General features: G+C 37.9%; 1 protein-coding gene across 1 annotated transcript; it reads right to left on the bottom strand.

The window, feature by feature from the left end:
* Positions 1 to 27,420: 27,420 nt before the first annotated feature.
* Positions 27,421 to 104,116, bottom strand: Rpp25 (ribonuclease P protein subunit Rpp25). Its single transcript, XM_067137162.2, has 5 exons — positions 103,798 to 104,116; positions 75,836 to 75,930; positions 52,152 to 52,330; positions 51,900 to 52,016; positions 27,421 to 28,126 (listed from the first exon to the last, which is right to left on the bottom strand). Coding segments are annotated over exons 1-5 (606 nt in total). The 5' UTR covers positions 103,799 to 104,116; the 3' UTR covers positions 27,421 to 27,912.
* Positions 104,117 to 130,253: the final 26,137 nt, after the last annotated feature.

Here is a 130,253-nt window from a genome sequence, read left to right as displayed (position 1 = left end):
CTATATACTTATTTTCAATAAATTCTGTTTAACAATTTTTTTGGGGCTCGGCGTTGATATGGACTTAGCATCAAAAATCCAAATTCATTAATATAGGTGTTATCATAGCCGGTACGTTAAAAATGCTTAAGACGTAAATGATCAGAAATTTAATTCTATATAACTTTAGTTATGTAGTATTTATCGATATGACCACTAATAATATAAATATTTGAGAATTGAATTTTAGGCCTTCCCCTAAACCACCATTTCACTCAGCGTGAATAAAATTATTTATAGCCTAGATTGTAGCGGCTCGCCCCCCGACCTTACATACCGATTTTTATTAAATTCTCTTTAGCCGTTTGCCATGTGTTGGTCATGCTTCCTGTCGTTCGCATTTCCTTCCCAATTGACATTTGGTAAATTAAGATCTCCCGGTACAATCACATTCTTTTCCATGTCGTTTCCCACATAGCTGATTTTATCTTATCAAATAATTTTGAATCCGTGTCAGCACTACCCTTTCCTGGTCTGTACACTCCAAAGCATAAAGTTGCCTATTATCTTTAGAAATGGCCTTACACCTAGAATTTCGTGTGTCTCATCTTACTCTTTCGTACCTTACAAATTCTTCTTTCACCAGAATGAATACTCCCCCTCCCACCATTCCTATCCTATCTCTACGATACAAACTCCAGTGCCGTGTGAAAATTCCTGCATCCATTATATTATTTCTCAGCCATGATTCAACTCCTATCACAATATCTGATAAATATATGTCTATTAAATTAAATAAATAAATAAATAAATTAGCCGTATGAATCCCCTAAGGGCTATGGCCTCCTGCAATGCAGGGACAGTGCTCAGTTTAGCTCATCAGGTGAGCAGGTCCTGAAGAGTCTATTAAATTACCTAATTCTATTCCTTTCTTTACAATACTTCTACAGTTCAACGCTATTTGATGTCATCCTTAATTGATTTCCAGTTCCCTGTTCCTTTATCACCGCTCCCTAGGCAACCCCGTTTCCCTGAATGTACCTCCCTATTACCCTTCCAAACAAATTTCCTAACTTATACGTACCACTGCGGTTTAAGTGAAGGCCATCTGAGCGCAGATCCCTATCCCCTACCCACTCATTAGGATCTAGAAATTTCACTCCCAGTTCCCCACATACCCACTCCATAGTCTCATTTAAATCCCCAATCACCCTCCAGTAAGTATCCCTCCTACACAGTATTCCACTAATAACAATCTCCGCTTTCTTAATCTTCACCCGTGCTGCATTTACCAGATTCCACACATCTCCAACTATGTTGGTACTTATATCAGCTTGCCTTACGTTGTTGGTACCAACGTGAAACACTACCACCTTCTCCTTCCCCTCCTCCATCTCTTTTACTTTCCTCAATATCTGCCTCAACCTAATTCCTGGATAACATTCTACCCTGGTTCCCTTTCCCACACACACTTTCCCCACGTGTGTAACGATGGAATACCCCATGAACAGAGCCTCAACCCTACACACCTCATTTGATCCCCTCCCTTCCTGGTCTGCCCTATCTTTCCTGATAGCTGCAGAACCTACTTCCTCCTCCCTTTTCTCCTTCCCAAGACCTTGTTCCGCCTGTCTTTTCCTATCCTCTACTCTACATTTCCCTTTTCTACCTTTTCCCTTCCTGCTACTTCCACACATCTCAGCAACAGTTCCCTGTCCCTAATCTTCCCTCTGTTGTTCTACCTCCACAGCAGTTGCACCTCACCTGTAGCCCACAGCTAACCTGACGGTGGCCCCACCTCAAACAGCGGAAACACTGCAAGCACGTTGGGATCGGCAAGTCACCGAGTATTATAGGTTGGAGGGCCGATAGTTCTGGCGCCGAGTTATTCTATACTCTGTCGAATCCGTGCAAGCGAGAGCTGTGTGACGTCTCTCAACTCGGTCGGTAAAAATATTTTTTTCGGAACACCCCAGTCAAAGGCTAGATTTTTTCCCAATAAGAGGTGATGATCTCGTACAGGAGAGTGAGTAGAACTGTTAGTGAAACGCACTAAGCGCAGTGATCTTCAAAACAAATTCAGCGCCCACTTGAACGAATTAGAGCCTTAGGCCTACACATTGTTTGATAAAGAATGGGTTTTTGATATTATATTGGATACGTCTTGAAGAAACTATTCAAGGTAAGAGTTCATATAATTTTATGAACAGCATAATATTTTAGGAATTACAAGAATGTTAGGATTAACAAGAGTATCGAATTCCCACTTTAGGCTTATAGGACCCGTGGCTTACAATATTTTCTTTTATTGTAGAGTGTTGGATGTGGTAATCTAGTGCTTGATTTTGGTATTTACTTGTGTTATATGAAGCAGAATAGAAGAATGCCCGTATTTTATTGGTTTAGAACAGGATGAAATTTTAAACTTACCGATTTTCACATTCAAATGACACACAGTCGCTCAAACGCATAGCAGTGAATAATTCTATCTTTACTATCCAACAACAAAACATCGCTCTTAGCTTAAAACAGACGCGTAGGGTTAAGCACACAAAATCCTGTTTTAGATTAATGCATGTACGACGCTCCCGTACCAGTACCGAATAAATTGTTGTTGTTGGGTCATAGACTGATTTGATGCTGCTTTCCATCCCACCCTACCAGTTTCATTTCCTTTCTATATAACTAATACATCCTGGTGAATGAATTAGTGTTATTTTCGAGTGGTACCTTAAATATTCTTCGATTCATTGTTATGTGATTATACCGATACACTATTGCTTACTCCACTGTGGGATGGTAAAATTACCGGTATGTAGAGATTATAAATTGCAATGGGTTTTGGGTATCTATAGTTGATGAGATAGGATTTTGAAAGTCTGTTTTGATGTAGATTTGTCTCTTATTGCTGTTGAATTTATTAAACTTTCTGGTAGCAAATTTATGCTCCTTCTGAGGCCATGTAATTATTATTTTATTCTTCAGGTGAACGGACAGGGATATGTCGCCTACAAAAATAATAGACTCGGTTGTTTAAGAGTAGAGAGAGACCAAAGCGATGATGGTTAGGTTCAGTTTTTAATAGGAACGAAACCAGTCTACAGAGCTACTTGCAAACTAAGGAGTATGGGGGTGCTTAGTTAATTCACAGAGGCTTGCAAATTGAACACTTAGTCACGACAGTCTACAGTATAACGAAAATATGAGTAATTTTCAGGCCACAATCGTATGCTTACTGGAAAGAAGTGTAAAATTTCTCTACAGTATCTCTTTGTTCACAAGAATGAGATATTAATAAACATTGCAGTATAAACTATGATGAATAAACAAAGTAGGATTTTACTTTCAGCTTTAAAACTCCAAGAGCTGGAAGAGCTACGGAAAGTCAATTGAAGAACTGGTGACTTACATGGATAACCACAATCTTGCTCCGGAAAATTTCTGGGGATAGATCGGAAACGAAAAGTGGAAGGCTTTATTCAACAGTGTTCCCAGAGGGACTGTAAAGGACAGTAAACAGTGGAAATTTATAGGTTTAAATAGATTTATATGTAATATTTGTGTTTCATCATTATCAAGTACAATTTTCATGTACAGGTTTGGAGGGATCTTAAGTTCTCTGCTTCTAAGAAAGCAGCCAATATCAGGCACCAGAGCAATATAACAGGAAATAAGCCCATCACTGCCACACCTCCTACAGCTATTGACCTAAGGTTGTTGGAAGTGATTGACTTTGTGTATGTGGAGGAATCTGCATGCCCTGATAGCTTGCCAGAAGGAGAGTTAACTATTTACAGTAGACGTAATAAACATTTTTGTATAGACTTCTTAAAAGATTTTAAATATAGATTGTATATCAGAGCATACGTATTCAACTCGAGGCAGGGAATGTGTCAGTCCTACAAGCTGTTCCTCAAACGCATATGTTGAAAGATGTGTCGACTCCTACAAGCTACCACTGGAAGTGGTAGATACAGAGATTGGCAAGTTTTTCACAAACTGCAATGCTGTTCTTATTCTGGGCATTAATTTGCAATAATAATAATCATAATAATAATAATAATAATAATAATAATAATAATAATAATAATAATAATAATAATAATAATAATAATAATAATAATAATAATAATAATAATAATAATAAGTGATTTATTTGTAGGTAATCATGAAAAGAAGTTAGAAGTGCATCCTGAATTTGAAAATTCAATTGAAGGAAGGGTATGTTTAGAAATACGTTCACCAGGAACATCTAATCAAACCTCAGGGTCACGGCAATATTGTAAGTATGCTTTAGTTTGATCATAATAAGGAGCACTCAAATGACAATGAACTTTTATTGAAAATTCACTCCGCTACATACAGTCAGTGAGTTTTTTCTGCTTTTACACTTTCGGAGATGATAGCGATTGCACAAGTTATTACACAGGGTAGGCCTACGAACACAATCATCGGTTGGACTACGATATGCTTCTGTTCAGAATACTTGTTAGACACATTATATTTTGGTTACTTGGATTCCATTCTTTTACTCATATCATTTACAGTATATATGTAAGAAAACATAAAGATCCAATAACACTGCTTTGAGGAATTTCTCTCTTGAAGATCTTGATGACACTGCCGTGCTGTACGACCTCTGGCACATTCAATCTTGATTCAACTCCGTTGTTCCTGTTTGGAAAACATAGTGACAACGTTACGTTAGACCGCTAGCTCACAAGTGACTGTGTTTCTCTCGCTTGTGCGCACGCAGGTAATGTGGGAAGGGCGATTCCATTTGCTCTGAGGTAAGGTAGGTATGTAACCTACGTGTGCTATCAGCGACAATATTAGATTCGGTTGAATAGCGTCTCCACAGCAGTGTTGGCACTATTTAAGATCCAACTCTCGTATATTTCACCTTGTAAGTTTACTGATAAGTACGGTAAGCGGTGGCATGTGAGTATTTTTTGTTATTTGTTTCACTTTATACTGACACAGGCAGGTCTTACGGTAACAATGGGATAGGAACTGCTCGAGTCGGTGCGACATAAAACCAGTAGCAAGAAGATTTTTAACAATAAAATATTAATCTTACACTGTTCTCTTTCTTTGCAGATGATTGGTGAAGCAGAAAAGCAGCAAGCTGATGCAGCAATGATTATGACCAAGGCTGCGCTACAGCAGGCTGAAAATGGACGTCTGCAAAACGAAACAACAGAGAGGCTTATTGGAGTAATCTATAGTTATGGAGCGATTCCTCACTGTAATTGAAAAAATTAAAAAATATCTTGACTAAAGTGATTATTTCTCTTTCTCAAAACTTTTTGTACCCTCATTCAGTAGGGCGTGACAACTCCTAGTCTCTGTTCAGAACTTTATAAGGACTGCGATATGTAATATATCTGTCAGACTACATAACTTTTCGCACTGCTTAATTTCAGACTCTCCATGAACTTGCATTTGGGAGATAACAAGTTCAAAATCTACTATCGGCAGCCCTGAAGATTGTTTTCCCATAATCCACACCAGAGAGCCTTAACTGTATCTTAATTAAGGCCACGGTTGCTTCCTTTCCAGATCTCGTCCTGTCCTATCCCACAATCGTTGCCATCTTAGTCGATGCAATGTAAAAACATAGCAGTTCAGAATCTTGTGCCTTACACGTCTGTTTATAATTAGGATTGAGGTTTCATTTTCCAAGCTTGAAAACAGGCAAAGATATCTTACATGACTTCTAGTCATCAGAGGTTACCAAATGACGAAGCATGTAAAAATGTGGTGATAGATATCTATTAATTTTTTAAAATTATCTACATCTGTCTGAGTAGGTCAGGTGATAGAGCGTTGGCCTTTTGAGCTCAAGTTGGCAAGTTCGACCCTGACTCAGTCCAGTGGTATTTGAGGTTCTCAAATATGCCAGTGTCAATTTTTTATGTATTGGCACATTACAGAACATTTATCGGACAAAATTCCTGCAACACCAAAAGCCTCGAAAGTAGTTGGTGGGGCATAGAACAAAAAGCATTATTATAAAATTGTGTATCATATATGTTATTATAGTTGGACGATATAAGGTTATTATAGTTTATCTCTAACCCTAATTGCAGAAGAAATCTATAAACAGATGGTAGTGAAATTATATATATTCTTAAATAATTAACTATTCATTTGTAATACCTATACTGAAAGTATCTCCGAGGAGAGTTTTATCCTGTGTATTTATCCTAACCTGGCCTGTGTCCTTTCATGAATTCCCTATTGTTTAAGAAACTGAGTAAAAGTTATAAAGATTAGTTTCAGTTATGCTTTATTCGATTGTATAGTAATCACAAATAATGGATAAAAATACAAAACTACACTAGGTCAACATGTGATAGGATCAGAAGTGAGACTGAACAGGTTGTTAGGGCTCCCAATGTAAGAAAGCCGAAGGCAGCACTGAACGAGGTGTCCGATAGATTGCTTCTCTACACTAGTCTCTCACACTGCTGAGCTCATCTTGTGCTGGAAATAGGTGCAGCAGCCGTGTATAGCCCTAATCTTGTTGAGGGAGCACCAGATTTTTGTTTTTAAAATTACAATTTGCTTTATGTCGCGCACATATACAGACAGGTCCTGTGGCAACGATGGGATGGTAATGGGAATGAAGCAACCGTGGCCTTAAGCACCAGCATTTTCCTGGTGTGAAATTTGGGAAACCACGAAAATCAATCTTCAGGGCTGCCAACAACAGGGTTCAAACTAAAATTGCGCAGCCACGCGCTCTGTACTGCACCCATGGAATTGAGCCCAGTTGTATATTTTAATAAATGTAATAAATATCATAGGTGGAACATTTCGACACAGTAGAAACTCTGTTCTCACAGTACTGCAGAAACGAGGACCACACAAAAGGAAGTCTTAAGCCTCAGAGGTCTCCTTAAGGCACGTTCTGTTTTCCCCCAATAAAACAATTATCTCTGAACAATACAGCAAGAAGACGCCAAGCCTAGCAGGAATTGAGGTCATGTTTCTGTATTTTTCCACTGTTTGTAAGAGAGAGAACCACGGGAAGGAACGCAGAAAAAAGACAGAAATATCCACCAAACACCCCCCAGAGATGAAATGGAAACAGCCCAACTTCCCTGTCAGAAACCTTCTCAACCAATCAGAAGCCTTTATTTTGTATATTTCGAAAGGAGCGCCATCAAATATTCAATCTTTCGACACAAATGAGCAGTAGTTAATTTTTCAACTGCAAAGACACTTCAATTTGGATATTATAAACAGTGAATGAAAATAATTTTGTTGATGTGCAGCAAATATTTAATTAAGAGAGGATGTGTCTGTGGACGAGGGTGTGGTAATATACCTGCCGTTACCTGATTGCATACAGTAGTACGACAGATGAAATAGTCCGACCGAAGCCATCTCAGTTATGCAAATGTCTATGATTAATTCGGTGAGCGCAGTGTATTAATTGAACTACCGGAATTTTATTTATGAGGTGTGACATTAATGAAGTAGCAGATAGGGATGCATGACTTAAAAGTCGCTCCTGAAGTCAGATTATATCACTCCGCAAAGAAATCCAAGAATGCACAGGACGCCTAGCAGAAGAATCACTTGTTCTTCGACGGTCGTGTAGAGTAGACGTGAAATGTCAATTCTCTTATTTGAGTAGTATCTTATGGGACAGTGTAAGATAGTTACTTAACATATAAAGCTTCTAATGAATCTGTATATTTATTTCACAACACTATCGCACACGTCAGATATGTTAATACATCTAGAGCTTTTATGCTAATTTTTGATATGACAAATTGGTCACAGATTATATTTTTAGTGCGTATTAATTGGTTATATTTGACTGTTACATCGGAGACGGAGAAAACTTCTTTCCAGGAAAGGCAGGCGGTACTCCAGCTGGCTAGGAAATACTTTTGGTTTCAGTAATTCATAAGACAATTAGAGGGAGAGTGAATAAGCAGTTCCACTACAAACAAGTCATTAACACTACTACAGAGGCCAAGGAACTTGTAAATAGGATTAAATCAGCTCGAGGACGGCAGTGTAGGTATGCAGGGATATACTTTCACCACAATAGACAAGTCCCGCACACACATAGTTAAACGACAGTAGAGACCTTCAAAACGCGTACTACGCATATGAGAAGTGAGAAAAAAGGTGTATGTAATTTTCTTTATATTATTGTGTATAATGATGTATTAATGTGTTAGAATTAAGGCATCCAGAATATATATATATAATGCGTGTGAATAGTGCAAACAATATCATGGAGGAATACGCCGATATTATGAAGATGCTTATTTTCTTTGTAATAATGTTCTAATTCCACATCGGCGGCTGCCCTGGCAAGGGCGAAACTTCTTTGCAAAATGTGAGTAAACAAATTCATATAAAAATCTAACATGTAGCCTACCATTTTAATTAATCAGTTGCGCTAGTTATCAAGTAGAGATGTAGTTATTGTCATTCTATTTTAGGGTATAGCACAGAGGAGATTGAAAATGACTATTCACGCATGTTGGTGTCTTCTTATTATTAATATTCTTCTTCTTATTATTATTACCAGTTGGACTAATTTGTTTAAATGCATAGGCCTACATTTAAACGACATTAGAGACCGTTATTATATTTTGTTTGCAAGATTGCACATTATGAAAGTTCGATTTGCTAGTTCAATGATGTAATTTTAATTGATATCATATATTTCTTTTATTCATGGTAATTTTCCTAAAATTTACATTAATTACTCTATATTTCACCTGAGTAACAATATATGGACAGGTGAACTGTTAATTCCTTGTCAACAGGAAGTAATGGATTTTAAATGGAATTATTTAAATCTTATTGGATTACGATGTAAAGCATTCAATTGGGAGACGATAATTGAGATACTTTAGTAGCTGGAAAAAGTGAACCCAAGGAAAAAGGATGTTGTGTCATAATGCTTAGATGAAGACAGAGAATGATGCATGTAGTGATTAGTTATGCACTGTTAATAACTGTCTCAATGATAATGAGAGGTTAATTATATATTGCCAGCCGTGGAGCTGAGAGGATCGTATTCAAGCCGTTAGAGCTGATATAATGTAATAATATTCAAGCCGTTAGAGCTAATATTGCCGATGTGAAGGTAAATGCCGGCCATGTCGAGCCGAGGATATAATGAAAGTGAGCGGGAGAACAAGTCTCCTGAAGTAATTGAGGTGCATAAATAGACGAGATTAACATAGAGGAAAAATGAGAAGGCAACATGACACACCATTTGAAACGAAAATCGAGTTATAATAAATTATATGCAAAACATAGTAAGTTGATTAATGCTAATGACTTATTAATGTAGTCCGTAATCCCAATTGACATGTGAAGATCGTGTTTCAATAAATATTCTTGTGATTTTTATTTAATGTGAGTCAGTGTTTTATCACGTTTCTTTTAAATATATATTACCAGTTGATTTTGGGATAAATTTATTTTGTAATATTCCTGGATTTATCTTAGATAAATAACATCAGGGAAACCATGAAAAATTGTTATTGGTCATGGTAACAAAATGTCTGCATTAAGAGATTTGCAATTACTTGCCTCTGAGCCAGATAATATAGTTATGTATAATGATGCAATCTGAGATCTATTATATCTTATTTATGAACTTCATAAGCGCGTGTGAATAAAATAGTGTATAGTGTAAATAGCGCTTGATTTTAGACATAGATTGTAATTCCACCATGATGGTTATTTTTATTTGTGTTATGAGTAGAAATAGGTGATTTCTCTGTGACGATAATGTAATATAGTAGTTTTCCTTGATTTAGTATCTACTTTTGTGTGATAACTATAACGTTCAGTTATATTAGGTGATAAAATGTCAGCTCGCGTAACAATAGGTACACAACGTGTTAGATTTAATAATGCTTCTCACATGACAAGCCACAACAAAAATTTTGTAGGAATAACTGAACAAATGAATTTGGTCAATTAATCAAATTTTATTAATAAATATGTGGTGATATTGAAGATTAAAATAGTCAGAAAAAATTAGTGTAATAACTTTTTAAATTAAAATATTCATATGGAAGTTTACATATTCCAGTGTAGTGTCAACAATTAGAACTATACTTAGATAAAGGTTCAGTAATGTCCAGATTTTCAATAATTATACTTGTAGAATTATTAAGTCATACATGTCACATTGCACAGTGATTTATTTCAAAATAGTGTAGTTATCCTCATTATTTAAAATGAGAGTTCAAAATGTTAAATAATTTGCATAAATTCGGAGAATATACTTCTGGAAAGTTTTTGGAATGTTCTAAGTGTTAAAAAGGTGGAAAGGATTTGTAATAACGTCATAAACTCTTTATTTTCAACAAATTGTGATTTCTAATATCAAGCACGAAACTTAACTGATTTTTATTGAGCCAAGCTAGTGAGCTATACAGCAATTGTGATCTAAATATTTGTTACTATTTATTTGAGTATTTGATGATGAAATATGGTCACAATTAATGGATGATTTATAGTGAATAATTTTCATCTTAAATTTTATTAATTAATCATGAATTAATTAATCATTTTTTAAATTTGAATTTTAATTAATTGCATTTATCAAAGGTTGAGTTGCATTTATACAATCTGGATACAAATTTTGGGTTAATTTTCAAATCCATGATATTGATTTTACTTAAATTTACGAATAAAGTTTTATTTTATTTCAAAAATCAGTCTGAGTCATACTATTTATTTAGATAGTAGTTATATGGTCACCTTTAGTTAGGCAATCCCTCGGCAACATCCTATGGGCGATAAAGGACTGATCACTAATGAGACGGAATCTCTACAATGCGGTAAGTATATTTTTTACAGCAGCCGAGGCAAGAAAGGAGAGACGTTACCGCAGCTCTACCGGTGAAAGGGTGCATAGGGAGGGTAAGGCTTTTAATTATTTATGGCGCCCAACGTGGGGCTCGACTGTCGCCTACAGGTTATTAAAAATGGTATGTATTTTTGACTTCCAACTGTCGGACATGATATCGCCTACGTGATAGGTAAGAATAGTTAGGTCATGACCAGACTGATACTTAGAACATTCCAAGGTATAAATATTAAATATTAACACTGTGTAAACCATGTGACTTTAAAGTATTGTTCATTTTGATATAAAGTGTTATTTATCCCATTGCAAGGATAAATAGAAAATGTTGTGCTTGTTAATATAGCAATTAAGTTTCGCCTTAGCTTAAGGGAGTCCGGTATTCTCTATATCTGTATAACATGGTTATAAGCGACGTGCAAAGGCACCAATTAATGGATAGCATTAATCTACTAAATGTGAAGGTGGACACGGTTCAAAGTGAAATTCAGACAGATCAAAATACACTTAAAGTTGAGTTAACGGATAATCTAAGTAAACAATTAGAGGACACTCAGAACTCGCTAACGGTAAACCTCAATAAACAATTAGAGGATACTCAGAACACACTTGAAGTTAAGTTAACTAGAAATCTAGGTAAACAGTTGGAGGACAATCAGAAGAGATTAACTGAAAACCTTAATAAACAGTTGGATACCGGGCGAGTTGCCCGTGCGCGTAGAGGCGCGCGGCTGTGAGCTTGCATCCGGGAGATAGTAGGTTCGAATCCCACTATCGGCAGCCCTGAAAATGGTTTTCCGTGGTTTCCCATTTTCACACCAGGCAAATGCTGGGGCTATACCTTAATTAAGGCCACGGCCGCTTCCTTCCAACTCCTAGGCCTTTCCTATCCCATCGTCGCCATAAGACCTATCTGTGTCGGTGCGACGTAAAGCCCCTAGCAAAAAAACAGTTGGATGACATTCATAACGAATTCACGCGTAATCAAGATGAATTGCGTAAGGAGTTGTTAGATAATCAAGAGAAGCTGTTGCAGCAATGCGAGAAGAACAGACAACAGACAAAACAGGAATTAAATAATTTAGCGACAGCACACAAACAGCTGATTAAGCACTTAGGCGATGTAACAATGTCACTCAGTAATAGTATACAAGAAACGAAGAAAGAAGTCCAGGGACAATGTGCGAGAATGTCGGAACACATTATCATGGTGCAGGACCAGATGAATGCAATGGAGGAAGACACACGAAAGAATCTCAGGTCAACAACAAGCAAAGTTGACGAAAGCCTAGAAACAATAGATCAGGGACTTAGAGGGATGCAAGCTGCAAGAACCGAGGACAAAGAAAATGTAACACAGCAATTAGCAGGAATGAAAAATGAAATGAAAGTATGGCAGGACGAAATTAATAATAAAATTGACCGAGAGATTAGATTGAATGATGAAAAAATGCGTGAGGAAGTAAAAGATGCAGTGAGCGGCGAACTTCATAAATTACAGGTGCAAGGCGAGAACTTGGCAACCCTAGTAAAATTCATCTCGGAAGAACAAGCTGTCATTAAAGCAGGTATGCGACCAGAGGGACAAACATTCCAACAGCCGGTCACTAATCCACTCCAGGTAGAGCCCGAAGTAAATGTCAACACAAATGCCCAACCAGTTTCTAGTGGAAATGTACAGACAATCGTAACACATCCGAACATCATCAACATTTTAAAGTTAAACGATGAGCAGCCACGGAAATTTAATGGCACAAATTCAATAACACCAAAAATGTTTCTTACAGATTTTAAATCATATTTCCGTGAAATGCAAATTCCAGAAAAAAGAAAATTAAGACTGACCGAAAAATATTTAGAATCCAGTCCTAAGATATGGTTCAAAGGATTTCGCTCATTATTCAATACTTTTGAGGATTTCGAGAGGGCATTTCTCAACCGTTTTGGGGGCATAGGAGTACAACAAAATTTACGATTAGAATTATACTCTAAAAAGTACACTAGTACTATGCCTACACAGTACAGTCGATACTTCATGGAACAATTGGTAAAAATGCAGGAATTGGATAATCCTCCATCTCAGGGCGAATTGGTGCAGGCAATAATTAAACAGTTTCCACCAGATGTCCAGAGAATGTTAATTACAGCCAAAGTCCAAACTCCAGAAGAGGCGGAGGAAATTTTAAGACAACTGGATGGCACTATTAATCTAAACACAGGTTGACCAGCTCGCAATGTTGATCAGAAGGTGTTCGTAGTAGAAAACATAGAAGCCAATAATCAACATAATAAAGTCAATTAGAATGCAGGCGCGATACCTCGTCGCAAGTTCGAAGACAGAGGAGAGATGAGAAGTACAGAATTCCGAAATGACAGGCCAAATAGATATAATTATGAATATACGAGGCAATATCCTAGGGGGAATTACGAAGAGACAGAAATCGGCATGAAGAAAGAAACCGTAACTGTCCTTACCAAAGATACAATCAGTGAGGAAGGTGGAAGGATAGACAACAACAACAACCAAACCGATATAATCGTAGAGAACCGGAATACCGAAACCAGGAAAACAAACGGTATATACGGGAGGTGCAGTCAGAACATCAGGAACGAGAAGGATGGCAACAGGCCATAAACCAATCAGACTTAAATCCAGATATAGTAGGGGCAGAAAGTCTGGAGTATCAGAAGGCACGAGACCAGACAGACCGCCGACAACAATCTTTAAATCCTGAAGCCCAGCCCTACTCAAACAGAGGCAATGGGCAAGAAAAAAACCGTCAATTTAAGATCAACACCTCCATCCGACCGGAACGAACCTGTACTAACCACCGACAACACAAATGATTGGGTTGTAGCACAGGTGGATTCTTGGGTCGTACAACCACAAGATCTTTTAGAAGATCCCATAATAAGAGAGGCTAAACAAATACAGAAATTACCGGTTATAAATGTCAGATTATACGGCATTAAGACGAGAGCTTTGACGGACAAAGGGGCGTCCATAAGTATCATATCACGGGTACTATATAACGACATTAAAGATAGACATAAACTACCCGAAATTCCTGTGGCTGCAATTAAAAATAAGAGGAATTATCCCTGACAAAACCACTGTCTGCAAATCCCAATCATTGTTGGAGACTGATATAGGAAATTCCACATTTATTCACCCATTTGTTATTATGTCTCGAGTCAACTACAACTTAATCCTAGGGGCTGATTTTTAAGAGAGTCGAATGCTGTGATTGACTTAGCAAGAAACGAAGTAAAATTTCGTAAAATAGAAGGGGATGAGCACATATTCCTAAACCATGAGAACAATAGCGGAACTGACATTAATTATGGTTATCAGGATGAAATCATTAATGAGGATGTTGAGAATATTTTGGGTAATGAAGCTATATTTGGGGATATTTTAAATGCCGAAGCCGATGCAGAAATAGAGGATTTAATATCAGCTAAGGTAGCTGAATTCCACTGAACCAAAGAGCAAAAGGACAAATTAAGAGCCCTGTTAGTAAAATATAAAGCAGTTTTTGACTCAAAGGTTGGCATGATACCTAATTTGAAATATGTTTTAAACGTCACAGATTGGCGTCCGTATAAATGCAAAACATATCCGATTCCTGAAAAACATTATGCAGAAGTAAAACGAATTATTAAGGAAATGGAAAAAACGGAATTGTGTCAAAAAGTGTCACTCCTTATGTAAACAGTCTGGTGATAGTGGTCAAACCAGACGGTTCGCTGAGAATTTGCATTGATGCTCGTGAGCTCAACATGAAGCTCATTCCAGAAAATGACCATGTACCAGCTGTCAGAGACGTTATCAGGAAATTTAGGGGCATGAAGATGTTCACAGGCGTCAATCCCACAAGTTCATTCCATCACATCCAATTAGAAGAAAAATCCAGACTATTAACAGGATTTCTTTTCGATCAGCACACATACACGTACAATAGGTTGCCTTTGGGGCCAAAAACAGTAGCGCTGCTCTCATAAGGGCACTAGAGAGGAACCTTACTGACGAGGTGAAGGAAGTTACTACGAGATTTATTGATGATATTATTGTCCCAAGTAAAACTTTTGAGGAAAATTTACATAATGTTGAGATGCTATTTCAAAATTTAATAGCCACTGGTTTCAAAATTAACTTGAAGAAGTCCCATTTCTGCCAAACAGAAATATTATTCTAGGACATATGATTGATGGCGAGGGAATACGTCCTAATCCCGTCAAGATTGAGGCTATCAATAATTTCCCGAGGCCAAGGAAAATCAAGCACATTTGGCAATTCTTGCATTTCTGCAATTTCTTTTCAGACTATTGTCCAAATTACACAGAGGTGGTGGCACCACTGCAGGATATGTTACATAAAAATAATAAATGAAAAAGGACAGAAGCAACTGAAATGTCATTTCAGCGCACAAAGGAATTGTTAGCAAGAAGCATAAAACTGTCTTATCCAGATTTCGAACAGCCATTTGTATTACAAACCGATGCATCAAACATAGGCATTGGGGCAATCCTTTACCAAGAAGATGAAAAGTCACCGCACGCAAAGAAATTCATATCCTTCTATGGCAGTAAGTTGCGGAAACATGAAACAAATTACAGCACTACCGAATTAGAAATGTTGGCAATAGTACGGGCTTTACAACATTGGCACAAGGTGATTTACATTGCCCAGGAAAAGACAACATCGTAGCCGATATATTAAGCAGAAATCCGAATGAACAACAGGAACAAGTAAATTATGTAGATTTGGTACCAGAAGATCATGAGGTCTTACTTCATTTAAGTCAATTATCCAGATTTCAACAGGTAGACAATACATTAAGCAAGCTGATAGACTTTTTCCAACATAGAATTCAACAGGGAGACCCGAACTACAGAGAAATCCAGAAACAAGCTGAAGAATATTTATTTGTTAATAATTTGTTGGTCAAATATGTAGACAAAGATCATACTAAATTAAGAGTAGTTATCCCATTGCAACTTCAAAATGAAGTAATTTGGCATGTTCACCGAATCACAGGACACGGCGGTATTGACAAAGTCGTGGCTACAATTCAGGAGAGTTTTAACTGGAAAAACCTCCGCAAGTCAGTAAGAGAGGCTATTATTACTTGTGACACGTGCCAAAGAGTGAAGGCAAACCCATATCTCATTAAACAAAAGCCTATTCCCTTATTACCTACAGAACCAAAAATGTTGTTCGCAATGGATATATTTGGTCCAATTCCCAAGTCAACCCGAGGAAACCGATTCACTCTGGTAAAAGTGGATGTATTTTCGAAGTACACAATCTTATATCCGATCCAGAAAGCCAACACTAAGCTTGTACTAAGATGTCTTACCAGGAACATCATATCTAACATGGGTAAACCACAGGGTTTATTAACGGACCATGGATCTCAGTTCACTTCCGCTCAGTTCAAAAACAGAGAGGGTAATGAAAGTCATTTCTAAATTCTGTAGAATCTATATACCAACTCAACATAGTAAATGGGTCCAATTGCTACCAGTCATTATGGACTGTATAAATCACACTATCCATGAAGCCACCGGACTTATACCTTCAATTATACATTTAAATGATTACCCAATCCGACCATGGACCGCGATTGTCAATAGCCCAGCAGATGCTAGGCCAGCTCCAGACATATGTGTACGAAAGGTTGCCGAACACTTGCAGCAGCAGGCGCAACGCCGACTGAGAAGAGTACGAGGAAAGAGGTTTCATCGTCCATTAAGGATAGGTGAATACGTTCTTATCCGTCGTCCAGCTACGTCTATACCAGAGGAGAAGTTTTATGCTAAATTTGCACCACTGTATGTGGGACCGTATCGAATTATCCAGCCTTATTCTCTAAATCCTTAGGAAATGGTTTCTCGAATTTTAATCTATAGTTTTTAATTAAGGGCCGGTTCTACCACCTACTGGTAAAGTAGCGCGTAATTTGCCCTCCGCGTAAAAGGATTTTTCCTTTCAACCATCCCCAGTTAGCGCTATCGGCAGCATAAATCGTAGTTACCCGGCGCGTAATTTATCGGCCACTTCGAGGGCTCGATAAGACTTTACCTGCCGGGCAAGTTTTAAGAGTTAAAAATTATTAGCTTTATTTCTGGTGACATACAACCTAAATTAGCTTAGTATACTGGAAAAAAGCATGATACTCTAACAGTGGCCGATATTGTATTGCAGGATCTTGAACATTAATGCTTCCCTTGAGTTGCAACTGCCACACCAACCTCTCGCATCGGTAGCTTAGGGAACACATTTTATAAGTCATGCTTTCGTAAAGAAACTTTAAAAAAGGATATAAAATCAAAATCTATTTGGAAATCATTTCAAATGGGCTATAATTTTCTACTTTTTCCGTTTTCAGACACGAGGTATAACTTTATATATGTAACCTAACTACCCCGAGCGTTCTCGTAGCGTAGTGGCTAACACGCTCACTTCGTAATGCGAGGTATGCAGGTTCGAGGCTTTATTATGACGAATCTTTTATATTTCCATTATTAGCGTTCTGTTAATCTGTATGCCTCTTTTCATGCGTACTTTTGTTAATAATTTATTTCACTGAAATATTTAATCACAATATTATGAATACTAGGAAATTGCTTTATATGTATGCTACTTATAGAAAGTGATGTTATGATTAATAGCACATAGGACTGTCGCCCAGGCAACAAATTCCCTGTTAGTTGTTTACATAGTCTTCTTGTAAATTATTTCGAAGAAATTGGAAACTATTCCATTCCGAATTCCTCTTCCTATGAATGGATATTTATCCCGATTACTTCTTTACATTTACAGTACCTTCCAACTTTATCTTCATAAAGTTAAACATTAGAATGAAATGCTTTATCAATAAATGGAAGCATGTGGAACTAAACGAGGTCACGGAACTAGTTGCAAATAGAGCATCGTGGAGATACTTAATCAATTCACAGAAGTATGCAGATAGAATGCTCAAAAGCAATAAGTCCGTAAAGATGATGTGTGTGTATGTACGTAACGGTATATGGAAGCGTGTAAAAGAGAGTTAAGAACATCGGCAGGGAACGAAAATACATTTTAAAATGTAAATTAGAAATACGATGAAAACCTGCGTACCTTCTATTACGGAGCGAGCGACTTGACCAATCTACTAAGAGAATACTTTTCAAAAACGCTGCCTTACATGACAGGTTATAACTGGCGTAAGAAAATGTAATCCCAATTAGGTATTTATATTGAAGATCATAGATTAAAATCACGAAAGCTTGACATAAATCGTTGTCCATAACTCTTAAGACTCCCCTTATTAGGCTTTTTGGTGATAATCAGCAGACGCAAGCACAGGGAAATAAGACAATCGAAATGAGTTTCATGCATCTGAGGATAGATACCACCACACTTGAAAGCGAGAAGTCGCTGAAAATCAGTCTAGCTAACTTCGCATATCGGTGTCTAGCCCCGGGTAGCTACCCAGCGCTTGCGCGGAGGTGGTTGGACGCAAGCCAAAGTACCAGCCGATTTACACCTCCAGGTAGTTTACCTCCCGGGCAGCTGCCAGCCACTTAACCAGCAGATGGTAGAACCGGCCCTAAATATAATATATCTTCTCTCCGATAGTTATAGTATCTTTCTATCTTTAGAATCTTTGCAGGTGGGGCTGTACCTTAGTTAAGGCCACGGCCGCTTCCTTCCCATTCCTAGGACTTTCCTGTCCCATCGTTGCCGTAAGAACTATCTGTGTCGGTGCGACGTAAGCAACTAGCAAAAAATTCCTAGGACTTTCCTGTCCCATCGTCGTCGTAAGACCTATCTGTGTCGGTGCGACGTAAAGCAACTAGAAGAAAATCTTTGCAATAACACGGAGTTGTTTTACACTTAATGATTCTACTTCCGAATCTTTAGGATATACATGTTTTTTCGAATTGCTATATCGCTATGGCTGTTTTGTACTTTTATAGATACATTCTATTACATTTTGTTTACGTTTGTAAGAATAACCTCTTATGTTTAAATATTTTGCAATTTTTCGCAATTCTAAATATTTCTTTAAAAATTATTTATTCTGTACTTCGTATATTTTATGTTTTGGAGAAGTTGTTATAACTATCTGTGAATTCGCTTAAATTACTACCCATTTTATTAAAATATTTTTTATTAATATAAAAGTGGAATTTTTGTGTGAGCACCAAATAGGTTGTCTTCTATATATACTAGAATTGTTCCATTTTAATATAATTTTTACTAGAATAAGTGTCTTCCTAGATATAGTTAAATCATCTTTAACGAGCTGTTTTTTTAATTAAAATAATAGCAATAAAAATAGAGTTTGGATGCATGCGTAACTTCGTTACTTTCGGTTATTTATACTTTTTAATGTATTTTAATAGCACTGTTTAGGTGGTATCTAGATTTAGATAAATACCATTTAGTTAAAAAGTACTTTTGTTAATAAATGTATAAATTAATGTTACCTAAAGATATAGCTAATAGAAGTTCCGATGTAGAAATATATAACTAAAGATAAAAGATAAATTATGGTTATTGTTATTTATTTATTTAGATTATAATGTTTACCAAATTTATAATAAAGAAGAAGCGAGGGGTTTAGTTCCTTGGTATCTGAGTGGAGAATATTATATTAAAATTTATATATAAATTTTTAGAAATACTTCCTATAGAATATCCAGAAGTACTTTAAACTATTTGAAAGGAAACTATATACTTATTTCAGAATTCGAAGTCGTTAAAATATAAACGATATAATCCAGATTCGGTAATAAATTTAGTTCTTTCTTGCACGTAATTGGATAGTCTAACGGGACTATCTGTTAAAATCTATACACTAAATTCTAAACTCTAATGATTTTTATTCGGTGTTGTTTTTATTTTATCGAGTTTAACTTTATTCTCATAAATTAAATCTGATTTTGTATACAGTATTTCTTTCTCTAAACAATAATTAGATACATAACAACTTTCTATATTTTTGAATTTAAAAATATTTTTTTTCTTTAATCTATTTGAGATAAACTAGATATAATTTATATAATTAATTGTTCCTTCTTCTAAGCTTTCTAAACTTTTACAGGCGGTTACTTCTACTTTTCATATTCTTTCCTCCATTCTTGCATTATCTATTTGTTCTTTTATTTCTTCGTTATACAAATACAAATTTTCTAATGCATCTAAGAGTTTATAATCGTCTATGTTAGGATAAGAATTACCAATATAATTTTTAGTTCCATTTACTCTGATTTCCATAAATAACTTTTCTGCTTAAAAAATATTTCTAACCCGTTACCGGTATATGAGATAAAAATCCTTTTTTTAAATCACGTCTGTCTTTAGCTATATTTATTAGTTTAAGTGCACCTTTAATAAACAGATTTAACTCCATCTTTTTGCATAACGCTCCAACATATTGAACTTACTTTTATTATTTACTACAAAAGCCTATATATTTTTAATACAAGTGTTTATATCTAAGGCTTTCGAACGATTCTAAAATAATCTCGTAATTCTCTTCTGTTTCATCTATTTGTTGTTCTTTCATATATTCCTCTTGTATAGATCTTGTTTGCTCCAAATAAGAGAGTTTTCACTCTTGGATTCCTATATATTCCGTTCTTGTTCTCTTTTCTTAGTAGACTGTAAATTGTTATGTAATTGGTTTAATTTCTTTACTGGGATATCGATAGAGTTTGCTATGCGTATTTATTCTTTTTCTAGACACAAATGGAATAACATTTTTAATATGAGTCAACCTAATCCTTCTATATTTCCTTCCCTATAGTAGAATATAGACTTAGATACCGTAAAGTATCTTTCTCCTGCTTTAATGTAATATTTTTTGGACTCTAGATATAACATTAGAGTTATCTAGATCTTCTATGGATTCTATATACTTAATGGGTAGATAATCAAATTTATATGCATATAAAAGAAATTTAACTAATTATTCTCTTTCTTCTCGGTTCTTTGGTAAACAAATTTGTATCCCCGTCAATTTTTTCGTATTTTTGTTACCCCAATAGACATACTGTTATAGATCTTTAAAAACAAATGTTTTGTAGAATATTCGTTAATTTTTCCACATTTTAGCGAACGGAACAGAATAAAATGACCCGTTTTGGAAATATTCTCTCGTGTTTTCTAATAATTCTAAACAATCTTGTATTAGATTAAATATATTTTATTTTTTGGAGATCTGGATTACTATAATTATAAATTGTTGCTTCCAATCATGTAATTCCGGTTTCTTTAGCTAATTTAGAAGAAAATGCTTCTTTAATCTTTTATCTGGACAATATAAAAATCTAGTACATGGTTTCCATGCTGTTTGATAATTCCTGGCCTTTTTAATTGGCAAATAAATTTATTGGTAATTTTAACTCTTGAATTATTTTTTATCCAAGTTAAAGGTTACGTTCCAAAAGAATTTATATTGTTAACTATTATATTACATTCTTCTCTATATTTTCCTTGTATACAAAATATGAAATTATTTCTTTTTTGTTAAAAATACCTGCAAAATATTGTGATATATTAATCCAGTATAAAATATTGCTCTTTTTAAGTTCTTCTAATATTTTTGATAATTCTGTTAAAAGTGTATTTATTTTTACATATGCTAACTCTTTTCGTATGGAATAACAACTGGATTGCAGTATTTTTATTTATAATATTTATATCTTAGAATTTTTTAACACCTTTAATTACATGTGTATAAGAATATAATAAATATGGTATTTTTGTTTTAACTCCATGTTTTGCTAAATTAAAATTAGTGAGTTTACAACCATAATATTATCACAAAAAGGTTCTGTGATTGGTTAAATTCTTGTAATTTTTGTTCTCCATTTCAATATCTCCAATAAGATTCGAGTTATTTAAATTTTCTGTTAGTAACCATAGTAAAAAAACAGCATTCCGTTGGTTGGTTTTGTTTTATTTCCAAGTAATTCTGTAATAAAGTGTTTATTTTTCGCAGTAGAATTTCTGCTTTTAACTTCCATTTATTATGGAGAAAAAAGTAGTTGGAATATTTTTAGAATTTTTTAATAACTTGATTTGTTAGAACTTTTAAATAAAACTGAGAAAATAGAGGTAGTTGAAATTGGGGTAGCTGAAAGTAAAGTGCCTTTTTAGCTATATGAAGAAAGAAATTAAAGAATACTGTAATCCTGACGCAGATATATAATAAGAGTTTGCTTAGAATTGCGAAAACCATTTATAGAAATTACATATAGATCCTTTCTGCTATTTAACCATCGCTGAAGTTTGTAAGGCTATATATAGGTCTAATTACTTAAAATAAACTACTATTGCTGTATTAGTACAGCAAAGAATCTATATCGTGTCTGAACAGTTTTAACAATCCTAATATTCAACGTGCTTTAAATGGTGATGAAGTAAGGATTTGTGGAGCAAAAGTCGATGGATTTTATAAAAATCGAGTACGCTTTATCAGTATCACAGATGTTTCTGGCACGATTGTAAGAAATTAATTAAATCGGTATCTATAAGCAATAAAAATAAAAATAGCATGGATGATTTATATCAAAAAACTAGAGAATTAAGAAAATAAAAGAAACAGTTTATAATTTGATAGATATGTGGGAATGTGACTGGATAAAATCAGAAGAATACACGAAAATAAAACAATCAAAAATATTTACCAGAAATAATAGAACCATTAAATCTTAGAGATGCACTTGTTGTTGGAAGAACAAATGCAACAAAACTCAGAGCTAAAGCAGATCGAGTAAATAATAAAATACGTTATACTGATGTTTGTAGTTTATATCCTAATGTCCAACTTTATGATTATTATATTGTTGGTCATCATAAAAAATTATAAACCAAAACAATATAAAAAAATCATGGTATGGTCTTATAAAATGTAAAATTACACCTCCTACAAAATTATATCATCCTGAATTACCCGTAAAAGTGAAGATAGAAAAGAACGAAAGATTATTATTTCCTTTCTGTTTAAAATGTTCAGAGGAACAAACACAAGAAGAATACCCACACTCCGAAAACAAGAGTTTTGTAGGTATACGGACGAATGACAAAGTTAATAAAGCTATTCAAAAAGGTTATGAAATTATAAAAATTTATGAGATTTGACATTTTGAAAAATGTACGAGTTATTTTAAGATTATGTAAGAGATTTTATGAAAATAAAATTAGAAACTTGTCCTTGGAAAGACGATTTTAAAAGCAAAGATGAATATATAAAAACAGTCAAAGACAAATTAAGTATTCTATCGGATAAAGAAAAGATAGAAGAAAACCCTGGAAAAAGAGCAGTAGCTAAAATATATTTGAACAGTTTATGGGGTCAATTTCACCAAAGACAAAACATGAGTAAAACTGAATATGTAATAAATTTACAACGATTTTATGAAATATTGTTATACGATTGATTTGATAACATAAATATAAACTTTATCAAGGAAGAAATGATTCAAGTAACACATAACTTTAAAGAATTGAAAATAATATGAATACAAACGTCTTTATAGCAGCCTTTACTACATCTAATGCGATATTAAGATTATACGATATGTCCGATAAGTCAGGTGAAAATGTAATATATTTCGACATCGACTCAATAGTACATAATGATAATGGTACTAACATTATTAAAACAGGCTGTATGTTAGGAGAATGGACTGACGAGTTGGGTGGTAAATGGATTAAATAATGGGCATCAACAGGACCACAAAGTTATTGTTTTGAAACAAACAAAGGCATTGAAATGAAATGGCGTATGGCTTTTAGTGCCGGGAGTGTCCGAGGACATGTTCGTCTCGCCTGGTGCAGGTCTTTTGATCTGACGCCAGTAGGCAAACTGCACGTCATGATGAGGATGAAATGATGAAGACAACACATATACCCAGTCCCCGTGCCAGAGAAATTAACCAATGATGGTTAAAATTCCCGACCCTGCCGGGAATCGAACCTGGGGCCCCTGTGACCATAGGCCAGCACGCTAACCATTTAGGCATGGAGCCGGACAACGAAGGCATTCATGTAACAAAAATAAAGGGATTTACTTTAAATTATCAATACATACAAAATTTAATGATACGGAATTCTCAGAATAATAAATACAGTTAGAATATAATCAAAATATGAGACACACAAAAACATGTTAATAAAATTGTTCAAAAACTTTTCATTTCAATATGATAAAAGATTTATTAATACAAATTTTGATACAGTTCCCTATGGTTATTAATTCTCTAAGATTTCCTCTCTGATAAATGGCACCTTTGAAAAAGATTAAACAAGTAGGTCGATGTCAAAAACATACCAACACTTAAACTAAAAAGACTTAATATTCAATGATACATTTCATATAAAAGAATTTAAATTCAAACTAAATTTGGAAAAAGCATATTTGTTAAATTACAAGGAAAGGAAGGAGAATTTCAGCTATTTCTGCTGGATCGTTTCAGTCAAAAATTAACTAAAAAGATATTCAACAGTTAAATAATACGCGAAAACTCATGTTTGTTTATCAAGGTTTACATGATCTAGGAGATGAAAAGCAAGTACATAAAATTGATTTCATTTTTGATGAAGTTGACAGCGATAGCAATAGTGATAGTGACTAATCTTCTTTTAAAATAGATCTGGACTTTCAGTCCTATTTTGTTGTAAACTGGTACGTTGGCATATTTTCCACTTTTCTATAAAATTCACTTTTGGCAGTTTTACCTAAAACGGGTAATTTTGGAGGAAACTGGCAAATTTTTGGAGGCTGCTGGGAGTGGAATTTTGGAAAATGGCAAATACCTAGACATACCAACTTACTACTGATGTGCGCCCCACAGGTCAGGGAACACAATCAGGTGTCAGCAACAACCAATGCTGCCGCCGCCAACCAGGAGGGAGAAGCCAGCACTGAGCCGGGCCACACGCTACCCCAGGATCACCAAGTCGGTAGGAGTGCCACGAGGACAAGACTCCTTCTCCTATCGAGAAGAGACACCACCACCTGGATGCAGACGCCGCCCCCGATCAGGCAGAACACGCCGCCCCACCAGTAAATTTCTGCACAACCGCAACCCAGGACTGCTTCCAGGAATGCAGTCAACTGACGAGCCAGAAAGGAGAGGACCTCAGCGCGTAGCGGCAGTCAGGTGAGGTCTGTACAACACCTTAGCAACTCTTGTGGACTCCTAGTGTGGTGCAACCTTTGTGTGGCTGATTACCGCTAGAAATCCTGCGCAGCACTTAACGAGGAGCCTGCGTGCGCCAACTGCACGGGGGAGGAGGGGGCACCCGGCCACTCATCTTAGTTTCCATGTTTACAGGGCAATGCCCTGGGCAGAGGGAAAAGGGGCCGGGCGTCACGTCCCACCCCCATCCAGGGGTCCCCCGCCACGGACGCTTTGGCCTCATTCTCCGGGTTCGGAGACTGGGTACGAGGGGACCCCAAGGTGACCGAGCGGTGCGACAGGCCTAGTGGCTACTGGCGCATGGCTCCGCAACTGACCAGGCCAGCGCTAGTCACGGCAGTGCCCTGAAGGACTGATCGCCTGAATAACTGGACTGCCGAGAATTAGACTTATGAGTTATGCGTGATACCTCTTCTCAACAAACGGAACTAACTGGACCTTCCAGAACCACATCCTTGTATGAGCTATTTACAAAATGTCAGGTTCTATTTGTAGGCATCGTTCTACCTCCACCTATCTGTTTTTTCTGACCTTTATTACCCGATTACGCCGCTATTGATACCCATCAACACTCGGTAGCATGCTGAGCATCAGGACAGATAGATACTCCCGTATCATCACACTCCCAATCCTCCCTGCTATCTCTTTCCCCTTAGAACTAATAGCATGTCGGAGACGACATAGATTAAAGTCGTGGGGGGTGAGGGTGGGAAGCGGCACTCCCCCGAAAAGAAAATACCAACGGTACAGTCTTACACCACAGAGTCAGATTCATGAGGCTGGCTGCTGGTGGGTGTCGGTGTGACGGAACGACAAAGTTGGTGGAAAACTGCAATACTGATGAGAACAAACCCATTACCAGACTACTATTTACGGACTTAGCAGTGTAGCCGGTGATCATAACACGTTTAATATTTCCGGGTGAATTTTGTGCTGTACTTAAACATTTCTCAAGTGGCTAGTAACTTAGTATATTCGAACTTAGCACTTCTGCTGAACATCGAATACTTAAGTTACTCACGGATTAATATGTGTCGAACTGAATTCTAAATTAGAGATCGAACACTTAGGTTATTTTATGAACTGTGTCTGAAAAGTTCACCTTTTCAGCACAGTTAATTTATTACATGCTTTTCACTTTGCTTTTCTTAAGTTTTCCATTTTTCACAGCCAACCATTAAAGTCTGGTTCCATTATCCATGAATTTCTAAATGTCTGGCTACGCCACGATTTCTCACTTTTTGATAATTCACCACACACTTCCCTTTTCTTCTTCAGGGTAGACAGGCCCAATTTATCACCAGAAACACTCATAATGAACTGATTAAAGTCAACACATAAAAATAAAAAATAACTTTTAATCACTAAACATATCACAATAAAAATCAGACTCAAAGCACAGCCTACTGAATAGAAAGTGATGTAATTAAAGATACATGTGAGAAAGAACTGAATTGAAGTCTACCGTAATCGACCAGGTATATTAACTAGTAATAATATGGTAAGCAAAGTTGAAATATTAAGGCTCCAAGTAGCACAATCGACTGGGAAGTGTCCGCATGCTACCAATTAATTTGATGAAGTATTCGACTCTATAAGTAATTCCATATAAGAAGTCATATCTTGTAAGGCTTATAATTGCATGTAAGCTTAGAGTTGATTTGATAAAAATATCCTAACGTTGTCACCATACGGGAATACCTATCTTAATTTCCCTGCAAGAAGTGTGTGGGACGATCTACTCCTGATAAGCCTTGTGACTAATGAATGATGTAATGGAATAGAGGTGGACAGAAGAGGAGCAATGGGGAATCCCTTTCTGATGTAATGCAACATATTTGTGAATGATGAAATAACTGGTGGTGACAAAGATTAATTTCTAAACACAAAAATTAATTTTAAAGGAATTGCCATAAATATTAACTAATAATCAGAATATCCCTACAACGTGGCATATTTTGCAGAAAGATCCCTACACCCCTCCATGATGTAAAAGGAAGGTGGAGAAGAGCCATAAATGCCCAAACCTGGCAAAAGCTGAATAAGAGGAAAGGAGGAGGAGGAGGAGGAGGAGGAGGATGAACCTATGGAACAATTTGCTGAAGTAATATTCCAAGTTTCCCAGGAATAGTCATGGTAAATTTAGATTTCTACAGTAACTGAGCTGAAGTTTCCAGTCTTATTCAGAATTTAAACCCAATTACCAGACAGATGCAACTAAACCATCAAGAGTAGCAGGAGGTTGGTTGCTACAGTGTATTAAAGAAAGGAATTTGGCAACATTCTTTGTTGCCAGTAGTTTGTACACAAGCAGATAACTTGAAGTTGGAAGTTTTTCTTAGTAAAATTTTACAGCAATCATAACAATCTTTGTATGAACATGAACCATTATATATTCAAATACTGCATGTATGAATAATAAGTCAGATAAACAAGTTTATACACACTTCAAACAAAAATTCCTCTGTAGCTTACAGAAAAGAAGAATAACTTTTATATTACAGTAGAACAAAAACAAACTGTTCAAACATGATGACAGATGATAAATTAATGAACTAAGGTACAGCTAGCACAAAAATACTGACAAGTACAGCAGTTAATCCTGTATACGTATGTACTTATTTTCAGAGATAAAGAATTCCTTTGGTGGAATCCCAACTTCACTTTGTAATGTTCAAATTTAAAACATTTCAATTTCCTGGAATTAAAAGTATAGTGAAAAGAGGTGGAAGACTGATTCTTTTCTTTGTAAAATGGTTATCCTGGGCACTTCCAAGAACTTTTTTTTATACATAGACAGCATATTGTATGAACAGTTATAAATCCTTATGCACTTTGCCTCTTCACGACTGGAGATGATTTCAACTATCTCCCTTGTTTGCAGGTCGGTTAGAATTAGTTCGATCACTACCTGTACCACTACGTTGCTTATTATGTCTTGCACGAGAACGAAGCCCCAGAGCTGAGAACTGTTCAGATGAAACACGTGAGGGTCTTACCCCTCTATTTGACGGACCTGATCGTCGAGGTTGATTAGATACCCCAAAAACATCACAAGATCCTGGAGCTTGATACCTGTAATCAGAAATGAATCTTAAAATTATATTTATATATACGTATACTAACACTGTATTATAAAGACAGAATGTTAGTGCGTTTGTAGAGGGTATTCTCAAGAATTATACAACCTTTTCCGGTAATACTTTCACCATTACTAAACTTACTTCTTCTAAAATATCACAAGACTGTATATAATTATGCTAGCTAATCAGGAAAGCAGGTAGTTTTAATTAAAATGGAGCAAGTCGGAATAATTGTGCATCTGAGACCCTAAAACTTGAATACATTTCCTGAACTGTCATTCTGTCAAAAAATGGATCCCATCAATCCTATTCAAAATTCAATTTTGTACACACAAAAAAAGTTCATTAGGCATCTTCTTTCTAACTCCAGCAGTCTTCCAGGAAAGATTTCTCGTGTTTTGGCAGATGTTTTATCCAATAAAATTCAGGCAAACTGTAAGTTGTATCAACAGGGAGCATACAGGTAGGTTGGAGAATTAAATTTTCTATAAATTTCCAATATATTTTCTTTGAATTCTAAGTCTGCCAGATAATTACGCTTTTACACTTCAAGCACACAACCCAGAGGTCTTGCACATCAAGCGTGGTTCAGCTGGGTGGATCAAGGAGAAAAATCCTTATTGATATCCATTCATGAAGCAAGTCCAACAATAATGATGCTTTTTCGCTATGTGACTAAAAACACCAAACCATTTTCAAACCATTTAGAAAAAAAAAATCATTAAAATATGTTATCTTATATTTTTGAAGTTAAACATAGTGTCCACAGAAATGTTCACTCAAGTTTCCCTGATCTACTAAGAAAAATATCCTTGACTCACGAAAACTGAGTGACAAGTTAATTTGTCGAATGGCATGTTTTACAAGGAACAAAAAGGAAATTCCAGCCTCCACCAATCCCATAGCTCACCTAATTCTCTCTCCCCTCCCTTTTTTTTTTCAATTATTTATGGAAAAACAATTACACTGATGGGCACTTTATATATATACATATATATATATATATATATATATATATATATATATATATATATAAACAAATTGTAACTTGTAGGACTAACATCTACCTTTACCTTATCATATCCAAGGAACAAAGTACAACTAACTTATTAATAGAATAATTCAAATATGAAAATAAAATTATTTTACCACAGCAATCTAATACTATTTCATGTGTATTTAAAGCACACTTGAGATCAAAAGCAATTAATTTGTGTTTGTAATGTAGATGAATATAATGAATTCCTATTAGTCTAGGTCTATATTAAAAACAGTTTTCAAATTTGAAGACAAATCAGTCATAGGCATCATAGGTTTCTGAATTTGAAATCTTTTGAGGAAAGGTTCAACATTTGGCAAAATGCTTCTAAAAGCACTTAATTTTGCTCTAAGTAGTGGATTCTTTCCATCTTCTCCAAGGTATTGAAGGTTGTTTTCTTTTTTCAGTGTACTCTTTCACAGATTTGTCAATTGTGATCATATATTTTAAGAGCTTGATCAATGCAGCATCCATTTTCTAACCATCTTACTGCAGTGAACTTGTAAGGAAATGCAGTGCTTGTTGTTATGTCTGTATATTTAGCATATTGAACAGAGCTATCTTTAAAAAGATTGTGCATTGATCTGAAAAAATTAAAACTGCCCCAGTCAATTTTGGAGATCCCAGTTTTCATGGCTCAATTCACTGTATGCAAACTACATATGCCTAAATCAAGAAAAGATTTGGCCTCAGGGTTTAACACTTGCAAATGATTTTCAAGTTTTAAAATACAACCGAGGTAAACATTAGGCCCATCCATTGAGATTTGCAAAATATTGCCTAAAGGTAAGGGCAGTCCATGTATAAACCCATCTAATAAGTGATCTGCAGCTGCCTTGCCTAAAAATATACTATTCCAATACCTTATTGCAACTTTTAAAGATTTACATCCCTAAACCTTACTCATAAGTCCATTTGTCCTCTTTGGACAAATTTGTCTTAATGATTCATCAAAACAAACAACGTTGTCAGAGTACTGTTTTAAGTCATTTTGCAAACATTCTTTAAAATATGGGGCTAATCCATTAGTCTTGCCCACAGTAAAATTTTCAGCAGTTTTACTGTCTGGGAACATTGTTTTGAATGCTGTGGAGGTTTCATCACAAGAGTTGAGAAACATTTTTCCACTGACAACCTGGAGAGCCCATATGGCTTCAGCCGATATAATATCATCTTTATTCACACTGCAAGTCTTTAAACTCCTTTGACCTGTTCCTGGCACTGCTAATTCCTTTGTAGCTGTGGATGTAGTGCTAACTCATGGCTGTGTATCTTCAAGTGGAGATGCAGTAGAGGTATTCTTTGCAAAGAAAGACAATGTTGGCTGGAAATTCTTAGCTTTCATGTATTTTATATGAGTAGGTCCTTTAGCATGAGAAGCGACTGCTTGTTTTCCCATATTACTAAATTTCAACGATTTACAACACACTTTACAATATGCTGAAGTTGCATCATTTACCAGCATGTCCAACAAACCACTCAGTTCGGGAAACACTTTACTGTCTAGCCAAAGTTTATTAAATGTACACTGGTTGTTAGCCATTGACATGTGTTTCAAGAAAGCATCCTAGAACTAAAATAAAAAAGAATAACATAAAAATGGTTGAAAGAAATGACACTTTTTTTTTTCTATTTGTTTTACGTTGCACCGACACAGATAGGTCTTATGGCGACGATGGGATAGGAAAGGCCTAGGAAGTGGAAGGAAGCAGCCGTGGCCTTAATTAAGGTACAGCCCTGGCATTTGCCTGGTGTGAAAATGGGAAACCACAGAAAACCATCTTCAGGGCTGCCGACAGTGGGGCTCGAACCCACTATCTCCTGATTACTGGATACTGGCCGCACTTAAGAGACTGCAGCTATCGAGCTCAGTAGAAATGACACTAAGGCACACAAAAATTGTAGAATTGTTATGCATTTCTTGTGAAAAAATACCTGAAAAAGAAATGCTACAATAGCCTGGATTACAACAGACTAAAGCCTAAAAATATCCCCTCAAATCCATCATCAGGGAAGATTTCCCTGACTTTCCAGATTTTTTGTCTATTTCTCTGACTTTCCATGACCAATTTTTTTCCCCCTGACTTTCCAGAATGTGGACACTATGTTAAAGTCTCATTTCAGAAATACATGCATCATATGGTATGGATCCAAGAACATAGGTGAAGTGAAATCTGCCCTCAATTATTTTTTAAACAATCTGCACCCACCACCCCTTCCTTTCTGAATATCAAGTTATCCTGTCTATCATACGGGGTCATTATCATATTCATTTCCCCTTGTCCAGCTCCTGCCAGGGTGGGATGTTGATAGCACTTCTCCACCGCTATCTCTCCTTCCACCACTCCTCTTCAGCAACGTTATTCCAGTCCAGTCTTCTTTTCCTTACACTGTTCTTGATAGAGTTCATCAATCTTCCTCTTGGCCTTCCTCTTGCCCTCTTTCCTTCTTAGCCTCCAACACTTGTTTTGTTATCCTTTCCTCTACATTTTCATAAAATGTCCAAACCATTTTACAATAGAAAAGCTTTTATTACTTCCTCCTACTCAATACATATATCCATCCTTGGATGGAATGATTTTCAGCCAAACACGTTTCAGCTCATCTTTGAGCCACCTTCTGTGAAATATATTAAAAAGTTACATGAATTAATGTTGAATAAGTAACACTAAAAACAATGTGAAGGAGCATGTAAAATCCAAGTAGAACATGATTAATATATCTAAAACAAGCAGAAAAAAAATAATTAAAAAAAGTGTCATTTCTTTCAACAATTTTTATGTTATTCTTTTTTATTTTAGTTCTAGGATGCTTTCTTGAAACACATGACAATGGCTAACAAGCAGTGTACATTTAATAAACTTTGGCTAGACAGTAAAGTGTTTCCCAAACTGAGTGGTTTGTTGGACATGCTGGTAAATGATGCAACTTCAGCATATTGTAAAGTGTGTTGTAAATCGTTGAAGTTTAGTAATATGGGAAAACAATTTAATTTTTTTGTACTGGCCTACTCTAAAATGAGAATAAAATTTCGATGATAACGTTGGAACAGTCCATCTTGAATATGTCCACGTATGCATATGATTTGGAGGGTAACAGAAGCCAGTGAACATAGAATATGTGAAAAAAAGGCCTGGTACAGTGTTGTGTAACTCATTTAGTGGAAACCGTCAATATGCTTATCTTATGAAGTCCAGATGCGAGCTGTAATGGAAAGAATGTGAATGAATGTGCGTAGAAAGCTGAAACTAAGAGACAGAAAATAGTAGTGAAATTAACATGTACCTTATTTATTGAGTAGTTGCCCTCTCGAACAGCCTGACCTTGTTGGTCTGGAGTTCTTGTTTCCACTAGAAGTGTGTATGACAGGCTCAGCTGCATTGGTAAGGATAGAGGAAAGAGTGGAGGGAGTGAGGGAGGAAGGCGCAAAGCAGATGGAGAAAGGGTGGGGTGTTGTGTTGATGAGCTGGAAGCCAGGTTTTTTCTTATATAACTGATGGCAAATAAATGGAATGAATGCTTCATGTATTCTCTTTTTTCTTCTCATTAATCTCATTTAAATTGTGAGAAGGGTTTCTGAATTGGTCAATGTTGATATGGACGCTCTCAAGAATATTAAGCAAAGGCCCTTTTTGTTCATAATGTAAGATCTTCAGATTTTGATCAATCCTTGTGTATTCATGATTAATTTTTTTATGACGTTCACTCATAGCTGAAAAGTGATTATATTTAAGAGCAAAATTGCAGGCTGTTTGTTGGACATATGACGATCTGCAAGATTGACATTCTAATTTGTAAACACCAGAGTTTGTGTATCTAGTGTTATTGTTGATAGAATGAGAATTGAAAATTAGTCTGGGGTTGGTGTGGGTGGTTCTAAACGCTATTTTAATCTTCGGCACAGCTGGTATCCAAAATATTTGGGCATTACACTTGTTCGCACACTATCTTACAAACAACATCTTATGGATCTGTCCAAAAAGTTCAAAACACGTAATAATATCCTTCAGAAATTGTGTGGCTCAAGTTGGGGTTCATCAGCAAAGATTTTAAGATGATCTGCTTTGGGACTGGTTTTCTCATGTGCTGAGTACTGTGCACCAGTTTGGCTGAACAGCCCATATACAAGACTCATTGATGCTCAACTGAATGCTAGCATGAGGTTAATATCTGGTATTATCCGGTCCACACCCCTTTATTTGCTCCCAATTCTGTCAGGTATAATGCTGCCTGATTTAAGAAGATCAAATGCTCTCATTCAAGAGTTCAAGAAGATAGAAATGAACCCTCAACTGCCTGTTTTGGATGATATTCCAGTTCTCCAGATAACGAGGCTCAAGTCATGTCATCCATCTTTGCGTGATGCTGTCACATTGGCTGATGAGAATTTTCACCCTTTAGAAGAATGGAGAAGTCACTGGAAAGTTGCCACAGACAGTAATACAGTGGATCACCCAACTGGACATTCTGCTATAAAACATGTTTCTTGTCTGTGTATATTTGTAACTATTATGTACTTGTATATATGTATCTAACTTCTTGCCATACGCCAATGATGATGATGATGATGATGATGATGATGATGATATGTTGTTCTTTTTTTTTTAAATATTGGAAATATGGTAAATATTTTTGCTATAAGGTAAATGTGGAGAACTTCTCTTTAGAGGCAGAATCTTTCATTAGGGTGGTCTTGGGCCTGCTCTTATATCTATTGATGATTCTATTACAAAGGTTTTGCTGAGGCCGTTACATTCTGCTAAATTGTAAATGGTGTTTATTTCTACAGTACATCGGCCTATAGGCCTAGTCATCCTTGGGTAAACACTGGAGTGGAGAGATTCATCCCAAATCTATGTAAAGTGTGGTAAAGTTTGTCCCTGTGCCTTGTTGCCTGTGACAGAGAAGGCTAAATTTAGAAGAAATTGCCTCCCCTGAAGAATCAATGGTATGTCAACATTTCCAAATCTATTTTTATTTGGGAGATAGTGTGTTAGAACCCCAATGTCGGCAGCCCTGAAGATGGTTTTCTGTGGTTTCCGATTTTCACACCAGGCAAATACTGGGACTGTACCTTAATTATGGACACCACCGCTTCCTTTCCACTCCTAGTTCTTCCCTGTCCCATTGTCACTATAAGACCTGTCTGTGTCAGAGTGACGTGAAACAAAATGTGTGTATATATATATTCTTGGCATAAAACATGTTCCTCCTAAAGCTGAGCCCATCAGAATTTCTGCAAGAAGTTTTTTTTTCCCTAGCTTTATCACAGTCAAACTTGTTTTATATATGTAGACTAGCAAATGTACCCGTGCTTCGCTACGGTATTCTACATTGTATTCGGATATTGAAGTAAATTACTGTACATGAAGATAATAAGAATTTTTAAATTGCATGTCTCTTGGTGTTAATCCGAGAAAAAGCATAGGGAGGTCCGCAGACGTTGTTTCCAATATAAAGTGTGAGTTGCGGAGTTGTGATGATAACGACAGGTCCTCTTGTCTACCGCAATTCACTATGCGTAACGTCAGTCATATTCTGATGGGTAAATTTGTTTATAATCGGGGGCACCCTTGCAAGGGGGCACCTCTGCCTAATGATAAAGAGAATCAGGTAAAAGGGTTTTGAAAAAATGCACGCTCCCTTGCTTTCCGCTAGTCAAATTGAGAAGGGAATTATTCATTACAATGGTACACAGGCGTTGGAGGAGGACCCCATTCCTACTGCCAGTTAAAGTCGTGTGGGGAGTACTGATTACAACAACAGACGCCTTCCTCCTGACAGTCACTATTGATTTGTAAAGTATTAATTACAATGTCAGACACCTTCTAGATCGCTACAAATCACTTAAATGAATAAATGTAATCGACATACGGAAATATATGCATGTTCACCTTCATTTACAGAATAACTGCTGCTAAACGGTGCATCATATCGAAAAACGGATTGTACAATAAGACGCCTCTGGCCTCATTTAGTGATCTAAATGGTTGGCCCTATGATATTTCCTCGTATATCATCTATTTAAAGGTAAGATTGCTTTAGAAACATTGAATAGGGTGAAATTTGTTTAAGGTTTTCACACAGTGAATTACTTTTCAGATACTTATGTGACAGCTTCAAACATAGAATTTGGCTCACATATGGCTACTGGGTGGGCTAATATTCGTGTAGAATTTGATGATCCCACCTTTCCTATAAGTGAATCAAACCATCAATTATACGTGTACAAAGTGCAAAATTTACGTAAATCCAGAAATAGAGCCAAATTTAACGTATAAGGGATAGATATACGACAGAAAGTCATAGGACCAAAGTTGTAGATCACTCCAAATTGAACGGAGATTGTGCCATCCGTTTTGTGATATGACTTACCATTTAGCCACCAAACACCTCGAAAGGAAGGTCTGCACCGTCATTAAAATTGCCTCCATATTTCGATATTTTTCGGGAGTAAAAAATAAAATGTTTAAACATCCCATAAATTTTTCGTCGGTTACAGGCAGAAAGCTATAATTTTGCCAAATTTATATTTTCTAGCTCATCTGGGAGATTGTGCTGCCATCTTGATATGGGGGAGGGGGTTTAAATTAGGACTTTCAGGAAACTTTTAAGCCCATGAAACCTATAGGTTATTGTTTTGAATAAATATCACCGACTGTGTTCTTATGCAGATTTGAAACTCCCAGCGTGTCCCCCTCAGTGAACTTTGAGAATTTTAGATTTTTCTAGGGATCCTGAAGTCATCTGCTTGTCTGGTACCAAGTTTTAAGATTCTAAGATGCCTAGAATGGTCTCATTAACTCACGTCTGTTTTCAGTTGATGCCTTTGAACCAGCCAGCTCGAAGGTGTCGTTAATGCAGACATAATGAAGCTGAGGAGAGTCTGATGTCCTTATATACCTACGCGGGGTATTTATACTCCTTAAATTACGCAAGAAAGCTTTCTAGAAGCAACCTTTTAACTCCGCCCATTTTCCCCTACCTTATAGTACAACTGAAATCCGTCTGCGAGCAAGGCTAACGTTAGCGCAGCCCGTCGCCAGCCGGGCTGAAGTCAGCGGTGCCCCCAGTAGCGAGCCCACTCTCGTCGCCAACGGTGCCAATTTAATATATATATAGTACAGTATATATAGATCGAGCCAAACTGACTGCAATTTAATAATATGGGTTATATTTCACCCGCTTCCCTAGTGGGTCTAGGGGCGTCTTACTCCCACTGTATGCTTTCCAGGTAGTAAGTCATACTGGAATACACACACGTCCATTATCTCGGTCATTTTTGACAATTTATTTTTTTCACCCTTTCTCACCCCCTATGCCAAAGGGGGCTGAAGTTGGACTGTAAAAATCCGGAATGTTCATCTCAGTGACCCAGAAAACTATGGATTCGGCAGTATATTCAATTATTATTATATCTCACTCCCCCCTCCCCCTCCCTAAAGGGGACTAAACTTTGAGTTTTAAAAAATCGTGAGTGTTACTATTCATCTCAGCGACTCCGAAAACTATGGATTCAACACTATTTTCAATTATTTTTACATATGACTCTCCCATTGCCCCCACCACGAAGGGGGCTGAACTTTAAAAAAAATCCGGAGTGTCACTATTCATCTCAGCGACCCCGAAAAGAATGGATTCGACACTACTTTCGATGATTTTTATACCTCAGCCCCTCGTCCCCCCCCCGCCCTAAGGGTTCCTGGGGTGTCCTACCCCCACATGGTTTGTCTCCTGATACCAAAAATTCGCAAGTGTACAATTCACCTCGGCGACCCCAAAAGCTATGTATTCAACACTATTTTTGATTAATTTTATATATCACTCCCCCCCCCATCAGGAAGAGGGCTGAACTTGGACATTAATAAATTCTGGAGTGTTGCTATTCATTTCAGCAAGCCCGAAAAGTATGGATTCGACACTACTTTTTATCTCACCCCCTCGCCCCACCCCGCCCCTAAGCGTTCTTGGGGTATCCTACCCCCACGTGGTTTGTCTCCTGATACTAAAAATCTGAAGTGTACAATTCATCTCGGCGACCCCGAAAAGTATGTATTCGGCACCATTTTCGTTTAATTTAATATATCACTCCCCCCTCGACCCCCACCCCAAAGGGGGCTTAACTTGGACTTTAAAAATTCCAGAGTGTCACTATTCATCTCAGCGACCCCGAAAAGTATGGATTCGACACTATTTTCGTTAATTTGTATATCTGACCCCCCTCGCCCCCATCCCTAAGGGTTCCTGGGCTCTCTTACCCCCACATGGTTTGTCTCCTGATACTAAAAATCCGGAGTGTACAATTCACCTCGCGACCCTGTAAACTATGTATTCGGCACTATTTTCATTTGGTTTAATATATCACTCCCCCCTCGCCCCCCACCCCAAAGGGGGCTTAACTTGGACTTTAAAAAATCCTGAGAGTCATTATTCATCTCAGCGACTCCAAAAAGTACGGATTCAACACTATTTTCGTTAATTTGTATATCTGACCCCCCTCGTCACACCGCCCCTAAGGGTTCCTAGGCTGTCTTACCCCCATTTTTTTTTTTGCTATGGGCTTTACGTCGCACCGACACAGATAGGTCTTATGGCGACGATGGGATAGGAAAGGCCTAGGAGATGGAAGGAAGCGGCCGTGGCCTTAATTAAGGTACAGCCCCAGCATTTGCCTGGTGTGAAAATGGGAAACCACGGAAAACCATTTTCAGGGCTGCCGATAGTGGGATTCGAACCTACTATCTCCCGGATGCAAGCTCACAGCCGCGCGCCTCTACATGCATGGCCAACTCGCCCGGTTTGTCTTACCCCCACATGGTTTGTCTCCTGATACTAAAAATCCGGAGTGTACAATTCACCTTGGCAACCATGAAAACTTGACACTATTTTTGTTTAATTTTATATATCACTCCCCCCTCGCCCCCCACCCAAAGGGGAGCTGAACTTTGACTTTATTCATTATTCATTTATTCATTTATTATTCATCTCAGCGACCCTGAAAACTGTGGATTCGACACATTTTTCAATTATTTTTATACACTGACCCCCCTGACCCCTAAGGGAGCTACGGATGGCTTACCCCCACAGTGCTCGTCTCCAGATAGTAAGTCATAAGTGTCCCAAGTTTGGTTGAAATTGCTTCAGTGGTTTAGGAGGAGATGTGTCATTTACATACATACAAACATACATTCATTTTTATATATATAGAAGATTTCTGATTTCTTCCCTAAGTACGTACCTTCATTTTTGTTGCAACTCCTTTCGACATCTCAATACATTCAAATAATAATACTGAATCCTTTATTGTATTTACTTTAAGTATAGCAACTTGATCAATAACAGACAGAAACTAGTCTACTGTATAATACTGTAACCCAAACAATATGGCAACCATGTATGTTGGCTTCAATTCGGGCTGCACATTGGTGATGTGCTCTATCGTATCTTATTCTATACTTGCTGGTTGGCACAAACAATGTTGCTAATATGGCGACAGACACAAATCTTGGGTCTTGGCCTCGACGAGCGAATGCATTGCGGTATGAGGCCCCCACCTCTTTGTTATTCTATGTTCGTTGGCAATCACCTACAGCGAAGCTTCAGACACAGAACAAGTAATTTGGTACTTTTTAAAGAAAATTCTGAGAGTTTCGTTGTATTTTTTCTTGTAAAGGAGAGACAACAACATATATCTGATGCGTATTTCAGCTGTTGAAATGGTCTCATTTTTTCATAATTGCCGTGAATGACAGATAGAATAGGGATTTTGTACAGATTAAGAACATGAAATATTTAATTAACAAATATACAAAATACAGTCTGAAAAATAAATGGCTCATCTATATACATATAAAAGAACATGTCCTGACTGACTGACTTATTCATCATTGCCGAGCCAAAACTACTGGACATAAAAAAAATGAAATTTTGAGGATACATTTATATTACATTGTTGATGCTCGCTAAGGGAGGATTTTTGGATATTCCGTCGCTAAGGGGGTGAATTTTTAAAATGAGTGTATCTATATCTCAAAACTTTAAAAGTTTACAGACGTAAAAATTGGTATTTTGAATTTCCATTAAAAGTAAAGAAACACGTATTCTTTTGTTTTCGTTAAATCCCAATAGGAAGGGTGAAAAAGAGGTTGAATGCCTTTAATGAGGATACTTATATCTCAGAAACTGAAGATATTACAGACCTGAAAATTAGTATTTGGAACCTCCTTTAAAAATAAAGAGATACAGTACGTATTTTTTTTGTTTTGGGAAAATCCAATTAATGGGGTTTAAACAAGAGTGACAAATGGGGTGAATTTTTAGAAAGACTATCTCTACAGTATATCTCATAAACGTAAAATGTTACAGACGCAAAAATTGGTATTTGGAATCTCCTGTAAAAGTAAAGAAACATAGGTGATTTGTTTTTGGAAACTCCACTTAACGGGAACTAAAAAAGGGGTGAAATTTTTAAATGAGCATGTCTACAGTACATCTCAAGAACTTAACATGTTACAGAAGTGAAAAATGGCATTTTTTATGTCTATTAAAAATTAAGAAAATGTATTTTTGGTTTTTGGAAAAACCACTTGGGTAAAAATGACTGAAAATGGGGTTGAATTCTTTTTATTAGGATAATGATATCTCAATAACTGAAGATGTTACAGACATGAAATTTGGTATTTGGAATCTCCTTTAAAAATAAATAAATAGGTATTTTTGTTTTGTTTTTGGAAATCCACTTAAATGGGGAATTGAAAAATTAGTTGAATTATTTGTATGAAGATACTATTATCTCAAAAACGAATGATGTTGCAGACATGAAAATTGGTATTTGGAATCTCCTTCAAAAAGAAATATGCATTTTTTGTTTTCGGAAATCCACTTATAGGTGTGGGGTGGGGGGTGGAAATGAAAAATTAGTTTAATTATTTGTCTGAAATGAAAGATGTTGCAGACGTGAAAATTGGTATTTGGAATCTGCTTTAAAAGTAAAGAAACATGTATTCCTTTGATTTTGGAAAATCCAATGAAGGGGGCATGAAAGAATTGAAAAATTAATTGAATTAATTATATTAGGATACTTACATCTAATAAAAACTAAAGTTGTTACAGACGTGAAAATTGGTATTTGGATCTCCTTTAAAAACAAAGAAAAACACATTTTTGGGGAGAAATCATCTTGGGGGGGCAGGGGTGAAAAGGAGTTGAATTCCTTTTATGAGACCACATATCTCAAAAACCGAAGATGTTACAGTTATGATAATTGGTATTTAAGAAGATCCTTTACTAAAGAAACTAGTATTTTTTTTTTCAGAAAAATTTACTTGCGGGGGGAGGGGGGGTGAAAGGAAGTTAAAAAAGTGAATTCCTTTTATGGGGATACTTATATCTCAAAACTGAAGGTAATAGACATGAACATTGGTGTTTGGAATCTCCTTTAAACATAAAGAAACACACCTTCTTTTCTTTTGGGTGGGGGGAAATCAACTTAACAGCGTTGGGGTGAAAAAGGAGTTGAGACCAACTGTTTTTACTGTTCATGATGTACTTGATTCTGATCATAAACCAATCATTTTAAATCTTTCCTGGGTTCGTTTTCAAGAACCATCTTTTCCTTTGGAGAACTTAAAGTTAGATTACAGTAGGTTCTCCAGGCATATAAATAAAAATTTAAACACATCTATATATATAAAAGAACATGTCCTGACTGACTGACTCATTCATCATCGCTGAGCCAAAACTACTGGACATAAAAAAATGAAATTTTGAGGGTACATTTATATTACAATGTAGATGCTCGCTAAGGGAGGATTTTTGGATATTCTGTCGCTAAGGGGGGGAGGTGAATTTTTAAAATGAGTGTACCTATATCTCAAAACTTTAAAAGTTGACAGATGTAAAAATTGGTATTTTGAATCTCCTTTAAAAATAAACATGTATTTTTTGTTTTCAGAAAATCCCACTGGGGGGGGGGGGGGTGATAAAAGGGTTGAATGCCTTTAATAAGGATACTTATATCTCAGAAACTGAAAACGTGACAAACGTGAAATTTGGTATTTGGAATCTCCTTTAAAAATAAAGAAATACGCATTTTTTGTTTTTGGAAATCCACTTGGGGGGGGGGGGGCAAAATAGAAAAATTACTTGAATTACTTTTATGAAGATGCTATTATCTCAAAAATGAAAGGTGTTGCAGACGTGAAAATTGGTATTTGGAACCTGCTTTAAAAGTAACATGCATACCTTTGATTCTGGAAAATCCAATGAAGGGGGCATGGGGGTGAAAGAACTGAAAAATTAATTGAATTAATTGTATGAGAATACTTACATCCAATAAAACCTAAAGTTGTTACAGATGTGAAAATTGGTATTTGGATCTCTTTTAAGAACAAAGAAAAACACATTTTTTGGGGGAAATCATCTTGGGGAGCGTGGGTGAAAAGGAGTTGAATTCCTTTTATGAGGACACATATCTCAAAAACTGAAGATGTTTCAGTCGTATTAATTGGTATTTAGAAGATCCTTTACTAATAAAGAAACAAGTATTTTTTCTGGAAAATTCACTTAAGGGGGAAGTGTGAAAGGAGGTGAAAAAAGTGAATTCTTTTTATGGGAATACTTATATCTCAAAACTGAAGGTAACAGACATGAACATTGGAATCTCTTTTAAACATAAAGAAACAAGAATCCTCAAGGATTTGATCCATATTTAAAACACTTATTAGAAAAGATGGCAAAGATTTAGGAACCCACCTGACCAGGCAGAATACCTGGAGCTAGCCCGGGAAGTACGAAATCGATTGCTGGAAAGAAAGATTGAAAAATGGGAGGAACTTTGCTGTCAGATCGTGAATTTTGGCGAATTATATATAAAATGTTAAGCATTCAATTATAAATTTCAGTATAGTACCGTAGCAAAGCACTTGCTAGTTAGTACAATAGTACCAGTGAATAGTAATAAATTATGTCAGCTTCTTCATCAATAATAGACACAATGCAGAAAAGGAGAATTGCTCTTTTTTGTCATGTATTCAGACAGCCAGAAACCCAACTAGTGAAGCAGTTATTTAGTTACTTCTGGAAAAATAAAACAAAGAACACTTGGTACACAGAGATCATGAATGATTTAGAAGAATTAAATTTTTCAATGCTCCAAATTGAAGGCAGAGAAGAAGGAATAAACACCTATGATTCTAACTCATAACATCTGAACGAAGGAAGTACACTATTACTAACAACCAAAGGACGGCCAGGTCCGACATGATGAAGAAGTTTCGGGAGCGGAAGAAAAAGCTGAAAAGCTGAGTATTTAATGCTATTAGACTTTAATGTATATGACTGATTAAAGTGCTCCAATGGGGGTGTAAACTATGTAAAAAAAAAAAAAAAAAAAGTCAGCTTCTTCGCTAAGTGCTTGCAATGCTACCAATCATCTTCATCACCATAATCATCAATTTCCCTTTTGGGTGGGAGAAATATGGTTCCTCTCCACTTCGTCCTGTCTCTCCATCATTCCTTATCCAACAATGTGTTCCAGTCCAGGTTCCGTTGTCCTATGCTGTTCTTCACAGAGTCCATCTATTATAATCTTGGCCTCCTGGCTAGTAATCCCAGTCCCGGTATGGTTGCTTCCCTTTTATTCAAGAATTAACTTCAATTTTGGTTTTTCCCAAGGAGTTCCCCCCATCACTGCATTTTAAGTCCATTGTCAACCTGATGTTATTTAGAGTTTATTATGAATTTGAATATCAACTTATTGAGTATTTTTTAACTTAATATGAAGGAACATGTTTAACCTCATCATCACCATAAGTGCTTTTATCAATATGTGCCAATTTTTGTATCTTAAAATATGTTTTTAGCTGAAGATGCTTCAAACCAGAGGAACAAAAAATGTACTAATCTTTTAGTCAATCAACTAGACTTTAAGCTAGAGTATGTTTGTAATCACATAAACTAGCTATTAAAAACAAAAAGCAAAAAAGTATTGGAAGGTGGGATTCTTCCTTTAACCTTAGTTGAACTGTACACATGGAAGAACCAATTAGAATCTATGTCAGTAAGTCCTGTTGAACACAGGAAATAGATTTTTTTTTTTAATTCTTGCTTTCCAGAAACAAGAAGGTTGAAGCAGAATGTTGGCGACGAAGATCTACGACTGTGGATCTTGGGACATTTCAAGTGAGATTTCATCTGGACAAAGTAATTTCAGCACATCTACTGGTTCACCGAGTTGCTTCAAGGAAAAAAAAAGTACCAAATCAAAGCAGAAAAATCAAAAATTTGTATCCTGTGTCTATCTGCAAGAACAAGAGGAAAAATATAAGGTTGCAAAGAAATTTGTGGAAGCAGCTACAGAGAGTTTTTTAGATTACACCCCTTCTTCAATATACAATAGTGATCAACCACTACTGATCTGCATTTAGGGCAGTCGCCCAAGTGGCAGATTCCCTAGCTGTTGTTTTCCTAGCCTTTTCTTAAATGATTGCAAAGAAATTGGAAATTTATTGAATTATTCCTTTGGTAAGTTATTCCAATACCTATCTCCCCTTCTTATAAACAAATATTTGCCCCAGTTTGCCCTCTTGAATTCCAACTTTATCTTCATATTTCCTACATTTAAAGACCACTCAAAATTATTTGTCTACTAATGTCATTCCATGCTATCTCTCCACTGACAACTACTGTTAGTAAGGCCGGTACTCTTTTCCCAAAAATTATTCATTGCACCACAGGAGACAACTGTTTCATGCCAGAAATATACTTGTTACAGTCACAAAATCAGTGAACATGGGTAAAAATGAATTAAAGTAGTACTGGTTTAAAGAAGCCTTCTTCCCATTTACGGAAGACAAGCGTTTACTACTGTTATATTTCTGGACTACTTATAGTGATAAATGCTGACTAGAAGACATTCCTCCTGAAAAGTACAGAAATTCTCCAGATAATTCCTGGCACTGCAGAGAAAATACAGCCCTTGGGTAAGTTTTCAATGTTTAACAGACATTATGCCAGTTTGTAAAGACTTCCGGTATGATGTTCATCAGAGAAACACCATATTTAAAATGCAATCCTTCATTCATTTTCAATTTTCTTCCCCACAGTTCAAGGACATGATTAAACATTCATGGTTCGCAACAAATTACACAACACAGAAACTAACAGAGTTTGAAGTGCCTGCAAAATATTGCCTTTAAACAAGTAAGGAAAACTGAGAAGAACAATGTGGCCTTAAAGTGCATATTCCTAATATTTGTGTTTTTTTATCATGCAATTAACATCTCATTTAGATTTCACATTCGCTCCCTAACATTAAAGTGATCATCGCCATAAGACCTATCTGTGTCGGTGCGACGTAAAGCAATTAGCAAAAAAAAAAAAAAAAAACAACATTAAAGTGACCTTGGTGCGTAATAACCTGACAGTTCGTTCTATCTCTCTCCAGCACAACTGCAAGTCCACTCTGCTGTGCGCTGCACCAGCAAGATGCAAGGGTTGTCCAGTAGCTGCATTGTCACACAGACTTTGAATAAAGATTTCAACACCTTCCAGTTCGAAATGGCAGCAAAATGTTTGACCATAGCTATTTTATGGTCTCGTCACCCTCTCAGTGAAATTGCATCGTCGGTTTCAATATGTCCTTATCAGTAGTTCCCTTGTGAGAACCTGCATATTGTATAAGAAGTGCCATTGCATTAAAATAGGGGTGGGCTTATGGTGTGCAGTAAGCAAGTAGCGGATAATTGGGCCTATATTTTTTAACGACCGCGTGAATTCAGATGTGCTCGTGAGAACAATTTTGCATCCATTTTTTAATGAACTGACACGTGATGAAAAGGATTATGAATATTTTCAACAGGACAGTGCCACACCCCCAACTGCTCTTAATTCTACACACAATTTGCATCCAGTTTTTGATGACTGGATAATTAGTCTAGATCAGCCAATCTAACGTACTATGATTATTATCTTTGACGAACCCTGCAGGGCAAAGTTTACCGAAATAATCCCCATACTACAGAAGAACTGAAGACCGAAATAGCATGTGCAATACAGTTCACTACTGAAGCAGAATTACAGAAAGTGGCAAATAATTTGTTTAAATAATGTGAGGCATGTCTTACTGCACCGGGAAGTCATTTTCAGTAGTATCTGAAGTAAATGGCGAGTAATAAACTTGTATATGTGTGTCACTGCACCTCATTAAAATAGGGGCGGTAAGCGAACAGCGGATAATTGGGTCTATACTTTTCAATGACCGTGTGATTTCAGATATTGTATTTCTTTGTCATAACCTGTATTTAGTGATTAAATAAATGCTGTACAGTATATTTAATAATAATAATAAAGTTCAAGGGCTTAAATTATTCTGTAGTTGCTAAATGTCTTAATTTGCCAGTAGTAATGGAACACACTTCCACCTGCCTGGCTTCCTTCGCTGCAAGCGGGGGAGCATAAGTTGGTTGGTGCATGAATGATGGGGATGTTCCCTCATAAAATGAGAGCAATGTATAAGTCTGAAAACATATGTAGAGAATGGAACATATTCGTCCAACTTTTAAGTGCACACATCAGATCCCCTCAGCTAAATGAAGCATTTAGAGTATAATGAAAAATGAAAACCTACAACCTGTTTTCCAGTCATTGACCGGGTCAGGGATGTAATGAATGAAACATATTGCACCCTTCGGGTCAGGGTGACCACAGTTATTTTCCCAACTAGTCAGATAAACGTCTCAGGGTATCCATGTTTCCAGAAAAATGGTTAATTTTTCTATAATTCCGTTTAACGTGCGTTCAAAGAGAAATAGTGACACCCTACGCAGTTCAAAATTCCGTAATTCAACACTCAATTGTGAACTCCGCATACGTATACTTCAATCAACATTTCCTAAGACATATCCACTTATCGGGTACCTTATTCACTAAATACAACTACAGTCTATCACTACAAATGAGAACTCATTCAATTATATAAAACATAGTCAAGAACATATTTATTAAATTACTGAGAATCGCGAAAGAAATGGTTAAATGTCAAAAATAGTTCGTGAGCTTTCAGTCATTAACCTAATAAAACAAGTATTTTAACTCCTGAATCAATTATTTTAAGTCAGCGCTGGCTTATTTCTAATCTAAATTTGCATATCACAACACTCTGGGTTGAGTATTCCTGAAATGAATTCAAATTCTGTTTCATCTTCCTATCAAAACTTAAAGTCTAGTCATTTATGTACACAAATATATCATAATCTTCTGACCACAGTCAAAGTTCAGTATTTCAATAAATAATTCTATCACTTGAGGTGTTAACTATTCACCATCATCAAGAATGTTACAATTACAGTACTCATATTATTGTAGGAATGATCTGAATTTCAATAAAAGTGTCCTGAGTTCTAATATCAGTGATCTGAATTATATTAAAAATTATCTGAGTTCGTTGGTGTTGAATAAAGTGAAGAAAATGAGAAATCGAAAGACGTACTAAGTTTCTTGCTCCGATTGCCATTTAAAATACAGCTCCTAGCTTAATATTTGCTCTTATAGTATTTCAAATTTAAAAAAAACATTGATGATATCGTATGTAAATCTCATATTATTTCCCTACTCTAGCTAGATAATTTCTTATGTAACGTATTCCAGCTCAATATGCACACAGCCAATAAGCATTTATCATATATATGCAAGTGCCTTCATTACGATATCTCAATATTATATTATCATACTGGTTACATACTAGTTTCATCTTCCATGCAATCAACATTCACTCAGAATACGACATAATCATGCATAAATCTACCCATCACCAGTTGTTACTACTGTCAAACCACTCTCAAACTTCATCTAAATATATATAATTTTACTATCCATACCTTGCTATAGTTCTTCCCTGGGGCATATTTCCTTTCCGTAGTTGCTTTACTTGTGCTCTTATATCGCACATTATTTATATCATATACGTCTCATTTCTTATTAATCTGCGCAATATTTCACTTAAAACATCACATACACTTCCATTATTTCATCTATAACCTTCATTTCAACCTATATTTAACTTATTCAACATCTACAATTAACGCGTTTAACCTCCAATATTCATTAAATATAACGAGACGTGACATTCTTTTAGCGCAGAATTCATTTCTTACAACACGACTTATCGTACAATTCAACACATAACCCCAAATACGGTATCTACTCTTCCAATATAATCATTCAGCAAAGAGTATGGTAACTTAAATTAAACAATTCAAAACATGCGTCCCTCTATGACGTAATCTGGGTTCGGATGGTACTATATCATTCATGGATCTTTTTAGCTAACCGGGATTCTTTGTAAACATCTGTTACACTATGTCACTTTTAAAATCGTATTCTCACTCCTCTGGTTAAGATAATATAGTAAATACGTAACCATTATGTCACGAGATATCGTCTTAAGTTTACACTGACTTAATATATGTTAATATCATCTTAAATATTTCACACTTCACTTCCTTATATTAATTGCACACTTAATTATTTCACACTTAGGCTATTCAGTTCTATTGCATATACTGGTAATACTTTACATAAGAAATTATACTACTTATTACTATTACTTAGCTCGCCATTCAATATCTCGGGCCTTAGTTGCTCTTCTTCAACTGCTCCACGGTCTGGTCACAGGCCTTGGATCGAGAATTGGACAGGTCCTTCATCTCTGGTAGCTTGGGTTGAGTGACCTCCTCCTCTTGGGTCAGGTGGTTTTAACTGCCAGGACGACATCTCTCTCCAGGTTGGTCTATGCTGATTTAGCAAGCCATCATTTTCTCAGGAATACTGTAGATAATATACATCAATTCTGAAACATATGTATTCATCATGGTTCTGTGAAGTCTTAGTATTTATCGTTGATAACTGTATATGTATTTGCTAGCCTTCCTCTGCAGAAATATTTTCTTATTCCTTGAGGCCAGTAGAAGATTATTTGCTTCGTCTAATCGTATATTCAAAGTTAGCTTATTTTCCTTTGTGAAGTATAAGTTTTCAATGATCGCCTCTTTATTTACGATATCGTTGCTATTATTTTCTCCTGTTGTAGTTCAATCTCCAGCTCTCGCGTCTCGGTCAACCTTTTGCTTCAAGACGATTAGCGTATAAGTATCCGGACGAACTTTTCCGAATTTCCAGGGTTTATATCCTCCTTACTGTATTTCAGGTTTTAGCACTTCGGTTCCTTCAATATTACCATCGTCTCAACTTAATATTCTCGTTAGAAACTATCAATCTTGCTTAATTCTTGAGAGCTATGTTCAGCACGTCTTGTCGTTACGAAGTCAATTTTTTAAGTAAGTTTTTATAATAATCCGTTCGATCCTTCTTTTTTTTTTTTAAACAATCCAATCGATTCTACTCTGTTGTACATTGCCTTCATAGTGGTAGGTTTAAATCAGTCTTGGCCTTCTAACATACATAAATATCGATACTCTGCTACACATTCCTTTGCGTTGGCTGGTCTCTACCTTCCGTAGGCGCCATTTTGGAATACGTCCAGTAAATGCATCGGGTACAATATATAGGCTGTTATTACAATGGGGTCGCCACTCCCAAGGTGATTTTTATTAATGAGTGATAAATGCGATGAAATGATAATGGAGAGTGTTGCCGGAATGAAATATGACGGGGAAAACCAGAGTACCCGGAGAAAAACCTGTCCCACCTCCACTTTGTCCAGCACGAATCTCACATGGTGTCACCGGGATTTGAACCACGGTATCCAGCTGTGAGAGACCGACGCGCTGCCGTCTGAGCCACGGAGGCTCTTTAGAGTATAATAAAACATTTAAAAAATAGAAATTTCAGAAATTTCTATCCAACTAACCACCCATCCAAATGGTGTAGATGGCGGCTGTACAGATTATCATTCAACTTCATACCCTATCATAACACAAATTTCATTTTCCATACTACACAAGGAAAATAAATAGTTATCTCCTGTTATTTCTTATTGGTACAACCTCGAATATTTGGAGGCAGAAGCCAAATGCCACTCTGTAAGATAAACACTTGGATTACAATTATATTTGTACCTGGGGTACACCTTCTCCGTCCAGTTAAACTGTGGGCTTTCTATAAGGCCATCTATGTAATTGAACTTGAACTAATGTTATGCAAGATACTTGGGTTTTCAATTGTGAGATGTCTCTACCATCGGCCTAAGTGCTACCGCTGGCGGAATTAAGGACAATTAATTCTTAAGGAAAAGTTGATTTTCACAGTCAGCCAACCTTAGTTTGAATATTGTTTTGTTCTTGTATCACGGTTGTCAACACTTCTGCTCACTTCAACTCCTGTATCTACCAAGCAATCAAAAATTTTGGGAATATTTTCTCTAGCCAATTAAAATTGGGGGTGTGTATAGGCATCCAGCCTATCTGTACAGAGTTCTGGAAACTTCTCCTCGAAATGCTATAAAAGCTGGTCGCTTTAGGGCTGTGTCGTCGTCTTCATCACTCCAGTCTATTGCGTGCGGCGTGTACTAAAGGGGCAGGGGCTGCGGACGGCATTCACAAGCCCCAGCAAACCAAGGTAATGGCAGAATTTTCTTAACATGTGATAGCTCCAGGCATATAGCTTGAGAGGAAGGTTTCAAACTTATTTTATTCATATAAAGTCCTATTTTTATGGTTTAAATGTAGATTTTTGGCAAGTCTTAGGACTCTCTTAAGATCTCACCTGGGAAACACGTAAACTAAGGCAATAAAAAGTGAATACCCTCTGTTGATTCCCATTCAACTTGGTATGGGGTAACTAAAGGTTTCTAATAATCTATAATTCTTAAAACTCTTTTGAATTTAATGTTTCTCATTTAGTCACCCGGTGTGGAATAGGCTTAGCCTCTGTATCATTGGGCCAAAAGCCCACTTAGGGTTTTTAAAAAAATCATGGCCAATTATGTTCAACCTTTTTACATTATGGCCATTTAGTATGGGCACGTATTGCTCCTGTTTACGTTCCTGGAAAAGAAAGTGAAAAACTGCTGAGCAGAAGATAAGCCCAAAAACACAGCTAAGTGACTGTAAATATCTTATTTGAAGATTGTCAGATATAACCTTGTGCACAATAAGAAATATATGCCTCTGAGAGGCTGGACTGTATTAATTTTGGAGCTCTGTCTCCTACGCTATTTAAGTAAATAGAGCAAATATGCTCTTATAAAATAGTTCAGAGCTATAATGCTTATTCCTTGTTTGTTATTATGTTGATAATTCTCTCAAGGTTTGGTACCTGATATTCGGACTTATAGCCCACTGTTGTTGTGGGAGCTGACAAGCTCATTTAGATTTTTTTGATTGTTATTTGTTCCAAATTTCCTATCTATCAAATTTTAAGGGGAAAAAAAAGGAAGAAAGAAATACAATTGCAAAATTTATTGCCTTAACTTATGCTCTGGTCAATTCCTTGTCCGCCCATTCACCCCAGCACCTTCTTACACCTCTGTGAGCCATGGAATTTCCACATCAATATTAAAAATAACTAATGTTTTTAAACTTTTAAAAGCAAAATCAATAGGAAATATGTCTAGTACTAAACCAATGAAGTTTTCACTATTCTATTGAGATTTAGCTGATTCTAGATGCTATGATTTGTGATGGAAGTAAACAGAAAAGAAAAAAAGGTAAATTTGAGTCAAGTTTAACTTCTGGACTAAAGTTTCTCATTATAAGTACAACAAATAGCACAGGGTACAAATGCTCAAATATCTGACAAGAAAAATGTGTTTCTCAAAACTGAAGAATTCACCTGCATCAACGGTTATAAATCTGGAAGAAATGTGGATTGTATGCCACCTATTTTTAGCAAATTATGAATTTAAACTGGTGCAGTATGTCCATCAATGTGATGTAATATTTCCCAAAAAATGATTCTCAAGAAAGATATTATAATTCTCACAGATATTTCAACACTTGACACAGACATTCACAGAAAGAAACAAGTGACACAACTGATGATGCCAGTTGTTAAATACCAAATTTGGCTAGGATTAATATATGTGATATGTCATAAAAACTTAAGTTGAGTACTTCACTCTAATTTATGGCCCCAAAAATGTACGACATCACAACATTAATACACAAAGCATCTTAGTCCAAGTTTTCAACCTTAATGAGTTAAAATTTATAGCAGGACTGATAATGCTATATTCCATGCACTTTGTAATTTAATTTATCTCTCAGTTTATCAACAATAATAGTGAAAATTTTACTGCGATCACTGATCTTTAACAATATCAGTAACAATAACTTAAGCAGCAGCCTGTAGCATTCCTTCAAACGGTATTTTGCATTTTGTGCCAAACTTTCATATTTCCCTTTTCAGCATAGAGAAGATATATTGTTCCTATATATTACTAAGCCCTTCATTATGGGCATGAACCCTATAATCAATCAACTTCACTTTTTATTTCCTCATTTGGTATGTCTTCTCAAACCTATGTTTTTTAGAAGTAATATCCAGTTTGCAATTCAAAAGGGCCAGGAATATAAACAAAGAAAGGTTATAATGTAATCCCATTCTTTTTTTTTTTTTGAGTTAGAATATACGAGTACAGAAAATTACAGTGATAGAAACAGTTCACGTGACCCTAAAATCCTCAGCTCGCTTCCTAATGAACTAAGAATATTTCATCGAGAGACCTTTCCTTCTTTCTGCCAATACTTTATTTCAGTGTAGCACTCACCCTGGTTCTTCTGTGTTTAAGGTATCTTTTGATAAGAGGATGTGAATTGTAGGTATTTCTCGCACTACAACTAGTGGGTCCAAGTCTTCCAGCTGGGGCTCCCAGAATTCTTCAATTCTACAAGCATTTAAAATATCAAATACAGAAAATATACTTCAAACTGAAAATAACAAGAAAACTAATTTATCATAGGGTTTAATGTTTACGTTACACTGAATAATAAGAACTAAGAGAAAAATATAGGTTCCTTACTTTCGAAAGCAGATCTTGTTAATCTGATGTACTTCCTTATTGCGACGTTTCATGATCTCAGCACAACTAATGGCCTTGCCCACACCAGCTCCTGAGCCACTCCATACGATGGCTCTTTCGTCCTTGAATGCTTTCAAAGCATAGTCAAGAACATTCCTCATTTTTGTTCCACCATTAACCTATCCAAAATGAATGATTTATTCACAAAATCCTTTGCACAATAATATTTAAAGCAAAAGAAACATGTAATATAGCAGGGGAAAAATTATTAATTCTAACAAACACAATACACTTTATATCAAGACCTCTACTATAATAACTTTTTTTTTTTTTGCTATTTACTTTACGTCGCACCGACACAGATAGATCTTATGGAGACGATAGGATAGGAAAGGCCTAGGAATTGGAAGGAAGCAGCCGCGGCCTTAATTAAGGTACAGCCCCGGCATTTGCCTGGCGTGAAAATGGGAAACCACTGAAAACCATCTTCAGGGCTGCTGACAGTGGGGCTCGAACCCACTATCTCCCGATTACTGGATACTAGCCGCACTTAAGTGACTGCAACTATCGAGCTCGGTACTATAGTAATTTACAGGGGGCATACATAAGTAATAAGCACTAATTAAGGCACACTAATACGGTAATATAGGGGCTGCCTGGCCGAGGCGGTAAAGGCGTGCTCGGTTTGCCCTGAAGGACGTGGGTTCAAATCCCCGTCAGGAAGTCATAAAATTTAAGAAACGAGATTTCCACTTCCGGAGGTGCATATGGCCCTGAGGTTCACTCAGCCTACACCAAAAATGAGTACCAGGTTAATTCCTGGGGGCAAAGGCAGCCAGGCGTAGAGCTAACCACTCTACCCCATCACGTGCCGAGATTAACCATGGTGGAAGCCTTTACCTTCCACTCCTCCAAGGGCCTTCATGGCCTGTATGGAGGTGACTTTGCTTTTGCTTGCTTTAATACGGTTGTTTAGTAAATGTTTTGCTTCAAGAGCTTTTTCATTATTTTGCAATGTTGGAGCATTCTTTACGACCATTTACTACAAAAGCAAATTGAATTTTGAAACAAATGAATGATATTATACTTTGACGTCCATCTATAGTCATTATGTTCAGTACGTTTAACTTTCAAACATTAGCAGCCCTTTTAGCTTTCATGCTAAAACTTTGAAGTAGACTGAAATGTGTAAATAGTTTACATAAATCCAACAACTTCATCAAAAAAGTTGACATGTTTACAAACATTCAAAAGAACCAGATTAAGTCTAGGAATACGACAGTGAACATGGGGTCAACAATTTTCTAACATTTCTACCCTTGAACTGTGTGCTACTGAAAAAGAAAGCTTGCAGTTTTATGTGACTTAATATTGTGATCATAGCCAAGGGACCTCCAAATTTATATGGAATATAAAGCACAGGATGCGACTTCTCATTTAAAAATCTCACATGCATGTAAGTAACCAGTGACAATGCTGGTCAGCTCTCACAATCCTCAAACCCTCAGTGAGTGTCGCCGAGTGTTCCTGACATAATAGATAGTCCCTTATAGGACTGTCCAACTAATTGAACTGAAATAAGAAGTAATTTATTTTTGAGGCTTAAACAAGTACATTCAATTCTTGCAACTCAATGAACCCTAGAAAATATTCTTTAAAATCTTCCCTATAAACACAGCAAACATGTACCCTCATTTGTTCTTAATGCACTTCATCTCTCAGTTTATCAATAATAATAGTGAATATTTCACTGCGATCAGTGATTTCTTTAACAATATCAGTAACAATAACTTTTTTTTTTGCTAATTGCTGTACGTCGCACCGACACAGATAGGTCTTATGGCGACGATGGGACAGGAAAGGGCTAGGAGTGGGAAGGAAGCGGCCGTGGCCTTAATTAAGGTACAGCTCCAGCATTTGCCTGGAGTGAAAATGGGAAACCACGGAAAACCATTTTCAGGGCTGCCGACAGTGGGGTTCGGACCTACTACCTCCCGAATACTGGATACTGGCCGCACTTAAGCAACTGCAGCTATCGAGCTCAATAGTAACAATAACTTAAGCAGCAGCCTGTAGCATTCCTTCAAACAGAATTTTGCAGTTTGTGCCAAACTTTCAGATTTCCCTTTTCAACATAGAGAAAATATATTGTTCCTTAAAGTACCCTGAATTACTAAGTCCTTCATAATGGACATCAACTCTATAATCAATCAACTTCACTTTTTATTTCCTCATTTGGTATGTTCAAGGTTATAAACTTCATAGTTGGTTCCGTATTGAGTTAAGATTACACATAAAATAAATACAAAATTTTAATCCACCTTCTCAATACTTAACAATCATGCGATGTTTACAAAAACATTACAATGTGCTATTACAAGGTACTAGTTTCGGTCCTATAAGGACCATCATCAGCCTATCCAAGATACGTAAGTGTATACCATAGTCCCAAAACAGAGTTATGCGGTGAGATGAAGGAAAGGATGTGGTGGAATGATATACATATAAAATGGTGAAATTATGAACTGAATCGTTTGTTTCAGAAACGACACTTCTACAACGTACCAAATTGTTCAGAAAACAGGAAAAACTGTCTGTAGTGTGTAATGTCAATTCTAGCCTTCCGATATTTATTATGCTTATTCTACTGTTGAAATGATTATGACAGATAGGTTGTTTGTATGAATTAGTCCAATACGTTCCTTTACAGACTTTGTTGAAAATTATGGAGATGTGCTATTTCTGCAACAAACACATTAATGAGAATATAATAAAGTGTAACACTGATTTTAACGTCATTTCAATTTCAAAAGGAACTTTATTTGTACTGAAGAAATACAGTGTTAAAACCCATTATTTAATAGTTATTTGTAAGACTTACCTATTTGCACATATTATGATTAGACCACATTGTATAGAAAAATAAACAGAAGAATACTCCTTTTATGTCCCTTTCCAAAGTTCAAAAAGTATATAAAACAAAACAACACAATATAATACAAGTAACATGTAAGTCTCTTATCTTTGAACAATGCTTCTCACTTCTATTGTGTTGATGTTGTCCATGCAAACAGTTCATTATAAAAGTCGTGGTGTTCTTCTCGTATGTAACATTCCAACTTCTTTATGTCTGCTAATTTCTTTTCATTTAATGGAACACAGCTTTGTGGATAAGCAAGTCTAGTTGGTAACACAGGGAGACGGGTTGCAGAAATAAGCAACTTGAAAGTATGAATGCACAGTCCATCAATACAGTATTTTCCTAAGACATGATTTGCCTCATACTGAAACTCCATAAATTGGTTTTTATGAAACACGACTTTTGCATCTCTTTTCACACCTCTTCCTAGCGACTCAAGTAAAAGAACTGACTTCTTGAAGAATGTCTTCCACCAGTACTACTTTGTGAAGCGGGCTGGTTTGAAGTAAAAACAACACCTCTCCAGGATAAGTGTTCATTCTGCAAAAAACGAAAACTTTCATTCGCGACTGACAGGCAGAGATATATGGTAGAAGTGTTTATTCTGCACAAAATGGTAGCCCTTCGTGCATTAATCATGGCAGTATTACCATACAGTGTCAAAAAGTGGAGAAGTGCTGTTTCTGCAACAAACGATTCAACTGTTGTACATGTAGTAAAGTTATGTTGAACAGTGACAAATAAAATCTTTTGGTATATGTCTCGTAAAATTACAATATTGATCAACAATTATCTCAAAATTGAATAATATAATCTCTAGTTGACGAACAGTCCAAGGTTGCACATTTAAAACATTGGGTTATGTCGGATTTTAAACAATGTCCAATGTTTCTATTAAGTTCTAGAAAATATGAGGTTCAACATTGGTGCAGAAGGAATTATTTTGTCCAATAAATCCACAACAGAGGTTAAATGTTGACAAAACTGTTGGACATATCTTGTGGTAGATTGAAAACTTGCTGTGTTACAAAGGAGCAATCCCAATTCAATAGGAAACAAATGAACCTGGAGAAAAGAAAGCTTGAGTTAACGCAAGAAAAAATTAATATGAGGGGACGAGACTGGCGAAAAAAGAGAACAAACATTGAGGGCTCACCTTGCGCAAGGTGAAACAAGCTTGCTGGTTGAGTGCAACTAACAGAGTGAGAACAGCATAAAGCAGAAGGGAAGGAAGTTAGTGAGGGGAGGAGCATAGAATGACGTACGTGGGGAGGGGTGGGGAAATGGGAAGTGGCTTAAGGCGAGGTAGGCGGGAGGGAAAATGGTGATGTTTGCGTTGGCGGGGGACCTTCAATTGACTTAAAGAAAGAATTTTGGTCTACTGACTTGCTTTTTTTGAAATAAGTGATGAAAAGATCAAATAAAATATTAGGTTTCTCAGTTATTTCATTGAGATTGTAGTTAGCATTAAAGTATTGGTCCAAATGTATATAAAAATTCTCGATTATATTAAGTAGAGGGCCTTTATTAGCTATTTCAAGGATATCCATATCTAATTCAATGTTCGTAAATTTATGATTATAGTCGACCATATGTTGGCCGATAGCCGAAAATTTGTTATATTTGACTGCATTGAAGTGTTCCGAGTATCTTATATTAAAGCTTCTACTGGTTTGCCCTACATAAGAAATATTAGAACAGGAGTTACCTTTAAGCCTGTAAACACCTGATTTTGCGTACTTGTTAACTTTATTAATGTGTGATGTATTATATAGAATGTGTGTATTGTTGTTGTTGGTTTTAAAAGCTATTCCCTCTGCGCCAATGTTGAACCTCATATTTTCTAGAACTTAATAGAAACATTGGACATTGTTTAAAATCCGACATAACCCAATTTTTTAAATGTGCAACCTTGGACTATTCATCAACTAAAGATTATTTTATTCAATTTTGAGATAATTGTTGATTAATATTGTAATTTTACGAGACATATACCAAAAGATTTTATTTGTCTCTGTCCAACATAACTTTGCTACATCTACCAAAGTTCATATTTTCACCATTTTATATGTATATCATTCCACCACATCCTTTCCTTCATCTCACCGCATAACTCTGTTTTAGGACTACGGTATACACTTATGTATCTTGCTAGGCTGATGATGGTCCTTATAGGACCGAAACTAGTACCTTGTAATAGCACATTGTAATGTTTTTGTAAACATTGCATGATTGTTAAGTATTGAGAAGGTGGATTAATATTTTGTACTAGCTGATGTACCCGTGCTTCGCTACGGGATTCTCAGAAAGACTGACTTTGTGGTTTTCCTAACTGAAATCAACATAAGTCATTACAAAAACGTAAGTATGAATGTAGCGATTAAAAGCAATGCTATCATATAAAATACTCGATCAAACGGAAAGCCACACGTTTTATCACTTTTAACGAACAGTGCTGCGGTTAGATTGCGGTGCCAGTCTAATAGTACAAAGTTCCAGAGCTGGGATGACCAGGCTGCAGATTGCCATGAACACTCTTCTGCCATTATTCCCCTAAATATACACACTGTTCATTCCAATCGGTGCCTCAGAGTAGGGATTGAATAGCCCGAATGCTATGATGATCCAGTGTGTTACGTACCAGTAGTATCAGAAAATTTATAAACCAGGGGAATGGCATGCCAAAGAAGAAAGTTGTCTAACTCCCCAGCTACTTCCCATCAATATTCAGGCAGGCTGTTACACTCTGTACGACTGGGCGAGTTGACCGTGAGCTGTGAGCTTGCATCCGAGAGATAGTGGATTCGAACCCCATTGTTGGCAGCGCTGAAGATGGTATTCCGTGGTTTCCCACTTTCATACCAAGCAAATGCTGGGCCTGTACCTTAATTAAGGCCTAAGGCACTCCTAGCCCCTTCCTATCCCATCGTCGCCATGAAACCTATCTATGTCGGTGCGACGTAAATCAAATAAAAAGTACTCTGTACGCAGCAGTAGTCCTATCTACCGGAGATGAGGGGCAACAGAAGACACAAAGCACATGACGACAAACAATGGTCAATGTAATGTTATTGTTGATCAATGTTAGGAGCTTTCTATATTGTAAGCCTTCACATTTAGTTTTCTTTCGACTCTGTGATTTGTAAAATATTTTATACCGTAAACTGTAGTTTCTTATTCTACGACTTACGTAGCGATTTTCATTAAATACTGTTTACCCATTTTCTAGTTACTCGGCGCTGATATGGACTTAGTAACAAAAATCCAAATTCATGAATATGTTTGTGATCATAGCCAGTACGGTAACAATGTATAGGACATGAATAATAGGAAATTTAATACTATATAACCTTAGTTATGTAGCAGTCATCGATTACACCTCTAATAAGAAATATTTGAGAATTACATTTTAGGCCTTCCTCTAAACTACCATTTCACTCAAGTGAATAAAATAATTTACAGCCTAGACTATAGCGACTTATTTCCTGACTTTGCATACCGATTTTCATCAAGATAGGACTACCAATAACAACAATATTTGAGAAAATTATAGGCCTTCCCCTAAACTACCATTTTTCTCAGCGTGAATACAATTATTGATAGCCTAGATTGTAGCAACTTATTCCCCAACTTTGCATACCCATTTTCTTTAAAATACGACCACTAATAATATAAATAGTTGAGAATTCAATTTTAGGCCTTCCCCTAAACTACCATTTCACTCAGCATGAGTAAAATTATTTATAGCCTAGATTGTAGAGGCTCATCCCCCGACTTCACATACCGATTTTCATTAGACCACTAATAACATAAATAGTTGAGACTTCAATTTTAGGCCTTCCCCTAAACTACCATTTCACTCAGCGTGAGTAAAATGATCTATAGCCTAGATTGTAGAGGCTCATCCCCCGACTTCACATACCGATTTTCATTAAATTCTCTTCAACCGTTTTCTCGTGATGCGTGTACATACATACATACAGACAGACAGACAGACAGACAGACAGACAGACAGACAGAAATTACGGAAAAGTAAAAAGTGCATTTCCTTGTTACTATGGACATGACCGATACAGAAATACCATTATTTTCAAATTCTGAGCAATGTACAGACAAAACTCTTATTTTATAAATATAGATTTATTTTTTGTGTGTCATTTGGTATGTCTTCTCAAACCTATGTTTTGTCTTGCACAATAAAGAACAATCTTACAACCGATTTTATTTTTCTCTATCATTTCAGCCAGGTGTTTATTGATGTTGGTTGCAACAGAACCCGTACTTTTAGTTTCCAAATACCCTTCGTATTTTGATAATGAAATCTTATGAGAATTTGAGTCTTGAGTTTTAAGTGCCATGGACCCCTGTGTTTCCAATCCCTTCCCAGACACTTTTCTTAAAACTTTTTTCCTAAAGATTAAAATTCCTAACAGAACTATATATAATATTATGTATATGAAGTACACTTCATATGGTTTTGTACTTTTGCAGTACGTATTGAATTACAGTTGAAGTACAGTAAATGTAAATTAATGTAGTTCTTCATTAATTCTATTTTAAAAGTAATAACTGATATTTAATACACTGTGTAAATATTTCTTACCTGAACTTTATTACAATATGTATCACCAGCAGTTATCAAGAAGAAATTGCACATTTGTTGATGATTTATCACAGCAACAAGTGCAAGTGAATGATATAATTTAAAAATCCCTGACTTTTTAAAAAATCTAGCAATTTTCCCTGATTTTCAGCTTTTTTTCAGTGTTTCCCTGACCTTTCCCAAATTCTCTGACTTTCCCCGACTTTCCAGAAAGTGTGAACCGTATAAAAAATTACAAATGTATGCTATAGTCTGCTGTTCTGAGGTAATCTATCAATTTATTTTTATCTCTATATGTCTCGTACTAAGCAACCACTGTCCTGAGTCTTCTCTGCACATTTATTCTTTGTTTTTTAGGTTCAGCTCTGACAGACTTCCCTAAGGCAAATTCTGCAAGCATTGTTTGTGTGTCTGACTGTTCTTTCTGCAGCTCCCGAAGAGCATTGTATAAACGAGAGTGATGTTTTCCTACTATGACTTGAAATTTATTGTGCCATCCCTCACTAATGTTGTTTGTCTGATGCATGTTGAGTCTTGTAACCTCGTATTGGTTCCAAAGCTCGATGGGGTAGCGAGGTGGCACTGCCCTTCTTCACCCTCTTGCTCTCCTTCCTTTGATATGCCATTCACCAAAATAATCCAAAACAACGTTTATTTCATTGGGACGAACTCCCTGAGCTCTTTGAAAGCATCACGCACTTCCTGTATTGGGACGATGCCAGAGCTAGCAGCATATGAGTTGAAATTTTCACCTCTCTATTTTCTCACTCTTTGCATGCATGTTGAAGAACATTGGCTTGAATTTTCCTGTAAATGGACTGTCCAAGATGGAAGAAACAATAGCTAATGTTACATTCTGGTAACACTTCACTAACACTGTTTATAATGGCTTTCTCAAAATAAGTAATGATTTTATCAGGGGAAATTTTATAAATTCAAAATTCTGCAGCTCTACTGATCACCTCCCAAATAATAGTAGTATACCAATTTTGATGTTTTGATGAAAGCAGGTAGAAAACAAGGGGCAAAGGTATCTCTGTAAGATGATCTTCAGGATTTTGGCTCTGCCTTTTCATTATTCCAATTATTACAAAAAGTTGGGTGGAAATTAGGGATGGGTCCTCTATACTTCTGATACCTCAATACTCATGATACTTGCATGGAATCGACATCAAATGATACTTCTGCAAATTTGCTTGATACTTTTTCGATACTTCAGTGGTAATTCTGCAATTTTTATTCTACTTTAAAATTACAAAATATTATTGCCGCAAGTAGAACATTTTAAAGTGGTCACAATGACTACATAGACAGTAGGGACAAAGATGGAGATACGGTCAGGAAGACCCTTCCTTCAATTCCTGCTTATTCAGTGCAAACCCAAACATCTAATTACCTCACTGCAAGTCAAGCAAGAACCTGACTAGTTACATGTTGAGTTGAATTTTTTAGGAAGTGCTTCTTTGTGATTTTCTAACAATAGAAAAATTACCTTCGTTGTGATGTGGGAAAAATGAAACTACTCCTAAAAAAAATATTTGACAGATCAACGTACAATTAGAGCTTTCTGGAGAAAGTATGTCACTTTGGTATGTTCTGAATTGTCATATTTGAATACCAGCACTGTCAGTTGAGGTGGAGCATCATCTGCAGGAGCTCTGCTGCAGCTGCTAGGAATTTCTCTGCAACAGCATTGGTCCTTATTACCTTAATTTCTGGATTTTCCCACTTGCTTGTCTGGAAATAACTAGAAATGTCAACGCAGGTGAACAGACAACTTCTTCGGAAAAACCAAATGTAAGGTAAGGCCTAATGAAGTTGACCACCTGCTGTGAGTATTAGTTCCCCCTCCCCCCCAGACCACTCGCCAAACTGATTATTTATTCTTCAGTTGCTACCTCTACGTGAAAAGATTGTCTGTTTCTTTTCATGGTACCATACCATCTGTATTCTATTTCGTTCAATATGAGTGAAATGTGGAACTATTTTCAAATAGACCCCTATTGTGATGATCGCGCTATTTGTCGCATTTTTAAAACGAGTTTTTCGCGTGGTGAAAAATCTCACAACACTAATACGTAGGTGCTTTGAAAAGTTCTCGGAATGTACTAGAATTAAGTATCTTACCTCTGTGGAACTGCTTTTATTTTTCAACATAGTGTCCCTGTAGACTAATGCATTTGGTCCAGCGATGTTCCAATGCCTTGATCCCATCTTGAAAATGAGATTCCTCCAGACCTGCAAAATACCTCTCCAATTCGGCTGTCAGTTCTTCCCTTGCAGAAAATCTCCGTCCACCGAGGAAAATTTTCAGCTTGGGGAATAGATGAAAGTCTAATGGTGCCAAATCAGGTGAATAAGGTGGATATGGCAACAATTCGTACCCCAGTTCATGAAGTTTTGCCATGGCAATAACACTTGTGTGCGGCGGAGCGTTGTTCTGATGAAAGATGACCTTTTTCCTTGCCAAACCAGGCCTTGTTTCGCGTATCTTTTCCTGTAGTTGGTCTAGGTGGTTTGCATAGTATTGCCCCGTAATTGTTTGGCCAGTAGGAAGATAATCTATCAGCAGAATGCCTTTTGCATCCCAGAAAACTGAAGCCATGACCTTTCCGGCCGAATGGACTGCCTTTGCTTTCTTTGGTGGTGAATTAGCATGTTTCCACTGCTTTGACTGCTGTTTTGTCTCTGGGGTATAGTAGTGGACCCAAGTTTCATCTGTAGTCACAAACCGGCGCAAAAATCTTGTTGGTTGCACTGAAAACGGGCCAGACTTTGTTCAGATATTTCCAATCTTGGGCGTTTATTGTCCAATGTCAAGAGCCGCGGCACCCATCTTGCAGATCATTTTTTTTATACCCAATTCTTCGGTTAAAATATAATATACTTGTTCAGAAGACATCCCTACAGCTTCAGCAATCTCCCACACGTTCAGTCGACGATCCTCCATGACCATTTTATGCACTTTTGCGATAAATTCTGGGGTCGTAATACTTTTTGGCCATCCACTACGTGGATCATCATCCAAGCTCTCCCGACCAAATTTAACCTCACTGGTCCACTTGGCAACAGTTGAAAATGAAGGAGCAGAGTCTCCCAGTGTGTTCTGAAAGTCGGCATGAATTTCCTTTGCTTTCATACCTAACTTTACAAAGTATTTAATCACTGCTCGAATCTCCGTTTTTTTCCATTGTCACAAATCACTACGCAGGAACAACAACAAAGAGTCGTCACTACCACACTCCTGCAGCTAGAGCACTGACGCGCCACGTGTTCACTCACAAAGGATGTGTGATTATTGCGCGGGAACCTCGTTGCTCTAGCACTGACATCTAGCGGTGATTCTGAGAACTTTTCAAACTGTCCTCGTAACTTAAAAAAGAGTGTCACATCAGTGCACAAAATTGCTTTTTCAGAACATCTTAATAAAAAATTCTGCAGAAGTGGAAATTTATATTCTGAAGAAGTAATACTAGATGAGCCTGTGACTCTTCTTTCACATCATCGGCGATATTGGTATCACCACCACCATCATTCTCTCAACAGTCTCAACCTACATTTCAATCATTTATGGACAAGAAATCTGCATTTAAACCAGGTGATAGTCGGTCGAAGACAATTACCGGAAAAATCGCTATAATGGTATGCAAAGATAACCACCCATTCAGCATTGTTCAGGATGAAGGATTTAAGGAGTTAAGTATCCTGAACCTAGATATGCTATGCCTTTTCGTAAGCAAATATCTAATAAAATAATTCCAGAACTTTACGAAGAAGTGGAAAGTAAAGTAAGAAAAGAGCTCCAACAGCCTTCATTTTGTGGACCTGGACTATAATCTAAAAAACATATGCATTGAAGTGATACCATTTGAAGCAGTGAACCACACTGGTGAAAATATATCCAACTTTTTAAAGATCGTGATTCATGATAACGGTTGCCATGTTGTAAATACTATGAAGTTAGGAAACTTTACCCACCTGTCGTATTTAGCTCATACATTCCAACTTGTTTTGAAGCATGGACTATTCACTTCAAAAAATAATTAAAGTCTCATTTGATGCTTGTTGTTTAAAGGGGCCTAACATCGAGGTCATCGGCCCAAAGTCTCATTTAGTCATGCAGGAAACTAGTTGAGAGTTTCAAACACTCCTCAAAATCCACCAAGATTCACAAAGAGGCACAGAAGCATCTTTCTTTACAATACCGCTTGATTCAGGATGAACCTACGCGATGGAACTAAACTCTACATATGCTAAGAAGACTTCAGCAGCAAAAGAGAGCCATAGTTTTTGCATCCTCTGATCTCTCCTTGCCAGTGAATCTTAGAGTATTGCAGTGGGTTCTTGTTAATATACTGATTGACAAATTAAATATTTTTGATCAAGCAACACTCACTGTAAGTTCATCTTCAGTGTCGGTGTCCAAAGTGATACCCAGTGTGAACAGTATTATTTCTGAATTGGAAAAACTGTCAGACAGTAGATCAGGAATTGTGACTGTTCGACAGTCATTGCTGGATGAAATGAACGCGAGGTATAATTCCACTGAAGAAAATGAAATACTGTATGTTCGATTGCAACGCTGTTGGATCCACACATAAAAGGGTGAGGTTTTCACAGCCCCAGTGCTCTCAGTTGTGCTAAAGACAGTCTGGTGGACCTTACTAACCAAGTGGAATGTCCTGCATCCAAAAATGATCAGGTAATTTTTTTTCTTTTCAGATTTTCAGATGCCTATGTAGGGATAGTTACGTAATACCGATATACTTGTAAAAAATCAATCAGTTCACAAACTTTTCTTTATTTAATTTAGAGGGTATTTTTGAACAAAAACTCACAAAAGTGGACCATTTCAAAAACACATTTTGCTTTTATATGTCTAATGTAGAGTTTAAAAATAAGTACACTGATTGGTTTCAATTTTGCCTCATTAAATATATGCACCTATTCCATTTTGTATTGAAACTAGAAGGTTTTATTTTTGGCTGGCTTTGTCGTACCGACACAGATAGGTCTTTTGGCAACGATGGGATAGGAAAGGCCTAGGAGTTGGAGGAAGCGGCCATGGCCATTTGCCTGGTGTGAAAATGGGAAACCAAGGAAAACAATCTTCAGGGCTGCCGACAGTGGGACTTGAACCCACTATCTCCCAGATGCAAGTTCACAGCCGCGCACCCCTAACCACATGGCCAACTCCGACCGGAAGGAAACTAGAAGTAGAAATGATTGTATTGAGTATCGAAGTATCAGGTATCACGAAAAATATCGTGTTTCGGTATCGAGTATTGAGAAAAACTGGTATCGACCCAACACTAGTGGAAATATTTGGACAAACCTTAAAAGTGCCATCCAGGAACCAAACAGAACTTTGTCTCAGTAACTCTCAATTTCTTCTAGTTCCAAAAACGATGACACGGTCCTGTGTATTTGTTGGTATCTAGGAGGTATTTCTAACATATCATATAGAGCAGAAGGATTTTGTGGTTGGCCATGTTGCCTTCCTCTTCTTAGTGTTCTCTTCAAACTTTCATGGTCTGGAAGGTGGACGAGTATTCCATATGACATGTTATGAAGTTCTGTTCTTAAGATCTGAGCAGGTGATATTTCCAGCCTATCTTCAGCAATACCTTCAAATTTAGTTTAACTTTTTTGTATTCAGCCTCTTCCCTGTTTGGAGGATGAGTCTGGGATGACTCCTCTAATCCCTTTAAAATATTCACATGGCCATTAGTCTGCATTCTAATTGCTCTAGCACTGCACTCCTTACCTTTATTTTTCTTGCATTCCCAATATACTGTACTTTCCCTTTATAGGTCCACACCTTGTAATATATGTAATCTATACATAAGGAGTTTTGTTCCTCCTCGTTGTGACAATTTCTGTTTCAGACTGTGTAATCACAACAAATTTTGAAAAATGTTAATGCTGTAGAAAAATAACTTAAAACACTACCAAAACCGAGCAACAGATGAATCTGTTACAATAATGTAATAAGAAATATTATACAAAACTGGTTTTTCTTTTGGAATTCAAGTTATTATGAGTTGTATATTTTGGAAAATTACATTAGGAATAAAATATTATGAAAATGAAAACTTAGGAAAAATGTATTAGGAATAAATGATTATAAAACTCGTATTGAGAAATATGAGTTTTAGGAAAAATTCACATTAGAAAAAGTCTCTGGGAATCTTTCCAACCACAATAACTATGGTATATCCTTACTTCATGTCTATTTGTCAAGAAGTGTTTAAAAACAAAAACAAAAAAAACAAAAATTTCACCCTTTCTATCTAAGGGTGTTTATCAATTTGGAATCACTTACTGGAAATGTATTTCCTAGAAAATTTTTGTTTGTATACACCCGAGTTCACGATTCTGATTTAAATCAAGAAGAATTCCACCATCAAAAATTAACTTAAGTTCCCAGAAGGAAACCATAATTTAATTTCATTGATTGCAAATGTTTTTAAGCACTCTAGGATCATGCTTTCTGCTGCCAGGAAGTCCACTTTGCCCTACCCTTGTTATTTTGTTGTTAGAAAAATTATGGCAGGGGTTGCAAAATTCCACATGGCAAAGAGCTACTTCCCTGATTTGAAAACAGGTGGTAATCTACTAGAAATATTTTATAAAAAACAAAGTGTAATGAAACATAACATATGGAGCAATTTTATTATAAATGTAGCAATGCACTGTAAATGAATATATAAGAAATATAAAAACTGAAATGAAAATATCAACCACAACCACTTTAATATTGTTTCTCAGAGAGAAGAATGGCACTCATTTTCTGCCAAAATTCAATTACGTCTTGTAGTCACAGTCATTCAAATGCAATTGTCCAAATGTCCAACTGTGATTCCAGTTCTGAACTTTTTCTTTATTTTTTTCATATTTGAAAACAAAGCCTCACATAGGTGGGTAGATCAGAACATGAGAGCAGGTAGGTAGAACAGAACATGAGAGCAGTGTCTATAGTACTTGATTCATCAAAGTGAAGTGAAAAATAATAGCAGCTATCCAGATCTTGCTTTTGCATTAGATAACTTCAGTCTTATTTTAAAATTATCAAATAATGCTTCACTAGTTTCTTAAGTCCTTTTTCATGATTTCTCCATCCTTGTAAGGTTTCTTCTTTTGAATGGTAAGGTACAATTTGAAGCCTTGATTATTGCTTATTTTCATCCATTTGTTTTGGAAACATTACTTTTTGTCCAAGTAATTGACGTTTTAACTGACAAACTCTTTCTTTTCACACAGGAGTATGTGAAAGAAAAAACTTCTCAACTGCCAAATGAACACTCAGGTGGCAAATTCCCTATCAAATGTTTACCTAGCTTGCTTTCAAACATTTTCAATGAACTCGGAAATTTATCAAACATTTCCCTAGATAATTTATTCCAATCCCTTACTTCTCATCCTATAAATGAATATTTGCCCCAATTTGTCCACTTGAATTCCAACATCTTCATATTATGATCTTTTGTACTTGTAAAAGCTCCACTGAAACTTATTTGTCTCTTTATGTCTCCAACTCTCCACTGATAGCTCGAAAAATACCACATAGTAAAGCATCTCGTCTCCTAATACCCACGTCTTTCCAGCCCAAAGTTTGCAACATTTTCGTAACATTACTCCTTTGTCAGAAATCATCCAAAACAAATTGTGCTTTCCTCTGATTTTTTTCCAGTTCTCGTATCAAGTAGAACTGGTGAGGGTCCCATACACTGGAAACATACTCTAACTGCGATCTTACCACACATTAAAATGCTCTTTCCTTTACATCCTTACTATAACTCCTAAATATTCTCTTAACCGTGTGAATAGATCTGTAACCTTTCTTAATAACCTCGTTAATATGATTATCCCATTGAAGATCATTCCTTATATTAACACCTAAGTGCTCCCATTTACACTCATACCATTGTCTGCTGTCCATCTCACAACAGTGTTTACGTCCCTGCAAATCATGTACATACAAGATAACAACATTCACAAATAGCATTATCTGTGATTCCAGTTCTTTATTCATGTCATTTATATATAAGAAAATGAAAAAAAACCTACAACCTGTTTTCCAGTCAATGACCGGGTCAGGGATGTGATGAATGAAGCAGATATAGGCTATTAGTACGATGGGGCTGCCACTCCCAAAGTGATTTATTAATGACTGATAGATGCTATGAAATGAGAGAATGGAGAGTGTTGCTGGAATGAAATGTGACAGAGAAAACCGGAGTACCCGGAGAAAAACCTGTCCTGCCCCCGCTTTGTCCAGCACAAATCTCACATGGAGTGACCGGGATTTCAACCACGGTATCCAGCGGTGAGAGGCCGACGCACTGCCGTCTGAGCCACGGAGGCTCCTATATATAAGAAAATATAACGGTCCAATAATACTGCCCTGCGGGGACCCCCTCTTAATCATTACAGGATCAGATAAGGCTTCACCTATTATAATTCTCTGATTTCTGTTTCCTAGAAATTTAGTCACCCATTCAACCACTCTTTTGTCTAGTCCAATAGCTCTCATTTTTGTCAGTAATCTTGCACGATCTACCTATAAAAAGCCTTCGGTAGGTCAATAACGATACAGTCCATTTGACCTCCTGAATCTAAAATATCTGCTATATCTTGCTGGAATCCAACAAGTTGAGCTTCACTGAAACAACCTTTCCTATACCCAAACTGCCTTCTTTCAAACCAGTTAGTAATTTTGCAAAAGAGTTTAATATAATCAGAAAGAATGCTTCTAAGAGCTTACAAACAACACATGTCAAATTGACTGGCCTGTAATTATCTGTTTTATGTTTATCATCCTCTCCACACCTCATTTCAGAATATCTAAGGGAACAACGGGAGAAAAGTTTGTGGATTAATAGCCGTCAATATGGTTATAGAAAAGGTTTCTCTTGTGAAAGCCAGATGTTGCTGCTGTTTCAAGATATTAGCGAGTCATTAGACCAAGATGTGCAAGTTGATGCTATTGTAATTGATTTTTCTAAAGCATTTGATGTAGAACTATTATGACATTCTAATCCAGAAATTGGTAGAAACAAATATTGATAAAGGGTGGTTCTGTGGACATGAGAATTTTTGACAGACCATATGCAGAGGGTAAAGGTGGGAAGTAAATACTCTGACAAAGTTTTTTTTTTTTTTTTTGCGTCGCACCGACACAGGTAGGATTTTTTCTTTGCGTCGCACCGACACAGATAGGTCTTATGGCGACGATGGGATAGGAAAGGCCGTGGCCTTAATTAAGGTACAGCCCGAGCATTTACCTGGTTTGAAAATGGGAAACCACGGAAAACCATCTTCAGGGCTGGCGACAGTGGGGTTCGAACCCACTATCTCCTGGATGCAAGCTCTCAGCTGCGCGGCCCTAACCGCACGGCCAACTCCCCCCGGTGCAGATAGGTCTTACGGCAACGATGGGACAGGAAAGGTCTAGGAGCGGGAAGGAAGCAACCATGGCCTTATTTAAGGTACAGCCCCAGCATTTGCCTGGTGTGAAAATGGGAAACCAAGGAAAACCATCTTCAGGGCTGCTGACAGTGGAGTTCAAACTCACTATCTCCCGAATGTAAGCTGATAGCTACGTGACCCAAACCACACAGCCACTTGCTCGATGGAAGACTGACATGCAAATGTACTGCCAACTGCTAGAAAAGGAAGGGGAGTATTAAATTTTTTAATGAAAAGTTAGAATGCCCTCACTGTTGAAATCAAGGAAAAAAGTTTAAACTAATAAGCAGAATAAGTTTTAGTTTGCAATATCAATAATATGAATTTATTCATGTAAATATATTATACAAGATACAGAAAACTTATCTTAAAGTAGTAGTTTAATGCGATATATTGCCATTACTAGCACTGTTACATTCTCCTCATGTTCATATGCTCTTCTTCAGCAACCATTTTCTTATAATAGACTGGTATTCTTTCTTCTTCAATGAAACTCCTACTTTCTTCAGCATTCCTTTCCTTCCCAAATTTATTTTCCTTAACATTTCCTTTCACCAAGTCATTTCATCAAAATGCCTCTTTCTTCCTAATCTTTCTAGCTGTTCAACCACATTCTCTTTCTGCACTGCTGACTAATGCAATTTTAAAATTATTCCCTTCCTCTTCAATATCCCCATTCTCCATCCTTTGTATCAGTCCTTCACCTGTCTTTGCTGGCAAGACCTATTGTTTACAGAGCACTATGTCTTCTGGTATGGACTAGAATGAATTTGTTACTTTCAGTGATCTCTCTCTGTTCTCATCCATGATTCTGACAAAATGGAAATGACTGTGGTATGAGCAATGCTGGTCATGTCATTCCTTATGCGATCAGTCCCTATTGTGAACTGTGTGAAAATATTGTTCATAGGGTCTTTTGGTGTGTGTAATTCAGTGAGTCTGGGAGACTGATATGCAATAGCAAATTCTAGCTCAGTGAGGAAAGGATTGGGAAATTACCTCACTCTTCATTACCCTTGTAAACCTCTTCAGTGATGCCTACGCCATCTATGACAACTTATGGTGGAGATGTTGAGGATCCAACCAGCCTTCGGGCTGAGTACCCAACATATATACAGTTCCTTGACAAACACTTCTTGCATAATGGTTATCTTTTAATTTTCATTCTCTTTTGCAAAACTGTTTAATCCTACCTACTTTCAGCTTTTCTATCCCTGCTCTGTGACCACAACCAAAAACCTCCACAGGTATAATTTACAGTTTGCCTTTTCCAAGAAAATGAAGTTCGTCATTCTTCAGACTATTCTTCTTCCAGCATAATGTGTGCCCCATAATCAGGTGTTTTCTTAAAATAAAAAAATAAAAATTCAATTAGCATGGCTCCTGTATTCTTAAAGCAATATCCATATATAAGGTTTCCAGCCAGAAAGTCAAACTAATTTCCCTGACATTGCCCTGACCAAAATATTGTATTTCCCTGACAAAAATTCGGCATTTGCACAATTTTTAATAGACTTGTTCATACCCATTAGCTATCCAACACACACCTGTACACAATATATTACTCAAATAGGAAAATACAACATTTTGAACAGTAAAGTACATACAATTTAATAACGATCTGCCAGGATATCTCTAAGGTAAGTGGAGGTAAATGTTAATACATTTTATTTATACATGAATAATGAAGTATTACTATTAAAATTACTAACGACCGGGCGAGTTGCCCGTGCGGTTAGGGGCGTGCAGCTGTGAGCTTGCATCCAGGAGATAGTGGGTTCGAACGCCACTGTCGGCAGCCCTGAAAATGGTTTTCCGTGGTTTCCCATTTTCACACCAGGCAAATGCTGGGGTTGAACCTTAATTAAGGCCACGGTAGCTTCCTGCTCACTCCTAGATGGTTCCTATCCCATTGTTGCCATAAGACCTATCTGTGTCAGTGCAATGTAAAGCAACTAGCAAAAAAACCTAACGAACACACAATGTTGGTAATATTGTAACCAAAAAATGCAGCACAACAAAAAAATTACACACAATTTTTTCTGGTTTCAAGTAGGCTTATTTTATCTTCAATTCTGGCTTCACATTCTTGTGACTGCATTCTTTTAACTTTTGTTTGTCTTCCAACTTCCTTATATCTCAGCTTTTTTTCTGTCCTCTTCTTCGACCTCCAGGCATGTCTTCTCCTAGTAACCCTGGTATTTCTTATGAGCACATCTCACTGATAACAAGGTTCCATGATTAATTGTTATGCATCTAACACCTCCATAGTACAAAATGGAATCATACACTTGTCTTTGTGCAATAAATGACTCCTCATACATGTTTTCTACCAACACTGATTTATTTATACAAAAGCCACTCTCCACTACAGCATTTCCATGAGACAGTATAAGATAAAGCTTTATTACTTGCCCAAGTTCACTATACTGTTTGTTTTCTGCTAAAATGTCAGCAAAGAAAATGTCTAAACCCATACTATCATCAGATATTGAGATATATTCTTTGAATTTCGTTTCCAAAGCTTCCTTTGATTCACAGCACACAGTAATGTATTGTGCTTTAGCCCTATCGGCCATATTTTCAGTTATTCTGCTAGCTTCATGCAACACTACCAAGACATATTCCATTTAGGTCTGATGAAGACTTGGTTGCTGACATATGTTGGTTCAAACTCATAAGATCTTTCACTAATCTATACTTTAAAGGACTCTTATCTAACAGTTTTGTCACAACTACCACTAATATTTTCTGATGTTCATGTTTAAAATCAAGAATTTCTCTCTCTGACAATTTTAGTTCTTTAAGTACCTATTTCATACTAAATCCAACTTTACCTAACTCAATTAAGTTTGTTGGGTCCTGTAGATCAAGCAAAATCACACTCTTAATACCAATGGAATTTGCCATTTTACTACATTTGACAAAGCGATTCATCAAACTTCTTAATAGTTCATTCAGATTGGAATACAAAAATGGAGCGAGCAGATTGTTACTTTGAAATCGCCTGAGAAAAGGCTCACATTTCAAAGAAATGGTTTTGAAAAATACTACTTTGCATTTTATTAAAGGGTCTTGGATTTGTTCTTTAGTATTTTTACAGGACTTACTTTCTGGCAACTTAGCATTTGCAACATATGCCTTGATATGGTGAAATACTTCTAAGGCTTGTTTCAGACAATGAGCATTTTCAAGCCATCGTACTGTACAATACTTCAGTAAAAAAAAGGTAAACTTCTGTCCTCATCCTGAGGTGGTGCAGATCTCTTCAGGCACACCGCTAATGGAGGTGAGCTGCATGTATCACTCCAACCACATCGCAGCCCTCCTGCCATTCTTAAATTTCTGACAGTAACGGGAATCGAACCCGGGCCCCCGAGGACGGCAGCTAATAACACTAACTGTTATGCTACAGAGGCGGACAATACTTCAGTGGGAACATTGTACTACCAGTCACTGAAGTGAACTGGGCCCGGTGAGCTGGTGAGTCTTTGAGTCATTGAATAAATAATACATGTTACGCTGGAATGAGTTATTATTATTATTATTATTATTATTATTATTATTATTATTATTATTATTATTATTATTATTATTATCCAATACAAAAGAACCCTATTTTACAAAGTATTTTAGGGTTATAGATGAAACATACAATTATAAATTAAACATAATGATGGTGATTTACAGAACCAGTTTATGAAAGATGCAATGAATGAAAATTAGGAAATGTTTCTAACAGCATTTCTGTATGAAAATATGGTATAGTGGTTGTGAAAGCTGACTATTACAGCAGTTCAAATGAGAGTCCAAATCAAATCTTGCTCTTGTAAAAATAGGACAATCATATATTAAATGATCAACTGTTTGAGTAGACCCACAAAAGCAAGAATAGTCACCTGTCAAAATAATTTTAAAATGTTCAAAATATGATTTGAAATTTCCAATTGCCAATTTACAGTCATTGAACCTGTCTTAACAGCTCCATTGATGACATGCAAACCACACACTCCCAGGTTCAATATCTTTTTCCCATCAGGATTTTCTGTCTCCATTTCCACTTCAAGCTTCCTGAGAAAGCTCAAGTTCACATTAGGCCCATTCATTGAGACAAGTTCTTTCTTTGAAGAGGTTGCAGTCCATGATTACATTTCTGCAGCAGATCTTGGACAGTAGCACGACCCAAAAAAACACTGTTCCAATATCTAGAAACCACTTTATGAGTGCTGATGTCAAAAAATCTGACAATGAGATCCATTTGTCCTTGTTGTGTTACCTTATTGAGTGACTCATCAAAAGACACTACTGTACATAGCCCTCAAAGGTTTTGAAATTGTTTGTTAATAACTCACTGAAGTGTGGTGCAATACCGATTAATAACATAGGAACAATTACTTTCACCAAAGATGAATTTCGATGCAATTGCACTATCTGGAAACATAAGTTTACATGTATCATGTATACTGCACACAAACTCCTCTTGTATTTACCAGCAACAACTTTTAACGCCCATAAAATTTCTGTTTTAGCTACTTCAACTTTATTAAAATACGAAGTAGCACAGTGTACAGACTTTCCACTTTACTGTATATCCCTGCCTCAGTCTTTACCCATTCTGTTCAACTAACACACGGTTTGACAGCAACATTGATAATGTCCACTGTCTACACTTCTTGCTTCTGTTGAACTAGTAGCTACACTTCTTAATTCTGTTGAACTAGTGCTAGGTTTGACAAAAAATTATGACGATGATGGCTGTCTTAATATAATATTCTGAAGCTGAGTATGTTTTGGTCCAGTTCTATATGAATGAATTACCAGGCACCCAATATTGCTGAATTTAAACTTCTTTCTGCACACATTACAGTAAGCTTCAAATTTATTATCCGGTACATCACTGAACCAATCTACAAACTCTGGATTAAGGGTTGAATCCAGCCACTGATAGCTGGAAGTTGTGTTTCTTGCCATCTTATTTATCTGAAACAAAAGAAAAGCATGTTGATTGAACACAAAAACTATATCAAAGCACAAATATATTTATCTCAGCAATGTAAAGATACCTTGTTGGGATAAAAATGTACTTGTTCAGCTAGCTAGGGCGAGCCACCACACACTGTTCAGCATTTCAACAAACTCATCTTGTTTAATGCTGCCATGGCCCGAAACATGTACAATTTTAATTTCTTAAAATAAAATTCAACTTACCTCATCAATTGATCACTTTTCCTTGCTTGAAAGGATTCACAGGTTGCAGTTTGTCACCAGTATGAATTACATGACACATAACAAATTTGAGTCAACTTCCCTGGCTTTCCCTGACACACGCAAATTTTTAAAAGACTTCCCTGACTTTCCCAGACAATTTTGTAATTCCCCGACAATCCCCAACTTCCCCTGACTTTCCAGGTTGCTGGGAATCCTGTTTATAGACAGATCTCTTCTCTTTTTTTAATCTTTCCTCACTATGCATCAATGTTTCCTACAAGCATTACTTCCTGATCCTTTACATGTTTCTATACATCTTCCATGAAATATTAGTCTTGTCAACCTTCTTCTTGTATGCAACTGGCACTGAGCCAGTCTCAAGATGCTGACTGTACCTAACTTAACCATGTTCATTTGGGTGAGATTTGATATTGGATGCTCGCTTTTCACAGTTCCTCCAGTATCTAATAAGCTTTGCATCATTTGTAGGAGACATCCTTTTTCCTTTTTTCTTTTTCAAGGCAATGTAGTTGTAGTTATTTTCATTATAGGATATTATTACTATGGGGTGGCCACCAACAAGGGTATTTCATATGAATTTTAGCCATATCTTCCAACACAAACAAAACAAAAAATTAAGAGACAAGATGCCTTTTGCAGTTGCTCCCAACTAAGAGAATAGGCACTCCATTATTTGTTTAGAGGAATTTCCTCCAATGAGTGTCAGCTGTCACCCATCGCCCTATCTATTGACACTTCTCTCTTTGGAGTCGATGGATCCTCTAGGCAGCGAAGTTATCTACTGCTGCCAAACACTGAGCTGAGAGTTACTAGGCAAAGCCAATGTTTGGGGCTAGATACAAGCTTGATAAACATATTCTGTCAAAATCAGATGATTCAAATTTATAGAAAAAAGTTTCCTTCATTCCAATTTTTTTTATCAAGGTTGAATTTAAAATTTCATCAGTTTAGTTAGCATTTCAAATTGTACATTTAATGAAGAAAGAATGTCAAAATGTATAATAATTTTATGTGGTTATTAGTAGCCTGGTGTAGCCGTTGTAAGGCAGACCATCCAAAGAGGGTGAGCAGCATCTGCCGTTTATAGAAAATCGTGTGTTATTGTTGTGGAAGATAGTTTTGTATGTGGTATATGAATTGCAGGGACGTTGTGGAGAGCACAAACAATCAGCCCTGAGCCAAACGAATTAACCATTTAAGATTAAAATACCCAACCAACCGGAAATTGAATCCATGACCCCCTGAAGCAAGTCCACTGCGCTGACCATTCAGCCAAGAACAACATCATAGGGAAACAGGACTTGGATCAGATTACAATAATGGATAAGGAATGACAGAAAGACAAAATTAGTGAGGGACCCTATAGGTCTATGCATGGATCAGTCACATCTAGATAAAAGGAAACGATTATGTGTTATTATTTAACTGGTTTTCAAGCTACGTAAATATAATCTGACTTACCTGCATCCATATAAACTGGGCTGGCAAGCCTGGTAATGGAATCTTGTCCCTTTCAAATGGTTCCTCAATATTTTTGCCCTTCTTGTAATTATCCACTGCAACAAAAATTGTGATGTCCTAAATTAGACACAAAGAAACAAAAAGAGCAAGATCACATTGAAAAATGAAGTGATTTTTTGTCATTATGGAAATAGCTGCCTCTGTGGATCCGTGGTAGAGTGTCGGCCTCCGAATCCCAAGATAGCGGGTTCAAACCTGGCAGAGGTAATCGGATTTTTGAAGGGCGGAAAAAAGTCCATTCGACACTCCATGTCGTACAATGCCGACATGTAAAAGATCTCTGGTGATACATTTGGTATTTACCCGACAAAATTAATTAAATCTCAGCCATAGACGCCCAAGAGAGATCCAGTTTACTCTGTCTGCCATCTAGCGGGCCTAGAGTAAAACGGAACGTCGAAATTGACGAGCAGACAGCCAGATGGCGTCAAATCGAAATGTCTGCACACGGTAGCTGAGGCCATACGATTATTATTATTATTATTATATTTATTATGGAAATGAAAATAATTAATTACAAAACAAAGTGATATCAGAAAACCACTGGCACAAAAGTCAAGAAGTTGTGATAAATATATGTAGATACTGTAAAAGCCAATGCTAGCTCAACTATTCTTGGCCAATTCAACAATTTATTGAGGTCGGCACTTGACATGAATTTGGCCTAGATTTATGGCCAGAAACCCTTTCCAAAATCAAACTCTGTGGAGGGATGTATTCACTATTGCATAATTATGTGGTGGTTGATAGTGTGGTGTGTTGTATGTAGAGGGAAAGAAGTGTAACAAATACCCAGTCCCCGAACAAGAAGTATTAATCAAACCTGGGGTGCTTTGAATAGAAGGCCAGTATGCTGGTCATTCAGCCAAGAAGCCACTAAAATAGGTACGATAAACATAAATTCCAGCTGAACTTTCCATCATATTTGATTTCATACCATTATCATTCAGGCACTTCACAAATGTTCCTTGTACGATACATGCCAGTTACTTGAAACCTATCTCCGTGTATGTCACCCTTTCCATTTCAAGATCCTGGGCTTCTGAACTTGGCATTCTTTGGATCTTTCCTCATGACTACTGAGCATGTACAGCCATTTTTCCATATTCTGATCATTTTCTATCAGCAGACTAACATCAATTTCTTTATATCTGGCCAAGAATACTCAATTCAGTATAGCTCAGACTTATTTCTTGGAATGATAATAATGATGATGATGATGATGATGATGATGATGATGAATGCCTCCACATACCTTACAGATATCCCGACCCTATGCCTAAATCAGAATGTCTATGCATTTATGGTACATATAGGCCTAAAATTATTGTTAACAGAAGTTTTTAAGTTTTATACACCTGCAATGCTACTTTTATAAATGTTTCTTATGTTCAATATTCAAATGCTTATAAGACATATTTACACAGTTCTCACAGTAGTTTCATTTCTGATGCTAATTATTCTCCCAAAAAATGTTTTTGTGTAAAAGTAAACAATCAGCACCGAGCTCGGTAGCTGCAGTCGCTTAAGTGCAGCCAGTATCCAGTATTCGGGAGATAGTACATTTGAACCCCACTGTAGGCAGCCTTGACAATGGTTTTCCGTGGTTTCCCATTTTCACACCAGGCAAATGCTGGGGCTGTACCTTAATTAAGGCCACGGCCGCTTCCTTCCCAGTCCTAGCCCTTTCCTGTCCCATCGTCGCCATAAGACCTATCTGTGTCGGTGCGACGTAAAGCCAATAGCCAAAAAAAAATAAAGCAGCCGTGTGAATTCCCAGGTAATCATTCCATCATGGGAGTTGCTAAAATGTATGGTGGACAGCCATAATGTATATACAGAACTGATGCTAGCTGGGGAATCCTCTAGTCAATCAATCAATACTGATCTGCATTTAGGGCAGTCGCCCAGGTGGCAGATTCCCTATCTGTTGCTTTCCTAGCCTTTTTCTAAATGATTTCAGAAAAATTGGAAATTTATTGAACGTCTCCCTTGGTAAGTTATTCCAATCCCTAACTCCCCTTCCTATAAATTAATATTTGCCCCAGTTTGTCCTCTTGAATTCCAACTTTATCTTCATATTGTGAACTTTCCTACTTTTATAAACGCCACTCAAAATTATTCGTCTACTAATGTCATTCCACGCCATCTCTCCGCTGACAGCTTGGAACATACCACTTAGTCGAGCAGCTCTTCTCCTTTCTCTCAATTCTTCCCAACCCAAACTTTGCAACATTTTTGTAACGCTACTCTTTAGCCAGAAATCACCCAGAACAAATCGAGCTGCTTTTCTTTGGATTTTTTCCAGTTCTTGAATCAGGTAATCCTGGTGAGGGTCCCATACACTGGAACCATACTCTAGTTGGGGTCTTACCAGAGACTTATATGCCCTCTCCTTTACATCCTTACTACAACCCCTAAACACCCTCATAACCATGTGCAGAGATCTGTACCCTTTATTTACAATCCCATTTATGTGATTACCCCAATGAAGATCTTTCCTTATATTAACACCTAGATACTTACAATGATCCCCAAAAGGAACTTTCACCCCATCAACGCAGTAATTAAAACTGAGAGGACTTTTCCTATTTGTGAATCTCACAACCTGACTTTTAACTCCGTTTATCAACATACCATTGCCTGCTGTCCATCTCACAACATTTTCAAGGTCATGTTACAGTTGCTCACAATCTTGTAACCTATTTATCACTCTATAGAGAATAACATCATCCACAAAAAGCCTTACCTCTGATTCCACTCCTTTACTCATATCATATATATATATATATATACTAGCTATACTACACTGTATACAGAATTCTAGGCTAGGTAGTGTACACGTTGTGAGCAAGATTGTATTAAATTGCATAGCTCTTAACGTTACCCTAGAAACGCGACAGGGAAGTCATTAAACGTCTTTTCGCATATGAAGACTGTGTTAGGGAATTTTCATTGTAACGGTAGGCCCGCTTGCCTACCATCAGTCACAATCAGGTTGGGGAGTTTTCATTATAATGGCAGACACTCACTCTCCACCAGCCATTTTGCATCCTCAGAAAGACTGTCTTAGTGTTTATTTTCAACTGAAATGAACATAGGTCATTGCAATGACGTCAGTAGGAATGGCGCGATTAAAAGCAATACTTTCATATGAAATACTCCATCAAATGAAAGACCACACACTTTCTCACTTTTAACGAACAGTACTATGCTGGAATTCCAGAGCTGGAATGACCAAGTCGCAGACAGTTCTGATCCGTGAACACACTTAGTCTTTTTATCTGCGGTGCGGGGGGAGTGGGGCGGGGAAGGCGAATAGTGGAGAGTCCCAGGGCAAAAACTATGCCTTTTTACTAATCTGTTTCCGAGGAGTACCCGATGAGTCGAAAATCTCAATTCACTACAATGGGAACGGAAAAACCTATTTGATTTGGAGGCAATTTTTTCCTCCAAGCCAGAGGAGAAGCCCCCTCTTCACTGCTAATTTGGAATTAAATGAATGTAGAATTTAATAAAAGTGAAGCGGAAGAAGCTTTTCTTAAGAAACGGCTCTTTTCAGGGTTGACTTTTGAGTTATTTAGTGAATTGTGGTGGTATAATTGGAAATAGGCTTAAATAGTAATTCTAGACCAGGTCATACTACTGCTATAATTTGAAATAGGCTTAAATAGTAATTCTAGACCAGGTCATACTACTACTACTACTACTACTACTACTACTACTACTACTACTAAGTTAGCATCTGCCGTAAGTGTGTGCATACAGCTCATTCAAAACAGCGCGTCAGAGTAGGGATCGAAAAACTGGAATACTATGATGAACCAGTGTGTTACGTACCTGCAGTATCAGAAAATGTATGAACCAGAGGAAAATGAAAATGAAAACCTACAACGTGTTTTCCAGTCATTGACCGGGTCAGGGATGTAATAAATGAAGCATATATATATAGGCTGTTAGTACGATGGGTTCGTCACTCCCAAAGTGATTTATTAATGACTGATAGATGCTATGAAATGAGAATTGAGAGTGTTGCTGGAATGAAAGATGACAGGGAAAATCGGAGTACCCGGAGAAAAACACGTCCCGCCTCCGCTTTGTCCAGCACAAATCTCACATGGAGTGACCGGGATTTGAACCACGGTTACCAGCGGTGAGAGGCCGACGCGCTGCCGTCTGAGATACGGAGGCTACATGAACCAGAGGAATGGCATGCTAAAGAAGAAAGTTTTCCAACTCCCCAGCTATTTCCCGCTAATGTCCAGTCGGGCTGTTATACTCGGTACGCAGTAGTAATCCCATCTATCGGAGTTGAGCAGGACCATAAGAAACGAAGAACATCACAACAAACAATGGTCAATGTAAAGTTATTGTTGATCAGTAACAAACAATGGTCAATGTAAAGTTATTGTTGATCAGTGTTACGCGCTTTCGATATTGTAGGCCTTCTGAAATACCACTCTTATCATAGTCGGTACAGTAAAACACTGAAACATAAATGATCGGAAATTGTATTGTCTATAACTTTTGTTATGTAGTACTTTTCGATAGCACCAATAACATAGGTACCGGTAATTAAAAATTAAATTTTAAATTTTAGGCGCCTTCCCCTAAACTACCATTTCATCTCGGGCGAATAAAATTATTTACAGCCTAGACTGTAGTTTCTTATTCCCCGACTCTATATAGCGGTTTTCATTAAATTCTGTTCACCCATTTTCTCGTGGCTCGGCGCTGATATGGACTTAGCAACAAAACTACAAATTCATTAATATCTGTGTTATCAGAGCCGGTACGGTAAAAATCTATAAGACATAATTGATTGGAAATTTAATTCTATATAACTTTAGTTATATAGTATTTGTCGATAGGGCCGGTAATAATATAAATATTCGAGAATTAAATTTAAGGCCTTCCCCTAAACTACCATTTCACTCGGCGTGAATACAATTATTTATAGCCTAGATTGTAGCGGTTCATCCCCCAACTTTACATACCGATTTTCATTAAATTCTCTTCAGCCGTTTTCTCGTGATGCGTGTACATACATACATACAGACAGACAGACAGACAGACAGACAGACAGACAGACAGACAGACAGACAGACAGACAGACAGACAGACAGACAGACAGACAGACAGACATTACGGAAAAGTAAAAAATGCATTTTCTTGTTACTGAGGACATGACCGATACAGAAATACCATTCTTTTCAAATTCTGAGCAATGTACAGACAAAACTCTTATTTTATATATATAGATATATAAGAAAACGTAAAGGTCCAATAATACTGCCTTGAGGAATTCCCCTCTTAATTATTACAGGGTCAGATAAAGCTTCACCTACTCTAATTCTCTGAGATCTATTTGTCTAGTCCAATTGCACTCATTTTTGCCAGCAGTCTCCCATGATCCACCCTATCAAATGCTTTAGACAGGTCAGTCGCGATACAGTCCATTTGACCTCCAGAATCCAAGATATCTGCTATAGCTTGCTGGAATCCTACAAGTTGAGCTTCAGTGGAATAACCTTTCCTAAAACCGAACTGCCCTCTATCGAACCCGTTATTAATTTCACAAACATGTCTAATATAATCAGAAAGAATGCCTTCCCAAAGCTTACATACAATGTATGTCAAACTTACTGGCCTATAATTTTCAGCTTTATATCTATCACCCTTTCCTTTATACACAGGGGCTACAATAGCAACTCTCCATTCATCTGGTATAGCTCCTCCGAACAAACAATAATCAAATAAGTACTTCAGATATGGTACTATATCCCAACCCGTTGTCTTTAGTATATCCCCAGAAATCTGATCAATTCCAGCCGCTTTTCTAGTTTTCAACTTTTGTATCTTATTGTAAATGTCATTGTTATCATATGTAAATTTTATTACTTCTTTGGCCTTAGTCTCCTCCTCTATCTTGACATTATCCTTGTAACCAACAATCTTTAGATACTGCTGACTGAATACTTCTGCCTTTTGAAGATCCTCACATACACACTCCCCTTGTTCATTAATTATTCCTGGAATGTCCTTCTTGGAACCTGTTTCTGCCTTAAAATACCTAAACATACCCTTCCATTTTTCACTAAAATTTGTATGACTGCCAATTATGCTTGCCATCATCTTATCCTTAGCTGCCTTCTTTGCTAGATTCAATTTTCTAGTAAGTTCCTTCAGTTTCTCCTTCCACGGCCATTTCTAACTCTATTTTTTTCCAGTCTGCACCTCCTTCTTAGTCTCTTTATTTCTCTATTATAATAAGGTGGGTCTTTACCATTCCTTACCACCCTTAAAGGAACAAACCTGTTTTTGCATTCCTCAACACCAATGAATCTCTCACATTACTCTTCTCTTCAAACAGAGCAGTAGAGCACTAAGAGGTACTTGCATGGTCAGACCTTTGTGAATTTTAATTCTGAATGTGCTGCTAACTACGCCAGAAGTTCACTTAACCTATTCAAGTTGTTGAACAGAACATTTACAACAAAGTGTATTTTTGTAAGTGATAATATCAATAGATGGTAGAGTATTATCTCTTTTTTTCTTACAATTTTGCTTTATGTTGCACCGACACAGGTCTTATGGCGACAATGGAACAGGAAAGAGCTCGGAGTGGGAAGGAAGCAGCCATGGCCTTAATTAAGGTACAGCCCCAGCATTTGCCTGGTGTGAAAATATTAAACCACGGAAAACCATTTTCAGGGTTGCTGACAGTGGGGTTCGAACCAACTATCTCCCGAATGCAAGCTCACAGTACCACCTTGTAAAGGACATGGAAGAACATGAACAAAATGATAAAGTATATCAAATGGTTCAGCATATAAAACACAGCAAAACATAAGAAGTGTCTAGAAACAAAAAGTACATAAACAGGGAAAGTCTTATCAAGCAATACTGTTGGGATGTTTACAGAGTAAAGTAAGTCACTTTTTTCTGACTTGTGTAAAGCACTTTCAGCAGCTGATATTCCTTTACAAATAATTAAGTCATATACAAAAAGGTAAGAACATGAATAGGAACACACAGTAGGACAATCACTGACAGGTCAGCTTCAGAAGAGAGAGCAATAAGAAAGGAGATAATGACAAACATGAAAGGACAAGGACAATTTCCACATCTTCCTGCATTGCAGTTTTCAAATAGGGCTCTCTCCTCATCAACAGACGAATACAAGTGATAAAAGACTTTGAATATAGGACATACACAAAATAAGAAAGGGATTCCAACAAGTATTGGAAAGGAACAAACGAGTAGTGAATTCAATCATATATACACTGACTGACAGAGCAAATGCAACACCAAGAAGGAGTGGTCAGAACTTTATGCCAATTGCAGGGTAGACTGACGTCACTGAGGTATGCTCATGATGTGAAATGCGCCGCTGTGCTGCGCACGTGGCGAACGATAAATGGGACACGGCGTTGGTGAATGGCCCACTTCGTACCGTGATTTCTCAGCCGACAGTCATTGTAGAACGTGTTGTCGTGTGCCACAGGACACGTGTATAGCTAAGAATGCCAGGCCGCCGTCAACAGAGGCATTTCCAGCAGACAGACGACTTTACGAGGGGTATGGTGATCGGGCTAAGAAGGGCAGGTTGGTCGCTTCGTCAAATCGCAGCCGATACCCATAGGGATGTGTCCACGGTGCAGCGCCTGTGGCGAAGATGGTTGGCGCAGGGACATGTGGCACGTGCGAGGGGTCCAGGCGCAGCCCGAGTGACGTCAGCACGCGAGGATCGGCGCATCCGCCGCCAAGCGGTGGCAGCCCCGCACGCCACGTCAACCGCCATTCTTCAGCATGTGCAAGACACCCTGGCTGTTCCAATATCGACCAGAACAATTTCCCGTCGATTGGTTGAAGGAGGCCTGCACTCCCGGCGTTCGCTCAGAAGACTACCATTGACTCCACAGCATAGACGTGCACGCCTGGCATGGTGCCGGGCTAGAGCGACTTGGATGAGGGAATGGCGGAACGTCGTGTTCTCCGATGAGTCACGCTTCTGTTCTGTCAGTGATAGTCACCGCAGACGAGTGTGGCGTCGGCGTGGAGAAAGGTCAAATCCGGCAGTAACTGTGGAGCGCCCTACCGCTAGACAACGCAGCATCATGGTTTGGGGCACTATTGCATATGATTCCACGTCACCTCTAGTGCGTATTCAAGGCACGTTAAATGCCCACCGCTACGTGCAGCATGTGCTGCGGCCGGTGGCACTCCCGTACCTTCAGGGGCTGCCCAATGCTCTGTTTCAGCAGGATAATGCCCGCCCACACACTGCTCGCATCTCCCAACAGGCTCTACGAGGTGTACAGATGCTTCCGTGGCCAGCGTACTCTCCGGATCTCTCACCAATCGAACACGTGTGGGATCTCATTGGACGCCGTTTGCAAACTCTGCCCCAGCCTCGTACGGACGACCAACTGTGGCAAATGGTTGACAGAGAATGGAGAACCATCCCTCAGGACACCATCCGCACTCTTATTGACTCTGTACCTCGACGTGTTTCTGCGTGCATCGCCGCTCGCGGTGGTCCTACATCCTACTGAGTCGATGCCGTGCGCATTGTGTAACCTGCATATCGGTTTGAAATAAACATCAATTATTCGTCCGTGCCATCTCTGTTTTTTCACCAACTTTCATCCCTTTCGAACCACTCCTTCTTGGTGTTGCATTTGCTCTGTCAGTCAGTGTATATAGTGAGAGAGATAGGAACATGAAATGGAACACACAATAGGATGAACATAATGACAGGTCAGTGTGGGAAGAGGGAGCAACAGAAAGAGGAGACAAGGAGAAACATGGAACATGAAAGAACAAAGACAATCTTTAAATCTTCACATTGATTGGCTCTCTCCTCAACAATCCTAGTTCTTCTTCATCCATTTCATCTCAGCCCCTCACAAGCGTGTTTCTGCTTCCCATCTTCATCAGGAGGGCAGCCATTAACACTCACCAAGGAGCTATCATCACTGATCTTCATTCTTGACAAAGGAATTTTAGGATATGAAGAAATGCCAGGTAACCACAGAAAAAGGGAAGAGACATAAGACAAAGATGAATATAGGTGGTAAAAGACCAAGAATACTGGACAAACACAGAAAAAGGAAATGATCTAAACAGGATAAAGTAACTATTGGAAAGCAACATGTAACTGTTGAATACTTACGAGATTTACTACTAAAATGGTTTCATTCCATACCCTGATGGGATATGGCAAGCCTCCTAGAGGGTGACACATCCTATCTCATTCCACAGACTACCCCGCTCACCTCCACACATCTTTCTAACATACTTACCAATGTTTCTGTTCCCCTCACTGACCAGGCTTACATTGACACTCTTCAAGATTTCATTCAATCCTCTATCACATCCACCTCCCAAGCCAAAACCCTTACCAACCTGCACTGCCCTTCGAAATGCTATCTCTTCCACTACCCCCATCCAGATTCCTCCAACTCCAAAAACTGTCAAATTCTTGCCTCGAGCACTACAGCCGAACCTGTAATACTTCCTTTCTCTGACTTCACCACCAAACCATCTGTTCAATCCATAACTATCTCATCACCTATGGCCTATTCTCCTCCAACCAACTCCCAAAACTCATCCAAACCACCTCCAATCACCTCAAATATGGCCAATCTTGCCTCCGGATATTTGATTTTAACAAGGCCTCCCCGACTGACCGAGAGCTATCACCCTCTACCCCATGTCCAATAGTGTCCCACAAGTATCCCCCTATCCTCTCTACTTTTTATTATGTTCATGGCCAACATCCCCCAACCAACCGCCCCTATCCATAGGTTTGCAGATGATACGGCAATCCTTGCACCTCTACAACTCCTACTCTTCATCTACACCTCCTTCATCCATTTTGCCACAGTGTATGGCTTGACCACCTGGACAGTTGTGGCTCACTCCTGCACCATCCTCTATAAACCATTTCTATTCATGGAACACTGCCTGGTCCATATCATTCTCCACCTTCCCCCACTCATTCACACAGATGATCTCTATAACATCTACCAAATCCCTAGACACCTTTGTCTCAATCCTCGCCAACTTCTACTTGATATGTTCCCTTGACCACAACTACCCCATCCCTTCCTTAGTCCTACAGGTGCCCCCTGAAAACTTCACTTTTCATCTTTGTATCCCTACAAATAACATTTCTGTCCAGACAGCATGAGGATACTGTGTACGGGCAATCTTATGCGAAGTCCGGCTCCATGGATAAATGGTTAGTGTAATGGCCTTTGGTCACAGAAGTCCCGGGTTCAATTCCCAGCAGGGTCCGGAATTTTAACCAAAACTGGTTCATCCCCCTGGCAAGGGGACTGGGTGTATATGTCATCTTCAGCATCATTTCATCCTCATCACGATGCACAGGTCGCCTATAGGTGTCAAATCAAATGACCTGCACCTGGCGAGCCGAACATTTCCTAAAACACTCCCAGCACTAAAAGCCATACACCATTTCATTTAATTTCATTGCTTTTAATAATCTACCTATAATCCCATAGTCTCCCAATACATCTTCCCTTGGTGCTCTGTCGTATGCCTTCTCTAGGTCTATGAAACATAAACGTATTTCCCTCTCATAACACTTTTCAATTATCTGGTGCATAATACTGAAAATTGATCCTGACAGCCCCTCTACGGTCTGAAACCACACTGGTTTTTATCCAACTTACTCTCAACCACTGATCGCACTATCCTTTCTAAAATGTCAGTGAACACCTTGCCTGGTATACTGATCAGTAAAATACCCCGTGCCAGCAAAATTAACCAATTATGGTTAAAATTTCTGAACCTGCCAGGAATCGAACCCGGGCCCCTGTAACCAAAGGCCAGCATGCTAACCATTTAGCCATGGAGCTGGACATTAAAAGCAATCAAAGCATTTATGTTGACAATTGGGTTGTAGTGAAAATTGATGGTAGAATGACTTCTTGGTTCAAGGGGTTAGAAAAGGCTTGATTTTATCCCAAAGGTTCCTCCCCACTAAAATAGACTGGCAGAATTATAAAACAATGAGGAAAATGTAGAACACATATATTACTGAAATTAATGTTTTTATTTTCTGTGCAACGCAGTAGTGGCAACTCTGCACCTGCAGCCTATTTTTCATGTTTCATTCTGGCAAGTCCATCTGAAACCCAGGCAAAAATATAACTTACTTGAAGCCCTCCTCCCTTGTCATCGCTCAAAGTCGCTTAGAACTTACACCACTCTTGTACTTCTTGGAAAGGTGTGTTTCCAATAGGTAGTCAATAGAACAATATTCACCTAAGGAATGTACAAACTGACAAATTTGTTCAGTTAGCACTTAGCCCTGGTAAAGGAAGGTTCCACTAATCTATATATATAAAATAAGAGTTTTGTCTGTACATTGCTCAGAATTTGAAAAAAATTGCATTTCTGTATCGTTCATGTCCACAGTAACAAGGAAACGCACTTTTTTCTTTTTCGTAATGTCTGTCTGTCTGTCTGTCTGTCTGTCTGTCTGTCTGTCTGTATGTATGTATGTACACGCATCACTTGAAAACGGCTGAAGAGAATTTAATGAAAATCGGTATGTAAAGTCGGGGGATAAGCCACTACAATCTAGGCTATAAATCATTTTATTCACACTGAGTGAAATGGTAGTTTAGGGGAAGGCCTAAAATTCAATTCTCAAATATTTATATTTTAAGTGGTCCTGTCGATAAATACTACATAACTAAAGTTACATAGAATTAAATTTCCGATCATTTATGTCTTATACAACTTTACCGTACCGGCTATGATAACACTGATATTCATGAATTTCGATTTTTGTTGCGAAGTCCACATCAACGCCGAGCCACGAGAAAATGGGTGAACAGAATTTTAATGAAAATCGGTATATAGAGTCGGGGAAGAAAGAACTGTAGTCTAAGCTATAAACAATTTTACTGAACCTGGGTGAAATGGTAGTTTAGGGGTAGGCGCCTAAAATTTAAATTTTAAATACCTTTGTTATTGCTCCTATAGAAAAATACTACATAACAAAAGTTATAGAGAATACAATTTTCCATCATTTATGTTTTATTCAGTTTTACTAAATGTGAAGGCTTACAATATGGAAAGTGCATAACATTGATCAACAATAACATTACATTGACCATTGTTTGTTGTAATGTCCTTTGCCTCTTATCGTGCCTCAACTCTGATAGATGGGATTACTGTTGCATACCGAGTATAACAGCCTGACTCAATATTGGCGGGAAAGAGCTGGGGAGTTAAAAAACTGTTTTCTTTAGCATGGCATTCCTCTGGTTCATACATTGTCTGATACTGCTGGTACGTAACACACTGGTTCATCAGTATTCCAGCTATTCACTTCCTACTCTGACGCGCTGTTTTGAATGAGCAGTATGCACATTTGGCAGAGGCTCACTTAGTAATAGTAGTATGACCTGGTCTAGAATTACAATTTAAGCCTATTCCAAATTACAGCACTACAGTTCATTAATAATTCAAAATTCAACCCTGAAAAGAGACGTTACTTAAGAAAAACGTCTTCCTCTTCACTTTTATTAAATTCTACATTCATTTTGTTCGAAATTAGCAGTGAAGAGGGGTTTTCTCCTCTGGTTTGGAGGTAAAATTTGCCTCCAAGTCAGATAGATTTTTCCCCCACCAGTGTAATGAAATGAGATTTTCCGACTCATCGGGTACTCCTAGGAAAGAGATTAGTAATAGGGCATAGATTTGTTCTCCTGGGACACCCCGCTATTCGAGACACACACACACACACACACACCCCGAACGAAAAAAGACGAAGAGTGTTCACGGATCAAGGCTGTGCAGCTTGGCCATTCTAGCTCTGGAACTTTGGACTGTTAGATCGGCAGCGTAGTACTGTTCGTTAAAAGTGAGAAAATGTGTTGTTTTTCATTTGATCGAGTATTTCATATTGCTTTTAATCGTGCCATTCCTACTGACGTCGTTGTAATGACCTAAGGTCATTTCACTTGGAAAAACCACTAAGGCAGTCTTTCTGAGAATGTAAAAAAGCAGGTGGAGAGTGAGTGTCTTCCATTATAATGAAAACTCCCCAACCTGATTGTGACAGAGTAGGCAAGCAGACCTACCATCACAATGAAAATTCCCTAACGCAGTCTTCATATGAGAAAAGACGTTTGGTGACTTCCCCGTCGCATTTCTAGGGTAACATTGCTATGCAATATAATACAATCTTGCTCACAAGGTGTACACTACTTAACATAGAATTCTGTATACAATGTAGAATTCCATAGCGAAGCACAGGTACATCAGCAAGTACAGCAATAAATCAGGACAAACCATGTCTCGTCTGGCCCTTCTTAAGGAAGTGACAGTCTCTCAAACTTTTCAGCTGATTTTCCATCTCCTTTGCTGCATCAATTTCTCTGTTATTCCATAGAGCAGCCCTCCAGTCTGCATTTTAGATGAACTCATCACATGTTACCACTGCCAAGCCTGCACGTGGCACCAGTCTGCAACTTACAAGGTTGTACATAATAACAGGTGAGGTTTATGAACCTAGAAATAAAATGCGTGGTAAAAAGTAAAAAGAGTTTAATTATTAACTTCTTTAAAGCTGGTAATGCTAATATACAGTCACTAAGCATGACCAATCAGTGATATATGAAGACGATGTGTATGAAAAATGCAATAAAAAAAACTTGAATGTGATGAAGTGTTCCACAAGGTAACTGCAGAATGTTCTTTATCTAGCCAGCACGTCATATGCAGCAATTAAGATAATCCAGGATCATCAATGCTGGCGGCAACCGAGAAGTTTTCGACATCTTGGCAGAAAAATCGAGCCTGATTGCTGTTTATTACCAATGAGACTGCCAAGTAACGATGTGTAGTGGTGTTTTAAACATTCGTAACACGCATGTAAAATGGTAGGAACTTCATCTAATAATTTACCTTGGGCAAAAGACAGTGTAATGAGGAAAAAGAAGAATATGAACGCTGTTTATAAATACGAAAAAAGCGTAATTCATTCTCACTATGTGCAACAGGATGAAATGTGTAAGAAGCAGGTTCTAGAAGCATGTGTACTGTGTCCTCGAGAAAATTGTTCATGAAAAGTCGAAAGGAAAAGTTAGATACAACTGTTAAAGTGTTAAGGTCAGTTTATGTAGTAGCAAAAAGAGAGAGGAGTTTCCGCGATCATCCGCAGCTTATAAATCTACAGATTGCAAATGGCTTACATATGAGGACACGTCTTAATACAGACAAGACTGAGGAGGTAATATGTATGTTGATGAACAGAATGACAATTGCTGCTGTTTCTATAAGCTAGTTCAAAATGCTGATGCCAAATCGCTGGAAGAGAAAGTTGTCCGAACCTTTTCAGAAGATTATATAGATGTAGAAATGCTCAAAGATAAACTTGTGGGGTTTGGTTCAGACGGCACTGCAGTGTTTACTGGCCGAAATGAAGGTATTGCTGCTAGAATCAGTAGGAACAAATTTTTATTGTTGTGAATGCTGTTCATAAATCTGAATGCTTCTAGACAAACTTAATAAACATTTTGGTAACCTTCTACAGCTGCTGAACTGAACATATTGTAACAGTCACAGGTGTTTCATGGTTTTTTAAACTATTCTTCTTCTACTACTTTTCTTCATGGGGCCTCTAAATATTAGTTCCTAATTAGCGTCAAACTCTAAGATCTTTTGCTACCATGTTTTTCCTTCATTCCCACCTAGATTTACCTGCTCCCTTCACAAAGCTGCAGATTGTTCTTATTGGGTCTTCTTAGATTTTTTCTCTCTCTTCACCGGGTATTCCTAGAGTGGAGAGTCTGATTCTACCCAGCGCCTCACATTTGAAAAGTATGTTCCGCTTCATTGCATTTCCTGCATATATTGTCTCTTATTACTTCAATTCTATGTAGGTATTTTTTCAGATGGCAGTGTCCTGTCAACAGTCCTACTACCCAACTTATATTTTCTCTGCTGAGTTTCAACAGTTCTTTAGTATGCTTCTTGTTTGGTCTTTTTATCAGTTCCTTTACAAGCCTGCATCCTGGAGTATTTTTCCAGTTTTCCATTTATTTCTTTTGTACCCATTTTCCTATGTAGTGTCGGGCTTGTCCATAGGAAATCCCGCATATAGGTTCTGGGCCTACAAAATGCGTTTCTCCCCCTTTCCAGGCCAGTTTATCTGCCTTTTAATTTCCTTCTATACCTGCATGCCCTGGTACCCATTTTATTAGGACAATGTTGTACTTTGAGAGCTACAGGAGAAGTGAGTGGGTGGCGATACCAGACTATTCTGGATATTATCCGGACTGCCTCCAGTCGCTTGGCTGTCCATCAAAATGAAAATGTTCTTATTCCTATAGTTCATTTTAAGATTTTGTTCAAGACAAGTTGTGATTGCTATCATTTCAGCTTGAAAGACTGTAGTGTTTCTACCCAGGCTCATCTTGATTGATCTCTCAGGTCTTTCCCCGTTGATCCCTCCTGCTGTGCCATCCACAGTCTTTGAGCCATCAGTCCACCACACTATACCTTCTTTTTCAGTATTCCATTTGTTGATATTCCAGTCCTTTTTTTAATTTATTATTATCTGGGTCTCAAACGGTTTTTTAAAGTTGTACTTTGGTATCATATGATCAGAAGGCATGTGTAGAACTTCCTCTGTTTTTACTCTGTTAATTTTACAGTGTCCTAGAGTGGGTCTTTGTGCATTCCAGCACTCTGATTATGCCAATCTATATGAACTCATTCTAGCCTGTCCTTTTACAAAATTGCGTAGTGATGGGAAGTCTAGTAAAGTATTCAAGGCTTCTGTCGGTGTAGTTCTCATAGCCCCAGTTATGGCTATGTATGCAATTCTCTGTAGGCTATCCAATCTACTGCCGACTTTTCCTTGACTTACTTTCTGCCACCAGATGATTGCAACATAGGCCATCAACGGTTTAATGATCATTGTGTACATCCACATTACCACTGATGGTCTTAGGCCCCATGTCTTCCCAATGGCTCTTTTACATGCATACAGCAAGTTCTTGGCTCGGATTATGTTCCTTTCTATATGTGGATTCCAGGTTAGATTTTTATCTAACACTACACCTAGGTGCAGTGTCTGTTCCTCCATATATATATAAAACACTCATCACTTACCTCATACCACAATCACTAGGTCATCTGCGTATCCCTGTGTACAAAATCCTTGTTCGTTGAGCATAGCTATGATTTTGTTCACCATGAGGTTCCACAGCACAGGAGAAAGAACTCCTCCCTGAACACAGCCTCAGGTGGCCCTAACCGTCAGCGTTTTTTAAAACAGGGTTGCTTTTATTTTCCTTCCATCTAACAATGGGTTTAATTCATTTGACGATGGTTTTACTCACCTAGCTCTTTTTCAATGCTTTGATCATAGAGTCATAGGTTGTATTGCTGAAAGCTCCTTATATATCTAGAAATGCCGCCAGTGCAATTTCTTTATGTTCTAAGTTTTCCTCTAGTTTACAAACCAACTGGTGGAGTGCTACTTCGGTGGATCTGCCAGGTCTATATGCAAACTGATTTTCATGCAACGTTGAGTTCAGTTGCACCGTTCTTCTGATATATTTATCCAGAATTTTCTCCATTGCTTTCAGCATGAAGGAGGTTAAACATAATGGTCCTGTATGCTTTGGCTTGGGCATAATTTGCGCTTCCAGGCTTAGATATGAATGTTATTTTAGCTTCAGACCATGATTTTGGCACATACCCTAAAGCTAGACTAGCTCTGAAAAGGTCTGTCAGGGTATTGACGAGTATCTCCCGTCCTTCCTGTAGGAGTATCAGAAGTATCTCACCTGGCCCCGGAGCCTTTATAGGATGAAACGTGTCGATTGCCCATTTTATATGGTTATCTTTTATTATTCTGTTGGCACAGTTCCAGTCTGCTCTTCGAGTTCCGGTCTCTGTTCCAACCGTTTCTTCTTCTGTCATCTCCTCAGCCTCAGGAAAGTGACACGCCATTAGTATCCCCAACGTGTCCCTCCTCGCCTGAGTAAATGACCCATCTGGTTTCTCCAGTGTCCCCACTTGATTTATATGGGTTGCTTTTAGAACCTTCTGTAGCCTTGCTGTTTCAGTGTGGGATTCCACTTTCTCACAGAACAGTCTCCAAGATTTTCTTTTTTCTTTCCGTATCTCTAGGTTATACTCAGTGAGTTTCCTACGATATACGTCCCACATACGATTTCTAGATGATATTCTATACAACATCCTAACCTCTTTTTTCATTATGGCTAGTTTGTTGTTCCACCACCTTACTTTTTTGGTGTTTTTCTTTACTTTGAAAGGACAGTTTTCATGGAATGAGTCTATAATGCCCTCTTCTAATAGTTCCACTGCCTCATCCAATTCTTTCTGTCCTCTCACGTTAGTTGGAAATTTTTGTACAGCCTTCCCTAGAACTTCTCTGTATCTGTCCCAGTTAGTTCTTTTTGGGTCTCTGTACATCTCAATCCCACATAGTCTTGCATCTATTGCAAATTGGATGTGCTGGTGGTCTGTCAATGATGGTTCCTCCAGCACCTTCCAGTCCTTAATAAAGTTTGCAATATGAGTAGTGTTTAATGTAATGTCTATTACCTCCCTACGATTTTTATTTATAAATGTAGGCTTGTTTCCTAGGTTTAGTATCGTCAATTCAGTTCCAATAATAAAGACTCACCTCTTGCATTGCAGTTCGCGCTGCCCCATGCCGTGTGGTGTGAATTTGCATCTGCTCCAAAGACTAGGTGTTCACCTTTCCTCTTTGCATTGCAAATTAGGTTCTCAACTTCTTCTGATGGGGGCAGGTTTGTTGAGTCATATGGGAGGTATGCAGAGCCTATGGTTATTTCTCTGGGTCCCTCCCAATTTCCAAGTTTAATCTTGGCCACGGTTAAGTCCCGTGAACAGTGTTCCTGCAGCATAAGACATTTTAATTTCCTGTTCACAAGAAGACATGTTCTGGGTATTTCCGATGTTGTATCGTACATCAGCTTACCTCCAGATTCCGCCAGTCCTGCTACTCTGCCCTTGACTACCCATGGCTCTTGAATAAGGGCCACATCAATAGCCTCAGACTTGAACTTCCTGGCAAAATTGGATACAGCTGCTTTTTTATGTTGATGATTGGCCTGAAGGACCTTCAGCTCCATCTTTATCAACATTGGGTTTCATTTTTCCCCCGATGACTTGAAACTGAATCTGCCCAAGTCCAAGCTTAGCCTTAAGGCTTCTCTTTTTTAGCTCTTCAAAGTCTCTTTCACCAAGGGCTAAAATGACTGTCCTTCCTGTCTTGTCGATTGAAGTGGCATTCAGCACTCTCCACTCTTGTGTTAAAAGTTTGGTATCGTGCTGACTGATTCTGACTGCAGTCTGTTCTACTGGAGCTTATGTTGCCATTTCTTGTTTTGAGTCAGCGACAGCCTGTCCAATTGGGACTTCTGTCTCCATTTTTTTCATCTTTGGCTTGCTCCCGGATCTGCTCTGCTGGAGCTTCCTTGGCTTCCCTTGATGTTGAAGTTTTTGAAATTGGTTCTTTATAAGCATCCATGCCAGACATGTCCTCCCACAACTCAGGCTCTCCGTAGCAGAGACCACACCCCTCAGTCGTCCCTCCAGCGGTCCGAACCTGGCCAGGTTTGCTCCCCCTTCAGTAGGCCTACTCACATGGTCTCTACTTGGCATTATCATGACTGAGTTCACAGCCATGACTTTCCCCCTAGGTTGGGATCGCCCCTTTCCCAACCCACGGCTCGTCCAGGCTACGTAGAACAAAGTGATGTGTTGGTTCCAGCACCTCGCAGTAAGCCTTCACCTCAATCACCAGCCCCACTTCACCTGAACCACTGTATCACCCATGTGGAGGAACCATGGATGCCTCTCTAGCATGTGTGGGCGAGGCCTCCGCTTCCAAGCCTTGACTTGGGATAGTAACAATTTCTTTAAAGTCGAAAAACTCTTCCATGTTCTTTGGATTTCAGGTAGGAAGGACTGTTCATTGGCAGTTTTCGAAGACATCCCTTGCATCATGCAGTACCTATTTTGTGAATCTGAAAACAGTGAAATATTGAATAAAGATTCCTGTAAGTTTGTAGAGCTATACAGAAAGCTGTCACAGAGAATAAATATTCTATTGTTGGGATTTCTGTTCGATGGATTGTGTGTACTGTCCCTCATAAATACAATGCAAAAGGAATCTGTACCTTATGGTGAAATCGAAACCAAGTTTAATTCTGCAATACCAGACTCTTAAAGATGTATGAAAGACTGTTTATTTGAATCTTCCCAAGGAAAAAGTATTTAATGTATTGCCCTTCTGAGGAAGGTGAAAAGAGAGAGTTTGACAAAATATGAGGACAAATAATTCAGGGTTTAGTAGACAAAGTAGAAAGAAGATTTCCTTCAAGTAAAGTACTGAAGTGCTTTTCAGTGTTTGAAAAAGAAACAAGTAGTCATATGAATGATTTGTATGGCAATTTTGATTTATACAAAGCAGCTGAGTTGTTTGGTTTGGAAGGTGATACTGTGGTATCACAGTGGATGGAGTATAAGTTAGGCTCTAAAACCTAAAATGATTTGAAAGAATTCGAAAAAATTTATAACAAAAATTTGTTCAGACCCTATGTCAACCGCCGCTTGTGAACGAGGTTTCAGGGTTGCTCATAGCATCCAAACAACCGAAAGAAATTGCCTTTTGGTAAAAACTTTGTAGTTTCTGCTGACTATTAAACTCAATGGACCATTTTGAAATTGTGGGATGCAATTACCATTGCTGATAAATAGGTCGCCTGTGGACATCATTTGGCAGATCAATGCTACTCGCTGAAGAAGAGGAGAAATACCTCAGAATATTTCTTCGAGGGGAGTTTTATTTCATTTTATTTCTTATCTTGTAACAATTTCCTTTTGTTTAATATGGATCTGCATTTTCATTTTAAAAATGTAAGTTTGCTTAAGATTTTCTAAGGTGCCTCCGTGACACAGCTGGCCTCCCACCATTTGCACCGGCGGTTGAAATAGTGATCACTTCACGAAAAATTAGTGCCAGACAAAGCAGAGGTGGAACAGGTTTATTCCAGTTCCTCCTGTCATCTTTCATCCCAGCAACACATTCCATAGTACTTCACTTTTCATTCATTAATCATTTTCCAGAAGAGTGCAACAGGCTTCACTGACATGGCACATTTTCTTTCTTCAGTGCTAGTTATGTGCTTTATTATTCACTTTTTTTATTTTTTCACTTATGATTTTCCAAAAATAGTGTACTGATAGTTAGCAGGGTTCTTTTTCGAAAAAATCTTCTGGGGGCACATTTAATAATAATAATAATAATAATATTAGTTTTAACATCTCACTAACTACTTTTATGGTTTATGGAGACGCCGAGATGCTAGAATTTAGTCTCTCAGGAATTCTTTTAGGTGCCAGTAAATCTACCAACACGAGACTGACGTATTTGAGCACCTTCAAATACCACCAGACTGAGCCAGGATCGAACCTGCCAAGTTGGGGTCAGAAGGTCAGTGCCTTAACCGTCTGAGCCACTCAGCATGGCAGGGGGCACATTCCGTATCTTGAAAATGGGATACAAAGATAGGACAAAAATTATGGAATTTACAATATTTAGTACACTCCGTTTATAAATTTTATCTTTTATTTAGTTTATTAAGTTTAATTTTGTTTACGGTTCTACTTCCTTTGATGTAGATGTTGATTCCCATAGGGAACCTAAAATATTTGTCCTGAATGAGTAAATTTATAATACCAATATAATGGTCCATTATTGGACATTATAAATTTTCCAGCTAACTCATTCTTGGTTGCCTGCGTTTCGCCCTCGTGTGCTAAGTTAGGCTCGTCAGTTGGAACTTAGCACACCACCCAAGACGCAAGGCAAGTGCATACTGTGGAGGCCACTGCATAGGTTATTTGAAGCCACCAGCAGTGCCAATGCACTATGAGAGCTATGTCTCATTTCCAAAAATAGATGCCTGCCTGGCCATCAAATGATGTAGATGTTGATTCCCATAGGGAACCTAAAATATTTGTTCTGAATGAGTAAATTTATAATACCAATATAATGGTCCGTTATTGGACATTATAAATTTTCCAGCTAACTCATTCTTGGTTACCTGCGTTTCGCCCTCAAGTGCTAAGTTAGGCTCGTCAGTTGGGACTTAACACACCACCCAAGACGCAAGGCTAGTGCATACCGTGGAGGCCACTGCATAGGCTATTTGAAGCCACCTTCCAAAAATAGATGCCTGCCTGGCCATCAAATGATGTAGATGTTGATTCTCATAGGGAACCTAAAATATTTGTCCTGAATGAGTAAATTTATAATACCAATATAATGGTCCGTTATTGGACATTATAAATTTCCCAGCTAACTCATTCTTGGTTGCCTGCGTTTCGCCCTCGTGTGCTAAATATTTTAGGTTCCCTATGGGAATCAACATCTACATCATTTGATGGCCAGGCAGGCATCTATTTTTGGAAATGAGACATAGCTCTCATAGTGCATTGGCACTGCTGGTGGCTTCAAATAGCCTATGCAGTGGCCTCCACGGTATGCACTAGCCTTGCGTCTTGGGTAGTGTGCTAAGTCCCAACTGACAAGCCTAACTTAGCACACGAGGGCGAAACGCAGGCAACCAAGAATGAGTTAGCTGGGAAATTTATAATTTCCAATAACGGACCATTATATTGGTATTATATCTACTTCCTTTGTCGCTACAGGATTCCATGGTCACAATGTTTGCAACGATTCAGCTTCTGTTGGGCATAAATTACACTAGCCTGCAAAAAAAAAAAACTTTTTTTGTGCAGTAAAAACGAAAACAGGTGGGTTTTATGAATTTCTTAACGCAGAATTCAAGGGGGAAAAATTAGTTTCGGCGTATCAGGTCTGGTTTAGTGGTCGAAATGTTATTTTGTTCTTACGTAAAATTGTTGATACTTAGTATTGATTAAATTTGATATATTAATGTAAATTTCAGCTTGCAAAATGTAATCATATTTTTCATGCATTAAATACACATAAATGCTGATTTGTAAGCAAGTAGATGGTTTGTATATTTTTAATGTATATTGAAATTCGTGAATATGACGCATAAAGCGCCTATTTAGTTTCAGCTGTACAGTTGCTTTTAAATTAATATAACCATACCTTGAATAAAAATTATATGGTTAAACATACATAGTTTTTTTGCTTACATTATATGCAGGTTAGATTCACACCTCCGACTTTTACCGTTTTCCGTGGAATTTCCGGGATTTTGATGTTCTTGAATGATCTCGAGAAGGGTCATCTCGTGCAATCAACCATCGTATTCACATCCCAACGTCCCTGATAGCGTCATTTTGCATTTTTGAGATCCTGGTGAAACCTTTCATCTTGTTCTTCACTGATGGCTCCTATATTTGGAGGGAAATAATCCAGATGCGAAGCTAAGAAATGAAGTTTAAGGCTCATATTACAACTGAGTTCCTTAAACTTTACCAATATTTTCTTTACAATTTCTTTGTACTGAGGGTCCTTAATGTTGCCAAGGAATTTAGTCACATCACTGAGTGCGTTCCATGCCTCTTTCTCAATTTTGGTCATTGTGTCCGTGAAATTTTTTTCCTTCATCAGTTTATGAATCTGTGGTCCATCAAATACCCCTTCTTTGATTTCTGCATCTGATAATGAGGGAAATTTAGTGGATAAATATTGGAAGCATAGGTTACTTTTATCTAATGCCTTGACATACTGTTTCATCAAACCTAATTTGATGTGCAAGGGTGGAAGTAGAATTTTTTCATGGTCAATAAGACTTACATTCAAGACATTTTTGGATCCTGGTTGTTGTTGTTTCCTTTCTGGCCAATTCACTGTATCCCAATGTTTATCCCATGTACTGCTATCCCATTCACATAGGAAACAGGGAAATTTTGTATAGCCTTTTTGTTGTCCCAGCAACAATCCAATGATTTTCAAATCACCGCAAATTTGCCACCCATGCTCGTGATATTTAATTTTTTCAAGCACCAACTTTAAGGTCTTGTATGATTTTGACATTTTTGTGGAGTGTGCAAGTAGTACGGATGCCAGAACATTTGTATTATGAAGCAAAACAGCCTTTAAACTTCTTATGGAAGAGTCAATAAAAACACGCCAGTTACTAGGATCATACTCTTTCTCTCCCAATTGACATAGAAGATTTGAAACATCCGTACAAAATACAAGTTCATCTTCGTATTGTTCGGATTGTTATCTTTGCAAAGAAACTGCTTTATCAGTCCATCATAAACATTGCATAAGGGCTGGGGCTTTTAACACGTCTGTTTATTCAAGTGGTCTAAGATGAAAGACAAACGCTCAACTGCCTTATCTTCAATCCTAGATACCTCGCGGTCTATTGCGTATCTGGGGGAGTTTGTTATGAATTTACCAGGAAACCCCTAACTACAAAATGACAATTTAGACAGCAATAAACCTATAATAAAATGCAAACAATAACAAATCAAATCACATAACTGTATTCTAAAAAAGAGTTGCACGAGAACATCTCTCAACATTATATCTTACGAATTCATGCAGATACTAAAACACTGAATTGCGTCAAAACTAGACGTGATAAAAAATAGAATCATTTTCACAATCAGGGCAGCGATTTCCATAAGAATTACATAGTTTCTATTTTACCGCAAAATCATGTTGGCTAGTGTTATTAATCAACACTGCAACTGCACCAGCCATGCTCAAGGGAAAGTGAGAAAAGTACGTAGACTTCTGAGATTCGCACCGACTTTTTCCATTGAATATGCCGAGGGATTCAGTGAAACTGCACCTAGTTTAAAGTGCCTACTGGTTACCAATATTTTTATTGAACTGTATAGTGACAAACAAAAAAAATAATACTAGTATCCAAAAGTTAAACGTAAGTTACAAGTAGCCAGGGCAACAGGAAACAGACCGCAATTCGCACGACATATGCACCTACCAACCTTGTGTGTGTTCCTTGCTTTGACTAGCGGCATAACCGCAAGGTAAACACAGCCAGTGCCTGCGCCCTATATTCCCTCAGTCGTGTTCACCCTGTTATAGTGTGCGGAGTGTAGCCTCATGGTGAACATGACAACATAATAGCACAACAATGCCATTTGGACCCCGTTTTGCAGGGTAGAATACTCGGCTGCCTGGAAGCAGGCCAGACACAGACCGAAGTCGCTGTATCCTTGAATGTGCCACAAAGTGTCATTTCCAGGCTTTGGAGGTGATTTCGAGACACAGATGTTACAGTAAATATGTTAGATGTTAGTCATAGGCCAGCACCAGGTTGACCAAGGATAACCACCCCACAGCAGGACTAATATCTGGCCTTAACCGCCCGATGTAATCGGAGTGCACCTGCAAGACAATTGTCGGGTGGAGCTTGCAGCCGACTCAGGGGTTGCCGTTTCCCGGCAAACTGTGTGCCGGAGGCTCAGAACAGCAGGGCTGTTTGCCCAAAGTCCAGCAGTGCGTGTCCCGCTCACTGTGAAGCCGTCAACATCGAAATTGGACCACGAATGAATGGAGGCATGTGAGACAATTGTCGGCGGAGCTTGCAGACGACTCAGGGGTTGCCGTTTCCCGGCAAACTGTGTACCGGAGGATCAGAACAGCAGGGCTGTTTGCCCAGCGTCCAGCAGTGTGTGTCCCGCTCACTGTGGAGCCATCAACATCGAAATTGGACCATGAATGAATGGAGGAATGTGCTCTTCGCAGATGAATCCCCTTCAGTTTGCAGAACGATTCCCGTTGCACATTAATCTGGAGTGAACCGGGTAACCGATACAACCACAGGAACATCCTGGAACGGGACCAGTATGGTGGTGGTGGAGTCATCATGTTGAATGGCCGTACGGACATGCACATCTTCATGGGTGGTCTAAGGAACACTGTTAACGCTTGGAGATACAGCGATGAGGTACTGAGACCACATGTTCGACTCTTCAAAGATGCGGTTGGTACTTCCCCTTAATGGACGAATCCCCGCGCTACTCTGGTGAATGAATTTCTGGCTGGGGAAGACATTCATTGCATGGACTGGCCAGCGAGGTCTGCGGATCTGAATCATATAGAAGATGCCTGGGATGCAACGGGGAGGCGAACTGCATCCCGTCAGCCTCCACCAAGGACCCTCCAACCCCTTCGCATTGCCCTTTCGGAGGAATGGGATCGTCTGCCACAAGAGTTCTTGGACCATCCGATAGAGAGCATGCCACGTCGCTGCGAAGCATGTGTGGCCGTTAGGGGTAACCATACATCCTATTAACAGCATATTTTGTTATGGAAGACATTGCCAAGTTTTATTAGTTGTTGTCAAATGTGTACCTTAGCTACCAGAACCTTTCTGACACTGTTTTCTTGGACAAGTTGTGTGACATATGGTGTGTGAGTCAGCTTCCGTTTGTTCAGCAATCCGTCTGACATTCCTATCAGGCGGTATGGCCTTGTTTAGTGATTATGCTTAACTTTTGGACACTAGTGTATAAACACCTACCAGGAATAACTTTACATATTTATCATTCTTGTTATAACAACAGAATTCAAACAAAGAGATTTAAAATTTATGTTTTTCTGGGGGGGGGGGGGAGGGGTAATTTACTTACAGGGGAATTTTATACCCCCTCCACTGCTGGGTACTCCCTGAAATAAACACAAAGTTAATCCCTATGATCCTTCTCCCTCTCACCACTTCTTTCTGATTTCGCACCCCGAGTTAGGTGGAATGTATTAAGAAGTTTGGCCTATGCTGACGACTTAGTCTTAATGGCAGATTGTACTATAAGCCTCCAGTTTATCATGGAACTTGAAAATAGATGCAATGAGTATGATATGAAAATTAGCCTTTCCAAGACTAAAATGATGTCAGCAGGTAAGAAACCTAAGAGAACTGAACATCAATTTAGGAATACAAACATGGAAAAGGTAGATAATTTCAAGTATTTAGGAAGTATATTCTGCCAGGATGGTAGTATTAGATGCAAGATTGAATCAAGGTGCAGCAAAGGTAATGCAGTGAGTTCCCAGTTGCGATCAACATTATTCCGTAAGAAGGAAGTAAGCTCCCGGATGAAAGTACTTTTACACCGGTTTGTTTTCCGACCAACTTTGCTTTATGGGAGTGAATGGACTCAGGATATTGTATTCATAACTTAGAAGTAACCGACATTAAAATAGCGAGAATAATCACCAGTACAAACAAGTGGGAATAATTAGAGGAAGGTAGGTACTCGGACTGAGAAGATAAAGGCTAAGTTAGTAATGAATTAAAATGATAAACCTGTACGCATAAACCAGCTTCAGTGGTGGAGTCGTATAAGGTGAGTGAACAAGGATAGGTTCCTTAGGAGAATAATGGACTTGGTCATGGAAGGTAAGAGAAGTATAGTGAGACCAAGACGATTATGGTTTTCTTTTTTTGTTAGGGGCTTTACGTCACACCGACACATTTACTCATTCGGGACAAATGTTTCAGGTTCCCTATGGGAATCAACATCTATACCATCTGATGGCCAGGCAGGCATATTTGGTAATGAGACAAAGTCTCTCATACTGCAATGGCACTGCCGGTGGCTCCAAGTAGCCTACGCAGTGGCCTTCATGGTATGCACTAGCCATGCATCTTGGTGGGTATGTTATTTACCAAATGATTAGCGCAACTTAGTACACTGGGGCAAAACACTGGCAACCAGGAATGAGTTAGCTGGAAAATTTATAATGTCCAATAACGGACCATTTATATTGGTATATTTACCAAATGATTAGCCCAACTTAGTACACTGGGGCGAAACACTGGCAACCAGGAATGAGTTAGCTGGAAAATTTATAATGTCCAATAACGGACCATTTATATTCGTATTATTAGCCAAAACTAGCTGCATTATTAATTCAGCCCGGCTGTCATGATTTTCACACCCGCGCAACGACTGTAGTTTGGCTTTCACGATTGTCGTTTGTTACCACGGTCGTGGCCTTCTCGGGAAGGATGTTGTCAAACAGTGCTCCGTGCTGACTACATCTCAACTTAGGAACTAATGAGTGAGAAGTGCTTCGATAGCTGGAGGGACAAGCAAACGGGGCCTGGGGGCGCAAGTCCCCAGGTTAGAAGCTGCAAAGCGGCCCTAAGGCTTTAGTTTTGTGCGGAAACATGATTGGTCTGGACTGGTTCTTGCCATGTGGAGGGTTAGGATAGGACCTGGTTAAGACCATTGGTCTGGAGTGGTTCTTGCCATGTGGATGTTTAGCATAGGATCTGGACAAGACCAGTGATATTGGGACAAGGAAAGGGGGGTCTGGAGGCATAAGCCCCAGGTTAGAAGCTGCGAAGCGGCCCTAGGCCTCTACTTCCATGTGGAAACACGATTGGTCTGGACCGGTTCTTGCCGTGCGAACAGTTGGGATAGGACCTGGAGAAGACCGCTGGCCGGGGTTGGTAACAGATTATGATTAACATTATTGATGGGAACGAGATAATGTGCCATTTCACATTGGCCAATAGGAATGCAAGTAGTTACTTCAGAAAGGAAAATGGTGTGTAATAGTCTTCATTAGGTTATGAAAGTAAATGCACGACTTCGGGCGGGATCGTGGGTTCCTGGACATCGCAATGAACACATCTCTCCTCTGAGATGCTCTACAAGTAAGGTTTCATTAATTTCTACTTAATATAACATTACAAATAAGATGACAGCTGGGCTGAAGTAATACGCTAGCCTCTGCTCAGCAGAAGCCTACTGTACTCGGTGTACGCAAGTTAGCAAAACTTACCAGGTCTCTTCAAAATCGCTAGAGAACGTTTAAATATTTCACAATTACGTTAATAGAAAAAGGCACTTACTTTTCAAATACGTCAACTTCAAGAGCTGCTTCCGATTATAATGCAAGTAGGATATGAATTTTCCGAAACAAAATCTATAGGTTAGGAATGACAAGATTTCGTATATTTCAGTAACTATCGATGCACTTTCCTAACAATACGCTTGCATACGAATAGCATTTTCGTACTTCTACGAGACAATAATGAGAATGTAGATACAGGTAAATTGGAGTACACCTAAGAAACCAAGTGAAATAATACCCTGATTGATTCAAATCCTAACCTACAAACTTATGAAAAACTTCTGTTCTGTTCGTGAAGTTGATTTGGGCTCGTTATTTTACCCAGACACAATACTGTATTATATTTGTACTAGTTTTACACACGCACACAATTTCAATAAAGTAGAACACCAATGCAGTTGACAATGTTTTCTGAGTACGAAGTACTTGAAGATTGAGGGAAGTAGACCATGCAGCAGACTCACAAATTGGGTTCAAAGCACTTGAAGTAGTTCAGGAAAAGACGTATCACCTAGAGAATTGAGAGTGAGGGAAGACGTATACAAGACAGGGACACAAGGTATACTAATCTTCACGCTAGAGTGGCCGTCTCAGCGACTTCTACAAAACATACACACCGGGCCAACATATAAGGGACAAGCAGGAGAGGGCAGGGGAACGACGGAGGGGTGGATATATGTGAGAGTGTAGGACTTTGGACAAATGGAAAGAAATATCTGAGCAACGTATATGGGGGGATGTATAGAGGGGGCAAAGTGTCAGTGAAATCGTAAACAAAAGATGAAGAGGGGCGACAGTGTGTTGATATGAACATCAATGAAAATGTACACGCGATCGGTGGAGGGGGAGAAGAGAATAAACGGTAGCTATGTGTCTTGTTTGAAGAGGTGGCGTTGGGGAGAGCGGGAGGCAATTAAGAATATGATGAAATGTGTAAGTAGTGTCAATGTATTGTGGGAAAGTGGGGTTAGAGTTGTAAATTAGAGTGATCTAAGAACTGATTTAAGATACGTATAATTGTGGGAGAGGGCTTGTAGACGAGACATGCAATTGACGAGGGGAGTGGATAATTGTATTGTATTAAGTTGGAGTACAGGCAGCGGCGAGGAGAGTTGTACAATGGGCATTGAAAAAAGAGATGATTGATATCAGCATCTACAGATCCACAATGGCATAGGGGATGCGGTTGTAAGCGAAATCGAAATTTATAGAGAGGTGTAAGGGAATGATTAAAGCGAAGACGTATGATATTCATGATATGACGACGAGTGTAGGTGGCGTGTTGATACCAGAAAGTAGTAGGTAGTATGGGTTGGAGACTATGATAGAATTTGCCCTTCTGACAGGCAGATGTTGTCCATGTGTCTTGCCATATTTGTCGTTGTTGTGATTTGAGGAGAGATATGAAATCTGTGGCTGGAACAGAAAATGTAGCTGGGGTTGTAGATAAGAGGGAAGCCTCTTTCGCTAAGCGATCGGCTCGTTCATTGCCTGGTATGTTCTTATGTGCAGGTATCCAAATGAGGGTTATTTGGATACCTGATTGGTGTAAATTGAAGAGGATGTGTTTGACATTATAAACATACCAGTTCAGCGTAAACTTGTTAGATTGTAGTGTTTGGAGCACGGAGAGAGAGTCAGTGAATATATTAGCAGATTGTATGGATGAATGTTTGATGTACAGTAATGTTTGTCGTATGGCAAGGAGTTCAGCCGAAAAAATAGAAAAGTGGGACGATAAGTGAAACAATTCAGCATACTGAGTCTGTTCGTAATAAAAAGCAGCGCCGACACCACAAGAATTTTTTGATCCATCAGTATAAAAATTGGGACAGGCATTAGTGGATGAAATGCGAACTTTTTTAGAATGTAGAGGAAAAAATGAAAGCCGGTAAGGGAGCATAGCAAAAGAAGATTCTTTAGAATGAATAATAGTAGGAGTATATTGAATCACGTCGTATGCCACAGAATAGTATGGTAGCACATGACTACGAATAATAGTAGATTTAAAAGGGGATACAGACTCAAATGCCCAAATTAAGGCAGGGGCTCGGCAAGGAGGGGTGATAGGTGTTCAGAATGATTGAGCGAGTAATTGTATTTTGGGGAGAAGGTTATTGGAGATCACGAGAAGTCGTTTGAGGAGATACTTAGATGCTAGAAATCTGCGTCGAAGGAGAAGAGGAGGGTCACCAGTTTCAACTAATAAGGCATTAGTAGGCGTGGTAGACAACGCACCAAAACAAACTCGTAGTGCTTGGTTTTGAATTGTGTTGAGGGATTGAAGGGCAGATGGTGATGCAAGATCAATTATATGTGCACAGTAGTCGAAACGAGCACGGATGGTGGAGCAGTAGACTAATTTTGCTGTAGCAGGATCAGCTCCCCACGAACGACGTGTAATGGATTTTAAGAGGTTAATATACGTGGTAGTACAGTTGCGTAGGTGTTGTATATGTTGGGAAAATTGTAATTTACGGTCAAGGATAATGCCAAGATATTTATGGTGCGAACGTATGGGAATTTCATAAGTATCGAACAGTAAAGGCTCGGAGTTGTAAACCCGCTTGGTAGTAAAGATTACTGCAGAGCATTTATCGGGTGATAAAGAGAACCCATGAGTGTGTAACCAGGACTGAACTTGAATGAGCAGCCGTGTTATGCATTTGCGAGCAACATCTACGTCTTTATGGGAAAAGTAGAAAACTATGTCGTCGGCATACATAAGAATTCGGGCAGATTGGAGGGCAAGTTGTTCGAGGCCGGATAAATATAAAGCAAACAGTATTCCACTGAAGATATCACCTTGAGGGACGCCGACAGTAGCTTGACGAGGGGATGGCGTAGTGAGAGGGGGTTTGAAGATTAGAGTGCGAGACGTTAACAGATGACGTAGAAGAGTTATGAAAGTGGTTGGGATGCCTTTCTGTGATAACACATCCCATAACATATTCAGGGGGACGGAATCAAAGGCACCTCGTATATCGAGGAAGACAGCAATAGTGTGTTCTTTTCGTGATTTAGCTAGTAAGATGTCTATTATAAGCATATTGATCGCATCCTGAGCATTTCGACCCTTACAGTAAGCATACTGATACTTGGGAAGGAGGGAATAATATTCTAAGTACCAGAGAAACCTTTGGAGCAGGAGTTTAAGAAATAGTTTGCGTATACAAGACGGCAAAATTATTCCCCTAATATTGTGAGGGGAGGTCATTGGACGTCGAGGCTTTGGAACCGGAACTAGGAAAAAAGTGTTCTACTCGGGAGGTGGAGTCGTAGTATGTAACACAAAATTAAAGTACTGAACAAGCACGTGTAGGGCTTTGGTCGGCAACTGTTGTAACATGGCATAAGAGATATAATCAGGACCGGGAGTGGATGATTTGCAGGAATTAAGAACGGACGTGAGCTCAAGGAGAGTGATGGGACGTGAAAGGACTGAACACTGACGAGTGGAAGCAGAGATAGCTGGAGTATAAGGTGGAAGTGCATGATCTGGAGTGAGGGACCTTAGAAAGTCATTCAGAATAGTCGGCGGGATTTGAGGGCGTGGGACGTGAGTGGAAGCTCGGGTGAGAGCACGGATAGCATTCCATAATTGAGATGCAGAAATATGGTTATGGAAAGAGGATATAAAAGTTTTCCAGGCCTGTCGTCGTTTTTGATTGAATACACGTTTGATATGAGCAATATGATGTTTGAGGTGAAAGTAGTGTGAAGGGGTTAGAGTTTTACGATAAATTTTGAAGAGTCTCTTGCGTTTAAGGATTAAGTGGTGACATTCACTGTCCCACCACTTTAATTGAGAGGCACCAGTTGTCATGGAGTTTGATGGTGGTGTAAAAGGATGGTATAGGTCCAGATACTGTGTTATTATTTTGAGCAGTGAGTGATAGGATAATTCTGTTACAGGGAAGGTCTCCAATTGGGTTACCATGTAGGAGTTAAAGCACGAAGCATTGAACTGTTTCAGGGAACGTAGCGGAGCGATATAGTGGTCGTTAAGTGGGTTTTTAGTAATATACCTGTGGCCATAAGTAATGAGGATAGGAAAGTGATCACTTGTATGAGTGTCACTGAGTACCCGCCACGTGGTTATAGAGGCAATGGAGTTGCGGCAAAGTGATAGATCGACTGCACTAGGCAACGAACCAGGAGGAGTGAGCCTGGTAGGGGAACCATCGTTCAGAAGCAAGAGATTATGTTGAGTTACAGCATGTAAGAACTGTGTGCCTTTGGAGGTGTTGAGCGGGGTTCCCCACTGAGTATGATGAATATTGACATCTCCCAAAAACAACAGTTGGGTATCAGGTGGAAACTGATTAAAAAATTTGAACCATTGGGCAAAAGAGATGTAGTTATCAGGGGGATTATACAAGTTTATAACATACGTGTTCTGATATATAAGACCTATGGAATAGGTATTTGGTATTAAGTACTGTAGATGTAATGGAGTGTACGATAACGAAGTATGTATCATAAGTGCGACAGCATCAAATCCTGGTCCGTCATGGCGTTCGATAGAATATCCTGGAAAATAAAAATGAGTTGTATGAGAAAACCAAGTTTCTTGCAAAGCGACTATATGAGGAGATGTTTCGTGCATGAGAATTTTGAATTCATATTGTTTATTTTGTAGGCTCCTAGCATTCCATTGAAGGATGCGTACTACCATTATTAAAGATAAGGTGTAAACTTTCGCGAAGTTGACTAATAACGGGTAAGATATTGGGGTGATCTCCAATTAGTTGAGTAAGCTGCAGGAGAAGATTGAGAACACACTGATGAACATGTTCTCGCTGAGGGAGTGTAGTACCTGTTTGAGGATGCTGTGCGGGTTGCAGAGGCATGGACGGGCTCGATGTTGAGGGAGTGGGCTGACTGGTTTGAATGGGGTATTGATAACTCAGAGATTGAGAGGGGCGAGAGGATGTAGTGGATTGCACTAGCTGGAGATACGCAGCTCTATCATAGCCGGGAGAAGGTTTAGGTGGCAAATCCTTAACAATCACTTGTGTGAATTTGCGTTTGCGAGGGGCGTCTGGTATAGGAGAAGGATGTTGAGAGGGTAGGGGAGGAAATTGTTGAATGTTATTATACTCAGAATAAGTAGGTGGAAATAGTCGAGCAGAAGCTTCTGAGAAGGAGATGTTATCAGTGCACATGAGTTTTTTGATTTCCACTTGCTTCTGATGAACAGCACAATCTGATGAACCCGTTTCGTGTTCCCGATTGCAATGTACACATAATTTGACATTAGCAAGGCAGTCTGAGGTAGGATGATTCAAACCACAGTTGCGACAGCGAAAGTTAGTGGACTGGCAATTGCGTATGGTGTGTCCATAACGCTGGCATTTGGAACAAATAATGGGGTAAAATATAAAGGGATTGACTTCTAACATTACATGATAGATTGAAACATATTTGGGCAACGTTTTGGAGCAAAAAACAATCTTTACGGAGCCGGTTGGTAGATATACTGCCTGACCATCTTGGAGGGATTTACGGCGTAGGCGATGAACTGAATGAACTTTGACGTCACTCTGAAGTAAAGTAAGAATATCGGATTCAGTTAGATCTTTCTCAACACCGCGTATAATGCCTACACGGAAGATATTGGAGTGAGGAATAAAGGCATGCAACTTGTGTGTATCAAGGAACTTATTCTGCAGAAAGTCATTAGCATGATTAGGAGAGTGAAAGTTTACCTGAATCCTGTTACGGCCTTTATACTGGATGGATTTAACAGGAAAGTTCCTTTCGTGGAGTAAACGCCCTATAGCCATAGGGTGTAGGTTGCAAATGTTATTACCTTGTTTGGATGAAACAAAAACAAGATACGGTCCTGGGTGGTTTAATGGGTATAAATTACATGCATTAGTATTAGGAGGTTGAACAGGAGGGGGAGGGTTAGTATTGCATTGAGTTGAAGTTTTCAACGAAGGGGTAGGAGGAGAACTATCATTCACGTTTGTATCCATTTTCACTTCTTCTTCCCGTTCAACATTACTATTTGACGCGGGATGAAAGTCCCGAGTACCTCCACTATCAGAACTCATGCTACCACTGCACAATCACACGCAAGCTAGCACTCGAACGCAGGAGTAAGTTCTAGAAACTTCAGACACCGAACACGAAACCTCGAACACAACGAACCGTACGGTACGATGTCGCGGACGAGACTACATTATGAAAAACTTCTTCGTAATATTTTAGGCATCTTCTTCTTTCTTTTCTTTCTTGATATTTGGTTGGGCTCTGTATTTAACTAACACCCAGTTCCAATACTTTGTAAATGAAACACTGTCGAACACTCAGAAACATTTAGTTATGGTGACTAAGAAATACTTCATCTCACAGGGCAAAGATCACTGGTATGGGTGAAAATCTACATCTTGTGGGTGTAAGTGTAATAGACATAGGAGTAAGCACGGGGACACAAGGTACTATATCTTCACGCCGAAGTGACCCATCTTGGCGTCTTCTACTTTGACATACGGAACGGGTCTACAATTGGGAAGGACAAAGGATAGAACACAACAACTAAAGGATCTAGCATTAAGGATGGAATAACACAAATAGAGGGTTAGAATGTAGATATCGCGCAAAGTGTAATGAAAGTTTACTAATGACATGTGATATGACTAACGACGTGTTACCCTAAACCGTACCTATCAAAGAGCATCATCTTCTTCTTCTTCTTTTTACGCTTGAACATTTTGGGCTCTGTCAATGTCATCCAGTTCTTTTCTTTCTGTTCTGTTCTGTTCGTGAAGTTGATTTGGGCTCGTTATTTCACCCAGACACAATACTGTATTATATTTGTACTAGTTCGACACACGCACACAATTTCAATAAAGTAGTACACCAATGCAGTTGACAATGTTTTCTGAGTACGAAGTACTTGAAGATTGAGGGAAGTAGACCATGCAGCAGACTCACAATATGGGTTCAAACAACACCTCCTAGATAATAAGGCCTAACAACAGCGTAGTGACGTCACGCAACGGAGGCGATGGCAATGCAGAGAAACGCGGAACATAGTTAAACACAGACATGATTTTAATATTTTTTTGCCAATGGAATAATTTATTTACTAACAAATAGCGTTTCAAATTTGAAGGATATTGAATTATTCTGTCGTTATTACCGTATTTTAGTGACTCTGCCATTAAAGATAAACAGCAGACAGTTGTAAAACACGACAGCATCTTGCAATGTTAACTCACTTAGGCCGAATTGCTAACATCACAACAGAATGCTACAAACATATTTCAATTTAAATAGGCATTACGTGATCTTAAAAGAGAACTAGCACGTATAATATTAGCATAGGCCTAACATCTAAGCTGATGTAGCATCACTGGCAGTATATGCACATGAGCCTACAATGTTTCCTCCCTTGGAGTTCATGTATGGTTTAATGAGAATTTCACCTACCATCGATGTTACTAATTTGTAATTCTGTTCGAAACCTTTATGTATTCCAGAAAGTATGTAAGTTTCTAACCTAATATTGGACTACCATTCGGACTGGACCCTACTCTTTTAAAAGTATTGACATATTGTGGCAACATTAAATTGCTACTGTCTCATAAATTTGTAAAAATCGCACGGCGCAACAGCCCTGAAGGGCTTGGCCTTGATCCTGCTCAGCCCGAAGGCCTGCAGATTACGAGGTGTTTTGGGTTCCGCAGGACGAATCCTTTTAGCCGTTATTCTTTGCTTTCTAGACCTGGGCCGCTATCTCACCGTCAGATAGCTCGCAAATGTAAACACGCAGGCTGAGTGGACCTCAAACCAGCCCTCATATCTAGGTAAAAATCCCTGACTTGGCCTGGAATCGAACCGGGGCCTCCGGATAAGAGGCAGGCATTATATCCCCTCACCACGGGGTCGGCCATAACTTTGTAATCATGAGGAGATATCAGACAGAAGGTTGAACAAATAACAAGAAAATCATACACATACTCCTTTATGAACTAAGAAATATTTTAACTATGGCTATTAAATTAACTGTTGGGACATCATCCCCGGTGTTCAATTCACCAACTAGGACTAGAATTAACTTATTTATTGAATCTTTCTACACATTGTTACACTCATTCCTTGTGATGCAGCTATGATGTTTTGTAACTAAAGAATATACCGCATTTGTATTAGTAATTTTGTCCACATATTCATTAGAAATATTTTTTACTTTATTAAAACCCGTTTAGAATAAAGGCCATGTCTTATAAGATGATTACATATGCCATGCAGTATGGTTGCCTTGATGTATCGACGTACAGAAAAATTACTTACTTTCCCTTCGTCACAGTACAACAACCACCAGGTAACAACGTGTTTATTGTACTTTTCAGCTGTGTTGAAATTCTGTGTATGAGATATGTACTATCTTCAATGGCTCTCTTTATTGCTCCTTTCTATTCTACATTTTTGCCTGGTTCTTTTAACTACTCCTCTTCCAAGACCATGATTGTCAGAGACAGCAGTGGCTTATATCTTTCCCAACTGCCCATCATATTTATAGTTACATTCTGGCAGGATCATTACCAGTTACTTCCCATAAAATATCACCGACTTTGAAATGTCTGTGGCATACCTGTAAAATAATGTATCACCGTGAGCGAAATTCGTGCATTTACAGAGTGAATCGGCCTACACCAGCAGCTCCTGTAGGTGGTATGTTTTAATGCGTATAATAATAATAATAATAATAATAATAATAATAATAATAATAATAATAATAATAATAATAATAATAATAATAATAATAATACCGTTGAAATAATGTATCCCATGATTGTGATCTAACATAACCTTATATCATTGAAGAGTAAATATGCCTACATATCACCAGCTGTTGCGTGTAGTTAAATACGTCATAGGCCTATACTCATTATGATTGTGTGAGAATGTAATAATAATAGTTACTCACCATTGAGTTATTAGTAAATCTGTAGTCTTGTCTTGGAATTGCACGTAAACATATCTGCCGCATAACCTCGTCTTTCGTAAACTTAATGCATGCACTTCGTTATCACTGCCGGAATTCTCCTTAAAGTTGAGTACGCAACACATCAGTACCATTGCGTACAACGGTATTAACAATTGGCACCATTAAACGAATTAAAACTCTTCTAATTTCAGCGTTACATGGCCAAACTCATTGCTGTGTTATTACTGAAAAGGTTCAAGCTTGCCTCCCGATTTTGACGTCACAGTATATTCCCAGAACAGTTGTGAGGCCTTATATATCTAGGAGGTGTTGGTTCAAAGCACTTCAAAGTAGTTCAGGAAAAGACGTATCACCTAGACAATTGAGAGTGAGGAAATACGTATACAAGACTAGGAGATATAGGAAAAGCACAGGGACACAAGGTATACTAATCTTCACGCTAGAGTGGCCGTCTCAGCGACTTCTACAAAACATACACACCGGGCCAACATATAAGGGACAAGCAGGAGAGGGCAGGGGAACGACGGAGGGGTGGATATATGTGAGAGTGTAGGACTTTGGACAGATGGAAAGAAATATCTGAGCAACGTATTCTTTTCTTTCTTTCTTTCTTTCTTTCTTTCTTTCTTTCTTTCTTTCTTTCTTTCTTGAGGAGATTGGTTGGGATTGAATGTTCTGTTTCCCAGTCACAAGCCGTTCTTAATATTGCACTTAATTCACTTTTTGGTTACACACGCATCACTGTTAGTCTTTAAGGCCGGTCTCCACTGATTAACTGGTGACACCATCAACATGTTAAATGTTGAGTACTGTTTCATTTAACGTTGTGTCCACACTTAATAAACATGTTAAACTTGACTTCCTTTGTTTATATACAGGTAGTTCATCATATCAATTTGTGGTAATATATTTAGGTGGTGTCTGGTATTTTCAGACAAGAGCAATGCACTCAGATGAAGAGGATTTGGCCTTTGTTATTGCTATTGTTGCTTCTTGTTATGATTTAAAAATGCAGTTCTATTAGACACATTTCCTCCCGTCATTCTGCTCATTGCTTCAAAAGCAAACCATTTTGAAGTATAAATTTTGTCCGCTCCCGCCCCGACTTTTCTGATTTTTTTTTTTTTTTTTTTTTTTTTTTGCAATACTCGACTGTACTGGGAGTGGAGGGACGCTAAATTTTGTTTTCGATGCACTCGCGGGAACAATTATAGATAATTTAGAATTCTTGGAAAATGTTGGCTTTCTTCGCTTTATCATTGCATTCCTTTGATGAGACATCCCACAAACAAGACCTTTCTATTATTTCATTAATTAAGTCCAAAGTAATCTTGCTCCACTCCATTTTTTACTATAAATTTTAGTATAGTTGCAGAGAGAACGACACACGTTCGCGTATCGGTACCAGTACTGTATTTGTAGCTTATAACAAAGGGAATGAGTGATGCGGAGTGTTGTAATTATAATCCTACTTCACGAGAAGCACGTCGTTTGCATATTTGGCTATCAGTTGACAAGGAAACGGAAAGGAAGTTGCCGAAGCTGTGCCAACATCTCAAGAACAACGAATTGACTTGACATGTTTTCCACTTGGAGCGGAAAACACGCCAACATGTTAAAAGTGTTAACCTCAACATTCTGAGTTAACATGCAAAGTCAATTGGAAGACACAATCACAATATACATGTCAATTGTAACATGTTACATTTAACATGTTGGTGTTAAATGTTAATCAGTGGAGACCGGCCTTAAGAACCACTAAAATACTTAATAGCATGTAATAAAAGGAAACGCTATATGACCTACAAAAAGGGATAAAGGGAATGCCGTGGCAACTTATAGAAGTGTCACTTCCAGGCATTCGTGAAACAACTGAATGACTATAGCGTAATTACAACCTTATTTGAGTGGAATCAAGATAAACGTTAAGAATAGTGATGATTTGTGGTGAAGGTTGGAATAGCAAGACTGAAACTCGCGCGGGCTAAGGTACGTGAAGACTGATTAATTTCCGCATTAAGAGTCTCTGTTGAGGCACATATTGGGGGCAATGAAAAAATAAATGATCACTATCTCCATTATTATATCCACAAGAACAAGGTGGGCTATTTGCTATGTGAAACCGATGTTGATAAACAGGGGTTAGCGAATGATTAAAGCGTAATCTTATAATATTAATAATATGGGGTCGCGTGTACGTACCATTGACAAACCATGGTTATTTCGGAATGATAGGCTGCAATTGATAATAGTGATGTCCCTTCGTACCGGCAGAAAGTCGCCATACTGTATTCCACGCTTGATGAGCCTCCCTTTTAATAGGTGAGAATAAATCGGAAACCGGGATTTTAATTTGCAATAAATGTGCGATATCAGTACTTGCCTCTTTGGCTGCTAAATCCGCTGTATCATTACCTACGTGATTACAATATCGTTTTATCCAAAGTAACGTTATAGAAAAGCCAAACTTCTCGAGTTGAAAAGGAAGGTATTTAACCTCGTATACATACATATTGTAAATTTGTGAAAAAGATTGCAGAAATCTGAAGCACACTTTCGGAATCGCTAAAAATATTTATTTTTCGGGAACTCAGTCGTTGAACATATAAAAGAGCTTGGTATATTGTATAGAGTTCCGCTGTAAAGATAGTTAGGCTATTCGGCAACGGATATTTAAAACTTGTGTGTGTTTGGGGATCAAAGAATGCTGCCCCTACGCCAGTAGACGATTTTTCCCCATCGGTAAATATATGATAATCTTGGGAATGTAATAACCATTTAAATCTCTTGTGAGGAAGAGTTTGCGAGTTAATTTCACGTGAATGTTGGGTAGTTGGACAAGAAGAAGCTATAATTATGGATGGACGGAATATGATAATGTCATAAATGTATGAATACATGATGAAACGCGGTGTTCGTAGAATGGAATCGTGAATATTTTGCATTTCAACGTATGCCGTATATACTGCAGGGTATCGGTGATTTTTGGGGGACGCTGTTGGTAGTATTCATATAGTAATTTCAATTTAGGAAATATAATAGGGTTCGATCTACTGATGTGCTTAAGCAGAAATTTTTTCGCAATTTTTAACCGTCGAATATGAAGAGGCTCTTCTGTGGCTTCAACTAACAGAGCGTTAGTCGGTGTTGTTTTGAGAGCACCCACACTTATACGTAAAGCGGTAAATTGTATTCGATCTAATGTTAAAAGATTTTGTTTGGAAGCTAAATCTATTATGTCTGCACTATAATCTAAGGTAGAGCGAATGGTAGCGCTGTATAGTTGTAACGCTGACAAGGGATCAGCACCCCACGTACGTTTCGTTACTGTTTTCAAAATGTTGATATAGCGATCTGACTGACGAGTTAACCGCTGAATTTGATGATTCCATGTTAACCTTTGATCTATGTATATGCCAAAATATAAATGTTGAGGGACGAAGGGGATGCTGTAAACATCGAAAATAATAGGACTTTTATCAAAAACTCTTTTGTTAGTGAAAACAATTGCCGCACACTTAGGTAAGGAAAGATGAAGGCCATGAGACATTAGCCACCGAAAAACTAGACTCAGAACGTGGCGGAGATCTAAACTTGCCTGAAGTTGAATGGAATGGAGCTGCAAGTGAAGCCCATGAACAGAAATTGGCAAATAAGTTAATTTGGGAGGGAGGATTTACACAAGTAGTACAAGAACCAACTCGTCTCAATAACTTGCTAGATGTATTCTTGGTTAAGCCATGGGAAATTGTTGATACACTGAGGTAATTGAAGGAATAGGTGACCATAAGGCTGTAATAATGGATGTAGGACTTGTACCAAAAATGCTTAATAAGAGGGTCACAAAAGACAAGAAATTATACAGAAAAACTAAAGTTGATGAATTTGGGACTTACCTTAAATCACAATTCAGTTGTTGGATAAGTGAAGGGAATAATGTGGATACACTTTGGGCTAAATTTAAAGGAATCATTTGGGAAGGAGAGAAGAGATTTGTACCTGTTAAGAAGGGTAAAATGACCTCAGACCCTGTTTATTACACAAGGGAAATAAGAAAATTAAAAAGAAAATGTAGAATAGTAAACAGGAAAATCAAAGAAGGTAGGGAGAATAGAGAAACTAGAAAACAGCTAATGAGGGAACTGAATAGAGTGAAAAAGGAAGCAAAAGAGAATTATATGAATGGCATTCTTCAAGAGGGTAATGACCACAAAGGGAAATGGAAAAAGCTGTATTCATATATTAGGAATCAAAAAGGAAAAGGAATCCAAATTCCTACAATGGTGGGAGAAGGGGGTGAACACTATTTAACAGATACTGAGAAAGCAAACCTCTTTAGTAGGGAATTCCGAGATTCAGTAGAAGATTGTCAGGACTTGGAAACCGTAACAGAAGATAGAGAGGGAGAGACACAGGGAAACAAGAAGCTTCTCATTCACAAATGAAGATATTTTCAGAGAAATCCAACTGCTTCAGCAAGGAAAAGCAGCAGGAAGTGATCAAATTACTGGGGAGGTATTAAAGACAATGGGGTGGTACATAGTGCCTTATTTAACATTTCTCTTTGACTATGTCATAAATAATAGTGTGATACCAAAGGAATGGAAGGAATCTATAATAATACCAATTTATAAAGGAAAGGGTGATAAAAGGAAACCAGAGAACTACAGACCAATCAGCCTGACCAGTATAGTTTGTAAAATACTGGAGAGTTTAATAGCAAAATACATCAGAGGGATATGGGATGATAAAAATTGGTTCATTATGAGCCAGTATGGATTTAGAAAGAAATTTTCTTGCGAGGCACAACTGGTGGGATTTCAGCAGGACATATCAGATCAGTTAGAATCAGGAGGCCAGTTAGATTGCATAGCCATAGATCTTTCCAAAGCCTTTGATAGAGTGGAACATGGAATATTATTAAAGAAATTGGAGGGAATAGGATTGAACGTAAGGGTTATATGTTGGATAAGAACATTTCTAAATTCAAGGGTTCAGAAAATCAAAGTAGGAAATAATGTATCACAGGAAGAGAAAGTCTGGAAGGGAATTGCACAGGGTAGTATAATCGGTCCGTTACTTTTCTTAATATAAGCAAATGATTTAGGGAACAATATAACATCAAAAATAAGATAGTATGCAGATGACATAATTGTTTATAGTGAAATAAATAACATTGAGGATTGTTCAGAATTACAAAGGGACCTTGACAGTATCCAAGAATGGGTTGAAGAAAATAATATGAAGATTAATGGAGGCAAATCAACTGTTACAACATTTAGAAACAGGAGTTTTAAAACTGAATTTGAATATACTTTGGATGAGGTAGTTATCCCAAAAGATGGCAAATGCAAATACTTAGGTGTGAGATTTGAAAGTAATTTGCACTGGAAGGGTCATGTTGATGACATTGTTGGGAAAGCATACAGATCGTTACATGTCATAATGAGACTACTTAAAGGATGCAACAAAGAATTAAAAGAAAAAAGTTACTTAAGTATGGTTCGTCCATTATTGGAATATGCAAACTGTGTTTGGGATCCTCACCAAGAATACCTAATAAAAGAACTAGATGGTGTGCAGAGGAAAGCAGCAAGGTTTGTAACAGGGGATTTCAGGAGAAAGAGTAGTGTATCAGAAATGTTAAAGGCACTTGGGTGGGAAACTTTAAGTAAGAGAAGGGAGAAAACTAGACTTATAGGATTATATAGAGCATATAGAGGAGAAGAAGCATGGGGAGATATCCGTGAGAGGCTTCGGTTGGAAAATAATTGTATTGGTAGAACTGACCACAAGTACAAAATTAGAAGGAATTTTAGCAGAAGCGATTGGGGTAAATTTTCTTTCATTGGGAAGGGCGTGAAGGAGTGGAACAGTTTACCAGGGGTAGTGTTTGATCCTTTTCCAAAATCTGTACAGATATTCAAGAAGAGAATAAACAACAGAGATAATAAATTAAATGTTAGAGGGCATTCGACCAGTGCAGGATATTGTAAATAATAAATGTGTGTGATTAAATTAATTCCATCCCCTGGTCTAAGGAGTTTGGACAGCCCAAGTAGGGGACTGCCTGTAGGGGTGAAGTACAGTGGGGACTTCGAGGGCCCTGGGACCGCTACGGTAGCTGTGAAGGCCCTTCAGGAACTCTGAAAAGTGGTGGCAAAAGGGGCTCTGGTTAAGACGCAGCAGGTCGTTATGCTACTTAGGTTCCAGAATGGGTAAAATATCAATATGTAAATAAATTCAGTGTTAATTTTAATCTTATACCAGTTGTATAGTATTATTAGAAGTAATTTCACATACCGTACTGTATATGAGTTGACTATGTTTGTAAGATATTATAAGTAGAATTTTGTAAACAATATAAATTTATTAAGGATGATGTGTGTGTTTAATAGAAAAAATTATTAGCGTAAATTGTATAATATTGTATTCTAGGAAAATTTTCTTTGTCTCCTGTTAATTTAAAATTTAGTGCTTGACAATAATGTATTTTAGTGCACCATTTGCCACCGAGGTAGACACCTCATTTGCAAATAAAGAGATTTTGACTTGATTTGATTTTGATATTGTGTTTCTGCAATTGTCAATGTTATGATGTGAACAATAAATGACATAATCATCAGCAAAACCTAATATCCGGGCATACGCCGTTACAATAGATTCTAGATCCTTCATATAGAGAGAAAACAAGATTCCACTCAGTATGGATCCCTGTGGTAAACCCTGTGAAGTATGCCGGCTGTCAGTTTGATGTTGGGTTGATTTAATTGTTAAAATGCGGCTGGTGAATAATTGGTGTAAAATAGAAAGGAAATGGTAGGGAAAGCCATAAGCAGACAATTTCTCCCATAATATATGTAATAAAACTGAATCATAAGCACCTTTGATGTCAAAGAAACTGCAATAGTAGATTGCTTCCGCCATTTAACTAATAAAATATCAAGTATCAGGATGGTAAGAGGTTCTTGTATACTGCGGCCACGCATGAAGGCAAATATTCTAAAAATCCACGCAATTCTTTTTATTAGGATTTTGCAAAATATTTTACGTATATATGATCCTAATACAATTCCTCGAAAATTTTCAGGTGTATTCGGTCTTTTGGTGTGTTTTAATATGGGGGTTATAAAAAAGTTGTTCCATTGTTTTGGCACGTGTAGAGACGTAAGAATATAATTATAGTACTGTAGTAAATGAACTTGCGCTTGTGAAGGAAGTGATTTCAACATAATATACGTGATAGCATCTGGTCCTGGCGCGGAACTGTTGACATAAGATAGGACAGATTGAAGTTCATTATAGGTGAATGGTTGTAACAAAATAGTGAATTGGCGAGAATCACCAGATGATGAGGATAGAAAGGGAGGAATTGCTGAGTCTGGGGTGATTGCGTGAAGAAATGCTTCTAAAACCATTCGAGGAAATGAATATTGAGGTTGATATTGAAACGCTCTAGTTATCATACGAATAACATTCCAGAATTTCGCGACGGGTAGCTGAGGAGTTAAGGATGAAATAAAAGATTGCCAAGCCTTACGTTTCTTGGTGTTAAAAATAAGCTTTGTTTTTGCGATATGCTTGCGTAATAGTAAGTAATGATGTTGTGTCATGGATTGACGATATTGCGTAAATAACTGTTTCCACTTATTGATGAGTTCATGACAGTCTTTATCCCACAATTTAATTTCGTGAACCAGGGGAGGACTCGATGCTTTGATAGGCCTGCACGGGTGAAACATGTTTAAGTAATGGGTCAAATAGGTAACCAAAGTTGGAAAAGTGATAGGGGTGCCACATTCATGCTGCAGAATATGATTAATATATGCTTGATAAGTATGGGTATTGAAATTTTTGTATGAACGTGCGTTACTTACTATGTGTGAGGCGTAGGATTTGGAGACAGATGGACTATTACCATACGTTATAATGATGGGAAAATGATCGCTGGTGTAAGTGTCTGCTAAGGTATGCCACGTGGTAATAAGAACCATACTCATACGACACAGCGTGAGGTCTACCGCGCTTGGTGGGGATCCGGGACGTGTAAGACGTATCGGTGAGCCATCATTTAAAATAAAAAGGTCGTGATTATTTGACATGACTAGTAAATTTGATCCTTTTATTGTATCAGTTGTACACCCCCATTCGGTGTGGTGACAATTAAAGTCGTCGACAACGAAGAGATGCTGAAAGTGTGTAAATTGTTCAAAAAATTGTGCTCATTGTCCTTGGGTGTTATAAATTTGAGGGGGCAAGATATATATTCAGAAAGCAAATGTTATTATAGACTTGCCCTACCGCATAAGTATGTGGGATAAGATATTGTAGAGTTAGCGTGGTATAACTTAAAGTCTTCTGAATGCACGTGGCTACACCTTAATAACCGTTACCATCATGGCGTATGACGTGATAATCTCGTAATCGAAAGGAAAAATGTGTTTGAAACCACGTTTCCTGCATAAAGATAAGATTAGCCTGCGTCGCATTTATTAAGAGATGTAATTCGTGTTGCTTGGGAATGACACGTCTACAGTTCCATTGCAATAATCTGATCATGTAGTAATATTCATAATATGATCCCTCAATTTATAGATTACATTAATTAGTTGTGGCTCGTGACTTCAATGTTGAATTAACATCACTAGGATACGTTGAATTTCATGCTGAAGGTATTCCTTCGTAGAGGTAGAACTTGTGGCTTGGGGGGCCAAATGATTTCGCTGCTCACGTTGTTGTGGCGAAGGTTGTATATGTAACACTGGTTCAGTTGTTATCATTGTACTCGATGATGGAGTAGGACGTTCAAAAGCGGCTTGCTCATTCCTAAGAATGGCTAAATATCGCTGCTTATCGTATCCAGGCTCGGGTGTGGGGGTGGAGATTGTAAAATAACTTGGGTAAACTTGCGCTTTCGTGGGATTTTTGTGGGTGGAGATTGAGTATCTGTTGGTAAGGGGGAAATTGGTTTGCCTGTTGGTCTGAGTAATAAACTGGGTGAGCTGATCTAGCCTTTGCCTGCGGAAATGAAAGATATTTCGTACTCATAAGCCGTTTGATTTTGACTTGATATTTAAACTCAGGACAATCCTGGGAGCCCGTAATATGGTCTTTCTTGCAATATACACATTGCAGGAATTGTTCAGTACAGGTATTAGTTTCTTGTTGTTGGGAACATTTGCTACATCGGGAGTTTTTTGCCTGACATTGTCTGATAGTGTGTCCATATCGCTGACATTTTCGGCAACGAATGGGAGAGAAAATGAAAGGCTCAACCTCCATATAAACTTTATATAAAGCAACCTGTTGAGGGAGAATTTACGCATGAAACACTATCTTAATGGAGCCAGTAGGGAGATACTTTGTTTCACCGTCTTGGACAACACTACGATTTAGCATTTGCCCGGATTTAACAGGAGCCACAAATTCTGGATTTTGGAGAATTTCCTCATTTTAGATACCCTTATCAACCCACTCGCAAAACTTGGGAGGAGGGAATATAGGCTTTAATTTTCAAAGTTTCTAAGATGGAGTTGTTCAAAAAAGCATTGCCTTGCGCAGCAGTATGGAATGTCACCTGCATTCGGTTTCGGCCTCTACGCTGAATGGATTTGACATTTAACTGTTGTTCATAGAAACGGCGACCAAGGGCCATGGGATGTAAACTACCAACGGTCTGATCGGTCGTAGATTCTACAAATACGAAATATGGCCCATGATGAAACCTGTCATAATACTCCGGTGTAGGTACTTCTTGTTGCACTGCTGGTTAGTGGTTAGGTTGTTCATCATTGGAACGAGGTGATACTTCTGTATTGAGACATCGCTGATGACTCTTAGTTGAATGGGATACCTGCTGTTGCTCAGTATCGGTATAGGTATCAGACATGGATTCCTCTTCCATGGGAAGCTCAATTTCATTCTCCACTATTAATTTAGCCCCTGTCACCGCCAATCGCCCTCCACTAGCGGCAGCCATGGCTTACTACTCCCTCACCACACACTCACTAAGCACAATTAGTCACCAATGCCGCACTCAACTGACACTCACGACAGGGTAGTGTACCGCACGGCAAGCAACGAACTGCAGTTACTTCTTCTACTGCTCTTCTCCTACATGAAGGGTGTGGTTGGACCAGTGTGTCTACTGTATTTGGTTGGACTCGAGGATTATCGTCCAGTTACAAAACAGGTTATTGAAACCGACACTTATAAAGGTCGGTCTCCACTGATTAACATTTAACAACAACATGTTAAAATGATAAAAGTGTTAATTGTGGTGACACCATCAACATGTTAAATGTTGAATACTGTTTCATTTAACATTGTGTCCACACTTAATAAACATGTTAAACTTGACTTTCTTTGTTTATATATACAGGAGGTAGTTCACATCAATTTGCGATAATATATTTAGGTGGTATCTATTATTTTCAGACAAGGACAATGGACTCAGATTAAGGGGATTTGGCCTTTGTTATTGCCACTATTGCTTCTTGTTATGATTTAGAAGTGCATTTTTATTAGACACATTTCCTCCCCTCATCCTGTTCATTGCTTCAACAGCAAACCCCTTTGAAGTATAAACTACGTCCGCTCCCACCCCGCCCCGCCCCCAAGGCGACTTCCGACTTTTCTGATTTTTTTTGCAATACTCGACTGTACTGGGAGCGGAGGGACGCTAGTTTTTATTTCGATGCACTCGCGGGAATAATTATAGACAATTTAGAGTTCCTGGAAACTGTCGGCGTTCTTCGCTTTATCTCTGTATTCCTTTGATGAGACATCCCACAAACAGGGCCTTTTTATTATGTTATTAATTAAGTCTAAAGTAATCTTGATCCACTCCATTTCTGACTACCTATAAATTTTGGTATAATGCAGAGAGAATGACGTGCGTACCGGTACTGAATTTGTAGCTTATAACAAAGAGAATGAGTGTTGCGGAGTGTTGTAACTAAAATCCTACTTCACGAGAAGCACGTCGTTTGCGTTGTTTGGCTATCTGTCGACATGGAAACGGCAAGGAAGTTGCCGAAGCTGTGCCAACATCTCACGAATAACGAATACACTTGACATGTTTTCCACTTGGAGCGGATAACACGCCAACATCTTAAAAGGGTTAACCTCAATATTCTGAGTTAACATGCAAAGTCAGTTGGAGGATACAGTCACAATATACGTGTCAATTGTAACATGTTAAATTTAACATGTCGGTGTTAAATGTTAATCAGTGGAGACCAGCCTTAAGGGCACCATACATGTGCCGAAGTAGTCGGAGCAAAGATAATGTGTAAAAGGCGAATCTTAATGTTATTTTTCGCTTCGTACACAACGGCTGCCGGGAGCTGCATTGCACTGATGTATACATACCAGAGCCATCTACAGATAAAGCCGGAAGGTACGCTTGGCAACAATGAATCTATCTGTCAAGCAGAGAAAAGGGAAGGTGTGCGATTTTGAATTACTTCACTCACCTACACTACATTTAGACCAACATGATGATTATGATAAATGCACACTCCTCGTAAAAATGATACTAAGAAACACACACATATCAGTAAATGCATTCACTGAAGTTAGAAATACATATTATATTAGTTTATACATGAATAGAAACAACACACTTTAAGAACAGTACTCAAAAGCTCAATTATTGTGGAGCGTTGACAGCTTCCATCAGTTAGCGTTTTTACCCTCACTGCTGACAAAATTTGGGTTCTTCATCTGCTTTCAGCACTTATTTAACAGGCCATTGGAAAATGTAGATAATAAACAATTTATCGCGCCATTATTGTCATGCCCAAAATGACGGCGTTCTGACCAGAACTGTTGATTGTCATCTCTTCCTAAAGCAGCTCAAAATAGAGATTAGAGACAACATAAATTCTTTATAAATTTCGCAATCCAGGTAGTCTTCGTATACCACTGTTCTGCAGACACACACAAGACAATGTGATGGCACCACTAACCCACCTTTTAAGTTCTTCAAAATAGGGTTCACCTGTTTCATTACTCTACGGGAGACCTAAACAAGTGTTACAGCTTATCTTTCTGGATATTGACCTTAGTGTATACCCAGGAATGTACAGCATATTACCCCTGACAACTCAAAATGCCCACCAAAAAATCACATGATAAAAGTGACTCTAACTTGTTTATTACTTCCATATTGAGTCCAATAGCACCGGTATTGATGCAATCAGACGTTTGTAAATGGCTACAGCCAAACCTTACTTTTCCATACCACCACCATCGCAATCCTACAACACACATAACCCTCATTTTCATCTCACTTTCTAGGACTTGAAGTGCAGTAACATTCTAGTTACAACCATTAAGCCATAAGTACCGACTGAACCTTCTTTCTAAATTATTACTTTGAAACTTTCTTGACAGTAAATAATTTGCTTTCACAGTTCCGTACGAAATGTTTGAATAGGGCCTAAGATTTCTTCCTTTTAGAGCAAATAATCACAATAATAATGTTATGAAGAGATTTTTATTTTTGTAAAATTATTTCTTTAATTGAAGTTGGTACTTTCTAAGCCTATTTCCGATTGGTCAGATGATTTTGTATTGTTGAAAATGGTTACGCATGCAACAGTCATGTCCGTCATCAAGTTGTGATATCGCATCATTAAGACATATAAAATGCAATAAAGTATAGAAGGCACAAGTTCCTTTACTTCAAAATCAAAAACAAACAAATAATAATAATTGCTTTACGTCACACTAACTACTTTTATGGTTTTTAGAGACGCCGAGGTGTCGGTACTTAGTCCCCCAGGAGTTCTTTTAAGTGCCAGTAAATCTACCGACACAAGGCTGACTTATTTGAGCACCTTCAAATACTACCGGACTGAGCCAGGATTGAATCTGCCAAGTTGGGGTCATACAACCAGCGTCTCGACTGTATGAGCCATTCACCCCGGCCATTTTAGTGAAAAGTTTGAATTGTTCCCTTAAAAAGATAAGGCAACACAGAGAGTGTACTGTCACAGTTCACCGCACGATACTCTATGAGATTGTGAAGCATTTTAATAGATTTTTGTAAAAACATAACACTAACACTGCAAAAAGTGGTTCCTACATAATTTAATAAATATGCATTTCGTTGAAACCTCTTTGATACACTGATGAAAATGGAAATTGCAACACACAGAAGGAGTGGTGCTACATTGCTGCAATTGAACATGCGGGAGGAGTATTCGGTTGTGATTCGATGATTACACCTTCAGGTCCCTCTGACCGCAAGTTTGGACAACAATCAATACAGGATATGCCCACCACGAGCTGCAATAATTTGATGAATTCGTCGAGGCATGGAGTTAATAAGGCCCTGGATCGGTTCCTGAGGAATTGTGGCCCATGCTTGCTGCAATGCACGGGTCAGTTGTTCCAGAGTTGCGGGTGGCTGAGGACGGTTGGCCAGTTGTCGACCCATCATGTCCCACACATGCACAATAGGACTCAGGTCCTGGGATCTGGCGGGCCATTCTAAGGTTGCGATGTCGTGGAGAAAAATTGTCAAGCTCTTAAATGTTAATTCATTGAATCATGTGTGTAAGGAATGTGCCAATATTTTATTGATGGGTGTCTTGATGTGATGATACAATGTTTTAAATGAGAAAAAAGACAAATCTAGCCGTAAAAGATCAGGCAGGGGTGCTAAAGCTAAAAAAGTATTGGATAAATGAAATATCAAGCCCTTTCACTGCAGTCCATTTCACATCTTGATTATATGTCTTATTTCAGTCTTTAAATAATAACCTGTTATATAATTCTTCATTCGTTTATCCAGAATTGCTTTACCAACTTTTAAGTTAATATCTTAATAACACTTTCTTTAAGACTTAATTTATTTATCCATTTACGTATATACTTTTCCATTGATATTTGAATTTAGCTTGAATTTCCAGGTCGCGCCACTAGGACCGCCTCTTGCGAATTGGCTCCCATTTTAACAAGGATAAATCCGGAAGTGTCGCGTATTGTCTTTACTGTATTCGCTAGGCATCAACATGCAGGAATAGATCCCACACTTTCACCATAGCCTCCACTGGAAATTGCCAAACTTACATGAATCCGGGAACTGTAGTCGGCTATGATATATACTATATTTTCTTGATGTTTTTGGGCCCTCTTACTGTTAGCAAGTCACAATACTTGTTTATAAAAGTGCTCACTCGCGGATGATTCATTCGTAACGCACAGAAAGGATAACTCATGCACATATGCAAAAATAGATATAGACTTCTTGTAAACAGTCGGTATTGCCAATATCTTCATAGATCACATACTGAATTATGTGCCATACAGTCCGAATGGAAGCAGAAGCGTACTGTCTGATGTTAAGCAAATGAAGAATGAAAGGTTACAAAATCAATTGAGCATCATCAAGAAATTGATTAATAATATGAATTTTAACGGGGGAGAGATCTGGTAACAAACAGGAAACGCTAGTAGGGAAAGGAATTTTCAACCGTTTGAGACTAGTTAAGAATGTACGTCGTCGGAAAAATATGCCAGACATTGGTAAAATATATAATTCAGGCCTCCATCTCGATTGCCGCACCCACAATAATGTAAATTAGCTAAACGAAAACGATATTTATATTGCGGGGTAAGTGCGTAATTTAATCTTAAACGTATGGAGTTAGTGATGTGACGGCGTGAATATGAATATAGCAAATACCGTGGTTTAGATGGAATGTGTGGTTGGATGTATTAATTGTAGTTTCCTTTAAAATGTGCAGAGTGACTCCACTCTTCTTTCCAAGTACGATAGGCTGAATCCTTAACAGGAGGATAGAAATCAAGGGGCGGTATGACTACTGTAAGGCGAGAGGTGTGAAGACGGCAGGTTTCTTTGGCAAAAAATCCGCTCGTTCATTACCTATGATGTTGGAATGTCCAGGAATCCATACCAGCGTTCAATATACTCCAGCTTGGTCGAGTTGGTATAGTAGAGATTTTACATTATAAAAGTACCAGTTTGAGGAGCGGTAAAATGACGATAAAGACTGTAGAACGCTTTGATCATCGGTGTAAATGGTGACTTTTTTAAAAGAATACTGCACCATCCGGGGGGGGGGGTTTCTGTCATGCACCATATTGGGCAATCATTTCTAATATGTGCGTCCCATTGGGTGACCTAACAATTGCTCCGGCTATTTTCCCCTCAATCACCCATCACTCTTACAGACCATTAAACGGATGAATGCATAATAAAATTGATGCTAAGTGTCGTTGGCTAAGTTCGGTTTAAATCCTCATCGTATAAACAGTTATCGCATCATAGAATTTTAGCGATGTCGTAACCTTCAATTTTCCTATCAGAATATTTGATATGGTAATCCTTACATTGCCACGCGACACCTCTCAGGGATAATTAAATTGCATCTACGAACCATAATATTTTACGTGAGATCAACTGAGACACCTCATTTCCTCTTCAATAAATTATTATCGATACCATTCATCATCCTGAATCAATATTAGGTTTTTCAAGTCCAATCATCCGAATATAAGTGAAGAAAATAAATAAAAAAATTTTAAATGGATTAATTCAAAATTACTTAAATCCTAATAATATTAGCCTATCTCCTAAAATAATATCTAAATTGGGTAATCTATAATTTATTTCTTGATTCCGGAATCATAAAAGAAAATCTACTAATAATTATCATCATCAAATATCTTCTTCTTCTCTAACAAAGAAAATAAAATTTAAGTTAACTTCAATCTGATTCAACTATTCTTCTCGATTAGTTAAGCGCATCACAAAAATAAGGATAAGTTTTCTTGATTATAAAGTTGAAAGTACATTTTCTTTCTATTGAAAAAAATGTAGTATCATATTTTTAGGTTGAAAATAAATCTAAGTCCCTAATCCTAATTAAACTTCATAATAAAATTGTATAGTTTGAGTCCATCAGTTCTTGTTTCTTTCTTTTATATAAAAAAATGCTTATTTTCATCATTATCACATCAACATTCTGTCACTATGATTCACTTATTTTGATGTTATAACGTTAGCAATCACAAGTAAGTTCCAAATATATCGGCCCAAAAATGGCTATTTCAAATATATATTGTTCTTTAAATGAGAAATATTGGTCACCTCGACCATGTCATTTAGTTGAAATATCCAAATAACACCTTAAAACTAAATGTAGGTATCGTACAAAGAATAACTATAATCGTAGTTCAAATAGAAATTGTACCTAACATGTTTTATGGTTTAGCAATATTTAATCAGGTATCTATAATTCCGTAGGAATGTATTTGGTATCCTATTTTATTTAATTGCGGTAGAGATTTTAAATTATGGGATTGTTCTATGAATTAAATTCATTCTTGACAACATGCTTCCAATAATATTCAGTACAACGTTGATATATATTATCTATGAAGACAACGTTTCCCTTCTTTTATTTATTCCCTACTTGGATATTTCCTTTGAAGACAGTTTATGGTAACCCATGTATATTATTTATATTCTGACTGCATGATCTTTACAACATCTCTCTTCATATCTGAATTACTTCTTAGGTCATACTCCACAAATAATCGCAACAGCCCGAAATTATATTCGCCGAAATTCGATAATCATGATCACGTAATTATTAGTTCTACGTGGTCCACCTAATACTTGCAAATTAAATATCTGACATTTATTTATAAAGTATTGGACCGTAATTTAAACAACACATTTATTAGCACCGGTATTATTACTCATAATTATTAATTCACAAATTTTAATTATCACATATTTTAATTCCGAATAAAACAAACTATTCTGTCATCAACGATTCCCGATTATATTAACATTTTATCCATTCAATATTTAATGTCACTTACTGTTCACATTGACAGACGATATGTCATGAATTATTATTATTATAATTATTAGTTCGTGACATTTCCTACATATTTTGTCAACGTTAAAAAATCTTAACACAAGGGAAAACGCTGGCATCGCACGTGGCTGGATTTTCCATAACAATGTCATACAAATTTGTCGTCAATTGACCGACATAAAAAGCAAACTCTGGGTCAGTTTGAACATTAAACACAAAATCTAATGTCGAGAAAACTCGACTAGATTAGTACTATAATCCATGCATGACTTAAATCTCTACCCTAACCTAAGTAATTATATGTACAACAAATAAAACACATTATATGACCCAACATTTACGCTACTACAATTTAATTCCGTCCGTGTATACTAAATTTAGAATGGACTCGGGAAGCGATCCATTTTGTTACATGCAGTAACCAAGTCAAAATTAAAACTGTTTCACTTCCCATTCATGGTAACATCCCCAAATAAATTTACATATCAGTACTCATCTGTAGTTGAATTCCAAGGCAAGTTTTCCGGACGAGAAGCCAATTTGGCCCCTCTTCCTGCCTACGCCCTCATAATGGCTGGCTTCATATTACCTTCATTATGTAATGCACGGCACTCCTCCATTATG

This window comes from Anabrus simplex, chromosome 1 (assembly GCF_040414725.1).
Source record: "Anabrus simplex isolate iqAnaSimp1 chromosome 1, ASM4041472v1, whole genome shotgun sequence".
Classification (NCBI taxonomy): domain Eukaryota; kingdom Metazoa; phylum Arthropoda; class Insecta; order Orthoptera; family Tettigoniidae; genus Anabrus; species Anabrus simplex.
The sequence above is the reverse complement of the archived record's forward strand: the minus strand, read 5'-3'. Positions and strand labels throughout refer to the sequence as shown.

What these genes read in the sequence shown, in the direction of transcription:
- Rpp25 (XM_067137162.2), bottom strand. An exon ending in CCCAGTTTATATGGATGCAG is followed by an intron (nt 52,331 to 75,835) that starts GTAAGTCAGATT and finishes CATTTTGGATAG; the next exon opens with GTTAATGGTGGAACAAAAAT. An exon ending in AACAAGATCTGCTTTCGAAA is followed by an intron (nt 52,017 to 52,151) that starts GTAAGGAACCTA and finishes AAATGCTTGTAG; the next exon opens with AATTGAAGAATTCTGGGAGC.